This window comes from Oryza sativa, chromosome 4, assembly GCF_034140825.1.
Source record: "Oryza sativa Japonica Group chromosome 4, ASM3414082v1".
Classification (NCBI taxonomy): Eukaryota; Viridiplantae; Streptophyta; class Magnoliopsida; order Poales; family Poaceae; genus Oryza; species Oryza sativa.
This window is the reverse complement of record NC_089038.1, coordinates 23,019,256-23,125,000: the sequence shown is the minus strand read 5'-3', so window position 1 is coordinate 23,125,000 and position 105,745 is coordinate 23,019,256. Positions and strand designations below refer to the sequence as shown.

At 44.7% G+C, this 105,745-nt stretch overlaps 11 protein-coding genes, 1 long non-coding RNA gene and 1 pseudogene across 16 annotated transcripts in view; 4 read left to right on the top strand and 9 right to left on the bottom strand.

Annotated features, from left to right (window-relative positions):
• Positions 1-3,295, top strand: part of LOC4336015 (sugar transport protein MST1-like) — a 5,485-nt gene extending 2,190 nt beyond the window's left edge. Inside the window, exons 2-3 of the mRNA XM_015781757.3 lie at positions 1,671-2,623; positions 2,712-3,295. Of these exons, the coding sequence (XP_015637243.1) occupies positions 1,671-2,623; positions 2,712-3,146 (1,388 nt within the window). The 3' untranslated portion in view covers positions 3,147-3,295. The remainder of the gene's footprint in view (positions 1-1,670; positions 2,624-2,711) is intronic.
• On the bottom strand, positions 2,878-9,146 carry LOC9267394 (sugar transport protein MST1-like). Its single transcript, XM_015781756.3, has 3 exons — positions 8,993-9,146; positions 4,789-5,108; positions 2,878-4,470 (listed from the first exon to the last, which is right to left on the bottom strand). The coding sequence occupies exons 1-3, from the start codon at positions 9,129-9,131 to the stop codon at positions 3,376-3,378; spliced, it is 1,554 nt and encodes a 517-aa protein (XP_015637242.1). The 5' UTR covers positions 9,132-9,146; the 3' UTR covers positions 2,878-3,375.
• Positions 9,147-11,551: 2,405 nt separating this feature from the next.
• Positions 11,552-19,683, bottom strand: LOC4336013 (sugar transport protein MST1-like). Its single transcript, XM_015781062.3, has 4 exons — positions 19,258-19,683; positions 13,321-13,640; positions 12,558-13,190; positions 11,552-12,464 (listed from the first exon to the last, which is right to left on the bottom strand). Exons 1-4 carry the CDS (start codon positions 19,376-19,378, stop codon positions 12,015-12,017), a joined length of 1,524 nt encoding a protein of 507 aa, XP_015636548.1. The 5' UTR covers positions 19,379-19,683; the 3' UTR covers positions 11,552-12,014.
• Positions 19,684-30,171: 10,488 nt separating this feature from the next.
• LOC4336012 (sugar transport protein MST1-like) lies at positions 30,172-32,963 on the bottom strand. The gene is made up of 4 exons (XM_015781061.3): positions 32,627-32,963; positions 32,222-32,544; positions 30,868-31,500; positions 30,172-30,798 (listed from the first exon to the last, which is right to left on the bottom strand). The coding sequence occupies exons 1-4, from the start codon at positions 32,766-32,768 to the stop codon at positions 30,343-30,345; spliced, it is 1,554 nt and encodes a 517-aa protein (XP_015636547.1). The 5' UTR covers positions 32,769-32,963; the 3' UTR covers positions 30,172-30,342.
• Positions 32,964-35,471: 2,508 nt separating this feature from the next.
• Positions 35,472-37,501, bottom strand: LOC4336011 (sugar transport protein MST1-like). The gene is made up of 3 exons (XM_015778866.3): positions 37,286-37,501; positions 36,227-37,182; positions 35,472-36,136 (listed from the first exon to the last, which is right to left on the bottom strand). The coding sequence occupies exons 1-3, from the start codon at positions 37,422-37,424 to the stop codon at positions 35,693-35,695; spliced, it is 1,539 nt and encodes a 512-aa protein (XP_015634352.1). The 5' UTR covers positions 37,425-37,501; the 3' UTR covers positions 35,472-35,692.
• A 429-nt stretch (positions 37,502-37,930) lies between these two features.
• Positions 37,931-48,691, bottom strand: LOC4336010 (synaptonemal complex protein ZEP1-like). Of its 2 annotated transcripts, none has more exons than NM_001419383.1 (21): positions 48,398-48,691; positions 48,198-48,295; positions 47,920-48,116; positions 47,776-47,825; positions 46,137-46,344; positions 45,944-46,069; positions 45,614-45,712; positions 44,776-45,452; positions 44,450-44,698; positions 44,245-44,373; positions 44,092-44,160; positions 43,888-43,998; positions 42,713-42,820; positions 42,530-42,640; positions 42,370-42,456; positions 40,969-41,058; positions 40,794-40,886; positions 40,583-40,666; positions 40,420-40,482; positions 39,731-39,832; positions 37,931-38,876 (listed from the first exon to the last, which is right to left on the bottom strand). In NM_001419383.1, the coding sequence occupies exons 3-20, from the start codon at positions 48,074-48,076 to the stop codon at positions 39,734-39,736; spliced, it is 2,610 nt and encodes an 869-aa protein (NP_001406312.1). In that variant the 5' UTR covers positions 48,077-48,116; positions 48,198-48,295; positions 48,398-48,691; the 3' UTR covers positions 37,931-38,876; positions 39,731-39,733. The 2 variants fall into 2 exon arrangements, with proteins under 2 accessions (NP_001406312.1, XP_025880993.1); XM_026025208.2 differs by having other exon boundaries at positions 38,479-38,876; positions 40,577-40,666; positions 48,398-48,520.
• Positions 48,692-57,926: 9,235 nt separating this feature from the next.
• LOC4336009 (ubiquitin carboxyl-terminal hydrolase 4) lies at positions 57,927-63,987 on the top strand. The gene is made up of 6 exons (XM_015781443.3): positions 57,927-58,442; positions 59,867-59,983; positions 62,124-62,222; positions 62,544-62,729; positions 62,819-63,000; positions 63,300-63,987. The coding sequence occupies exons 1-6, from the start codon at positions 58,320-58,322 to the stop codon at positions 63,694-63,696; spliced, it is 1,104 nt and encodes a 367-aa protein (XP_015636929.1). The 5' UTR covers positions 57,927-58,319; the 3' UTR covers positions 63,697-63,987.
• Positions 63,988-64,635: 648 nt separating this feature from the next.
• Positions 64,636-68,943, top strand: LOC107277288 (uncharacterized; annotated as a pseudogene).
• A 7,556-nt stretch (positions 68,944-76,499) lies between these two features.
• LOC4336008 (cryptochrome-1) lies at positions 76,500-81,680 on the bottom strand. 3 transcript variants are annotated; one of them, XM_015781119.2, is made up of 5 exons: positions 80,874-81,680; positions 79,632-79,850; positions 78,652-79,358; positions 77,672-78,520; positions 76,500-76,849 (listed from the first exon to the last, which is right to left on the bottom strand). In XM_015781119.2, exons 1-4 carry the CDS (start codon positions 81,229-81,231, stop codon positions 77,702-77,704), a joined length of 2,103 nt encoding a protein of 700 aa, XP_015636605.1. In that variant the 5' UTR covers positions 81,232-81,680; the 3' UTR covers positions 76,500-76,849; positions 77,672-77,701. The 3 variants fall into 3 exon arrangements, with proteins under 3 accessions (XP_015636605.1, XP_015636604.1, XP_015636606.1); XM_015781118.3 differs by having other exon boundaries at positions 77,706-78,520; positions 80,874-81,641; XM_015781120.3 differs by having other exon boundaries at positions 77,689-78,520; positions 80,874-81,630.
• Positions 81,681-90,835: 9,155 nt separating this feature from the next.
• LOC4336006 (probable protein phosphatase 2C 41) lies at positions 90,836-97,511 on the top strand. Of its 2 annotated transcripts, none has more exons than NM_001419382.1 (6): positions 90,836-91,021; positions 91,174-91,403; positions 91,863-92,105; positions 92,194-92,470; positions 96,568-96,722; positions 96,835-97,511. In NM_001419382.1, the coding sequence occupies exons 2-6, from the start codon at positions 91,365-91,367 to the stop codon at positions 96,973-96,975; spliced, it is 855 nt and encodes a 284-aa protein (NP_001406311.1). In that variant the 5' UTR covers positions 90,836-91,021; positions 91,174-91,364; the 3' UTR covers positions 96,976-97,511. The 2 variants fall into 2 exon arrangements, with proteins under 2 accessions (NP_001406311.1, XP_066165255.1); XM_066309158.1 differs by having other exon boundaries at positions 90,927-91,042; positions 96,835-97,257.
• A 547-nt stretch (positions 97,512-98,058) lies between these two features.
• LOC136356103 (uncharacterized) lies at positions 98,059-99,730 on the bottom strand. Its single transcript, XM_066309607.1, has one exon. It carries the CDS (start codon positions 99,635-99,637, stop codon positions 98,168-98,170), a length of 1,470 nt encoding a protein of 489 aa, XP_066165704.1. The 5' UTR covers positions 99,638-99,730; the 3' UTR covers positions 98,059-98,167.
• A 658-nt stretch (positions 99,731-100,388) lies between these two features.
• LOC4336005 (uncharacterized) lies at positions 100,389-100,942 on the bottom strand. Its single transcript, XM_015779699.3, has one exon. The coding sequence runs from the start codon at positions 100,845-100,847 to the stop codon at positions 100,578-100,580; it is 270 nt and encodes an 89-aa protein (XP_015635185.1). The 5' UTR covers positions 100,848-100,942; the 3' UTR covers positions 100,389-100,577.
• A 3,256-nt stretch (positions 100,943-104,198) lies between these two features.
• Positions 104,199-104,971, bottom strand: LOC136356102 (uncharacterized). Its single transcript, XR_010740796.1, has 3 exons — positions 104,877-104,971; positions 104,518-104,797; positions 104,199-104,433 (listed from the first exon to the last, which is right to left on the bottom strand). It is a non-coding gene; the product is annotated as an uncharacterized lncRNA (long non-coding RNA).
• Positions 104,972-105,745: the final 774 nt, after the last annotated feature.

Sequence of the window (105,745 nt, the reverse complement as noted above, 5' to 3'; positions counted from 1 at the left end):
TTAGAATTAGTTTTTTATATAGTTCTGTTCTTTTATTTATTTTTCGGTTAAAACATGTCAGCGAAGCAAAAAAAAATAGAGACAAAATTTGATATAGCTCTGTTAGTGGTTTAAATCCAATACCAAACAAAAACAATAAAAAACACTAAAAACACTTATATTAATTTAAAATTAACTTCTAAAATTTAAAATTCGGTTAGGGTTTATAGGCTCCATCGGTTGGCTTTTTTTTTTCTAATAAGCCAAAACGGCTTATTAGGGAATAAAAATAAATTTGTAAGTAAAACTTTTATATATGTGCTCTTTGTAACTTAAAAGCCAATGCTAAAAAAAACTACGTTGAAAATATCTCAAAATTAAGTTTGAAAATTCAAAATTTGGCTTATTGGGCCATCCGATGGGAGCCTATATGAAGCACACACTTAATAGTGTAAAACTTTCTCATCTTCCAAACGAGACCTAAATGAGTACAGATTTTATATACCTCAAAATTTACCTCATCTTCCAAATGAATTTTAAATGAGGCTCATGTGGAATGTGGGAAAAGGACGTGAGCTGCTCCCACATCTTACGCTCGGAACGTAGTACATCAACTTGTCGCTAGGTGTGCATCGACAGTTACTTGCAACTTTGGACGTTCTGTGTGCAATCTGCTGCTTCGGTCAGACCAGATGTCATGGTGGCGTCTCGTCGTATATCTTATTTGCCCCTCCTTTTGTTGCCGCGAGTTTTGGTGCGGCTTTTCTGCGCTAAACCCCGAGCTGTAATTCACGGGCATCTTCCTGGAATCCTTGGTCTCAGTTGCTTTCCTGCAACAAAAGAAAGGAGAGATTATGATTGCTTCTTTTTCTTCAGTGGCATGGCTAGCTTGCTTGTCGAGATTATTAGTATGTGCTATATAGGCGAGTATAGTAGTATTTGTAGGCCACTCGATGGTAGAAATCTTGCTTTGGATCGGGGAATCGGGTTTTTATCATGTCTTGAGTGATGGTGTGTGGGCTTTGACAGGATCGGAATTTTTTTTCTAAGGAGATAAGTTGTTGATGTGATGATTGATCAAGACTAAAATGCGTCAAATAGAAATACTAGGAATCCCTATCAACGTGAAAAGAAATAAATTCTAATGAAATGACCATGGTGCATCCATAGTGTTTTGTAAAAAGCTTTTCTTTTTCTGCCGTTCCTTACTATTATTATACACAGCACCTGAATTGGATCCTTTGTAGTAGCATGTGGCTTACCATTGAAAGAGACAATAATTTGCATTATGACTTCTCTTTGCCATCTGATTGGAATTTGAAAATGCCCAACTGAGATCAAAGTACCACAGTAATCGCTACAGCGTGTCACTCACTACAGTAATTTACTGTTACCCCCATAGCTTAATGGTTGTCTACAGTATAGAAGAGTAGAAGACAATCTAGATCCCTCGAAACCACTATCTCCAGCATGTATGATTATTGGTGCATGGCAGAAAAAGTGTATGTAAAACACAAAATATTACGTGACACAAGTTATTCACTCTCATATGTTCTAGTTTTAGTTGGTCGCAAAGATGAAACTTGAACTGATGCCTGGGTTGCTCGTGTTCTGCAAGTGATCAATTTATCATCGGTTTCCTTCGTTACGTTTGAGATACAAATCTTGTTCATGTCTGCGACGAACATCAGGTGGTGTGTCGGAGATGGAGTCATTCCTGGAGAAGTTCTTCCCGGGCTTGCTGAAGGGGACGGCGCACGCGAGCAAGGACGTGTACTGCATCTACAACAGCCAGGCGCTCACGGCGTTCACCTCGTCGCTGTACGCGTTCGGCATGGTCGGGACGCTGGTGGCGAGCCGCGTCACCCGGCGGACCGGACGGCAGGCCGTCATGCTGATCGGGGGCAGCATGTTCCTGGTCGGCGCGCTCGTGAACGCCGCCGCGGTCAACATTGCCATGCTCATCATCGGGAGGATGCTGCTTGGCCTGGGGCTCGGGTTCTCGGGCCAGGCCACGCCGGTGTACCTCGCCGAGATGTCGCCGCCGCGGTGGCGCGGCGGGTTCATCTCCGGCTTCCCGCTGTTCATCAGCGTCGGGTACCTCATCGCCAACCTGATCAACTACGGCACGTCGCGGATCCCCGTGTGGGGATGGCGCCTGTCGCTCGGCCTCGCGGCGTTCCCGGCCGCCGTCATGGTGGCCGGCGCGGCGTTCATCCCGGACACGCCGAGCAGCCTGGTCCTGCGCGGGAAGCACGACCTCGCCCGCGCCGCGCTCCAGCGGGTGCGCGGCAAGGGCGTCGACGTCGACGCCGAGTTCAACGACATCCTCGCCGCCGTGGAGCACGACCGCAGGAACGACGAGGGCGCGTTCCGGCGGATCCTGCGGCGCGAGTACCGGCCGTACCTGGTCATGGCCATCGCGTTCCCGGTGTTCCTCAACCTCACCGGCGTGGCCGTCACGGCCTTCTTCTCCCCGATACTGTTCCGCACAGTCGGGTTCGAGAGCGATGCCGCGCTGATGGGCGCCGTCATTCTCGGCCTCATGAACATCTTCGGCATCGTCGGCTCGGGCTTCGCCATGGACCGCTACGGCCGGAGGCTGCTCTTCATGATCGGCGGCGCGCTCATGTTCACCTGCCAGGTAAAAACAATGCAAACAAACACTCACCTAGAGCGCACATCAACATTTCAGCAACAAGAAAGTGACGTCGAGCCGACGCGTATCGTAGGTGGCAATGGCGAGCATCGTGGGGTCGCAGCTGGGGCACGGGAGCAAGATGGCGAAGGGGTACGCGGTGACGGTGCTGGTGATGACGTGCGCCTTCTCGGCGAGCTTCAGCTGGTCGTGGGGGGCGCTGTACTGGGCCATCCCCGGCGAGATCTACCCGGTGGAGGTCAGGTCGGCGGGGCAGGGCGTGGCGGTGGCGCTCAACCTGGGCCTCAACTTCGTGCAGGCGCAGTGCTTCCTCGCCATGCTCTGCTGCTTCAAGTACGGCACCTTCCTCTTCTACGCGTCGTGGCTCGTCGTCATGACCGCCTTCGCCGTCGCCTTCGTGCCGGAGACCAAGGGCGTGCCGCTCGAGTCCATGGGCCACGTCTTCGCGCGCCACTGGTACTGGGGCAGGTTCGTCAAGGACCACAAGTTCGGCGACGTGTCGACCTAAAATTTGCACCGCATATGCCGATGCGGAATGTTTGGCTTTGATCTCAGAAATTTAGTTAGCGTGTGTGCTCTCGATCGTAGTATAAGGCTAAGATGGACGACTTTGGGTAAATTAATCAAGAATGGGCAATGTATGCCACTGAAATGTTAGATCATGCTCAACGGCCACAGCCGTGCAGCTGCACATACATCACACGGTTCATCACACCACCAAATCACCGGATAAATGTTTAATCGGTACCCTCGTCGGCGACGACACGGCCGTCGTGGTGGTCGCCGTCGTTGACGAACCTTTTCCAGTACCAGTGCCGCTCCCACACGGACCGCATGGCCTCGATCGGCATGCCTTTCGTCTCCGGCAGGAAGGCGGCGACGAAGATCGTCATGGTCAGGAGCCAGCCGGCGTAGAAGAGGAACACGCCGTACTTCATGGCGCAGAGCAGCGCGATGAACACCTGCAGCTCGACGAAGGAGAGGCAGAGCGCGACGGAGATGCTCAGCGCCTGGCCCGCCGACCTGACCTCAACCGGGTAGATCTCGCTCGGCACCACCCACCTCAGCGGCGCCCACGACAAGCCGAAGCTGAACGTGCAGAGGCAGATCAGGACCAGCACCCCGGTCGCGTAGCTCCGCGGCATCGTCACCCCCTGGTGCTTCCCGAGATGGTCCGCCATGATCCACGAGATGGCCACCTCGCAGAGCATCATGCCGACGCCGCCGACGATGAACAGCGGCCGGCGGCCGGTGCGGTCCATGACGGAGGTGGACAGCAGCGTGGAGGCGAGGTTGGTCATGCTGTTGATCACGGAGCCGAGGATGGCCTTCTGGCTGTTGAACCCCACCGTGCGGAACAGCACGGGCGAGAAGATGGAGATGACGATCATGCCGGTGAACTCGTAGAACACCGGTATGCCGAGCCCCACCGCCAGGCAGTGCCTGTACCGCCTGCTGAACAGCCGCCGGAACGCGCCGGCCTCGTTCTGGCGCGCCTCGTCCACGGCGCGGACGATGTCCTTGAGCTCGGCGTCAACGTCGGCGCCGGCGCCGCGGATGCGCTGCAGCGCCGCGCGGGCGCGGTCGTGGTGGCCGCGCAGGACGAGGCTGCTGGGCGTGTCCGGGATGAAGAGCGACCCCGCGACGATGATGGTGCCCGGGACGGCCGCGAGGCCGAGCGAGACGCGCCACCCCCACCCCGGGATGCGGTTGGTGAAGTAGTTGGTGATGGTCGCCGACAGTATCCCGATCACGACGAAGGCGTTGTACGCCGACGTGAACGCGCCGCGCCACCTCGCCGGCGCCGTCTCAGACAGATACACCGGAGCTGACTGTACCAGCAACAAAAATGTAACCCTTTTTTTTTCCGGAAAAATATAAAAAAGAAGAGTTGGAACTGAGCTGGATTTGATGAACTGGGCCTAGATTGCTGGGCCTTGTGTATCGTATCGTATCCAGCGTTACCAAACCAAACGGGTTTACCAAACCGTTTGGGATGGTGTTACCGTCACCCTGCGGTTTGCGGTTACCACGGTAACCATGCGGTTATTGTGGAGTACACCGTGGTTTCAAAAAACTGAAAAGATTACCGCATGTGATATAACCGTACGGTATGATAAACCCTGATCATATTGTGTTCCACGTTGTACCTGGAGGGTGAAGCCGAGGCCGAAGCCGAGCAGCATGCGGCCGATGATGAGCATGGCGATGTTGACGGCGGCGGCGTTGATGATGGAGCCGGTGAGGAACATGGCGCCGCCGAGGAGCATGATGGCCTGGCGGCCCACCGCCCTGGCGACGCGGCTCGCCACCAGGGAGGACAGCGTGCCGGCGATGAAGAGCGACGACGAGAAGGCGGTGAGCCATTGGTTGTCGTACTTGCAGTAGGCGTCGCGCCTCGCGCTCTTCATCCCACGGAGCACTTCGGGGAAGAACTTGCTCAGGAATGACTCCATCTGCGTCACGCCACCTGTAATCAACGAGGAGTCATGGACCGACAAGTAGCACGGTAATACAGTATCTAGTACGGAGTAATAATATGGCCGAGTTTACTTCTAAATTTTTTCTTCGAACTTTCAACTTTTCTATTACATTAAAACTTTTCTAACATACAAGCTTTCAACTTTTCCATCACATTATTCTAATTTCAACCAAACCTCCAATTTTAACGTGAACTAAACACATCCTATGATTGAATGGTATACGTCTTTTTTCTTGGCCATGCTTAACTGTGCCCAAAAAAAAGGAACAACAAACCTAGCTCTGAGCAGTACCACATTTAAATTTGGCTCTAAATAAGGTGGAGTATATGCCTAAGTTTTTACCCGGAAAATTGGTACACCATTTTACACATCAAAACTTGAACCTTCCCACACTTTTACTTCTCTGTATGCCTTTCGGAGGCATCAGGTAGTACCTCTATCAAACTTTAACCATTAATTTTATATTAGGATAATAGAAGAGAGAATACATTGTGTCACTGACTTTGTTCCCGTTCTATAATATGTCACAGAGTTTGTCTAGTTTTATAATATGCCATTGCATTTGGCTTAGCTTCCATAATAATAATATATCATCGTCATCCAGTTAGCCTCCGTTAGTACTATACAATTTTATCCTAATGACCGAAATACCCTTGGGATAAAAACTTCCAAATTTTGGTAAAAAATCATGAAATATTAGATTGTAAAACTTCCAAAGTTTGATATGGGCAATTTCCGTGGTAGTTTACAATATGACATTTCGGAATTTCGGCCAAATTTTGGAAATTTTCTCTTCAGGGGTATTTCAGTCATTAGGAATGTACAATACTAATGGGGCTAACTAGACGACAATGATATATTATAGAAGTTAAACAAAATACAATGGTATATTGTATAACTTGGTAAACTCAGTGGCATATTGTAGAATTGGGACAAAGTTAAAGGCACATAATGGATTGTCTCGTAATAGAAACACCGATGGTGTGATGGTGGAGTTATTGGTGCACGAACTCCACCTACCAGGACTCAATTTTTGGTACCCATGAAAATATCTTGTGTGTTTTCTACACATCATGTTTGTGTATGTGTGCATGTTTGCTATGTAATAGAAACTAGCAAACATGCCCGTGCGTTGCAACGGGTGAAAAAACGTAATGATAATATACGTTTTTCATGCATAACCATGTCGATGACAATCAGAAAATTGGAACATCTTAAATGTAATAGCCCAACCTCGATGATGGCAACCTTACGATGCTTGCTTTACTTAAAATAATTGGATTATTCATATGACAACATGCATATAATCTAAAATATTCTTTTAATCTCATTCTTGCAACCAATCAAGTCCTGCATTGCCTCGTATGATCAAGTCTACACAAAATAGAGTCACTGTCCACTCTTATCTGTATAACAATTAAAATATGTTTATTTTCTAATATTATTTCATATAATATATTATCAAGAATAGTAGCTATACTTCACAAAAATAGTATGATAATTGCCTACGAAGATATGCAGGGTCTCCAATACAGGAGAATAGATGACGAAACAAAAGTCGTGTACCCCGAGATAGAAAAAAAGTCAATGGATCCTATCCGACCAAGTGTCTATCTATTTAGCGCTTCTTTCTAATAGTTTTTTCCATGTATGCTTTTTTTTTCTTTTCTATAGACGATGGAAATATTTTTTTCTCGTGTGCTTTTTTACGGACTACGGAACTTTTTTCTAGCGCGTTTTCTTTTGCGCTTTTTTCTGACATTTTTTCCTCACGCGTTTTTTAAACCGTATTTATTTTCTCAGGCATTTATTTCTTTTTTAATATACGGTAGAAACTTCTCTTTTAAAATAGTTAGATTAGATTAGATTAGAGATAAAGAAGAGATATAAACGGACTACTAAAACGACGAATAGAAATTAGACATTTTTCCGCCCTTTTTATTTTTTTTTGTAGTGCATTTTTTTACGAACGGTTTTTTTCGCCACTTTCTTATAGTGTCGGACCTTTCTAGATATAAATAGGATTCCATTTTATTTACTGCGTCACATATAATTTCTTTTTATTTGGAATCAGACTTTTTTTATTTTTTTTCACCCTTTTATTACCGAGTCGACGGAGTCGGATTCGTTTTGATTTTTTTTCCTTTTTTATTGTACATATTTGTTTTTTTCGCCCTTTTTTTTATTTTTTTCGTCCGGTCGTTTATTTCACCGTATCACATATAATTTCTTTTTCTTTGAAATCGGACACTTTTTTAAATTTTTTTTGCTCTTTTTTTAAACGATTCGTTTAGTTCTTTTTTTTGCCCCGTATTTTTTTGGATCGGACAATTTTTTTTCGGTCCGGTTTGTTGGATCGGACATTTTTTTTTCTTTTTTTTCTCCCTTTTTTTTTGGATCGGACTCTTTTTTAAGCCCGGTTTTTTTCCTCGGTTTTTTCGCCCGGTCTTTTGGTTTTTTTTTTCGCTCCGTTTTTTTGATCGGTCATTTTTTTTCTCCCGCTTTTTCTCCTTTTTTGATCGGACTCTTTTTTTTCGCCCGATTTTTTTCGCTCGGTTTTCTTCGTCTGGTTTTTTTGACGTACGATGGAAGCACCTCTTATTTTTTAAGTAGTAGAGATTATTGATGGCCATAGTTTCAGATTTTGAGAAATTATATTCTAAAATATCAAATATTTATAACCGGACATTATTAAAAAATATTTATAACCGGAAGGAGAAATTTTCTAAACACACTCACACAATACCCCAATGTATGGGTATGCATATATATAATTCTCCTATAGAAAAAAATTTTGAGCATTGCCACAAGTCCAAGGACCTCGTTGTTTACTCTATGCTTTAAACCGTTGTTAAAATTTAGAGCTTGTTCAAATTGATGCCATTTCAAACGATACCATTTTTTGGGTAGAGTTGCCCAATATGTACATCCATTTAGTTTCTTGCCAAACTTTAGTAAATACATAAGAAATCCTGCTAAAATTTTAGCAATATTGTCAAATTGCCAAAATTTTGGTATTGCCAAAATTTGGTAAGATTTATCTTGGCTACGATCTGAACAGCCCCTTAAATTTTAAAACTTAATTTTAAAGTTGATTTCGATGCTTTTTCAACATCAACATTGACTTCTAAGTGGCTAAGGATATATATGTAAAAGTTTCATCTATAAATAATTTTTTATTATTTATAAACCGTTACAACTTATAATCACCCGTAGGCAACCGATGGAGCCCGTAACTTTCAGGCGGGATATATAGATGCCTTCCTGCATCCTAACAAATCTGGCCTGATTGAGATGATATTTCCAATACAAATAGGGGTTGACTTGATGGCTAAATAATTCAGAATTTCAGATAGCGTATTTTATTAGTACATGGTCGCTTGCGCTGTTGCACATGAGTTTATTCTTTTTTGTTTTTCAGGTGTACTCTTCCAGGCCTGATGGAAGCATCTCGTGTATCGTGATCCGCACTGCTTGTACGGTTGTACCGCATGCATTTGAATGGAGTAAGATAATTCTTGTATACATATTTTCAAATTCAATATCCATCATCTTTCCAATGATTAATTGGAATCCAAGTTCTCTAGTGACCAGTCTTGGAAAAAATCAGAATATCATCCCAAATAAATCATTCTGACAAACTGCTTAATTTCTCACACCAGCTATAATGGAACCAGGTAAAATAAGTAACGAAAAGAGAAAACTGTTTTAATCCCTTGAGGGGATGTAATAAGAAACAATTCTGCTTTAAACATGAAAGAATTTTTTTGAAGACCACATGCTTGTAAGCTAGTAGAAATGATCATAGAACAGGGCTGGGAACAGCTCAAGAAGCTGTAGCCATGGCCTGTAGCTGTAGTAGAGTACGCACCTGTGACGCCAGAATCGTAGCCGAAAATGAGGCCGCAGGAGGCGGCCATGAGGCTGGTCACCACGACGGAGAAAGTGATGCCGCCGCCGTAGTCGCGAGCACTGCCACCGCCGGCGGCGGCAAATCCTCCTCCGGCCATTTCTAAACGTGTGCTCTCTTGCTCTGATCAGATTGCCTATAACAATGGTTGGAACTTGCAAGGTAGTACTGTGCGTGGATGCTGTATATCAGTATATATAGCTTAGCCGGGTGCTTTGCATCCTCTGTTTGGATCCGTTGAAGAGTGCAGGAAGCCTCTGTTTCTGAGCCACTTGAGCCTAGATTATACTAGTATATTTCTGTGGTATCTACACAACGATCTTTCAAGATATCTTAATCTCATTAGGGATGCAAGCTTAGATGCACGGGTTGCAGCATCTGAACAGCCTAGCTGTCCATAGCAAGTGGTTATGTGAATAACTCATAGTGGCTAAATATCGCCATTTAATTGCAAGAAGACATTGCAGAATGCTTCAAATAACTGGCAGGGCGTTGACATTGAGATTATTTTTTACTTCTTTTTTACCGATAATGCCGGAAGACTCCACCTTCGGTTTAGAGCCCATATCAAGAACATGTGTTTCATTAACTGATATAGTTCAGTTTCTAGCTAGAGGAATTCTCAAAAGTTTGTGATTCCACATGTACCAAAATCTTCTTTGACACACAAAAAAATTTAGAGAAATTAGACAATATACTGTCAACAAAGACTTCGTTCTAAAAACGCCATCGACAACTTCCTTCTTACATAATATCAGGCACTATAATATGCCATCGTTCCGTTTTTTTTTCATTTTTGCTATCGTCGTTAAGAACATGTCTTCTCTTTTACACTGTAAAATATCCATCTTACCACTAGGGGCACCATTGCGGTCTTTTATGGCCCCTGTTACAATAGGGGTAACTTGGACTTTTTATAACTCCAAAACGGAGAAAGGTTAACATGTCTCTAACGACGATGGCAAAAAGGAAGAAGTTTGATAGTATAGTAATGTAAAACTCATGTCCATTGATGGTATTTTGCAGACCCAAGCATTCACCGATAACATATGATAGAAATTTCTAAAGCTTTTTATTAACTATTGCTTGCGTTAAAGTGATTTCTAGTGAAAATCCCATAGAATTTCCATGTCCCAAAAGAGGCCTTAATTTTCTAGTTATCTCACAAGTCACAACTATAGGTGTAGGAAGACTTGAGTCAGTAAGCACTTCACTTTCTCTCCTTCACAACAGTTTTGAAAAAAAGAAAAACCATTAATGACACATTGCATAAATTACAGTAGAAATCTCTTCTGCTGTTTCAGGGTTAAAAAACACATTGCAAAAACCAACATAAATACAGGATGAAGATTGGAAAGTGCATGGCATTGTGGAAAGGTCATGGTTGTAAAACATACTTGCTATTTTAGTACCATCTTTGTTCTAAAATATAGTAATCCATGGATAGGTATTTGAACAAGAAGTATTATATTTTAAGATGGGGAGAGTATATTATTATATTTATTTCCCATTTTAAATAAATGAATAAGTATATCCAGCCACTACACCTTTGATGCACAAAGCAAATCATCAACCTAAATGAACTAAGGGGGAGACAAAAGAAATGTTGGATCCGGATACGGTCTCATTATTGCTAAAAACAATATCTATTTCTTTTTACCAAATTGTGTTTTGTAAGATTACCCCGCAATGCAAATCCCTTGACTTTCAAGGGTATTTTCAACATCCACAAATTCGTGACAAAAATGTTGAAATGTTGCAACTAACCAGTGCATCGTACGCATAGTTTTCTTTTTTTAAAAAAAAATCATTTTATTGTAAATCTTGACTAAAACTACTTGAAATTAAATGATTATTAACCCATAAAACCCTAGTGAAAGATATATCTAGCGTACCATGCATGTTTATGATTTATGCAACGACCGTGGCATGTTTTTCTTTTCACTATATATTGGTTACTATCTCGACAGCGAGACACATGTAATGACTTCGTCAATCTTTAGGATGGATTTACTGGCCCAGTCTTCAAAGATGTTCATAGGGGTAGGATTTGCGTGCGTGTGTTCATAGGGATGAGTGTGCGTGCGTTGTGAGTGTTTGCGTTGTACTGTGTAATTTTTTTAAAAAATATTGGCACAAGTAGCTCCATTGGCTGCTCGCTAACTTGTACTTGGTTTTAGTTTTAATGTCGTTATTCCATCGCTGCCTAGCTACGTTTTAGACTTTCCTCTCAAACCGCTATTAAAAATACAAAATTAAAGTGCTGCTCTAAAACATTTTATTTGCTCTGTTTTATTTTTCTCATCTTTCTCGGAGTAGCACCACTAACAAACGCCTCGATAGATTATCCATTTTAAACAGGTTATTTTATTATGCACGGTGCAACTCATATGCTGTCATCCAAGTAAACTGGTTTGTTGTTTGGTGCATGCACACGTGATGCACGGTGTCAACAGAACAACTAATTAATCCCTAAAAAAATATGGAAGTCAATACACAACCCATGATCATTGAGCAATCTTTAATCAACAACATTCATCTCCTTCTTTCCCTTTACAGATTAATCAATCAACAAAAACATGCAAACACGCATCTAGCTGGTTGGTGTACACTCCATGGACGCTCTTATTGCCAACTCACGCCGACATGTTCAGTTGGCCATAAGCTATATCTGTTTACAACTTGACACATTGTTTACCACATGCATGCTTGTCAACCGAAACCACAGTTTGAAGATTTCAGCAGAACAATGAAGTCACACACTGTCACACTGACACATAAGCTGCATGCCAACCAAGACATGGATGAGCTCGCACACACTGAATTCTTCTAAACTCTCCTGGAAAAGTCCCTCGTTTCTTAGATGGCATGCATGCAAGTTAAAATTTTCATAACTGTTTTGATACCATATAGACACAGGGATGTCTCGTCGAGAGTTTAGAATCGTTTTCCGCGCGCGCACACCGCTGTAACAATGACAGTCTTAGAGGCAGTTCACTTGGGCGTCCAGCTTGGCGTCCATGGCGAACCGCTTCCAGTACCAGTGCTTCGCCCACACCGCGCGCATGGCCTCCAGTGGGACGCCCTTGGTCTCCGGGAGGAACAGCGCGATGAAGGCCGTCATGGCGAGGACCCAGCCGGCGTAGAAGAGGAAGATGGCGTACTTCATGGCGCAGAGCATGGACATGAACACCTGCGTCTGCGCGAAGGAGAGCGTGAGCGAGACGGACAGGCCCAGCGCCTGCCCCGCCGACCGGACCTCCACCGGGTAGATCTCGCTCGGCACCACCCACTTGAGCGGTCCCCATGACAGGCCGAGGCTCGCCGTGTACACGCACATCAGCGCCACCACCCCCGCCGCGTAGCTCTTCGCCATCGTCGCCGCCGCGTGGCTCCTCCCGAGATGCTCCGCCAGTATCCACGCCACCGCCACCTTGATTGATTTTAGTCACACACGGTTTAAAAGTTAATTAAAACTATCTGAAACTTGTGACGTAACAATGGAGAGTGAGTTGCATGGTACTACCTGGCAGAGGAGCATGGCGGTGCCGCCGGCGAGGAACAAGAACCTGCGGCCGACGCGGTCGACGGTGAAGGAAGACACGACGACGGCGCACAAGTTGACGAGGGTAAGTACGATGGAGGCAAGGATGGCCCTCTGGCTGTTGAACCCGAGCGTCCGGAACAGCACCGGCGAGAAGACGGCGATGACGACCATGCCGGTGAGGTCGAAGAATGTCGGGATGGCCACCACCATCACCAGGTAGTGCCGGTACCCACGGCCACGCAGCCTCCGGAACGCGCCCTCGTCGTTCCGCCGCGCCTCCTCGACGGCGCGGATGATGTCCTTGAACTCGGCGTCGACGTCGGCGTCCGCGCCGCGGACGCGCTGGAGCGACGCGCGGGCCTTCTCCGTGTGCCCGCGCAGGACGAGGCTAGCGGGCGTGTCCGGGACGAAGAGCGCGCCCACCACGATGACCGTGGCCGGCACCGCCGCGAGGCCCAGCGAGACGCGCCACCCCCAGCCCGGGATTCGGTCCGTGAAGTAGTTGGCGGCCGTCGCGGCCACCGTGCCGATGACGAGGAAGATATGGTACGCGGCGGTGAACGCCCCGCGCCACCTCGCCGGCGCTGTCTCGGCGAGATACAGCGGAGCCGCCTGCGACGCAAAAGCAATTTTTTCCAAATGGGCCCATTTAATATGGTGGGCCTCAATAAGTTTATCTTAGTGGGTTGGGCCAAGTCTAAGCCTGATATATTTGTTGGGCTAAATTTAAATGGGCCGCGACCTGCGTGGTGAAGCCGACGCCGACGCCGAGCAGAATGCGGCCGATGATGAGCATGGCGATGTTGACGGCGCCAGCGTTGAAGGCGGAGCCGGCGAGGAAGAGGGCGCCGCCGGTCAGCATGATGGCCTGGCGGCCCACCATCCTGGTCACCCGGCTCGCCACCAGCGACGCCACCGCGCCGGCGATGTACAGCGACGAGGTGAACGCCGTCAGGACCTGGTTGTCGTACCTGCAGTAGGCGTCCCGCTTCGCGCCACGCATCCCCTTCACCACCTCCGGGAAGAACTTGGTCAGGAACGATTGCATCTGCGTCACACCACCTGTGCAACAGAGAGAGAGAGAGAGAGAGAGAAAATGTCGTCGGCACAACAGTAGAAGTTGTTGACCATTTGTATTTTGTAACAGTCATGGTGATGCACGGATATCGTCGGCCGAAAATGGAAATTCTGACCATTAGTTTTATTTGCTACTACACGATTGTCAACCATCATCTCTATCATAAATATATCACGGTTACCACACGAGAGTCCTTGTATGATTTGTTTAACTGCTGGTTGAATTTTTGTGATATATATAGTACCCGTCAATCACGGATGGATCTTTTGGGTCTTTTTCAAACTTCATACGTATCTGCAAGCTAGCGTACACACATCTGGACTTTTTTTTTAACTTTTCAGTTTTAATTTTAAAAATAGGCCCTTCCAAAATTTATTTCCGAAATATGAACCTTTTGGTCACGGCTAGCCCTTTCAAATTTTGGAAAGATTTACTTTTATTAAAAATTGAAAAGGTTAAAAAAAATTCACACATCTGCCGATTTCATCAGTGTACATCATATATGTACTGTCGATTTGACATATTCGGTGTTGACTACCCACTAGATAAACAGTAATGGATGCCACATGTGCTTATTCTAATTCATTTCTCAGGTCATTTCCAATCATGCCCGTCAGAAGTCAATTGTGCCTTTTTTTTGCCTTTCCTTTTTACACAAAGGTAAAAAAAAAGAAAGGTGTCCTCCCAAGTCAGTGGACAGAAACAAGTCAAGCAGAGCAACTACTACTACGGCTTGTTTAGTTCCAGAATTTTTTTCTAAAAATATCACATCAAATCTTCGAACATATGTATGGAACATTAAATATAGATAAAAATAAAAACTAATTGCATTGTTTGCATGTAAATCGCGAGACGAATCTTTTGAACCTAATTAGTCTATGATTAGTCATAGGTGCTATAATAACTCACATGTGCTAATGACGGATTAATTAGGTTCAAAAGATTCGTCTCGCGGTTTCCAGACAAGTTATGAAATTAGTTTTTTCATTCGTGTCCGAAAACCCCTTTCAACATTCGATCAAACGTCCGATGTAACAACTAAAAATTTTTATTTTACCAACTAAACAGGCCCTAAGCATAGCAACTTACTACTACTTGCTGATTGATCTCACAGCTAGACAAGTCCGCTGGTTGTGTGAGCACTGCCACTAAGCACTTGTACACAGCACTTCGATAGGTTGCATGAGTGCAAGTAGTGCACACATGTTCCCCTGGGCCCTGGCCTCTGCACGTTCATATATACTCTATCCACTTTGGGCAGCTAGCGTGTGGCTTTTCGATCGGGTAACTCTTTCAGTGGACTTTGGCTGCGTTTGCTAATATAATTGTGAAGTGCCTAGCTTAGGTCGTTTTCCTTTCGGATTGTTTAGCGGATTATTGTGACGGATTATTTACTTGATAAATTAGATGTTTTAGAAAAAAACAAACTTAAAAGATGACTTAAAACGAGTGATCAGCAAATAATCTGCTTCAATAATCTAGTGAATAATTTGTGGTGTTAATTACGTCCCTGAAGCATTGCTGCAGATCTGATTCCCTACATGCTTTTTTGGCAAAATGTGTTGGTGCTTTTGACATATCCTTGTTAGCTTCCGTGTTAAGCAACATAATGAAACTCGATCAAATTCGATTGGAATAAGATTCTAGCTAGAGCTAGAGCTATCAAGCGATCGGTCGATCACTAGCAACGGTGAAAATAACAGGTACTCAGGCTCAGCTGGCAAGCATCGTAGCCTCTCAAGGACAGCCTAGCTAGTTTTTGGAGGCTTGGAGCTCTCCATGACAAAACAATTTCTTTTTTTTAAAAAAAATCTGTGATCTTAAAAAAATTGCTAATGAATATGTCCAAGATTATTTTTGACCTGTACAATATTTTAGCTAAATCTTGCTTTATCTTGTAGACAATATATATGGTGTGGATTTTTTAAAGCTAAGTCAAATTTGATTCCCAGATATGTACTATGTAGTGACTCTGATAATACAATATTCCTTGCATCAGACTCTGTATCAAATGGAACTATTAATAAGAACAAACAATTGAGCACCTTATCCACCAAGTCAGCGATGACATCTACATCATATATAACTAGAGAGCAATTTTTCCAACTAACAAAAGGCCAACTGAAAGGATAAGTTTATTCTCTATATATCTTGATAAAACTTTAGGCGGCGCTACTAAATTTAGGAGGATGGAGATGTTTCTAGCTAGGAGCGAAAATGGTTTTAAATAGAAATTGATTTCAATCCAAATATCTACGGTATTCAATATAAGGGCTCCTTTCGACCTTTCGGAAGGATAAAATTTTACATAAATTTCACAAGAAGCAGTTCAATTTACGCAAAAATTCCTATAAATCCTCTATATCAAATGAGTTCTAAAGCTGCCTGTGGCGCGAAGGAAAACGTAGAACTGTGTGCCCATCTCTGACAAAAGAATTCTGGGTTTATTTTTCGCGAACGCGACAGAAGAATTCTGGGTAACCTAGTATCTACCTTTTGATCGACCAATCAAACAACAGAAGTATTCGATACCTACACTACATGGCCGAGTTTAGTTCCAAAATTTTTCTTCAAACTTTCAACTTTTCCATCACATCGTTTTAATTTTAACCAAACTTTTAATTTTGGTGTGAACTAAACCCACCCATATGTAGCGCCCGTTCCGTCGTGACGCCTAGCGGGAAAACTATCTCTTAAAAATCCTAATTGCGAAATCTGTTTCTTTGCTTGTTGTCTAGTGTCCGTGCCATCTCAGATCTCAAATCCTCGATCTATCATCGAGTTCATCCCGAATCCAAATCCTTCCCAAATCAAATCCCTCCACAAAAGTCTATTTCGCCTCCCTCGGGTTCAATGGGCCGAATCCTTCTTGGCCCATCTCCCCCTCCCTCCCCGGCTCTCTCTCTCTCTCTCTCTCCCTCTCCCCCGCTCTGCCCGTGCGCTGCGCACGCGTGCGCGTGAGCCGCGCCGAGCCGAGCGCCCTCCGCCCTCGCTGCCGTTTCCCGCCGACGCCGCCCAAATCGCTGCGCCGCCCGTTGCTTCCCGCGCGCGCGCGCCATGGTGGCCGACCGGCCAGTCGCCGCCGCCGTCAGCGCCTGCCGCGCCTGCCGCCCGTGTCGTCGCTCCGCTCCAAACCGCCCGGCCGTCATCGCCGTCGTCACGACCCGGCCTCCGCCACTCCACGCGCTAGCCTCCAAGGGACGGAGGCAGAGCTCCTCCTCCCTCTGCCGCGTCGCCCTCGCTCCCTCCTCCTTTTCCCCAAAGAGGCAAGGGGCAAGCTCCCTTTCTCCCTTCCTTTTTTCCTTTTCCCCTCCCCGCCGGCGTCATCCGTCTCTGTCACCGTTTTGGCCGCGAGCGCCGAGCGCCAGCTCGCGCCTTGACCGCCCAAGGTCGGTTTCCAAACCGACATCGTCGTCCTATAAACCAAGGCGCCCTCCCATCAATTCCTCCTCCCGTTTCGCTCGCCGCCACCGCGCCTTTGCCGCCCCTCTATCTCGCCTCCGCCGTCCATCGCCAAGCACCGGGAGAGCCGGTGCGTTCGTGGACGCGGAAGGGGACTCCGGGAGCTCGTCTTCCTCCTCTTCCCTGGCCCAAGGCCGGAGAGATCACTCCCGTGCCGTCGGCCCATCGTCACTGCGCCCCGTCCGCACGATAGCGCATCTCCCCGTTCTCCCTCCTCAATCCATCTCCTCCGAACATAAGACAAGTACGACCACATGGGTGGAATGGGACACCCCTGGCTGAGTAACTAGCTTATCGGGGGAACCTTGATACTAAGAGACATGTGGATTCGCCGGGGTGGTATCGGGGAGGACCCCTGGGCTTCCTGGCACAGTATGGTCTGGGACCTAATCTGGTGTTGGTCTGGGACCCCTCTCGTTGGCATATGGTGAACCTGTGTCGGCTTTCGAAATGCCTTGTCATGAAAGCCTTAAGGTCTCTAGTCGTGGCCGTTCTGCACGGGCTGGATGATCCGGGTTAGTAATGTCGTGTGGGTAAAGTGTACCCCCTCTGCAGAGGTTATTAAAACTGTTCGAACAGCCGTGCCCACGGTCATGGGCGGATGTGAGGTGATTCCTAGCGTAGTTTTGTTTGACTACTGCCTTGTGAAATTTGCTGTTGTGGAATGGGTTTGATGTTTGGAAAATCTGCGGCTGATGGGATCAGCCAGGCCCGGGTGGCCGTTTGAAAGCTGTTGGCCGGATGCCAATCTTGATCAATTCAAAAGACTGAAACATTGCACATACTCCGACCGGACGAGACGCACTGTCTCATCCGTGTCGTTTGAGAAGCACTCACTTCGTTGTTTCAGAAAAGAGTTCAAATAAAATCAATTGCAAAAACAATAGTCTTTCTTTGAAGCCTGCATTAAACACTTATTTCCCATGGCTTGCTGAGTACTCCTGTACTCACCCTTGCTCTATATAAATAACCCCCCCAGTTGCTGAAGAAGATGAAGCGGATCCCGCTGACGAGGAGTTCTTCCAGGAGCAAGCCGGCTACGATGAGTTTTAGGGTTTCGGCCTAGTCCCCAAGTCGCGCCTGTGATGTTTGGTCCAAGTCTTGGCTTCCGCTTCCCTTTTGTAATGCAGTTGTAAGCTCGGGATCTGTCCGCAGCCCAACATGACTGTACCCCTACTCTATAATAAAGAGACCTCTGTTGCTGTGATATTCTGTCTTCCTGTGATACCAGCACTGTTTTCTGGGACTGGTATCGATTAACAGGTTAATTTGGAGCGTCACGGGCTAGTCCCGGTCGGGACTAGTTCGGGGCGTGACACCATATTATCACCCACTAACTTTGGAAGGGGAAGAAGTAATTCCTTTGTTGGTTTGGAATCATGGCCTTAATTATTGGAACCCAAATGCTGATAAAATGAACCTCATGACAGTACGTTAAAGGCAAAATGCCACAAACCCGGCCTCCAAAATTATGTGAAGGGCAAGTATTTCTTTTAGCGCCACATAATTAAATCTGGCTTTTTCCACAACCCAAATCCCAAAACAGAATAGTACTTGCCTAGGATGGTTCGGTGGTCCCAACCAACCAACCTAGTCTGGCCCATTAGCATATCAGGGTACTGTGTCAGTAAATCAAGGCAGCTGGTGAGGAAGAATAAGATATATGCTTGATGAATGCGTCTTTCTTTCGAAGATCAACAAACATGCTGCTGGAGCAGTCAAACATGAGGATTTTTTTTTTGTGTGTTTTGATTAACGCCCCGTTTAACATAGGTCTAGCTCCCAGCCCCAACTTATCTAGAGCTGGAGCTGTGCCAAACGATAGATCCACCAAAAAATAGAGCGGAGCGGGGTGAATCGCTCCAAAAAATTATACTATCGAGATGGAGCGGCAAAAACATCGCTTCGCAGCTTCGCTCCAAAACTAATTACAGCGCTACCCATCCCCTTTCATCGAAATTACAAGAAAATGCTACTGCCCTACCCCCGACCCAACCGAACCGCACCTGATTATTCGAAAATTTTAGTGTTTTACCGGCCGGAGCCCGGGTGAGACGCGCAAGAGGTTGATTTCTACCTAGTTGATCAACTCGGATTCGCAGAGAATATACGATGAGAAGAGGGAGGCAGCTACTATACCTGAGACGCCAATGTCGTAACCGAAGATGAGGCCGCAGGAGGCGGCGATGAGGCAGGTCACCACGACGCTGGCCGTCACGCCGCCGCCGTAGTCCCGCGCCGCCTCTGTCCCTGCCGCCATTGCGCGGGGAGCCGCGCGCGATCGACTAGCCGGCCGCTAGCTTGCTGCCTGCCTGGCTGCCTGCACAGCTGCTGGCTCACCACCGGCCTCTCCTCCACGCTTAGCCCCGTGCAAACGCGCTCGATCGCTCGATCGCTCCAAGCCCTCCGCTAGCTACACAGCGAGCAAGGCAAAGCGTTCGCCGGCTACTCGGAAATCTGTCTCAGCAAAGGAGCTTCTGAACTCTACACGGGGAAAGAGGGGCAGCGTCTCGGGGTCTCTTTATAGGCCGCGCGCGTCACACACTGTGCTCCGATCCCCTGTGGATTTCTGACTTCGGGGGAGCCGGGGAGGCAGTACATCAACGAGCGAGAGTGCGATGAATTGTGAGGAAAGCGATAACACGTGGACATGCACAGAGACAAAGCCTCTCCTGTCACGGCAGTTGAAGGCTTGATCTAACTCTATCAAGTTCACCGCCTAATTATTTTTTTTAAAAAAAAACTCTATCAAGTTCACGCTGATGTGCAGGTTTTATCAATGTTCAAACCGCACACTCTTAGATTCAAAGTGCCAATTAAGGGAACAAATTAATTAGCGAAATGGATGCATGTATGATGTATCTTGAGTGTGTTTGCCACCGGAGTAGTTCTTCCGCTTTGAGAGCGTGCTGGTAACAAAAAAGTTCCAAAGGACTAGTACATTATTAGCGGGGCTGTCCGGCAACTATCTACTGTCCATATGTACATAAGGCGCATCATCTCTTGTATGTTAACTCAGGTCAAATTTTAGTTCGTCACATCCGCATCAAAAAGTTGAAAGGCACGCATCACCGAGCACATAGAAAATTCAAAGTGTGATTTTGGAACACATCGAGGCTTCAAAAAATAAGCATAATCATGAATAAAGTACAGTAACTGCAGTTTAGCCTCTTATTGATTATTGTTTGATGCTAATATGTTTTTAGACAGAGGAAATGAATTACGTCTCCGGTCCTTACCAAAGGACAGACAACCAAAAAGATCTCGGAAGTAAAAAGAAAAGAACTAAAAAAAATAACGTGATGGGACAAACGTCACAAACCTTTAACTTTCACCAATAAAATAATCAGTTGAAATAACGTTTTTAAAATCACACAGATTCTAATATGAAATTCTGTTGGTATTACATCATCCAAACTAGAACAAAAGCTTATTGGTTACCAATTTCAAATGTGTACTAATTAGCATAATTACACATAGTATTATGTTGTTTCTATGATAGCATCATACATCAAGAATACAACCAGTTATAACACACCAAGATAACCTGCATAATGTTATATATTTTTATGGTTAAAAACCACATCATTAAGGCAATGCCAGATTAACCAATATTTTGGTTTGACCGTTCTGTTAAACCCTATCATATATACTTATATAGTTCATCCCACTAAATTTAGTTAATGTTATTTTTTACTTATCTCATAAAGCCACATCATTCCAATTATTTCTAACCTGCGAATGATAGATCTATATACACATAGTTTCTTTTTTCTTCTCTCATAAAACCATACAATCTCAATTATTTTTAAGCTCAAAATTTGAAGTATCAATTTCACCTTGCATTATATTTGCAACCATGCGTAAATTATATAAAACATAAGACATCATTTTGCTTTGGTTTACAAAATATATTACAACTTATTTATAAATATTATACAGCTTAATTTTCCGCAGCAATACGACGGGGTATTTATAACAACACAACAATGATCGAGTTCTAGTTCTAATTACTAGTAAAGAAGTTTATTTTGTACTATCTACAAAGTTCAGGCCTAACTATCGTCCACCAGGAAGTATAAAAGAATAAAAGAAGATACAGAAATCTGCAAACGATAAATGCAGAGTTGGTCATGTAAAATGAACTGAATGGTGATATATATCTACAAAAGAACCCATCCAATGAAGTGGTGGTCTACTCTATCCAGTCTTATACTAGTTGCCATTTTTCTTTCTGGGTATACAAGTTGCCATTAGTGTAGTATGAGATGTGACCTGAGAGCTACTAGTACGTATATAAATTGTGCATACAATGGGCATGTAATCAGGGCCCACAAATAATTTGGGTCAAGCCAACCAGGTAAAGCCCATATTACAGTATATTATCTTTCCATTTCTTTCTTCGATGTACAGCCCCACGTTTGTCCATAGCTTTGGCTTGTGCTGTAATTTCACCCAACATTTTATCCACCATTTACCTTCACATGGAGGCAGTTTTAATTTGTATATAACACAGAAGGGAAGAGTGGTTGTGTGATGGTGAAATCGTGAGTATATTACTCCACTGAGAAGTTTAAATCTTCCTGCTCACGAATATTATACACACGAGTATATTTGAATAGAATTATAGAAATATGTAGTGATGTTAGGAATTTAACACTGATCTTCAACTCTTGTGTATGACTGTATTAGCGGGGGGTGTGCATGCACATCTTCGGTGTAATCGCAGGAAGAAAGAGAGAGCGCGCGTGCACAATGTCTTATAGTCCAGTGGGAATAGAAGCCCAGGCCCACAGCACAGAAATCGTTAGGCTACGGCCACGCGTAGGAAGTAGGGATTCTTCGGCCCAATACGACATTAGGGCCCACAAGAATTGGACTCGGAGTCTTGAACGTAACTTCCCATCTGAGGCCGCCGTCCTCGATTCGAATGCAAAATGGTGGCCCGCTCACTTCAGAATTTCAAGACTTCAGGTCTCTAGCTATCTAGGATCGGAGCAGCCAATTTAGATAATCTCTATCTGTATCTCTACTACTTAAAAAATTAAAGGTGTTTTCATCGTCCATCCGTGAAAAAAGGGTGAAAAAAAATCGAATCCAATTATATGTGGCATGGATTCGATTATATGTGAAGCGGTAAAAAAATTAAAAACGTTTCCGTCATTCACAATAACAAAAAAGGCGAAAAAAACATGAAAACAAAAAAAAAAGTCCGATTCAATCTATCTATCTTATCTTCCGAGTGCATCATAAGGCAAATAAAGCAAAAAAAAACTAGATACAAAATCCAATCGAAATTGAGAAAAAGAATGGGAAGAAAAATAAAAACATCACCAGGAAGCCACCAACGCCGTTGTCGCCACCGGATCCATCCACGGGGCGCCGTCGGATCTCCTCGGCCGTTGCCACCGCCAACGGAGGGATCGAGAAGAGAGGCGGCGGAGGGAGCTGCCGCTGCCAGATCCGCCTGCAGTCGCCACCATCGCCGACGGATCCACCCGCAGACGCCTTTGACACTGTCGTCGCTGTCGACGCCGCCGTTGGGAAGGCGCTGCTGGATCTTGAGGGTGGAGAGGGCGCCGTCACCGAGAGGGAGGGACGGCTGTCGAGGCCGACGAGGAGAGGGAGAGGGGGAGGGACGCCGTCTCCGCCGCACCCCGCCTTCCCCGCACCGTGCCGGTGAGACGGGAGGGAGAGGGGGAGAGGGAGCGGCGCTGCTAGAAGGGAGAGGGGAGGGGAGGGGAAGCGGCGCCGCTGGAGGGTAGAGGGGAGAGCCGGCGCCGATGGGGGAGGGCGATAGGCGGCGTCGGGCGGGGGAGGCGGCCGGCGGTAAGAGGGGGGATGGGGGACGGCGAGCCGATCGGGGGAGGGGGAGGGTTATGGTTAGGGTTTTGATTGATTTGGAATCGACTGAGCCGTCCAATCATCGATCGTTCGCTGGGCTGGCCTACATCATCGGACCGGACCACTTGGGCCGCACGCGGGCTGTTGGTCCAACACATTTGAGGTTACAGGCCGCACGGCAAGTGAGAGGAGTATGGGAATATTATTTAGACTTTTGTCGCTTGCGGGCTGAAGAACATGGGCTGGAAATGGCCCATAGAGAAAAGAAGGATTTTTATTTAAATAAATGCTGAAATGATGTTTGTATTAGCAAAATTAGCAATTAAGCTCTGTAAATTCCAAGAAAATTTAAAATGGTGTAGTTAATATGAAGAATTTAATAAAAATTAAATCCATCCATATCATTTTATTTCTCACACTTAGTTTACTTGTAAATTGGTTTAATTTTATATCTACCTATTTAAAAAATACCCAAATATTCCAGAAAATTTGTATTTCATTTAATTAGAATTTAATATGTTTTAATTCAATTTTCTCGTATTTTCTTTCCGTGGCAACGCATGAGCATTTTTGCTAGTGTAATATAACATCCCTGTCTTTGCTCAAAAGAGCTACAGCTAATTATTACAAACTAGCACAGTAGCACCCTAGAATAGAGTGTAGTCCATAAATAGAAGAACACACCAACCATAAAAATGAAGAAACCAAACCAAGGAGAACACATTTATTCAAGCTTATTTGTGAATCTCCATCCATAGTTGGCAAACAGTTGCATGACCGTCGTCTCAAGATTACGACATGCAACTTTTAGAAACTCTCCATCTTCATCACACTTTTGTAATTGTGCCCAAAACCAGAGCCAATGAGTTGCCCTAAAAATTACCTACATATATGAAATAGATGGTGATTTGTTAAAAACCATATCATTCCTGCTCAACCACAAAGCCCAATATATGACAGATGCTCCTACAAATATCAGTTTACTCTTTTTCTTGTCAACCCCAATAGCCAATCATCAAAAATATGAGGATATGCTAGTAGGAAGGTTAAAACCAAATGAGAACTGAACTGCTCTCCATATAAACTTTGCATAATGATAGTCCATAAAAAGATGTTGAATAGTCTCATTTTTCATAAAAAAAACATCTTAAACTACCATTCCAATTCCGTCTTATCAAATCGTCCTCGGTTAGTACAACCCCTTTAAGCAAGTACCACGTAAAGATCTTAATCTTAAGTGGCATCTTAAGCTTCCAAATACACTTATTCCTCTCAATATAGCCATTATTGATTAAAGCTAGGTGCATTGACCTCACCGAGAATCTATCAGAATATTCTGATGATAATTCCATCTAAAATAATCAGAGAAATGATTCAACTGAATATGTACAATAGCAGCCAATATACAATATTCTAACCAATTAAAACTCTTCTAAAAAAATATTAAGTGGAACAGTTTTCTTGACACTAGCAATGGAAGTAGTCTTTCTTCTAACAATAGCATATAAAGATGGAGCTATACATTTGATTTTTCGATTGAAACAGATGAGTGAACTAGGACTAAGTACGTGCATTTACACATCGTGAAACATCAATCTCGATCAGTCACTTCGGTTGGTTCGTTTCGTCGTCGCTCATCGCCCCTGGACACGATGGACACGGTCATCGCCTGCTCCGCCGACCGGATGTCCACCGGGAAATATCTCCCTCGCACGGCGCCACCCACCGCAGTGGCACTCATGACCACACGAACCCTGCCGTGTGCAGGCACGTGAACGCCTACCACTGCCACCGCGTACGCCGTCGCCGTCGCCGCCGACCCGTTCTTCCCAACCTGCGCCACCACCATCCATGCCACATTGCCAACCCAACCTTCAAGAAAAGCTCAAACTCAAAACCGTACATGTGAGACTCAAGCTGGAACAAACAACTAATCCCTCCGTCTCACAAAAAATCCATTCCTATCATCCTAAGATGAAAATAGTGGAGGGTGAGAATGAATAAAATATTCTTAATCATTGAAAAAAACAGTAAGAAAATAGTAAGAGTGATAGGTAGATAAAGGGTATTGAAGGAATAAGCCTTCTCGTTTTACGTGCTAAGGGTAGGAAGAATGATAAAAGTTGGTTTTTTTTAGAAAAAATTCAAACTCTAGAAGTTAAGTTTTTTTTGGACGGAGGGAGTACTTACGAAGTGGACATGTGCACTTAATTACCTGGGCAATGATCACGATGACGCCACCGACTAGGAAGAGCACCTTGCAGCCTTACCGCCGTAACGGTCGATGACGAGGGTGGAGAGCATGAGGCGGACAAGGCTGACGGTGCGGAACACCAGCGGGGGGGAGGAAGGAAATCACGATGATGCCCATGAGGTGGAAGAACATGGGCATGGCCACGGCGAACACCTGGTAATAAGGCCGGTACTCCCGCCTCGTCGCCATCCGCTGGAATGCGCCATCCTTCCCCGGGCGCGCCACCTCCACGGACATGAATTTCCTATGCGTACAACAAAGATTGTGATTGTTGTATTCGACGCTGATTCTCTTGCAGTTTTCATTATTTATTTTAGAGCCCTTATATTAACATACTAGTAAAATGCCCGTGCGTGGGAAGGAGAAGCTCGCGAGCAACGGCGTATGAGGCAGACGGATGGCGCGACATGGACTTGCGACGGTGTGCGGCTTCGGAGGGACGGAGTGTTATGAATTGAATGGCAAATCCTGAGGATGGTACGAATAGAATGACATATTTTGAAAATTCTCATTTGAGAGGGGGAGAGGGGAATTTCTGGGGGGGGGGTATAGTTGGCCATAAGGCCCGAGGCCCAAAGGCCCGGCCCACGGCACGCCTTTTTGGCCCGGCCCAAGCACGGCACGGCCCGACCGTCAGGTCGTGCTTGGGCCTCCCCACCGGCACGCTGGGTTGGCCCGGCACGGTCGGGCCGGCCCGGTGTAGCGCCCGTTCCGTCGTGGCGCCTAGCGGGAAAATTATCTCTTAAAAACCCTATCTGCGAAATTTGTTTCTTTGATTGTTGTCTAGTGTCCGTGCCCTCTCAAGATCTCAATCCCCGATCTATCGTCGAGTTCAAATCCGAATCCAAATCCTTCCAAATCGATTCCCTCCGCAAAGTTTAGTTTGCCTCCCCCGGGGTTCGATGGGCCGAATTCCGCTCGGCCCATCTCTCTCTCTCTCCCGGGCTCTCTTTTTCTCTCTCTCTTCCCCGCCCCCGGCGCGCTCCTTCCCCCCCCCCCGCTCAGCCTCGCCCGCGCGCTGCTCGCGCGTGCGAGAGCCACCCCGAGCGTCTCTCTCCCTCGCTGCCGCTCCCCGCGTGCCGTTGCTCGCGCGCGCCCGCGCCTCTCGCTGTTTCCCGCGCGCGCGGCCGACCGCTCGGTCGCCGCCGTCGTCAGCGCCTGCCCGCGCCTGTCGCCAGTGTCGCCGCTCCGCTCCAAACCGCCGCCGTCATCGCCGTCGTCATCGCCCGGCCCCCGCCACTCCGCGCGCAAGCCGCCAAGGGACGGAGGCAGCGCCCCCCCTCCCTCTGCCGCGTCGCCCCCGCTCCCCTCCTCCTCTTTCCCAAATCGGCAAAGGGGCAAGCCCCTTTTCCCCCTTCCTTTTCCCCTTTTCCTCCCCGCCGGCGTCATCCTCCCTGTCGCCAATTTGGCCGCTAGCCGGAGCGCCAGCTCGCGCCTTGACTGCGCAAGTCGGTTCTCAAACCGACATTGCCGTCCCCTTTAAACCCCCGGCCTCCCCTTACCCCTCCTCTTCCATTCGTCTCCGCGCCATAGCCGCCGCCCCGTGCTCTGTCTCACCTCCGCCGTCCTTCGCCGAGCGCCGGGAGAGCCGGTGCATTCGAGGACGCGGAAGGGGACTTCGGCCGCGCCCTCTCCTTCCCCTTCCCCGGCCCGAGGCCGGAGAGATTACTCCCGCGCCGTCGGCCTCTCGTCACAGCGCCCCTCCTCTTCTCGGTGATGTCTCTCTCCGTTCCCCCTCCTCGCTCCGTCTCCTCCCCCTAGCTTTCGGTAGTAGCTCGAATAGACCCCCCGTAGCTAGCCGGCGCCGCCCCAACCGTTGCCTTCGCTCGCCGTGTGCTCGCCGCCGTCGCCGCCCGAGCTCCGTAGCACCCGCTCGTCGCCGGCCTCGCTCGGCGTAGTTCCGCCCAATCCGACGCTAGCGTCGAGTTCCCGAAGCCGCGTAGATGCTCTCACCGCCGTAGATGCTCTCGTCGCCGTTTCCCTCTTCTTCCGCCGCCGGTTGCCGCCGCCGCAATCCGCCGCCGTCGAGCGACCTCCGGCGAATCCGAGCCGTTGGCTCGCCTCCCCCTGTCACGAACAACCGCCCGGTGTGCTCGCTTTTGCCCGTATCTCCGTAGTTCGCTCCGCCGCTCGCCGCCGCCGCCCGCCGTCCATTCACGGCCGGGTCGTCGTCTACCTCCCGCCGTCCTGCGTGGCAGCCACGTAGGCGCCACGTCGGCGCCAGCTCAGCTTAGACCGGGTCGAGCCGACCCCGGTCGGTCCCTCCCCGTGCGCGCGTTCCACCGCAAGCCGTGAGGCTGCGCGTGGGCCCGTCGCATCTGCGTCCGCAGCGGACCGCGCGCGTGCACCGCGTTCCTCCCCGCCCGCGCGCGTGCGCCGCGTGCTCCCTCCGCACGGTGAGCCGAGCCGCTGACAAGCGGGTCCCACCCGGGACCGCGCGTGGTGAGCCCGGTCCACCGGACTCTCTCTCCCCTCCCGCGCGCGCGCGCGCTTGGGCCGTTTTGGGCCGGCCGGACCATTAAGCTCGGCCGAGCCGCCCCAGATCCCTTGGGCCGCACCCTAGCCGCCCGAGGAAAGTCTAAATTTCCTCCCTCCTTCCTTTTCTTTCTCTTTTCCAAAAAAGGATTTAATTAAATAATCTTAGAAATTCAATAATCTTAGAAATTCTATATCTTCCCAACCGTAAATCCGTTTGACTCCGTTCAACTTCCAAAATTCATCAAATCTCGAGATCTATCTAGTGGCACGCTCAGAGGTCATTAATAGGGCTTTATTTTCACTGTTTGTTGAGTTGCCCCGTTTCGCGTGTAGTTTCGGAGCCCGAAGACCCGCAGTGCGAGGATTTCGAGGATCAAGCTCCAGATCTCGAGCAAGGCAAGCCACCTTTGAACACCTTGAGCCTATATTTGAAATTTAATTATGTTGCTTGCAAAATATTATGCATTGATAGGATCACACTTAATCTGTTGTCCCGTCTGCGAAGCAGATTGGCGGACTTACCTAAATTGTCGCATTTGATCCTTCCATTGTTAATTGCTATACCATGTCCCCTTGTAACCACCCAGTTGCGCCTCGATACTCGCGCACTCTGTGCGAGTACCGACGGTCGCCTTCAAACTTAAAATCTGAGTAACAACTTGGGTAAAACTGGAGTTTTCCAAAAGACTTGGAAAACCCGACACTTGGGTCGGTGCTTGCGAACTAAATGAATTTCCAAAACCGCGGACCGGGGAACGTACCGGGTGTACGGTTTCCCGCTCTCGCACTTAAGGACCGATTCCTTGGAATTTCATCCAAACATAAGACAAGTACGACCACATGGGTGGAATGGGACACCCCTGGCTGAGTAACTAGCTTATCAGGGGAGCCTTGATGCCGAGAGACATGTGGATTCGCCGGGGTGGTGTCGGGGAGGACCCCTGGGCTTCCTGGCACAGTATGGTCTGGGACCTAACCTGTTGTTGGTCTGGGACCCCTCTCGTCGGCATATGGTAAACCTGCATCGGCTTTCGAAATGCCTTGTCATGAAAGCTTGGAGGTCTCCCGACGTGGCTGATCCCCACGGGCTGGGTGACCCGGGTTAGTAATGTCGTGTGGGTAAAGTGTACCCCCTCTGCAGAGGTCATTAAACTGTTCGAACAGCCGTGCCCACGGTCACGGGCGGATGTGAGGTGATTCCTAGCGTAGTTTTGTTTGACTACTGCTTGTGAAATTGCTGTTGTGAAACTGGGTTCGATGTTTGGAAAACCTGCAGCTGATGGGATCAGCTAGGCCCGGGTGGCAGTTTAAAAGTTGTTGGCCCGGGTGGCCGTTCAAAAAGCTTTTGGCCGGGTGCCAACCTTGTTTCAAGATCTAAAGACTGACACATTGCACATACTCCGATCGGACGAGACGCACTGTCTCATCCGTGTCGTTTGAGAAGCACTCACTTAGTTGCCTTTAGAAAATAGTTCAAATAAAATCAATTGCAAAAACAACAGCCATTCCTTGAAGCCTGCATTAAACACTTATTTCCCCTGGCTTGCTGAGTACTCCCGTACTCACCCTTGCTCTATATAAATATCCCCCCCCTCAGTTGCTGAAGAAGATGAAGCGAATCCTGCTGATGAGGAGTTTTTCCAGGAGCAAGCCGGCTACGATGAGTTTTAGGGTTTCGGCCTAGTTCCCAAGTCGCGCCTGTGATTGTTTAGTCCAAGTCCTAGCTTCCGCTTTCTTTTTGTAATGCAGTTGTGAGCTCGGGATCTGTCCGCAGCCCAACATGACTGTACTTCTACTCTATAATGAAGAGACTTCTGTTGCTGTGATATTCTGTCTCCCTGTGATACCAGCACTGTTTCCTGGGACTGGTATCGATTAACAGGTTAATTTGGAGCGTCACGGGTTAGTTCCGGTCAGGACTAATTCGGGGCGTGACACCCGGCACGGTCGGGCCGGCAGGCCAGGCCCGGTACACAAAGTATAGGGACTAAAAATAGACATATAAATGTCATTGTCTAAAGAATAGGGACCTTAAATAGATTTATCGTAGCTATTTATATACCACAGCCCAAAGAAGAGGGAGGTAAAATAGACTTTTTTAGCTATACATATGTCACAGCCCAATAGGAGAGAGGAAATTTAGACTTATTCTGAGGAAAAGCACGATGGCCCATCGTGCCTTCGGGCCGGCCCGGCACGGCCCGAGGCGTGTTGGGCCGTGCCTGGGCCGTGAGTGCGGCATGTGGGCTGGCACGGCATGGCCCGGTGCGTCGGTCGGGCCGTGCCGGCCCGACAAGCCTCGGCCCAGGCACGGCACGGCCTGGCCCACATGGCCATCTATAGGGGGGGGGAGAGAGAGGGGTAGAGGGTAAAGAGCTTTGTCAGTAACTTTGTTATGCTGACGATTTTTTTTTTTTTTTGCCACGCTAGACACCCACGTGGGCTATTCAAATCCTAAATCACTTGCAACAGTGTCGTGAGGATTTTTCAACACTTGAGCTATGTAGGATCGGAGCGACCGATGTTGGAGTTCTATACATTTGATTTCGATTGAAACAGACGAGTGAACTAGGACCAAGTACCATGATTCAAAAGTTATACAAGACATGTACTCCACAGAATTAAGTACATCTACACATCGTGAAACATCAGTACGTCCCGGTCGGTTCGTCGGCGCTCGTCTTTGGTTGCTCCCGCGCGAACCGCTTCCAGTACCAGTGTCGCGCCCAGACGGTGGCCATGGACTCGAGCGGGACGCCCTTGGTCTCCGGCAGGAAGACGGCGATGAAGACGGTCATGACGGCGACCCACGCGGCGTAGTAGGCGAAGGTGCCGTACCTGAACCGGCAGAGCATGGCGAGGAACGACTGCGTCTGCACGAAGGTGAGGCCGAGGCCGATGGACACGTTCATCGCCTGCCCCGCCGACCGGATGTCCACCGGGAATATCTCGCCGGGGATCACCCACCCCAGCGGGCCCCACGACCACCCGAACCCCGCCGTGTGCAGGCACGTGAACGCCACCACCGCCACCGCGTACGGCCTCGCCATCGCCTCCGACCCGTTCTTCCCCACCTGCGCCCCCATGATCCACGCCACCCCAACCTTCAAGAGAAAAAAAAAGTTCAAGCCCGAGTACTACTGATGAAGTGAACGTTTTGGGCAATTGATTACCTGGGCGATGATCATGATGGCGCCGCCGACCATGAAGAGCACCTTGCGGCCGTAGCGGTCGATGACGAGGGTGGAGAGCATGAGGCAGACGAGGTTGACGGCGCCGAGGATGACGTTGCCCATCAGCGCGGCGTTGCTGCCGAACCCGACGGTGCGGAACACCAGCGGGGAGAAGAAGGAGATCACGATGACGCCCGTGAGCTGGAAGAACATGGGCATGGCCACGGCGAACACCAGGTAAGGGCGGTACTCCCGCCTCGCCGCCATCCGCCGGAACGCGCCGTCCTCCCCCTGGCGCGCCACCTCCACGGCGCGCACGATGCCCTTCAGCTCCGCCTCCACGTCGGCGCCAGCCCCGCGCACCCGGAGCAGCGCGGCGCGCGCGCGGGCCGTGTCGCCGCGCATGACGAGGCTGCTGGGCGTGTCGGTGAGGAAGAGCGCGCCCAGGAAGATGACGACGGCGGGCGCCCCCGCGAGGCCGAGGGAGAGGCGCCACCCCCAGGGGACGCGCGACGCGAAGTAGTTGGTGACGGTGGCGATGACGACGCCGACGGCGAGGAAGAACTGGAACCCGGCCGTGAGCGAGCCGCGCCACCGCGTCGGGGCCATCTCGGCGAGGAAGAGAGGAGCCGCCTGCCCATTTCGTTCGTCAAGAACCCACACGACACGATCGAACCCGTCGTGCTGCAACGCCCGGTGCACTCGTGTGATACTCGCGGCGCGGGACGTGGTTGGTACTAGTGATGCGTGACGCCACCGAGGCCAAGGCGCGGCATCTCGGCGGGTACAGGTCAGCGCACCAGGCCACCACCACCATCGGTGGATTAGTTGCACCAAATGTCGGAATAGGCCATGTGGTAATCGACCTAAGTACTACAGTATACTACTAGCTGTCTGTAATTAACTGCAACGTTCTTCATAGCTTAATCGCACTTAGAGTTTCATGAGTGGACTGACAGATAATTAAGAATACTAGTATACTACTACTTGGAGATCGCATTGGTTTGAGTCATTTGACGAATGGATTGGCTCTCGTTTTTTCTCTGTATGTGCGGATTCACCTGCCCTTATATTTAAGCCAAAAATAATAAAAAAAACACTTGGGATCATGGCAGTGGCTGCTTCGAAGCATATCCTGATATAATATAAAGATACTAACATAGCTGTCTGAAAGCAAATAGCAGATAAGTTCACCAATGAGCAATGATGATGGCTCCGTCTCTGTGTCTATCAGCCAAAGACTTTGGACAATCCGCTGACGCAGGATTAAGGGTGTCGCTCAATACTAATCGACGGTCAGACGCATTTACAGCATGGTGGAAGATGATGGAAGAGGTGTGACTGTGACACTGACCTGGTTGGTGAAGCCGACGCCGAAGCCGAGCAGCATGCGGCCGACGATGAGCATGGCGATGTTCACGGCGAAGCCGGTGACGGCGCCGCCGGCGAAGAAGAGCGCGCCGCCCATGACCATGACGGCCTGCCGCCCCATCGCCCTGGTGACGCGGCTGGCCACGAGCGACGCCACCAGCCCGGCGACGTACAGCGACGACGTGAACGCCGTCAGCGCCTGGCTGTCGTAGACGCAGTACTCGTTCCCGGGCCTCGCCTCCGCCATCCTCCTCACCACGCCGGGGAAGAACCGCCGCAGGAACGGCTCCATCGTCGAGACGCCGCCTTGATGGACGCAGAAGCAGGTCAGGTCAGTTAATTCCTTTGATAAGATCAGACTAATCGAGAGGCGCATGCGCGCGTGCACCTGAGATGCCGACGTCGTAGCCGAAGATGAGGCCGCCGGAGGCCGCCACGAGGCAGGTGATGACCACCGAGAACGTCAGCCGTCCGCCGTGGTCCACGGCGGAGCCATCACCGTCGTTCGCCACGATGACACCTCCGGCCATCTTGAATGTTCAGTCTCAGCCTTCTCCTCTCTCTCTCTCTCTTTCTCCCTCTGGCCTCTGTCTAAGAGGGAGCTAAACTGCGGTCAGATGAGCTTTCTTACGTTTCAGAGGTGTACATGAAAGATATATATGGAGTGTCAACTCGCTCTTAACCCCACTAGCTTGAATTTGAGGATCAGACAGATAGCTATTTGTAACAAGGTTCAAGGTATCACAAATTTCCATTGTTTGATTATTTAAGCTACCGATACCAAGTGCTCCTTTCGTGTGCAACCATTCCAACCATCTGACAAATGCTTTAAATAAGACACAACAAAAGCAAGTATATTCTATCTTGTCTTCCTGTGTTCAAGCCAACTTTCGAAAAATCATCAAGCCATTTTGGATTAAGGGATTATTTGAATTGATGCCTAACAAATTCTTACATTTTTTTACCATTTAATGGTACTGTTTGTTTTACTACAAAATTTGGTAATAGCAAGCTCACCACAGTGCCAAAACAAAATATAAGGATTTCTAGGATTCAAATTTTATAATATTCTTATGATTCTAAGTATTTCAATGATTTTATAGCCAATGATGCTTGAAAAGGGAATCCATGCAATTCAAAATTTAAAAAATTGACAACTGATGTGATTCAAAAGACTTTTAACCTAAACTGAATCGTTATATTTTTAACAGAGGAAGTACTTCCTACGGGTTACTGCTGCACTAGTAAGCGGGGGCCTTTACCCAAGGTTTGGTATTTTTTTTAGAAAGGAAAATGGTATGAGCTCTTTTCAATTAAGAAGTGTACGAAGAGAATCACACATGAAGGTTTCAAGTTGCATATTGAAATAAAAATTTGAGCAACAACTAATACATAACTAACCATTCCTAGTTAATTCCCATTTATATACGCCACTTACACCTTTAGACCTTATCTCTTGTTGAAAACTTCTTCGATTACGATTTGGTACTTTTTATTGATATATCAAACTAAACAATAGCATAAGCAACTCTCCCAAGATTTTGTCTTCAATTCGCTTTAATGGAAATGGAACACTGCAACTTTACTAAAATTCTAGAGCAGCGGACAAAATTCTAATAGTTGAGGCTCACATCGGCCGTTGAACAAAATTTTGGTCATTACAAGGGTAACAATGGTTGGCAACCCGAGTAACATGCCCGAATGACGAATCACGTCTCACATGATACATATAACTCCAACAAGATACAGATTTTTCCTCGTTACCACACCTTTTAAACTGCTAAACGGTATGTTTCGTGCGAAAACTTTCTACATAGAAGTTGCTATAAAAAAAATCAAATAAATCATTTTTTCAAGCTTTTAATAATTAAAATTTAATTAATTATGTGCTAATGATTTATCTCGTTTTGCGTGGGCACTTATCTTCATGCTTGTTAGATGATTTTATTTCATGCTTGTTGGATGATTTTGTGTCGTCTGAGCAGCTCAGATGAGGCAAAGCTTCAGCCACTCAGGACGCAAACCAACGCTGGGAAGTCTCCGCCTAGGAAAATCATTTAATTTGATAATTTGACCCTTTTCGAAAACTAATTTCGTAAATGAACCGTGGCCAAAACTTATTTTAAAAATTACCCTTTTGTTCAGCGTCAAATCATACGGCGTTGAACTTAGATACCTCAACACCACGTCAACTGATGCTGAATGATGTGCCACCACGGATGGGAGACTGAGTCGGTGTGCCAACATGCATTCAGTGACGTGCTATTTAGCGTTGATATGTCTAAGTTCAGCACCATATGATTTGGCGTTGAAAAAAAGAATTATTTTTGAAATAAGTTTTGGCTACAGTTTATTTGTGAAATTAGTTTTTGAAAAGTGTCCGATTGTCAAATTAAATGCAGAAAAAATCCTCTATCAGGGTGCAAAATTGGCAACCAAATAGCCCCGCATGAGTCATGATACCTAAACCGTCTCAATAGTCCGGGATGCACATCTTTCTACCGTACGTACGTGTCGTACTGAGAGATAGACCCTAAAGTACATATATAGGGATACATACACATATTGGTGGTACGGTATGGACTGTACGGCAGAGGATACTGTTAGATAGTCCGCCGTAGAGCCATCTTTTTAGACGATGAAAATGGTTTATATATCTTTAATTAGCCTCTAATGGTTTAATTATATCTTTTAATTTGCAGCTCTAGCCATCCGTTTCGGTATATCTCTGTCCTTTCTCTTGCTCCCTCCATTAAAAAAGGCGATTACGGTCAAGTTGTGTCTTTCTCTTTCACTTACTAGTCCACTAGGCACTAGCTAACCAAATTCGAGTATCAGAAATATAAAATTCAAAGTAGATTTACTAAAGTAGAGTTGAGTATACTACTCCCTCTGTACCAAAATATAAGTATTTTTAACATAATACCAAATCAAATATTTGTAACTTTAACTATTAATAGCAAAAAAATAAAAAAGATCAATCATATAAAATTGATGCTACTAGATTTATCATTAAACAAACTATCACAATATGCAACTCTTTTTATTTAAAACATTTTACTTTTATAGATAACGTTGGTAAAAGTAACATTTCGAAGATCATGTTAAAATATAAAAATGCTTATATTTTGAGACGGATGGAGCAGTAGACTAGTAGTACACTGATATATAGCGGAAGCACGTTCTTTCTACGATTGAGTATTGATAATTACCCATCCGTGGTACTATATCAATGATCTCAAAGTCACCGCGCGCAAGTCATCACCGATAACACAATATTTGTTTGAGCAAGTTGTCAACTGGTCCCAAGAATTTTGTGACCCTCTGAACAAAGTGACAAGGCTTATAATTGACTAGTTCAGCATGCATGACCGGCACGAAAGCTTATCACACACATCTTTATTAGTAAGTAAGTGTAGTCGTGGTACTTGTGTAGATCCACGGAGATGATTCGTCAACGGCGCTGCTCCGGTTTGCCGTCGCCGCCGCCGACGAACCGCCTCCAGTACCAGTGTCCCGCCCAGACGGCGCCCATGGACTCGAGCGGGACGCCCTTGGTCTCCGGCATGAACACGAGGACGAAGGCCGTCATGGCCGCGACCCAGCCGGCGTAGTAGGCGAATGTGGCGTACTTGAGCCGGCACAGCAGCGCCAGGAACGTCTGCGTCTGCACGAACGTGAGCCCCAGCGTGACCGACACGCTCACCGCCTGCCCCGCCGACCTCACCTCCACCGGGAAGATCTCGCCGGGGATCACCCAGATCAGCGGCGCCCACGACATCCCGAACCCGGCGCCCTGCACGCACGTCAGCACCAGCAGCGCCACCGAGTACGCCCTCGGCATCGCCACCTCCCCGTGCTTCCCGGACTTCGCCCCCATGATCCAAGCGTTCGCCACCTTGATCACAAAACAGCAATAATTCTAAACGACGGATGCAACGAACGTTACATACTTTGCATGCATGGTATGGTACGTACGCGTACTTACCTGGCACACGATCATGAGGGCGGCGCCGGCGATGACGAGCACCTTGCGGCCGTAGCGGTCGATGACCAGCGTGGAGAGGATGAGCGACGCGAACTTGACGCCGGCGAGGATGACCGCGCCCATCAGCGCCGCGTTGCTGCCGAAGCCGGCGACGCGGAACACCAGCGGGGAGAAGAAGGTCAGGACCATCATGCCGCTGAGCTGGTGGCACAGCGGCAGCGCGAGCGCGAAGGTCAGGTGCGGGCGGTACTCCCGCCAGGTGACCAGCCTCCGGAACGCGCCGACGTCCTCGCTGCCCCGCGCGGCCTCCACGGCGTGGACGATGGCCTTGAGCTCGGCGTCCACGTCGGCGCGGTGGCCGCGCACGCGGAGGAGCGCGGCGCGGGCGCGGTCCACCTTCCCGCGCATCACGAAGCTGCTCGGGGTGTCGGTGAGGAAGAAGGCGCCGACGACGATGAACACGGCCGGGGCGCCGGCGAGGCCGAGGGAGAGGCGCCATCCCCACGGGACGCGCGCGGTGCCGTAGTTGGTCAGGTTGGCGATGAGTATCCCCAGCGAGAGGAAGAACTGGAAGCCCACGGTGAGCGACCCGCGAAACCGCGGGGGCGCCATCTCGGCGAGGTACAGCGGCGCGGCCTGGTTCGTGAACCCGACGCCGAACCCCAGGAGCATCCGCCCGACGATGAGCATGGCGACGTTCACCGCGCCGCCGGTCATGGCGCCGCCGGCGAAGAACAGTGCCCCGCCCATCAGCATCACGCCGCGCCGGCCCAGCCACCTGGTGACGCGGCCGGCGGCCAGCGACGCCACGAGCCCGGCGACGTAGAGCGACGACGTGAACGCCGTGAGCGCGTGGCTGTCGAAGACGCAGTACTGGTCCCTCTTCGCGTCGGCCATCCTCATCAGCACCTTGGGGAAGAACGTTGCCAAGAACGGCTTCATCTGAGAGACGCCGCCTGGAACAAACAGTCGAGCACCATCAGAGAGATCATAATCGACCAAAGAATCCAAGCAATCCATCGTGGACGCGGATGCACAAGCTGGGAGAAGAACAAAGACCTGAGATGCCGATGTCGTAGCCAAAGATGAGGCCGCCGGAGGCCGCCACGAGGCATGTGACAAGCACGGAGAGCGTGAGCTCCCCGCTGTAAGCTGCGGCCGGGACAGCGCCGCCGGCGTCGAGGACACCTGCCGCCATGGCGCTTCCTGCTATCCTGTCCGCTGTCACACACCCCCTACAAGGTCGCGAATGCTTGCCACTGCCAGAGTGTAGACCACGAGGAGCAGCTCGTGGGTAAAGTAAATAAGTAATCTAATACGAGAAAGTATACATCTTCGTACTACGAATCTAAATCAAAATATAGTAATCTAGCTGTAATTCTTTACTTCTCTTAATACAAAAGTACGCAATCCTTTTGTGTATTCCCGAAAAAAAATTAGTAATCTAATATAGAATAAGATGTATTATTGTATTACGAATCTAAACATTGCGTACTATAAATATGAATATGGACATACTTATCTCACATTTCATTTATAGTATTAACATGTATCTCATCTTTGTTAATTTTTACTAGTACTCCGTATAACGGAAGGAGTTAACAGCTAGTACCAACTATAGAGGAGTCAACGACGACTTCCCTTTAGTCCTCGTACTAGTGAATAAAATGCATGACACTTGCACCAGCCAAAGAGTATTTTAAATCGAGCATTCATCTATTGCTCAAACTTCAAATCATCGATAGGTATGTAACACTATATATATAGAGAGATCACATGAACTCACTACTAAACAATTACACAAATCCATGCTAAAGGACGGAAATCTTTGCGGCCGGTGGAAGTGCTTCACGAAGGATGTTGTTTGGCGGTCTGACGAGCAAAGTTGCAGTCTTGCAGAGAACAGAGATATTCGTTCTTATGATATTCATCCTTCCATATTCTTTCAGCTGTATCCACAGTTATGACTTCTAGTCCAGGTGCATTTTCCATGAGATGCAAAAGAAACTCAAGTTGTCCTCTGGACCCTTTGAATCCAGTGACACGCACTTTATTGAGATATTTGTATTCACTCGGCCCAAATTCATGTCCGAGAGGACCTTCATGCGCAAGCCATAAAAAGCCACTGATAAACTGAAAAAAAAAAACAATTTTACCAACCAGCTCGAGGTATCAAAATTTTGTATGTAAAATGTGATACCTCGAGATACCAAATGTTGTATGGTAAAATTGCTCAAATTAAAACTAGATGCTTTGTCCTCGGACCAAGTTTGCTACTGTTTTCCGTTGCCTGTCCACTCCGCCGGCAATGGAATATCAATGTATTAAAATCCTTCCGCAAATCGTTAGAAATAGCAAAACTAACACTGGCATTTTCAGTTGATGCTGTACGCGCAGGAGAATCGTTGTCTGTCGTATCGATATTCCAGATACATCACAGGTAGTGATAGTATGTTATGAACACCAGGATGGTCAGATGCCATAACCCGTGTCGTAACAGTATTGCAGATACAACGCAGTTAACGATTGTCGTTTCGTACAACAGGATGGTCAGATGCCTAAGGCCGCAAGATCATTGATTCAATCCGACTTGGGGATTGCACTCGGGAGTCATCATCATGCTTCTGAAGGTCAGCACCTCAAATGTGAGCTGCAAAGGGAGGCATGATTAGAATTCAGAAGTTGTAAGTGAATACTCCCTTTCTCATATTATAAAAAGCTTTGACTTTTCCATAAGTAATTTCTTTTAAGTTTGATTAAGTTTACGAAAAAATGTAGAAACATATACAACATCAGATTAGTTTAATTAAATCTAACATTGAATATATTTTGATAATATGTTTGTTTTGTATTGAAAATGTTGCTATGTTTTTCTATAAAGTTTGTCAAACTTAAAGAGGTTTGATTTAGAAAAAAAAGGGTCGAAACATCTTATAATATGAAATAGATGGAGTATAGCATTTACGCTTCTGCACTATCAAAACTTAACAATTATTGGTAATGAATGTGATAAAAGAATTGGCTTTTTTTTAACAGAAAAGCACGGTTACTTGAGAAAGCATCAGGTACCAGTAGTATCAAATATATGTAGATGCAGTGAAGTGCTTAATCACAGAACTGACCAATCGTTAGTGATTGCCAGAAACCAGATCGTATTATATTGATATAACCCACATTTTCTAGATTCGTGAGTTCAAACCAGCATTTTAGAACCAATTCATTGGATCAATTGTTTGGAAGATCAACCTTTCCAAACACTGCAAAGCAGCTACATTTGACATACAACAAGTCAAGGACGGCAAGCATACGAAAGTTGCAGTATGGTGCTAGAGGAGTTCAAGTTTCAGGTCTGACAACTGAGAATGCTATTCACCAAAAGTAAAAGTCGCTGAAGCACTACTCTAGCATTTTAGAACATTGCATGCAGTCCTTGATGGATTATTCATGCAGACATATAATTACTATTAGAAAATACAATAAGTAAAAAAAGGGAAACTATATTACCTTCTAGCCAAATGCATAAGGATCTTCGGCATATGGATTCAACGAGCCCTCAGAAAACAATTCACCAATGTTTGCAGGGTGGGGATGGGATCCAGCAACAACCTGGAGAGTGAAGAAGCGTAAATGTTAACAAAAGTTGAGCAAAAGCATCTGGGAAAACCAATATTCTGGATGCATGTTTTCGGATAGACTCTGATCGAATTCCACCACATGAGCAATCACAAATTTTCAGTCATTTAGCGAGAGAATAAAACTGAGTCAACACTATCTAATAAATGTATGCTGTACCATCAAAGTAGTAAGTCAACTACAAATGTTCTTACAACAGAAACATCTATGAGAACAGGCATTCCTGAATATATCACATAGTACAGATCATAATTCAGAAAATGATATAGTACACAGAAAATATTTCAATTCTATAAAAGTATCCCTATATGCCCAAAAACAAAAAACAAAATTACAGAGGTCAATGAATCTACTTCCTCCGTTTCATAATGTAAGTCATTCTAGCAATGCTCACATTCATATGGATGTTAATGAATCTAGATATATGTCTATGTCTAGATTCATTAACATCTATATGAATATAGGCAATGCTAGAATGACTTACATTATGAAACGGAGGGAGTAGTTTAGACATGCATATGGAAAGAAGTTGGCGAACACATTTAATCACACAAATATACCTTCTTCATTTTTGTAGGATCCTTGTCAGCAGTATCATGCAATGACTTCTGAGTGTTGGGTTCCTGAATGGGAGAAAAAGGCTACTGTTAACATGATTACAAGAATGAAATACTAGACCACCAATCAAATGCAAAGGAGAAAAAAGAGAGGAAAAACCTGTACCCCAAACATGACGGTGCTCTTAGTTTTCCTGCGCTTTGTGATTCTTCCATTTGCTGTCTCAACTTCATATTCATGATGTGTTACCTAGTTAAAAGGACACCGAAAACATGTCACATGAAAACATGTATTTTACAGATTAATTCATTCAATTAGTGAAACTTGATACATTCTCTAATAAGAGAATGATGAATCTAAATGTAAAATGATTCACCTTTCTATGCTTAGGAATATCCTGGGTTCCTTTCTCTACCTTTCTCAGCATGTTTGTAATTGGTGATTGTATAATGCCAGATAGATTAACATCCTGGTAGTAGAACATGCGAATTTAGAATTTGTGCAATGAAGCATGCAGTGATAAAGTCAACGTTTAAAGAGAGATGTCTTACCTTCCGTTTGGTCTCAGGACTAACCAACTGAAGCTGATGTTCTTTTCTGATATATGGATCTCTCCTCTTTATTGATGAAACAGAGTATTCCTAAAAAAATAAAATATGTATGTCTTAACTCTTAAGGAGAGCATTGGCACATACAAAACGTAAACGGTGAAACAAATTACAAAGAACCAATTATAAGATTAACAAAAACTGAAAATAATGCATGATATGGACTATATCAGCCTTTCTGGTTCTGCCCCAACATGAGCACGTGACCAAATCATGGTAACCATTTTTAAAGATATTTTCCATTTTTACCTGAATTTGTAAGATATGTTTAAGGAGCTCTTTGGGAAAATCTAGCAAGAATGAGATGTATGAACATCTGGTATTATAATCCAAACAGGTGAAGAAAAATGTTTTTTCTTTCATTTATTCTTATCAAAAAGTGTCATACTGGGACTTAGGGGTTGAACAAATCTATGGTCAAGATCGTGAAAAAAAAAAGTCAATAGTATTTCACTAGTTTGCAACTAGCACCTCTACAGATGAACCAAATCGCACACACAGGAACCTATATGCAAACACAGCAAGTTCAGAGTTTGCAAGGCATGAAATAAATAATAGGATTGTAATGAAAAATAAAAGGCCAAAATGGCGCATCAAAATCTACAACATAAAGTCTGAAACAAATACTATTTCTGCTCATAATAAAAAAGGAAAGCAAAGTGTGATGTGTTAAAAGATAACTAAGTGCACAGAAATTTGACACAATAGTAGTTTTTTTAGAAGTACTCCCCACAGTCATGTATATCTGAGTTAGGAGTCATATATATATATATATATATACATGAGAGTAAGGAACAAACTTGATTATGTTAAAAAGTTTTGCATGCATCAACAGCCAACTCGAAAGTTAAAACAGAATGTTTTCATAATTACCACATAGGGATTAAAATCTCTCTATTATGTATGGTTTAGGAATATATTGACAATATCAAATAAAGAATTAAAAAGCATGGAAAATGAATCTTATCCTTTACTTTCCATTAATTTATCCAATCAAATCAACCAAATGACTCATTCCTAATCTTCATCTAATTTTTCTTAATAACAATCCACAAGGAAATAATGGTTGTGGTAGAAAATGTCAAACCTGGAAAAAAAACCAATTGTCTTGACCTACATATTCGAAATACAAGCCACAAGGCTTTATAAATTAATGCCAAACCAAGTCAAAATACTCAATTTCTTGAATTTATTGTTACATGAAATAAGCAGCAGCATTTCAATTAGTGAAACATATGCACTTGCATCTTTATATTAAATGCTTAGCATGCTATGCAATTAATATAACATAACTTAAATATGAATTGCTTAAAAATAGTATATGAGATAGAAATCAGAGAATACCTTCTTAGAGTTTACTTCTTGATCAACCTGTTGGGTTTCGCCCATTACTTTCCATTGTAACTGTAACAATGCTCTTTGCTTCTCCTCCTGAAAAAAAAAAGTGTTCAGATATATTTTCAAGTAACGATTTCCAGAACAAGAAGATCACCAGAGTGACTACCTTTGACTTCTGAAGCTCCAGTTCATCCTGAAGCTTCTGACAATTTTCCTCATGCTTTTTAGTCAATGATTTCATTTGAATTTCATGATCCTTTCTGAGCGATGACAATCTCTGCATATTTGATCCAGATTTAATTAGTATGAACAATCATCATCAAAACATCTGGTGGAATTTATTACTGACCTCCCTCAATTCATTCTCAGCCTGAGATTGGATGCGCTGGAGTTCTTCTTTATGATAAGCTCGAAGAGTTGATTCCTTATGCTCATTATCCTGCTGAATTCTTGCAACCTAAATATCAAGAAACAACTTTCATGGTCATTTTAGAAGAAAAACAGTCTAATTTCAGACTTTCCGCTGAGGTAGTGTTCAGTGCTTCCCCACTCCAGAGGTGGGATCCTTTAGACAATAGTTTCAATCTTCAACAAATGGAAATTCATTAGTGGCAGGATTCTACAGATAGTGATGAAAGTTTGACTCTCAAAATTTACAGGAACATATTTTTACAGAGACTTTTCACTGCACCCCTTTTACTTTATGTAAAAAAATATACCATCTCAAAACTGCTGCAAAACCAAATGGAACATCAAAATTATATTAGAATAGATGTGTAAGTCCTACGGCCATAAAGTTGTGTCAAATACATTCTCTGCAGCTCTGCTCAAATATCAGATGACATTTTTGACTTATTAAATCTTAAGAGAACCATGAAATCAACCAGTAAAGTCCAAATACCATTTACATTAACAATGTATATTGATGAAATATGATAGATCATACTTTGATGTCATGTTTTGTGCCTAGTGCAAATTAAATAAAAGACAGGCAAGGAGAGCATTACCTAAAGCACCTTCAAAGAAACTTTGCAACACATATAACTACCAAGTGGGTGTTTTGGACAAAGCATATTAAAAGCACACGTAGAAAGACCTTGAGTAACCTTTTTAGGTTACTAATCCTCTGTAGCGGAATGCAGCATAGCAGAACATGAACATCCACAATGCAATTATGTATCCATGCTATCAACACCTTGTTCAAATACTAGAGCTAACATTTCCAATGGAAACTGGCGCATGTGGCTCCACTTGGCTCAGTTTTTTCCCTTAAAAACTGCAGCTTTTTTCAATTTTAGGATTTGATTTTAGCATTAATTTTAAAGGTTTTTATTCACTTTTATTGCCTAGCTCTCTTTTCATGATTGCTACCAAGACAAATAAACAAACTTCAACCTAAAATAATTATTAATAATCATTTTCAAATTTCAAAATTAGCATTGTTATCATAACTAATTGTAAACTTCACTTTTTTTTTTCAAAACAGCTTAACTTTAATGGACAGATCCAACCAGTACCACCTACCATTGAGCCATGCTCCTCCTTTAGACACATCAAATACCTCTCAGAATCTTGCCTGTTTTCTGAAATCTTTTCATTGCATTTGTTTTCCATTTCCTTTATGAGCTTCTCGGCCTAAATATTTTTCAACATCCAGAAAATAGATAGAGAATAAGATCAAACTCAAAACAGCTAGCATAATAACTTTGAAAAAAGAGGTTAACTTACCTTTTCTTTTTCAATATTAATGATTTCTACCTTTTCTAGTTCATATTTCCTACGGATTTCATTGATTGCCTGCAAAAATGCACTTTTCTAACTGTCACTTGTGATTGATATAGCAAAGTGTCATACAGGATACAGCTGATAGAAGCGTAATACCTGGTCATTTTTCAGTGATAATTCTTTCAGATGCTTGGACAGCTCTATCTTTTTACCTTCAAGCATGATATCATACTGTTTTTTTGCCTCAGTAAGTTGGCTTTCTGTTGCAGCAAGTGATGCTTGGACCTGGCAGTAGACAGAAAAGATTGTATGTTGTCTATAGATCATTACAATGAGATTTAAAGTTCTAATAAGCACAGACCTGTAACTTCTGTTCCTCTAAATTCTTCTCTCTTTCTACAGCACAAGTGTGTAGTTGTTCTTTCTCATCAATAATACTGCAAAGCTGATTGACCTGGTTCTCAAGTGTCTCAACCTGTTGGTCACGCTTAGCTATCTCTCCTTGCAGAGATTCCGTATCATTAGACTTCTCATTCAAAACAGATTGCACTCGACCTAGAAGCTCCTGATTATCTGATTCTAGCTTCAGAATCTTCTGAAGCAACTCTTGCTGCAAAATTCAAACCTCATGAATCTTACAGGTTAAATAGCAATATGTTTTGTCACTGAACAGGCTAGGACACAAACCTTGTGATTTTCAGCAGATCTAGAATCCTCCAGAAGTTTTTGAACCCTCCCTTCTAGGTCAGAAGCTACCTTTTCTAGCTGACTAATGTTGGAGGCAGAAATTTCTGCTTCAGACTCCAATCTTCTGATCTTATCTTCAGCAACTTGGCATTCTTCTACATGTTGAACCATGACAATCTCTTGAGTTTTCTGCAGCTCTATGATTCTGGACTTCAGCTCCTCGATTTCAGTTTGGAGAGCATTGTTTTCTGATATCAAATTTACATACTGATTTTGGAGATGTTCAAATTTGTCCTTGGCAGATTTTATCATCAACATTTTTTCCTCGTGAACCTTTCCATCATATCTCTCAAATGAAGAAATCAACTGAGTGACATGACTTGAAATTGATGTGTGCTCTTTATCTAGCTCAGTTACCTTAACCGTAAAACCACTAAGCAATTCATTAAGCTCCTTGTTGTCCTTGGATAGTTTCTGAACTTCCAAAGTGTAGCCCTCGTTCCTAAGCTTCAAGTCATTCTTTTCACTTTCAGTGCTTGCCAGGTTTTCTTTCAGACAAATGCAAACATCTTCTTTTAGCTTCAACTCTTGCTCCATGCATTCCAAACGGGAGTCAACATACAACAGTCGGGCTTTATTTTGTTCAATGGAATCTTCCAACTGTTTGATGAGAGAATCTGCATAAAAGATGGACACAGTTGTGTTACTACTTTTTGTTTGTGCTAATACACCGGATGCACATGAATGGAGTATACAAAAAATTTTCAGTGGACTATCGCACCATAGCTAACTTAATTTCTGTTTAGTCATGATGCAATTTTTAGTATTAGATTCATACTTTTTTCTCTTATGGTAGTATCACTTGCATATAGCTGTTCCTTGTAACTCTGATCCATCTCTTCTTTCTCTTGTTTGATCCGCAACATCTCCTGTTTCCCTGTGTCAATGAAACAAATGAAGCATTACTACCTAATTGCAGCACATTATTATTCACAAATCATGTCAAGAAACATGGAACTGCAAAATAATCATGGTTTAGATGACATAAACAGAAGCACAGCAGATAGTGATCCCCTAGCAGATCTACAGTCTCCAGTAGCAAGTTACTGAATTGACAGACATTCTAAAATACTAGTGCTAGAGCTGACGCGTGAAGAAACTGACCAACCTGAAATGATCATTTGTTCTGCACATTCCAGTTTTATTGATGAATCGTGCAACAGGCAGTTGAATTCTTCAAAAGCTTTTGAATTCTTGCCAAGAATCTCCTCAAAAAACTTCTTATCTTCCTCAGCTGCCAATGCGTTGTTTCACCAGTTAGATCTATACAGCACTCATGCATGAGTAAATGGAAACATTACCTCTTTCTGTCTGACTAGCTAACTGCTGCAGAGTTTCTGTCAGTTGATTGCACAAAGTCTTTGTTGAGGAAACTTTTGAATCTAATCCCTGCCAGAGCTTTGAATCTTCAGTCTGTTTCACCTTAAGCTTTGCATTTTCATTGACAGCTTGTTGGAGCTTTGCTTCTAACAGATTTATCTGTTCTGTTGCTCTTCTCAACTTGGTATGCTAAAGTTATATAGAGCATAGGCATCAGTAGTAAGAAATATTATGTAAACAAGTACAATATGTTCCTGTACAAAACGATGATATATGGTGATATATCTGTTCAGGACTTGAGTCAATTTACCTTTTATCCATGATATAACTAGAACATTTGCACCATGAAAGATGACTACAGTAAAGATAATATTGCCATATACTGAACATGGAAGGGCGCAAGCTTATGTTCAAAGCTCAGGATATGGGACAAATGAAATGGAAGGCAGAAATTGCTTGATCTCCAATGTGTTTAACAGAAACCACAGAGGATAAAGCACCAAAACATTCTAGTTTTTCCAGGTACAAAGTTCAAATTTATAAAAATACATAATTCCAGAATGTGACTCTGTCATGCTGAATAGTGAAAACTGATGATATACAGCATCCAACATCCTTTAAGTAGAAAACTGTTTCAATTTTCAGCACGACTGTGTATTTGTAAATTCTGAGGAAAGTAATAGGAATAACAAACACAAAGTACAGTCATGAGATCCACACTATCTACATGCAGCCCTAAAATTATACTACCTCCGTTTTTTAATAGATGACGCCATTGACTTTTTCTCACATGTTTGACCATTCGTCTTATTCAAAATATTTAAGTAAATATATTTTCTTTTGTCGTGGTTTGATTTATCACTAAATGAACTTTAAGCATGACTAATATTTTTAAGATTTGTATAAAATTTTTGAATAAGACAAACGGTCAAAGGTTGTAACAAAAGTCAACGGCGTCATATATTAAAAAACGGAGGGAGTAAGAATTTGATGCTTGTGAACTGCCTACAATGGTAGAAGATTTTTATTGACATGTTGGTAACTGGCATGCGTGCATAGTTACCAGTTACTCGATTCAAAGCTAATAAGGTAGCTCCAGGTGTGTGCACAGTTCATTGGTTTTACCTACTGCTGGTTTCAGTAGTCCACAAAATCATGATAGGATTCCCTGACAGAATTGGGAATAGAAAACTACCCCTATGTTACAGTGGAGAATCCAAAACAAAATTTACCGGGGTCTCAAACATACTAATTATTTAATTATTTACCGATTATACTAATTATCATGACATAAATTAGCTAGAATTAGATAATCTACCCGGGGTCCTAGGACCCCTGTAGACTACACATAGGTACACCCCTGCCTATGTATGTATCATGCCGCCAGGATTATATAACTGAAACAGCCCTACTAACATAAACAACTTTGCAAGTTTGACATTGATCAATCAGAAGACAGTTTTTCTGCTATTAGGCATTATAACCACAATTCCACAAAGGCAGTGCCAGATATATCCTAATATCCAGAAATCGAAACTGTGACAGGAGCACAAGACAACCGAACTATATACCCCATCCAGTAAAATTTCCATAAATAATGGTAAACGCTGAAAAATATACCGTCATTTCTAGATCAGTCTTCACTGAAGCCTGCTCCTTAACCAGCTTTTCTGTGATCAAGCAATAAAATTGAGGGAAAAATCAGTGAACGCACGAAGTAGCCAGCCTCCCTCTAAGGAAACAAGGGGAAAATGAAACCAAAACCTGCTGTGATCTTAAGATTGGCGAAGCTCCCGTACGTGCTCCCTCCAATATCGGACGACGGCTTGGGGTTCGGGGCCTTCGCGGCCGTCGAGGTGGATCCAGCGAGAGATCGGAACCCCTCGAGACCCCTAAGCCCCGATAAACCCAGCTTCTGCATCCTGTCGTCGAAACCCTAGGGTTCGCCGGCGGCGGCGGAGCTGCAGAAATTCCCTAGCGTGAGTACACAAAGCACCCAAAAAATGCACCAAATCGCAAATACGCCATAGCGCGCCGCTTACCGATCAGGGCGTAGGAGGCGATTTGGGGTACCACCTCGCAACAATAGCTTCGCCCCCACGATCCCCGAAGCGTCGAGAAGCTTCGAGATTGTTCGAAACTGGAACGGAACCAATCGAGTGCAAATGTGCAATCAGTGTGGACTGGGAAGAGGAGATGTGCGATCGATCAAGTGGAGAGGCGAGAAGCGGAGAGCACTAACCGATTTGCGGATCGAGTGGCTCTGAACGCAGCGGCTTCCAAAACCCTAGCCTCTCCTGCAGAATGCGGATGATTCCAGAAGCTTCCAGGGAACCCGAGGCGTAAGCTAGCGATCCCGCCCTCCGATCGAACCCCGGGCCTCCGCCGAGCTAACGAGGACGCACGCAGCTCCGATCCCCTAGGCTGTATCGAGGAGAATCGCGAGACTTCTAGAAGCGTCTAGAGATTTCTAAAGCGAGAGGGGATCAAGCGGAAGGGGAGGGGAGGGGAGGGGAGGGGAGAAGATGACGCGTTTGAATTGTCGGTTCGGCGCCAGGTCGAAAATTTATAAGGGCGGCGGGGAGAGAACAACGGCCGGCGACACAAGCAGAGCAGCAGATATTTTTGCTTCGTACTACTACAGTCGCACGAGATTCCAGGGGCTTTTAACTATTTGCCACTCTTACGGATGTTGCTTAACGATTTGCCACTAGGCCCACATGTCATAGACACATGAGGGCCCACATGTCATTAACAGGGTGTGGCAAATCGTTAATTGCCATGTCACAAGAGTGGCAAATAGTTAAATTTCCCAGATTCCACTAGCCAAAGAGGAATGACGCGAACACCACCGCTGGTCGCAGGAGGTTTACTGCTGTAATAAAAATCGTGAAGTGGTAGTGAGAATGATGCACTCATACAGTACGGCTGTGCTTAGATCCAAAGTTTGGATCCAAACTTCAGTCATTTTCCATCACATCAACCTGTCATACACACACAACTTTTCAGTCACATTATCTTCAATTTTAACCAAAATCCAAACTTTGCGTTGAACTAAACACAGCCTACAGAGTACTACATCAACAATGGCCTTGTTTGGATCCTCCGAACTATTAAATAGCCCTCCGGAATCTTGCTATTTAGGAGTATTAAACATAGATTACCGACAAAACCGATTCCATAACCCCTAGGCTATTTTGCGAGACGAATCTAATGATATATATTAATCTATGATTAGTGGCTGATTACTGTAGCATCCCTGTAGCAAATCATTGATTAATATACCTCGTTAGATTCATCTCGCAAAATAGCCTAGGGGTTATAGAATGGGTTTTGTCAGTAATTTACGTTTAATACTTCTAAATAGCAAGATTTCGGAGGGCTATTTAATAGCCCTCCGGATCCAAACAGAGCCAATGATAAAACTAAACAGTTCTGTGTCGTTTGAATTGTACAGACAAATTCAACACCAGATGACCCTCGTAGGTCGTAGCCATGGTCCAGGACCCCCTCTCTCAAGTGGAGTGTCTGTCGGCCTACCACCTCCACTCATGAATCATGAGCGGCCATCATCATTGCCCCCTCGGTATGTTTGGTATAATCTGGTAAATGACCGTCTTCTCTTTTAGGTCTCTTTGATTTGGAGAAAAAACATAAAAATTTTGAAGGATTTCAATCATATAGGAAAAATTCCTATGAATATCTTTGAATCAAATGATTGAATCTTTTCCATTCCTTTGAAATTATTATGGAATAGACAATCTTATAGACAGTGTTTAGCAAATGACAAAGGGAAATGATTTTCCACCCATCTTTAAATTCTAACCATTCATTATCCCTCTACCATTTAATCCTAACCCTTCATTCATTTCCCAATCCCAATCCCACCCCCCATTTCCCATTATCCAAATACACCCATAGAGATTTTTGAGGAAATTTAGCAAGAGCTCCAACCTCTTGGAAAACTTTCTTTGAGTCTATCTCTCTCATCCGATTCTTGCGTTTTTCCTGCGGTCCAATCAAACGATAATTCCCGTGTTTTTCATGTGTTTTGCAATCCTCTGTTTTACACTTCAATTCCTTTGAGAATCCTGTGTTTTTCCTATTCCGCCATTTTTTCCACCCTGCGATTCAAAGGGGCCCTTAGCTCGTGAGAATGTGAGTATAAGGGGAAAAATTGGATAGAAGATTCTGAAGATGCAATACATAAAAGAGTTGTTTTTAGACATGAGAAAGAATGGATGGAAAATTTAGGGTACTTTTGAATTGTGTCGGTGATATGGGCCGGGGGTATCATGTTTAGAGGGAGGAGGCTGCCCCCCAAGGCCACGTGGCCCTCCCCCGAGGGGAGTGAGGCCCGAGGTAGGGCGGCGGCCACTCCTTCCCAAAGACTAGTCGGAGGAGGCTGCCCCCCAAGGCCACGTGGCCCTCCCCCGAGGGGAGCGAGGCCCGAGGTAGGGCGGCGGCCACTCCTTCCCAAAGACTAGTTGGAGGAGGCTGCCCCCCAATGCCACGTGGCCCTCCCCCGAGGGGAGTCAGGCCCGAGGTAGGGTGGCGGCCACTCCTACACAGACTAGTCGGAGGAGGCTGCCCCTCAATGACACGCGGCCCTCCCCTAAGGGGAGTTAGGCCCGAGGTGGGGTGGCGGCCACTCCCTCCCAGAGATTGGACGGAGGAGGCTGCCCCCAATGCCACGTGGCCCTCCCTCGAGGAGGATCGGGCCCGAGGTAGGGCGGCGGCTACTCCCTGGCCGAGACTAGAGGGAGAAGGCTGCCCCAGGCGCAACGTGGCCCTTCCCCGAGGGGGGATCGAGCCCGAGGTTGGGCGGCGACCGCCCCCTCCCGTGACTAGGGATCGGGCTCCCCCGACCCCCTCTCTAGGTCACCACGTACGGTGGGTTAGGTGTCCGCCTCTAGGTCCCCACCTACCCGCATTAATGGCGACCCGAGCGGTCGCGCCACGCCACATTTAATGCGGTGTGCAGTGCACTCAACCGTTCTGTGACCGGTCGAATGACTGATGGGACCCAGGATGTCAGACGCACCATCGCGTGTGTCAGGCGACGTGCAGCCCGACATATCCCATCAAATAATGATGGTGAGAGGTTCTCATCCTCTTATCCCAGCCGGAGTCGGTCTTCCCGCTCTGGTCAAAGCAAGGCTCCCGTTTTTCGGTGTAATAGGAGCCCAGAAGTCTTCACCCATTAAATGGTGATTGACAGGGGCACCCCCCGTGTCAGGCGGTAAGATTTGACAGGCCCCATCATCAAGACGACGTGCGCTTAGCTTCCCAAGTCAAGAGACAAGACATGCATTTAATGCAAAGATTATAATACTTCTCTACCAGAGCTAAGTTAGATTGTTGGGCCCATGTGGTAACCTCTTGAGGTATAAAAGGAGGTCCAGGCCTAGTGGTGGAGGAGGGGGGACTTCCGAGCGAACTGGCGCTTGAGTCTCGCAGCCCCAGGCACTTGTGTTCTACACTCGACCATAATCCCAAACACAGGAGTAGGGTATTACGCTTCTTAGCGGCCCGAACCTATATAAACCCCTTTTGTCTCATCGTCTTTGGGGGATTGAACCCCCTCAAGATCACACAGCTTCGCTCACCGAATCCTCGAATCTCACCCGCTGCCCCCGGCCGAACTCACAAAAAGGGGCCTCACGGTTCCCTGGTGGAGGAGTTCATTCTCCGACATTTGGCGCACCAGGTAGGGGGTGTGTTCGTGATTTTTGAGGTTCTTTCGAGTGCCGGCGCGACGAGCGTCGCACCGCCGATGCTGGGGAAGGCGCAGCCTCCTCGGGAGAGCCGCGCCACCCCAGGCAGGGGGCTAGGCCTCCCACTTCCTCACTGGAAAAGGCTAGCGGCCAGGCCTTTGTGGCGAGTCTTCGGAATGTCCGATGGCCCCTAAAGTTTCGACACAGCCTCACCGAGAAGTACGACGGCGGCGTCAACCCCTCCGAGTCCCTCCAGATCTGCACGATGATCATAGAGGCGGCGGGGGTGATGACCAGGTCATGGCGAGCTTCTTCCCCATGACCCTCAGGGGCCAAGCGCGGGGTTGGCTCATGAACCTGCTGCCTGCCTCGGTCTACTCTTGGGAGGACTCTTGCAGTTGAGCTCCGGGTGCCGTCGAAGCCCGGGACCCTCTATGCTGGTTCTTCCGTAGCGGCTAGCTTTGGTCCCGCCGGCTGGCTATGGTGCCCGGCCCGGCTCAACTAATCATCCTTTCAACCTTCAAGTATTTTCAATTTTTCAATTCATCAGCATAATATAGCTTGAAGTCTTATATTTCTTTTCCCCCATTCTTTTCTCATGGCCCTGCGACGCTCGCGTGTTGCGCATTCGTTTGCTTCCTCGGTGGTAAGAGCCCAACCTCTCTCTCATCTACATGAACGTTTCCTCGCCAAGTATGGGGGCTAAGTTTTCTAGCCGTATTCCAGCCTTAAGTTGAGCTCCGGGTGCCGTCGAAGCGAGGGACCCCCTGTGCTGGCTCTTCCGTAGCGGCTAGCTTTGGCCCCGCCGGCTGGCTACGGCGCTCGGCCCGGCTCAACTGTAGACAGGGATCGCTGGCTCTAGAGTTTTTCGGCTCTCACACTCGTGCGAAAGTAGTCGTCCGTGTAGAAGGGAGAGATATTGGAAGGAGGCCACCGAAAGGAAAGAGCAAACATAATGTGTAGCGTGGGGACACAGGCTCGTGGGAACCTGACCTCGTTTGCTAAGTGATCACAGGCTTCCCAAGATGGTTCGGAACCCATGGTGGGGGCTCTCTTCGAGCTAAAGGTTTAAAAGATCGCGACATGCAAGCAAGGTTTGTGTTTTCTTCATTCATACAAGCAATTCTTTGCTATAAGTGTGGGGCTACGATTCCTAGCTCTATCCTAGCCCTGCGTCGAGCTCTGGGCGCCGTCGACGCCTAGGGCCCCCTGTGCTGGCTCTTCTGTAGCGGCTGGCTTTGGCCTTGACGGCTGGCTACAGCGCCCAGCTTGGCTTGATCGTGGGTGAAGATTGTTGGCTATGGAAAATTTAGTCCTCGCACTCGCGCGAAGATAATCGTTTGCATAAAATTATTATTGCTTATATTTATCTCTCGCCCATCTCTTTCTCGCGGTCCCGCGGTACCCACGTGTCGCACGCTGGCTTGCCTTCCTTGGTAACAAAAAGTTTATATTCGCTTCATCTATTCAAATGATTCTTTGCTAAAAGTGTGGGGGCTACGATTCCTAGCTCTATCCTAGCACTACGTCGAGCTCTGGTCGCCGTCGACGCCCGGGGCCCCCTGTGCTGGCTCTTCCGTAGCAGCTAGCTTTGGCACCGCCGGCTGGCTACGGCGCCCAGTCTGGCTTGATCACATGTAAAGATTGCTGGCTATGGGAAGTTCAGTCCTCACGCTCACGCGAAAATAATCATTTGAATAGATGAAGTAGAACACCAACAGAGGTTAACAAAAGGCAGGGGCTAGCGAGGTACGCGGCGTAAGGTCACGGGCCCGAGAGAATCTAACAACGTTTGCAGAGTATATACAGGAAATAAGTTCACGGCCTAAGGTACGTGCTAAACTCCCACCGCCCAACTCCCAGAATGATAGGATAGAAGATCGGACCCACATGTCAACTGACTAGAAGATTGGCGTCAACCCTGACCACCTGGGAAAGGTTTTGGTCAGGGCTAACGCCGGGGGCTACTGTCGGTGATATGGGCCCGGGGGTATCATGTTTAGAGGGAGGAGGCTGCCCCCCAAGGCCACGTGGCCCACCCCCGAGGGGAGTGAGGCCTGAGGTAGGGCGGCGGCCACTCCTTCCCAAAGACTAGTCGGAGGAGGCTGCCCCCCAAGGCCACGTGGCCCTCCCCCGAGGGGAGTGAGGCCCGAGGTAGGGCGGCGGCCACTCCTTCCCAAAGACTAGTTGGAGGAGGCTGCCCCCCAATGCCACGTGGCCCTCCCCCGAGGGGAGTCAGGCCCAAGGTGGGGTGGCAGCCACTCCTACATAGACTAGTCGGAGGAGGCTGCCCCCTAATGACACGCGGCCCTCCCCTGAGGGGAGTTAGGCCCGAGGTGGGGTGGCGGCCACTCCCTCCCAGAGATTGGACGGAGGAGGCTGCCCCCAATGCCACGTGGCCCTCTCTCGAGGGGGATCGGGCCCGAGGTAGGGCGGCGGCCACTCCCTGGCCGAGACTAGAGGTAGAAGGCTGCCCCAGGCCCCACGTGGCCCTTCTCCGAGGGGGGATCGGGCCCGAGGTTGGGCGGCGACCGCCCCCTCCCGTGACTAGGGATCGGGCTCCCCCGACCCCCTCTCTAGGTCACCACGTACGGTGGGTTAGGTGTCCGCCTCCAGGTCCCCACCTACCCGCATTAATGGCGACCCGAGCGGTCGCGCCACGCCACATTTAATGCGGTGTGCAGTGCACTCAACCGTTCTGTGACCGGCCGAATGACTGATGGGACCCAGGATGTCAGACGCACCATCGCGTGTGTCAGGCGATGTGCAGCCCGACATATCCCATCAAATAATGATGGTGAGAGATTCTCATCCTCTTATCCCAGCCGGAGTCAGTCCTCCCGCTCTGGTCAAAGCAATGCTCCCGTTTCTCGGTGTAATAGGAGCCCAGAAGTCTTCACCCATTAAATGGTGACTGACAGGGGCACCCCCCGTGTCAGGCGGTAAGATTTGACAGGCCCCATCATCAAGACGACGTGCGCTTAGCTTCCCAAGTCAAGATACAAGACATGCATTTAATGCAAAGATTATAATACTTCTCCACCAGAGCTAGGTTAGGTTGTTGGGCCCATGTGGTAACCCCTTGAGGTATAAAAGGAGGTCCAGGCCTAGTGGTGGAGGAGGGGGGACTTCCGAGCGAACTGGCGCTTGAGTCTCGCAGCCCCAGACACTTGTGTTCTACACTCGACCATAATTCCAAACACAGGAGTAGGGTATTATGCTTCTTAGCGGCCCGAACCTATATAAACCCCTTTTGTCTCATCGTCTTTGGGGGATTGAATCCCCTCAAGATCACACAGCTTCGCTCACCGAATCCTCGAATCTCACCCGCTGCCCCCGGCCGAACTCACAAAGGGGGGCCTCACGGTTCCCTGGTGGAGGAGTTCATTCTCCGACAGATTGCTACACTACCAATTTATAGGTAGTGTTAAATTTTAGGTAAGTTTTGGCACTACCAATATTTTGGTAGAGATTTCTATTGATTTGGCAAGTTTTAGCATCCATCCAAACATCACACAAGTACTATTTAGATTAAAAAGTTTAGTAGGGCAAGATTTGGCACTACCAAAAACAGCCATTGATGCTCGTTGGGGGGGGGGGGGAATTGTAGCAACCGAACTGATCTGAGTATTGCACAGTGGAGTAGTAGGCAAAAGGCCATTTTGGATTGAAGCCAAAATGTAACCTTACCTATTTATTGGTAGCTTCAATAGTGATAGTGTATGTTTGGATTGAAGTCAAATCATTAATAATGTCTATTAACAATTTGGCACTAATCTAGAACTTTCTTCTCTATATCATCAATATTTGGCTTTACATTGGTAGCAATTCAAATATGTACCATACATCTCTACCCTACTAAAAAATTACTAGTACCAAAACATGCCAAAAATTTGGCACTATCAAAGATTTGGTAGGTAAAGGTTGGTTTGCTTTGTAGCCTAAATAGACCTTACCAAATTTTGTCAATACCAAATTTTGGCAAGTTTTGGCATGACTAATTTTGGTAAGGTAAAGTTGTGTTTGATTGAAGCCAAAATAGCCTAAGTTCACTATTGAAATAGCCTATTTTCTTAGGCATGCCAAAATTTGGCTTCAAACCAAATAGACACTAAACACTATTGAAATTGCCAAATATTGATAAGCCTAATTTAGGCCTCAATCAAAACCAGCCCTAAATAACCAAACAGCCCCAAAGTTCTGTCATGGCAAAGATCATGAAAAGCATGTGACTCTTCCTCAAGCATTTGCTATAAGCATACCAATTTTGTTGTTTAAGAGTTCCGTTTCGACGTTTGCCCTCTCCTCTTTTGGTGTTTACATCCGCAGAATACATCCGAGTGAAATTTTAGTTGTTTCTAGTATTTGTCCTGACTTTGAACATGTAACATAATATTGGATTTCTCACGGTTATGGTACTGACATATACTACGATGTTCCACTAACTAAAGCGTGATTAAATTTGGCATGGTTTTCCTAACTAATTTTTTACTTTGATTTTTTCATTACTACGATGTTCCTAGCAACAAAACCACAATTATATGAAAATAAATTCAAATGTCAATATAATGATATTATTTTTGTAAAATAAAACATAATTTATAATAAAATAGTATTTGTTAAATATTTAGATAGTTGAATTTTAATACGTGCATACCTTATTCAGTGACACGGGTGGAGTAATGTGTTATGTATGATTTATGAAAAATCTCATTTGTACTCTAGATAAACTCGATACTATAAGCTATCGACCAAGTTTTAACGATTTTTAGCCGGCTTGAAATGTGCATCTCCAACTGTTTGTTTGAAATTCGTCGATTTTCATTCAAAATCAACGATAAATCGATGACTTGGGTGGAGTTCAAAATTTGATTTATAAGGAATCGAGATTATGTGCTTGTTTACTTTGTAGCCGCTCTCAACCTTACCTGTTTTTTTTTTTCACATTTTTGTATTACTAGGTTTTGGTATACTGGATGTGTTTAATTTAAAGCCTTATCAAAATTTGGTAGAATTTTTTAAGTAGAAACTAATAGAATTACTAAAGTTTAATAAGGTAATGTTGGTAAGCATACGTTTGGTTTATCTTATCAAAATTTAATACTCCATCCGTTAAAAAAAAATCAACTTCTAGAGTTTGAATTTTGTCCCAAAAAACCAACTTCTACCCTCCTACCTACTTTCAGCACGTAAAACGATAAGTTTTATCCCTTCAATACCCTTTATCTACCTATCATTTTTACTGTTTTTTTCAATGATTAAGAGCATTTTAGTCATTCACCATCTCCACTAATTCCACCTTGGGATGCTAGTAATGCAATTTTTTTGGACGGAGGGAGTATAAGATTCGAAGTGAGAATACAATGAAGGAGCCTAACAAGCATGATGGCTTGATATATAAGATCCATCCAACGCATGCGCGTTTTATCCGATAATATAGGGTCTGTTCACTTTGATGCTATTTTCAACCATACTATTTTTTTTAAGCTGTCAAAAAAATATCTACGTTTACTTTATTGCCAAATTTGGTAAATACATAAGAAATCCTGGTAAAATTTTGGCAATTTTACCATTTTGCAAAAATTTTGGCAATGGCAAAATTCGATAAGGTTTATTTTAGCTACAATCTGAACATGTCCATTGTACTATAATGGTATGTTAGCTTTTATGTTAGCTTTTATAACATGCATGTAAATTGACACGATAACTGATAGATAGTACTCTTTTTTAAGTATTAGAGTGGTCTTATTTCTCAGTCTCTTGGTCAACACAACATCCACCTGTTTCTATCCCAACCATTCTTACCAACAACTAATGGAACGTTTACCTCGCGATAAACGTATCCAAAATGGTCAGGAAGCTCAATTTTTTTTTACACGGCATGAAATTCACTTGACTGACCGGACTAGAGAGAGATCCAAAGAGTAGATCGGGGCGTGGAGAAAAAAGAAGTCCAGATAGACCCCGGACCCCACGAGTCCAGTCAATCGCAAACAGCGCCCACCCACGACCACGACGAACACAAACAGTAAGAACCACCAACGAAACCGATCTAACCCAAGCGAACTCCCCACTCCACCCGCAAGCAAGGGTAGTAGACTAGTAGTAGGCGAAAGAAAAAAAAAATCCCCCCAAACGAGAGAAGCGGCAGCGACGACGACGACGACGGCGACAGCAGCAGCGGCGGCAGAAGCAGCAGAAGCAACCCCCTCCTCCGCCGCTCCGCCCCATCGGATCGAGGCCGCCCTAGGGTTTCCCCCAGGCTCCGCCCCTCCGCTTCCCCCCTCTCCGCCGCGCGCGCGCGGGGAGCCACCAAACCCTAGGACGGCAAACCCGGCGCGATCGCCCACGGTGGAGGCCTCGTCGGCGGCCGAGAGGAGCCGCTCCGGGCTCGGGTCGGGGTTCCGGTACCTCACCGGCGCCGCCTCCGGGTGGTGGGACCGGTGGATGGTCATGGGAGCCAGCGGCTCCAAGCTCGAGAAGGCCCTCGGCGACCAGTTCCCGGAAGGCGAGCGCTACTTCGGCCTCGAGAACTTCGGCAACACCTGCTACTGCAACAGTGTCCTCCAGGTCTCTATCCCCCTAGCCCTCACGCCTCCGTAGCTTGTGGATTTTCTGTGACTGAACGCGCGGTATGCTCGGTGTGATTCTGGGGATTGTGATGAGCGTTCTATGTTGTAGTATCGTAGTATAAGTAGCTTGATTCAGTGCCTTACATGCTTTGAGTTTTGATTGGGTGGTTTGTTCGATAACCTTTGTGCTGCCTTTGATTGTTCCAGTTGACTTGTGTAGGTTCCTAATCATGTATTTATGTTACTGTAATAGATGATTAGTACATTAGAGTTTGTGTGCTTTTTTTTTTGCGAAATGTGTTGTTATGGGTAGAATATGTCAATTCTGCAGTAATACAAGCTGTTGTGAGTTGTGCGGCATGTATATTAGCACTATGCTTGCATGGTTAAATGGTTAGCTTCATCTTATATAGAGATGTAAAGAATGCTGGGTTCCAGTCGTTCTGTATGTTGACCGTCCTGCCAATAGCTTCATATTTTTGGAATGCAAGTATTAGTTTCTCTCTATTAGCACCCATGTATGTAAGTAGCTCTAGAATTGAATGTGGTAGACATATATGGGTGTGGTGGCCCGAAATTTAGAATCAATGTGTTCATCTGAATAGTATTCAAAGTTATCTGGTTCCAGTTATCTGAACAGACTTTGTTATGCAAGAATTAAGTTAGAACTTATAAGTCTAGCAATATACAACGTGCTTTCATTTATCTGGTTCCAGTTTGAATCGTCTGCTCATCTGTATGTGGCATTGCCGTGACAACTTTTATGCCTTTAATCTGAAGCTCTTAGTATATGAGTACAATTCAATAAGATCTGTATGTGAGAAGAAAGCTTTGAATATTTCAATTAAGTAACTGGTAATGGCACCAGTGGGTTGAAAACATTGTAGGGTGTATTTGACAAATGCAGGATCACTTTCTGCCCATTTTCTTTTAGAATGGAAGTTTGAGGCATTTCCTAGCAGTTAAAGCTATAGGACATTTCTGACAATACTTTTACCCACTTCTGAATATTCGTTTTATTTGATTGAGGATCTTGTTAGGACACATAATTTTGTCTGTTCTGTTGTGGATCGTTATCCTTATTGTGCGAGAAACCCACAGGAGACAATTTTAGTGTTCACTATCTTAGTACCTTCGCTATAGTTGTAGATCTACCTTATATTTGTAAAGTTCTGTGCATAATATTGTAGTTGTCATGAAATATGATGAACAAGTTTATATTTTATTATATCTTGGTATGCAATAGTCAAATAATGTTATCATTCCTGAACCATATTAAATTATGGACTATTTCTGTTTGGTAAATGTTCTGCTGTAATCTCTTCTTCACAGTTTGCAATCTTACAACTTGCACTGCACAGTCAATTATTTTTTATACACCTTATTATTTACATGAACCTTACAATGATACTTGTGTTCCAGGCACTATATTTCTGCATCCCGTTCAGGGAGAAATTGCTGGAATATTATGCAAATAACAAAACTCCTGGAGATGCGGAGGAGAACCTTTTGACTTGTTTGGCGGATCTTTTCATGCAGGTAAAGTGGACAAAGTATAAGTTTCTTACTTGATGATAATGATATGTAACTGTGTTTGAGCATATTGTTGCTTTCAAAAACTTTGAATGGGTAACAGCTTCTTCATAACTGTTCTTCATTGCATTCAGTGGAACTTTCATCTACCAAGTATTATATTTCTGATTGTTAAGGACAATAGTACGCTGATGTTTTAGTTGAAGTAGGATTGTAACCATGATGCTAGTTGGTAGGCCCTATTTGCTTGGGGACTTACTCCCTCCGTCCCAAAAAAAAGGCAAACCGTGGGTTTCCGTGCCAACGTTTGACTGTCCGTCTTATATGAATTTTTTTTATAATTAGTATTTTCATTATTGTTAGATCATAAAACATGATTAATACTTTATGCGTGACTTATCTTTTTAATTTTTTTCATAATTTTTTCAAATAAGACGGACGGTCAAACGTTGGGCACGGAAACCAGGGTTTGTCTTTTTTTGGGACGGAGGGAGTATTAGCCTGCTTATAATCTAAATACCTAAACCTAAGCAAACAGAAAGTTTTTTTATTCGGCTTTTTTTAAAAGCCATAAGCCACTGTTGCACCAACAAGCCAAATGCTAGATTTGAGTAGCCCTTTTGGCTTTTGTGGGTTGGTGTTATCCCTCCACCCTTATACTTGTGGATTAAAAGCTATGGCCTTGCAGACTACAAATTTCAAATAGCTAGATTAAGAGCTTATGCTGAAAAAAGTGGTGGGTCTTAGGCTCATTCCTGGGAGAAGAATATCAGAATATGGTAAGTCCTATTCTATATTATGTAAAGGCCTTAAGTTTTAGTAATGCCTTACAGGGTGGCATCAAGTGACTTGTATCTGCTGTGCAGCCTTTAAAATATCTGTTCCCTCTCTTCAGGATGACACGATGCTGTAACTGTAGTAGACAGAAGCATGCAAAGTATTTTTATTTTCATTCTAACAGTTCTCAAGAACAAATGTTTTTGTTACGACAATTTAAGAACTTATATTGTCCTATTGATTATGCTTCTGCAATAAGGGGTTATCTGTAATGGCATGTTTTAGTTGTAGTGGATGTCGTGGTGTTGTCATGCCGATGACAGGGTGTCAAGTCAGTTGAAAGCAATCAGTACTCAATATTATTCCCAGACCATTCACCCTGAGTCCTTGATTTGAGGTGAGAAGACCCTTTAAAGGATAGATAATCACAAAGAAATAAACAGTTCTAGCAGAGGTCTAGGAGATAGGGATCTCTGATCTGGCTTCTGTGGTTTCTCTCTGTGCTGCTGCTTAATCTCTGAGGAGAACCTGGTGGACGTGGAAGAAGTTGTGGAGGCATTAGGGGGTAGCAGTATGGCAGAGGAAAGAAGGATAGGTCATAGGTCAGGAAAGTAGTGAAGACTGCTACCTGGTGTTGGTGTGAGTGGAAGCCTGGCAATATCAGGACATGAGATTACGTAGGTAGTGAGGTAGCTGGCCGTCTCACATATTATCCCCCTCCTGCTATTTGTGTGCTCCATGTGTTGATTAGGGTGCCAGCTTTTGTTTAGCACCCTCATCCATTGAAGTCATCATATAATCGCTGCCAGGGTGAAGTTTCGTATGTTGCCAGTTAATAAATCTCTATTGCACTGAGTTTGAAGGTTTTACGTCATCGTGTGTTGATCAGAGAATTATGATGGAAGCCACTTGATAGCACTGTGCAGCTCCATATGAGATATATTTGTTGTCTGTGTGCTATTTTCTTGTTTGGGTATCTTGAGGTGATTTTTCTAGTCTTCAGAGAGTGCACTGTTTATTGGAAGCCACTTGATAGCACTATGCAGATATATTTGTTGTCTGTGTGCTATTTATTTGTTTGGGTTTTCTTGGGGTGATTTTTCTAGTCTTCAGAGAGTGCACTGTTTATTGGAAGACTTATATCAACTTACTTAGAGTAATGTACACTGACCTGCTGTTACAATCAGCATATATTCTAAAATCCATCACACAAGTTGATTACCAAATAAGATATTTGGCTTGATGTCGTACCCACAAATTCATTGATCTGTGTGCATTATGTTTACTGCTCGGTTTTGTATGGTCTCTGAAATTTCTGTCAGGATATTGTCTCTGTCAGCAACTTAATGGATCATAATATATATTGCAGGTAAGCCAGTCAAAGAAAAAGACTGGCGTTATTGCTCCAAAACGCTTTGTCCAAAGAGTAAAGAAACAGAATGAACTATTTCGCAGCTACATGCACCAGGTACCTTGCATGTATTATTATAGTAGTACAATTTGTTGATTTGTGAAGCATTGTGATGACATTGTCACGTTCACACAATATAAGAGCACATTTTCATCTGCTATAATTTGAAGCTTCATGCTGACCAAATTGATGCAATTTAATACAAACTCCATAATCGTTTTTTACTTTCAAATGTTCCATTTATTAATTGGTCTGAGTGATGTCATTTTCATTATTGGTATAGTTGGCATTTAAAGCTGACAATTGATTTTGTTGGAGAAAAGATAATTGTGTTTGTATTCACTAATAATAATTTACCCTTCCATGATTACTGTGTAGGATGCACATGAGTTCTTAAATTTTCTGTTGAATGAGCTTGTTGATATTCTGGAAAAGGAGTCTAATGCTGCGAAGGACTCCCCTCAATCATCATCTCCTGAAAAGGTTCCAAACGGGCCAGTTCAACCTTTAGCCAATGGTGTTAGAAAAGAACCACCGGTTACCTTGGTGCATAAGAATTTTCAGGTGACTGAACTCTCTGAAAATACCTTGCAGCTTTCCACCCTTAAAGAGCTCGGGTCATTGTCATCTTATTTTTCTCGTAACATGTGTAGGGCATACTGACCAATGAGACCAGATGCTTAAGATGCGAGACAGTAACAGCAAGGGATGAAACATTTTTTGATCTGAGTGTTGATATTGAGCAGAATAGTTCTATCACAAGCTGCTTGAAAAACTTCTGCTCCACGGAGACTTTAAATGCTGAGGACAAATTCTTCTGTGACAAATGCTGCAGGTACAACTATGTATTATATTTATTTTACACTGCATTTTCTTTTCTTCACAATGCAGCAAGAATTCTTTGAACTATTGATTTGTTTTCATAATGTGCCATTTCCATCTTTGCTTGGTGAGCACTTGTTTGGTATATGTGCACAACAGCGCAAAGCCCTGACTGGTCACCTTTCCTTTGAAGAACCTGTTATATGCTGTAGACTTTGGGTGAAACAGATGAAAATTGTGTGCTTTAACTACCATATGGGAAGGCTTGTAATCTTAACTATGCTGAGCTCCAATATTTTGATCTTGTTACAGCTTGCAAGAAGCACAGAAGAGAATGAAGATCAAGAAGGCTCCACACATATTAGTTATCCACCTAAAGCGCTTCAAGTACATAGAGCAGCTTGGTCGGTATAAGAAGCTTTCATACCGGGTTGTATTCCCAATGGAGCTGAAGCTCAGTACATCTGATGATGTAGATACCGAGTACTCCCTCTTTGCTGTCGTTGTCCATGTTGGAAGTGGCCCCAACCATGGACATTATGTAAGCCTTGTCAAAAGCCACAACCACTGGTTGTTCTTCGATGATGAAAATGTCGAGATGGTTGAGGAGTCGACCCTGCAAACATTCTTCGGTTCTTCACATGAATACTCAGGCAACACGGACCATGGATACATCTTGTTTTATGAGGGTCTTGGTGGGAAGAGTTAGATTGATTTTCTTCACCTTCCCTGTTCTTTTCTTTTTTTTTTCTTTGGAGCATGCAAGAATACCGTTGTATTTACACAGCTATTTCATTACCTCCATGGAAAATTGTTGATCTCAGAGATTGTGAGTATGAACATGAGGACGCTGGATTTTGGGTGGTTTTAGTGTACAGAGCATAATGGAACCTTGCTCCTAGTGGTGAAATAAGGTGTAAATCATTAAGTACGCCTGACTTTTTTTTTTCGTCAGCATTGACATCTTTACCAAAGAATGCAACATTGCTCCTTGCGCGCAGTGTATTGATTCTAGTTTGGAATTTTTGATGTAGGCATTTCTTGATCCTGTTGTATTATTGTGTAAAGCTGTACGAAAGCTGCCTGAGAATCACGCGCTGAGTGAGAATTGTTGTAAGTTTGATTAGATTTAGGGAACTTGGTCGGTTATGCTTGCTGTGTAACTCATTATGTATCGCTCCAATCATGTGATCTTGAAAGGAAAACATTTTTTTTCTCCTGTAGGAACTCTTGCATGTATTGTCTCCAATCATGTTGATCCTGAGAAATGGCTGAAGAAATTTCCTACCTGTAAAAGCTTGAAAGTAGAGACTTAGAAATGAAGATTACATAAAAATCCTGATGATACAATCTCCATCCAGTTCGTTCGACTGAATAAATCATGTCTCATTTTATTTTTTTTCCTTTTATTTCTTTTAAGAGGCTTTATTATTTTCAGATCCAAACAACCACTACTTGTTTGTTGGTCCTTGGACTCGCCGTAGAGCGTGACAACCAGACAGGCAGACAGACCATGAATTGCAGAGTGGGCTTGGGTTTGGGCTGCCTCCCTCTTGTTGAATTCACTTAGGGTTAGCAAGCCACGAACCGGACCAGTGCGCGGCTGCGCGCAACACTATACCCACCAGCAGCCATCACCGGATTCACCGCCGCCGCGCGCTCCTCTCTGTGTGAGCACGCACGCGAACCCCATCGCGCTCGATTGATCCGCCTCTTCCGACGCCCCCAACGCCGCGGCTTCTACCGCCCGGATGGCGCCGCATCTCCGCGATCTCTCCTCTCTAGTCTCCTCCATGGCTTCCGGTCCGCCTCGCGGGTGGCTACCGACGCTTGCGCGACGAGCCGCTTCGATCAGCAGGGCGGCGCTTAACCCTCCTGTCCGTCATGTTTCCCGGTGTGTTCCTTGTTCTGATGCTAAAGTTTGCGCTTCTAATCTGTTGTTAATGTTTTCTACATGGATTTCGACGAATTTAGGGATTTTTTTGTTAGAATTATTTGTTCTTATGATGCTGATTTTTTTTAAGGGCAATTAGGGATTTTTCATTTTACTTAATCACATGTCACCCCTAAATCAGAGAACAAAATGCCAAAGAAAAATCCATTTCAGACATAGATAGTACATTACGATTTCAATCCTTGCTGATGGCATTTGAACCGGATCTTTGCAAAGAATTTACCCTTTTATGCTCTTTGCTCATAGATTCCCCTGTGGATCTCGGAACATGGCCAGCGGCAATGCAGTGAAAAGTGAGCAATTGGGTAAATCAGACGAGCGCCAACTCACCCCTTCTCCCAACGATCCTATCCACACAACCAACGGTATTATAAATTCCATGGACAAGCACTTTCCCATCACCCGAGGCATGGACAATGAAGAGAATGGGGCTGCAACTGAGTTCATTGCTCATTATGGCGATGGCCGTCCTGCCAATGTTGAAGAGAATGGACGCAAAATTGTTAATGCCAAGTATAGCGATGAAGTTTTTTGTAGGACAACCGTGAAGGTCCCAGGTGTCAAACAAGATCCAAGGGGGGCAATTAAGGAGCTAACAGATGGTGAAGAAGATGCAAGGAACCAAAGTGCCAGCGAGGCCGATGATGATGATGATGATGATGATGATGATGATGAATATGAAGAGTTCAACGATCGCGTAGATAACTACAGCTGTTATGGTCCTGTCTCTTGAACGACATTTAAATGGAGCAGCCACCGTGATGGTTATATATACGACACCACCTTTGGATCTGGGTGGAAATGGGACTATCGTATCGCGGACCGTAATGAGAGTAAGTGTTTGATACATATTTTCCCATTGTTATCTGTTTTGTTCTTAGGAGAGTTCTCAAGCTCTAGTGTCAATATAAGGTTAGTGTTGCGCTGCCACTTATGCAATCCTAGGACGCTAGCCAGTCCTATGGCCGCTGAGGCCAGCCATCTGACTACACTTCTTGAACAACAAATAAGAGGATAAATTCTTTCTATTAGATGAGTCTGGAGTCTATAGTACATTAGGATATTATGTTATAAATAGAAATATATCACCCATTTAAGTTAGGAAAGGTTGGCATAATAGACGGTATTTGTATCAAGCCACAGATCTAAATATCAGAAGATTTTTTTTATCTACCACTACAAAGTGCCCTAATATGGGAATTTCCATTGGAAAGTATCTAATACGGTCTATGGGATCCACTCATCCACATCGCAAATTTCACCCTTATTTGCAATTGTTGAACTAGTCAAGACATGGAATTCTTTGCCCCCTGTTTTCTTCTACTCCACTCCCTTGCCTTGTTTGTTCATCTGTGGCCACAATCCAGTTCCCAGCTTGCATTAGGATACCATCATCCACCTCCCAGGTGATCATTCCCATGTCGGGCACGATCTTACTAATGATATCCCCTCAGTGGCACCACTGAATAGAGGCAACATTCTACCATGGCCCCAGTCGAATGAAGTTGTGGAGCGCATGCTTGAGGGGGACAATTGTGGACCAACAGAGTAGAGCCCTCTCAACCGGTTTGTTTCCCTCGATTTGGGACCTGATTTCCTTTTCTTTTTTTTCTCTCCTTTTTTTCTTTTCTCCTGTCTATCTGAGATGTGTTACTAGAAGTTTACATAAAGTGTTCTGCTTTCAGTAATTAGGTGGGGTAGGGGTGCGGGAATAAATTCAGACAGGAATTATCCAAACAACTGAAAAACTTGAGCGATTAGGAATTTAGAATGGACTTTCTACCTTTACTTTTATTATAACCAAGCAGGTATTTTATCTACTGTTAAGCTGTTGCAATTTGGTATGTAATCTTTGTTGTAGCTCGATTGGAGGCAATGATGTTATCAAATTCCAACAAAGATTGCAGCCTGAGTGATGGAACTTGCACGAGGCATACTCAACATTCCATGTTGCAAATTTTCTCAATAAAGTTGGCTAAAGTTTTTGGGGTTGATGGCTCAATGGAGTTGTATGGATACATTGCGGCACGGGATCTTCGGGACCCATTACTTAATTATATTGTCAATATTGGCAGAGATAATCCCATAATTGTGGAGCAGGTACATTCCCGTATGTTTATACAATTACTTCAAATTATTTTATCTGTTTCACAGTATAAGGCCAAACTTATAACATGCACGGAACAAATGTGATTAGAGCTTTTGTTGGTATCTTCCAGCCTCTTTTACATTACTGAATTTAGGATAGGGTGGAAATGTTGTATTAACTGCGCTCTTAATTGATAGTGTAGGCTCAGTTTGCAATCTTTTCTTTAATCATTTGAAATAGGGTTAGTCTATGGTGGTTGTGCCATATATATTCCTTATGTGACTGTTTTCTTTTCTGAATCAAAACAGACAGGCCACTACTGTCATTTTTATTGTAAAAAAGGCAAATTTCTGTTTTAAATAACATTCTTGCCCAAAATGGCAGCTGAAATACTCTAGCAATATTTTGGTGCTATAGCTCCAAAAAAATATGCTTCCATGCTATTAATGTTATAATATATGCAAAAGTAGCAAAACAATATTATGGAATGATAGCCCTATATGAAGTACTATATTGTGAAATGATGATTATGAACAGACCTGAATTATTTATGAAACTAAGTGCAAGTGAGTGTTACGTGTTCCAAACAAAATCAAATAGAATAGTTTTGAACCCTTTGGTTTCTGCTTAGAACCGTGCAAAATTGTTTTTTTTAATTGTCTATAGACATATGAATGACCCCATCACAACAAAGTCCTTTTCTGTTTACATTTCACACAAGCCTATATGATTAATATTTTGGAATTCAAAAATAACTCAAATAAGTAACGCTGGACAAACATTTCTTCTTTGGCACTCTTACACTCTTGACCCTTCATAACCATTATGTTTGATACGTGACAAGCATCTTGGGCATCAACTGTAAAATAATCCCTTGAGCTAGGTATTGTTGTGACTGAAATGCCACAAAGTAAGTATTTAGCTTTACAACCTCATCTTTTCACTTATACTTATGCTTATCAGCCAAAATTTGAATTTTCAACCTTAAATTTGGAGTTGATTTTGGGTTTTTTTTTCCATCGAAGTTTATTTTCCAGCCTTTGCTTTTAGATAGTTAAGAATACATATAAAAAAGTTTTCTTTACAAATTATTTTTCGTTTGCAAATATGTTGTTTGGCTTATTCCCCCATTCAGCGAAACGATAGGGCCGTTAGGTACTTCTTACTCTGCTACGAAGAGGTACTAAATAATTATTTTGTAGGGTTCCATCATCGAAATTGGCCCTAAGAGAGGGATCGATTTGTCTCGTGCTGTTCTAGTTGAATATGACATGAGGATCAAGACAGGAGAACGAGATGAGAATGATCTACAGCTGATTGATGGTGTATCATGTGTTAACGAAATACTGACATCAAGCAATCCAGTGATAAATCGCATTCATGGAGATTACGGCGCGGTAGACATAACTCGAGCGTGTCTTGACTACGCATTTGAAGCGACAGTAGATGTTGTCATATCAGAAGTGCAAACCGGTTTCAATTTGTGTGTCGGCTGTTTTACCAGTGGGTTACATGAGGAAATCCAGCTCTTTGATGGTGTGATTGGTGAGTCGCGTGGCTTGAGGAGGCATGTCCGCATGTGGTTGCTGTCATGAAGAATAAGTGTATGGATTTGAAGTTTAAGGTAGGTTCTGTCTATTTCGCTGAACATTGTCTATCTTTCAAAGCGACCAATCATGGATGTGCTAGTGAAGAAATAAAGATCGGGTTCGCCTCAATCTCGGTGAAGGTCACTTGGTCAGCTTTGGATTAATGGATTGATTCCTCATGTGTATTTCATGGTGACTCAACAAAAACTACTATCATAAGCAAGCATTTTACTGTCTTCGCTTTTGTTTAGTTTGCTTGTGTTTGATTTTTTTTTTCAATGCATTCGGGCTTTATTTATTATCAATCACATATTTTTGCTAGAATTTTCTAATCCTCTATTTTCTATATTTTTTTTCGATTCACTTCTGCAGTCTACAGTGTCTAGAGAGATCGAGAGTTGAAGAGGCTATTCAGATTGATGCCATTTTTTCGGCTAAGTTGCCAAAAGTGCATGCATTTAGTTTGTTGTTAAACTTTGGACAATGCATAAGAAATCTTGCCAAATTTTTGGTAATATTGCCAACTTGCCAAAATTTTGGCAATTTATTTTGGCTACAATCTGAACAGCCCCGAAATAATTCTGCTTAAAAATTACTCCTGAAATATCTAGAGTACTTTTGCGGATCCAACCATCATCTTAGATCCTCCATTCAACAAACCCAGTAGCTTTTTTTTACCGCAATTTCTGATGGATGAAAACTTTAAGAGCATCACTAAACATATGGCACGCGAAGGGCCCTGCTAAATGCAAATTCTTCCTTTGATTTGCCACTCTGTCTTCTTCAGAAGCGTCGTATCGATAGCCACTCCGTATGTCCCTTTTGCGCTTAGGATCTTGAGACGTCGAACCACATCCTTCTCAACTATGTGTTCGCTCGGCAGATCTGGCACTCGCTGCAAATCTGGTGGCCATCATCTAGGGCCTGCTTACCTGAGCATCTTCGCGCCAGCTTCGACTATCTGGTTCTTCTAGTCTCTTGGCAGTTGTGGAAGGAGCAAAACTCCAGGGTTTTCGACTCGGCACTGTCACGCCCAGAAATTAACGAACCAGAATTTCTAAGTTGAATGTGCATTAAATCCCTGTCCAGGACCAGCCAGGGTACACAAACGACAATTGTTGACATACAGATCCACGTCTTACAAAAATATAAAAGATTACAAATGCAGCGGAAAAGATAAAACGAGCTAGACTTGGAAACTTGACTTCAGCAGCGGGGCGACTCCACTCCACAGGCTATCCTTGACGGCAGCGACGAAACCAACCTCTCTGAGACGGCTCCAACTAAGAAGAACTTCAACTCTGGTGTGGGGGAAAAGAGAGCAAGACTCTGTACTCAGCAAGTCATACTAGAAGAGGAGGTATGATGCAGGATATAACCAAAGGAGGCTAAACGTTCTTTTGCATAAAGCAGGCATTTCAAAGCAGTAGTTGAAAGCAGTAAAACAGTTGTAGTACCTAATCAATATTAACCAATCACTGTCCAACGCTACACCACGTTGCAACAGGCCCAACCAACCACCTGAACTACACCAGTTCATTGAACTAAACTAGGGGTGAGACTAATCACGGTGAATCTGGTTGATCGCCCATAACCGCAGGCACGGCTATTCGAATAGTTTTACTCTGGCCAGAGGTGTACAACTGTACCCACAAGACACGATTCCACACATGTCGCCATGCCCCGAAGTATCACCATGATACTGCAAAGGGGGAAATCGTGACAAGACCCTCCACATAACCGTCCCCTAACCATCCACACCACGCTAAGGTTTCACCCCCACCCCTCAAAAGGCAGTGGGCGGTCCCCTCTTGCGCCGCGGTGAATCCGGCAGCTGGACAACCGGACACCCCGGCTGACCCAACTCCATCACGCCCACCCTCGCCACCGGTGCCTAGGAAAGGGTCGAGCTATACTTCAGATCAAGCAATTACCCACTCCTACTTGTGGTAAGCACGGTAAGTCTCCCAGGGTTTCCCGTGAACCGGTCCTTAATTGCCATGGGTGCAATCAGCAAAACCATGCACCCACAGCCCACCATTCAGTGTATTTTAATTAACTAACACCATTGCGGTGGCACCAATCCAAAATTATGCTCATAGTCAGAGTCTATACAATAATGTGATCCCCTTTTGTGTACTAGTTGAGCTAAGCATGGCTAAGCATTTCCTAAACCAACATCTAATCATTTTGATACCCCAATTATCAATGGCATATGGTAAACAACATATGGCTGAGTAATAGGACCTATCCCACATGACATTGTAAAAGAATGCGACATTTAATAGAAATGCGGGATATTTGTAAATTGGGTACAATATGATCAATTGTATTGCATGACTTGCTTTGCTCTCGCACTGATGAGACCTCAGCAACGTCTTTGAGAAACCGCGGATCGACGAAACGGCCGAAATCTACGCGACAAACAAAGCACACAAGCAAAACATGCTATAAGACTACTGAAACAGGAAACAAAACCATTTTTAGTAGATTCTAGGGATTTTTATGAATTTACTGAGACTTGAATGGACTTAAACGGAGCTCGGATGAATTACTTATGAATTTTAGAAGATAAACTATGTTTTTACTAATAAAGAAAAGTCCTTAATTATTTATTGCGCAATAAATCCCAGGGCTGACGTCATCAAGGGGGGGCGGCACCGGCAAGCGGGGCCCGCATGTCAGCGGCACAAAGGGTGGCCGGTCTACCGTGGACCGGGACCACGCGGGTGGACCACCGCCGGTCCACGGGACCGACGGTCTGGATCGGCCCGAGGCCGATCGGACGGTGCGGGCAGCGGCTTGGCACGGCTCGGCTCGGCACAAAGCCGGCCGGCCGGCCATAGCGAGCGGCGGCGGCGCGCGCGGCTGCCGACGGCGGCGACCGGCGGAGGGAGGCGGCGGCGGAGGGCGCGAAAGGCGGCGGCGGATGGCCGGAGCAGCGGCACGGCCAAAGGCGGCGGCGCACGCGGGAAGGGGAGAAAAGGGAGGGGGAGGGAGTCCTCACCAGAGGGGCGGCGGCGACCGGTGCGGAAAACAAGGGTGGCGGCGACGACCGGCGATGCCGAGGCGCGGACGGGCGGCGGCGACACCTAGAGAAGGGGAGGAGAGGGGTTAGGAGTAGAGGAAACGACAACGGCGGACACCATTGACGGCCGGAGGCGGAGGGGAGGGACAAACTCACCGGCGCGCGAGGGAGATAGGGTTCCGGTGGGGTTCCGGCGACGCGAGGCGGTGGCCGGGAAAGCTCTTGCGGCGGCGGCCCTAGCGGCGACGACGCGCAACCGGAGATGGGCGGCGGTGGCGGAGCTCGGGTGTGGCGTGGGGAGAGCGGTACGGCGGCGGCGCGTGGAAAGCAAGCGGCGGCCGAGGTAGCTCTCGCGGCGGTGATTGCGCGGCGAGGCGACGGCTCTAGCAAGGGCGGCGTGCGGCCGGAGGCGGCGGCAAGCGGCGGTGCGTGCGGCGAGCGGCGCGAGCGCGGTAGGAGGCACGGGAGAGGGCGGCGAGAGCGGAAAGGGGAAGAGGAAGCTCGGGGGAGCAATTTATAGGTGGAGGGGGAGGCGGACGTGGCCGGGGAAGCCTCCGATTTCGTCGGCGACGTGGGGTGGAGAGAGAGTGGGGTGGGATTCGAAATCGAATCCCGCCCAATTCGTGCGCGCGCGCAGGGCGGGAGACGCGGGAAGAGGGCGGCGACGTGGGGAGGACGCGGGAACGGCGCGGCGTGGGCGCGGGAGGAGCGGAAGAGGTAGGGCGTCAGCTGCGGTTGCCGACTTGGGGGCATGGCTGGAGGTTGGGGACGACCCGACAGGTGGGGCCCACCTGTCGGCGTCCCGAAGGGAGGAGGAGGGGGCGCGGGCCGGCCCAAGAAGGAGATGGGCGCGCGCGGGCGGCGGGGTGGACTGGGCCGACGGCCCAAGAAGAGGGAAAACGGAGGAAAAAGAAAAAGAAAAAGAAGAAAGGATTTTCCCTAGGATTTAAAATTGCACTTTGGTGATTTTTAATTGGTTAAAATTATCTCCAAGGCTCTGAAAATTCCACTAAAAATCCTGTTAATATATTGTGACATGTGGAACTCAAGAAAAATCCCAGCCAATTTCAATTATTAATTGCATTTATTAATTAAGGAATTAGCTCTAGCTTAATTAGAACAATTTCTCCAGACGATTTATTTAACAAAATTTTAAAGCAAGGAAAAGGGGGAAACTTCAGGGCGTGACAGTCACTCTCCTCGGTCTCCGTGGTTCTGGAGTCCATCCTCTCGGAGGTTCGTCTGTAGTCTTTCGCCGACATTGCTACTTTTGGAGATTCTTTGGAAGTGTAGTGTGGCTCCGCCTCCATGCTCTCGAAGTTTGGAGTAGCTTTTGTTCAAAGTAGTTTAACTTTCTTTTACCTAGCTGCAACTCTTGTTTTTTCCGTTTTCTTCCCTCCTTAGCATAGGCTTGTCTGGCCGATTGCATTGTGTAACAAAAACTCTTTTCCTTCTAATATATTGATGTACAATCATTTGCACATTCGCGAAAAATTACTTAACACATGTGAGTAATTGTAAAAGTATCATTTGAGTAACTTCTTGACACTCCGACAGGCGCCCTACCAAAATGTCCAATGGATGAAAACCGAATAACATTAGTACTAAAGTACACATAGGACTATAGTTGTGTTCACTGGAGCATGTTCCCAACAGGAACAGTGCCGCTGGAGCATGTTCCCAACCAAAACAGTGCGCACGGAAAATGGAACGGTCCATTAATGTGTGATTAATTAAGTATTACCTTTTTTTTCAAAAAAGGATCAATATAATTTTTTAAGTAATTTTCGTATAGAAACTTTTTACAAAAAAAAAACACACCGTTTAGCAGTTTGAAAAACGTGTGCGTGGAAAACGAGGGAGATGAGTTGGAAAACTTAGGGTAAGAACACAGCCTATAAGAGTATTTGAAAGAATATCATTTTAATAGCTAAAGGGTAAAGGATAATATAAACAAAGGAGCGGAGGGTTCCAACTGAATCAGTTCTATTTCATTTGTCCTCATGCCCCCCGAAACTGAATTTCAGATCCCAACAAACAACCACTCTCTGTTAGTGCTCGGACTAATCGTGCAGCGTGACAACCTGACGGGCCACAAATTGCGTAGTGGGCTTGGGCTGGCTCGGTCTTTGTATATAACTTTGGGCTTAGCAAGCTAACACTTCACGAACCCATCCGCCGCCGCCGCGAGCGATACTGATCTTCGCCTCCTCCGACGCCCAGACGTCGCGCCATCTCCGCGATCTCTCATATCCTCCACAACCATGGCTTCTGGTCCGCCTTGCAGGTGGCTACTGACACTTGTGCGACTAGTTTCCCGGTTTACGCTTAACCCTCCTGTTCGTCATGTTTCCCGGTTTGTTCCCTTGTTCTGTTGCTAAAGTTTGCGACATGGATTCTGACAAATTTAGTTAGTATTATTATTATACTACTACTACTTCTACTACTACTATTATTACTACTATTACTACTATTAGTTCTTGTCATGTTGATATTTTTAGGGTAACTATGGATTTTTTTTAAAAAAATTAATCACATGAGACTTCCAAGCAAAAGAGAAAAACGATTTCAGACATAAATGGTAATTTCAATCCTGAATGATGTCACTTGAACTGGATGCAAAGATTTACCCAGATCTTGTGCTATTTTCTCATAGATTTCCCTATGGATCTCGAAACATGGCCAGGTAGCAGTGCAGCGAAAAGGCGAGGAATTGGATAAAGCAGACAGGCGCCGCCTCACACTTCCTCCCAACGATCCTATTCGCACGACAAATCAAAGGTATCACGATTTCCATGGAAAAGCTCTTCCCCATCACTCAAGTCATGGGCAATGAAGAGAATAGGGCTGCAACCGAGGAGTTCATCGCTTGTTGTCATGGCGATGGCTATCCTACCATTGTTGAACAGAGTGGAAGCAAAATTGTTGGTGATGTCATGTATGGCGATGAAAATGTTGAGGAGCTAACAGATGGTGAAGAAGATGCAAGGGACCAAAGTGCCAGCGAGGTCAGTGACGATGATGATGAATATGAAAGATTTCCATGATCGCATTGATAAGACAACACTTGGAATGAGGAGCCACCCTGATGATTCTATATACAATACCAGGGGCACCATTGGATCTGGGTGGGAATGGGACTATCGTATTGAGAGTAAATGATCGATGTCTCGTTTCCTATTGTTAGCTGATTTGTTCTTAGAACATTTATCAAGCTATAGGGCAATATAGTGAGTCCGAGCACCTACAAATATGGACTCACCGTGCAGCTTGATAAATGTCCTAAGAACAAGTAAAGATATGATAGTTCTTGCATGCAACAAAATAGATTATAGACTCTCACGTCGTCCTCCCCTAGGGGCAGCACGGGAGGCGACGACCCGGCCTCCCCTTCTCTCCCCCACCTCCCTCCTCCACCTCGCCGCCGCCCGAGTGGCCGCCGGCAAAGTCGTGCAGCCGCAAGGTCGGCGGTGGCAGGGATCCTCTTTCGCGTCGTCCTTAGGAGACCAGGGGAGTCTCCCTAGGAAGCGGTGGCGGTAAACCGCCAGATCCGCATCGCTCCGGCCAGATCTGGTGGGGCGGCAATGGGCGACGGCGGCAGTGGTGTATTGCGCCGGGCGGCGGGGTTGGCGACGGCGGCGGTGGAGTGAACGGATCCGGCGGCGGCGCACCCGGATCCGGTGGTGGCACGGCGTCCGGTGGTGGATGGAGCGTTCGGCGCCGACAGCTGTCTCGGCTGGCGATGGTGGTGAAAGGAGGACGGCCGGTTTGGGCTTTCCTAGGTCCATATCCGACACGTTCTCAGTCGGGGTCAAGGGTGATGCAGAATCCGATCGTCGTGCAGGTGGTGTATATACTACAAGTACCCTTCGGTGTGCAGGAGGCATTTGGAAGCTTCTGTTTAGGATGCTTTGGTTGACAGGGTCTCCGAGGTGAAAACCTTGCTCCACTCCCGGTGCTAGCAACAGCGACACCCTCGGACGCCATTCACCTTCTTGAAGGCGTTGCGTTTGGAGCCCTCATTTTAACTCCACTTCAAGGAAATTCTCCGGGTGAAAATCTTAGATTCGTTAGGATCGGACGTTGTCGCCGTTCTATCGGCATAACCTTCTTGAAGGATTCGTTCTAGGAGTTTTTTCTTGTTGGACGACTGTCCTTTTGTTCAGTTTGTCAATGCCGGGTTTTCGCCAATTTTTCTTTAATAACTGTGCTATTGTAAGGTTTCTGGGTTCGGTTTTCCTTATAATCTGGATCAACTCTATTTTTCTATAGTGAAATCGTAGGAGCTCCCTGCTTGTCCCCTCGAAAAAAAAACAAGTAAAGATATATCATTTCACTATCTGTTGAAAGGTATTAAGCCCGCTATCTTTTTTTTAACTTTACAAGGATAAATTGCACTTCACTTACCAATTAGCCGACAAGTTGCATACCACATGTATAACATGTATAAGTAAAAGTATAACTTAGCGTCAATTACTCATGAATTATGTTGGCTGGTAGGTACACACATCTGGTGCTTCCAAGAGTTATTATCTCATATCATATTTATCATCTACTCCCTCCGTCCCATAATATAAGAGATTTTAACTTTTTGTTTGCACTGTTTAACCATTCGTCTTATTAAAAAAAATAGAATTATTATTTATTTTATTTGTGATATACTTTATTATCCAAAGTAATTTAAGCATAACTTTTCGTTTTTTATATTTGCACAATTTTTTTTTGAATAAGATGAGTGGTCAAATAGAGTAAGCAAAAAATTCAAAAAGAGAGTATTAATTTGACAGTTTTGCCAGGTCGCTTGGTAGCAGGTCAATCTACAATTGTGATCGATAACACTAAACAGTGGTACTTCAACACAAAAGTAGTGATAATAGATTGCCAATAGCACAAGGGAATGTACAGGTATAGACAAGACTCCCCCTAAAAATACTATACGCGTGACACTAGGAAAACCCTCGTTGTCTGATCAATATTACATATCCCTTTCAGCCAACTCTAACAATGCTGTTACAACAGAATAGGTTCTACAGGATTAGATTTACACAACTATTGTCACACTCAGGAAATTGCCTGGCTTGCATGCTCATCAGACTATAGATAAGCACATAGGTGGACAATTTACATATGAATCTGGGGCGGAGAAAACCCTAACCGATCCAATTTGGTTGCATGGAATTTTCCACTTCCCGACCTGTTGTCCTGCAATCCAAGATTCATAAAATATTAGATGATGTTAGAAATGTTGGCACATCAATCTTATATTTTAGTGAACAGTTAGTTGAAGGCAACCAAAAGTTGGACTATATAATATATAACTAAAGCCAAGTAATCGGCTTGTACAACCAAAAGTTGGACTATATAATATATAACTAAAGCCAAGTAATCGGCTTGTACAGAAGCGGTGTCTGCAGGCTTGTGAATCCCTGATGAGATGTGGATGTTATCATGCAAGAATAACATAGAATAAGATTTTTATACGCCGCAAAAGAATCTATAGAGGGAGGAGAATAGATAGAAGAGAGTTGACATAAATGTGAAATGTTAGGTAGTAATTCTGGTAATAAAATGAGGGGGGAAATGTCTTGGTCAAAGTTTAGGTAAAATAGACCTCGTTCCTTTATATGTCAATTTCCATAGGACTCAGGCTTTTACATGGTCATACAATATACCCAAGAAGCTACCTTTCAATTTCTAATGACCTTTTTGTTTATAGGTCTACATACATGATTGTAATATTTCTTTGTTAGGAAAATTACTGTAGGAGAGGCTCCTACAGCGTGTATATATAAATAAATAAAAGTTAAATACAAATACATATATACAGAAAACAAGATAAAACAAGTTGTCTAGCCACGAAAAATGAAAACAAGATCAAAAGTTGTCCAGCCATTCATAATCTTGTGTGGCTTCATGCATAAAACAAACATTTTTTAGATACTATATTGGTATTATGCGAGAAGTTTCCATACTATGATAAAGTGTTGCAAAATTGTGAGCAAGTGCAACATCAATTCAACTTACTGAGACCAATCAGTTACCGTGCATCTGAACTCACAATGACTGGGATAATTGACTCCAGTTCATCAACCGGTGCGACTGTGGATGCCTATCCAAATAACTCCTACTAGAAATGTCAGCTTCATCAGAGGCAAAAGTTTCTGAATGGTCTGATGCTGCAGGAGGCGACCAAACTGGGACTACGCCTCCCTCTCTCCCAGTCCAGCCACTTGATGCCTCTGATACAGATGGTGCTAGAACATTTCGCATACGGTGCTGAGGTTGCTGGAAATTATTGTGCTCATGAATACCATTTGTTCTAGCAACATTTCCCGCAGTGGTACGGAAATTTTCTTCCCGCTCAGTTCGAGGCTCAAAATTCACACGGGTTGGTACCTCTGCCCTACTGTCCACACTGTTCATAAAATCGGCAGAAATCTCAGTTTCAGCCCTGTTTAGTGAAGATGTCATTGTTGGCACCATCTGATCCTCGCGTCTTCGAGCTGTTGTCAGCACATTGGCTGTTACTCGAGCTGGTTCTCGGTCAACTTCCATCTGTAGTTCTCGAGGAAATTCAATTGGTGGAACCTCCGAGGAGTCGCCAAGGCCTTCTTCCATTCCATTGTCCATTGCGGCCCTGGATGCTGCCTCAAGCTGCCACATTTCTGACAGGGCTTCTTGCAGCCTGGCGTTGGCTGCATCTAGCCCAACTATAGGGAGAGGGTAGTTGGAGCCTAACTCGACTCCTGCAGCTTGCAGCACAGATGCGGGTGCATCCCATGGATGGTGTATCCATTCTGTTGGCAACCTTGCAAGCTCCGGAAGCCACCTTCGGACATACTCACCATGCGGATCAAACTTGTAGCCTTCGAGCTGCAATGCACAATTGGATTCACAAGATAATGCATCAATATTCAGAAACTTTTGTTATCACTGGATTGCATTTTCTTCTGAAATTAATAGTTTGACTTTTTCTTTAGATAATAATTAATAGTTTGACCTACCTGAGGATTGTCAATGCGGTCAAGTTCTCGGCCATCAGGAAGAGAGCCAGAGATATACTGCCAGCCTAGTGCATCGCTCTCAAGATCTGCGTCTAATAATGTGTCCCAAAAGTACTTCATCCCCCATCGCCATGGTAGTTGAAGGACTTTGACGAAGAAACTTGACACTACCACACGAATACGATCATGCAACCACCCTGTAGCCCATAGCTCCCTCATGCCGGCATCAACAAGGGGGTAACCAGTCCTTCCCTGCCGCCATATCTTGAAGTAGCACTCATTGATCACCCAGGGGAAGAACCTGAGGTGTGCCAAAAGGGGCTTCTCATGGCTGCATGGGTGGTTGAAACTCAGATACCGTGAGTACTCCCGGAGACCAATGGACCGAAGGAACAGGGTGCAGCTCTCTTCAGCTGCACGATTGCCCTCATTGCTCCACACAAGCTGCTTCATCCGAACAAGGTGGAAGACCTTGCGCACACTCAGCTCACCGAAATGCAGGTACGGTGATAAGAGGGAGGTACTTGCACTGTCTGCTTTCTTGCGATTCACTGAGTAGTGGATCAAAGGACCATTCAGGAAAGCTGTCAGTGCCTTGTCTGCATTCTGCCAGCCTGGTGACCATGCTCGGGCAAGAAGTGCATTGCTTCCCCTCTCCGAGTCATCCTCAAAGATCAGATCATCTGATGGGCACATTGATAAGTCACCTGTTGAAAATTTATCAGTGAATTGACCGAACTGTTTCAACTTGTAGTGCAGTGTTAGAAACAAAATATTGTTATGTACCAAAAAAGTATTAGTGATTAATAGCTAAAATTTGCCCATATATAGCAAGTAAAAACAGAAAGGCAGAACATTCAAACAGTTGAAATGTTCTTACTCTGATGCAAGAACAATACCAGTGCCTAATATGCCAGTAACCAATACATTTTTTCTGAATAAGTAGAAACTAAACCATTTGAATTTAATTCTCCAAGTACCTGAATTGATTCTCTTAGGAGGCAACAGCGGTGCGGCAGGATCATACGGCATGCTGAGGCACCTATTCCAGAAAGGCGCAAACATGGTGAAAGATTGGCCTTCGTCGTCGACAACTTCCCACGGCTCGTACAGCAGGTCTGCATTGAAAGACTGCACGATGATGCCCTCCGCTGCCATCATCTCCTTCAGCCGGTGGTCCCTGACCAGTGAGATCGGGTCTGAAAAGACAGCCGTGACCAATGAGTATAGAGTTATGCGAGGTCATGAGTGTCAAGGTTACAAAGCATAAACCTCTAGTCTCAACACGAACAATTGATAGATACTGAATTTTAGACAATATACTAGAAAGTACAACCGTACAAGTGCTTATGTTGAGTGAATGAGTGTTAACTAAATATGGAGCTGGCATGTGATTATTGCCTCTTTAAATTGGTTGGTTGATGTTGATTCTAGAAATCGGCAACAAGAAATGGGGTAGCGCATGAGACCTAAAGTGGATGAGTAAAGGGACAAAGGTTTAGACAGGTTTAGGCCTTCTCAATTAGAAGTAATACCCTACTCCTGTTTCAAGGATTATATGGGTGTTGTATTAATCTGACGATCTGATTGTGGCTTAGCTTGAAGGGCTCCCTGCCCACCTTATATAGGTTGGGGGGTAAGACTACAAAGAGGAAAATCCAACACGACATTGATCTCCTCATATGATTATTGCCTCTTTAAATTAGTCGGTTGGTGGCAGCAAGAGCTTTCAGAAATAATAAAAAGGTAGTACTAGTAGATGGCGAAATGTTCTTAATGATCAAAGTGTAAAGGCAGATTACTAAAACTGGGAACTTCTGAAGTTTTGCTCTAAAACAATGGTAGCTAAACTGGAACATAGTTGGCATGTGGACCATGGAGATGGAGGTGTAGTATATTAATATATCCAAGTAGTGCCACATAATACTGTTAAAATGATGGAGTAGATCTAGCTCAAACTTGACGCGAATCTGATGAAAACTGTAATGAAGATGCAAGCGAAACAGAGAAGTTGCATTGTTATCATGTCATCCAATCAAATCATAACTTCAAGCTAGAATTGCCCCTAAAAGCATGGACTTGCCATGAGATTCGATCAACATATCTAACAGAAAGATTTGCCACATGTGAAGACTTTGATGCCAGAAACAATCTAAAAGGCATATCTCCTTTTCTTGTATAAAAATAATAATAAAAAAAGCACAAAGCTAGCAAAAGCAAACCGTAGAGATGGTTGAAGAAGAGCCGCGTGGCGCCGGTGTCGCGGACGAGCTGGAGCAGCGCGACGACGGCGTCGGCCGACCTCCTCGTCACCAGCTTGCCGGCGCCGAGCCGCCGCAGCGAGGCGTCGAGGTGCTTCAGGCTCTGGCTGAGCCACCACCGCGACACGCGGCCGGGGTAGTACGGCCCGTCCTCCTCGGGCGCCCACACGTACGCCGGCACCACCTCCCCGCCGGCGCGCGCCGCCGCCGCCAGCGCCGGGTTGTCCTCCACCCTCAGGTCCCTCCTGAACCACACCACCGTCCTCCCCCCGGCGTCCCCGCCACCGCCGCCGCCCATGGACGACGACGACACCGACATGATATGCACCCAATCCAATCCAAGAACCAACCCCCCCACGAGTTCTTGGATCAAGAGGACGTCACCCGAAGCATGGAGCTAGCCAGCTCAAACTCCAAAGCTCACTGCTTCTTCTTCTTCTTCTTCCTCCTTCCCCCCTCGAGATTCCCAACTATAGCTGGATTGGAGCTCGAGCTCCGCTTGATTGGATTGGGTTTTTTCCGGCGAAGAAGCAAAGCAAAGCGAGTGTACGCGCGCGGCGCGAGCTGCTCTGCAACTGCAAAGCAGCAAAGGCGCCTCCTTTTTTTTTCTCTTCCTTTCTTTTCCCGTGTATTTTCCGGTGTATAAAATTTTGGCCGGTCTTTGTTTGGTGTTGGGTGTTCTTGCAGTTGGCGTTTCTAGTCCAATGGAGAGAGAGGTTGTGGATATCGCGATTGGTTGGCTGGATTTGATCTAACTTTTGCTCTTGGCCATTTATCCTGGTGACCCTTCTGCTCTCCCAAATAATATTCTTTTTTTTTCCAATGTGTATATATTTTATTTGCGAACAAAAAGAAAAACCCACTCGGCACGATAGATTCCAAGCTAAGAAATGGTCCTCACATGATCGATGGTTCGAGGGTCTATTGGTAATACAGAACGGGCGAGTTTTTGGGGTGTCAAATCAGGGGATGTTTGTTAATGTCCCAATTGGTGTATAAAAACTTAGAGACTGCATATAGATGAAAAAGTTATAAAATACTCCTTTTTGATGGTTTAATAGACAATATTGTGAATTTTTAGACGCACATTTGACTATTTATCTTATTTAAAAAAAATTGTATAGATACATAAGATATTAATCATACTTAAAGTATTTTTATGATAAAATAACTTACAATAAAATAAATTATAATTATGTAAATTTTTAAATAGAAAGGATGATTAGATATGTGTCTAAAAATTAACGGCATTATCTATTATAAAAGTATCAATTTCCTTACCCGATAATTTGCTCCAACGTTTTCCTAAGAACTGCATAGATAGCTCTATTTCCTAAGAACTGCATAGTTGTTTTCCTTTTTCCTTGTCATAGAAATATATCATTCTCGAATAACTATTAATTGAAAACCATCTTTTATCATTGAATCTTTTTGTCTGCTAGTGAACATTTCATCTCCCCATAGTCAACTAAACCTTACATTCTCCATTAAAAAAACTAAAAACTATTTTTGGGTTTGAATCAATATAGCCTACATCCAAATTCAAACTCATAAATGGTTTTTTTATTTTTACTGAGGGAGTACACGTATACTTCTTCCTTGGAGTAATGAGTTGGATTTGCTTGGTGGTCTGATCAAGGCACACATTGCACGCATGAACAGGAAAAGATGAGTTGTGCCAGAGAGAAATTTTTAAGTTTTTACGCATATAAAAGAAGGGGGACCTTAGCCCTGCTGCTTTTGTAACCAAAATACTAATGATGAATATATTCTCTCTGTAGATGATGGATAACCCATCTACCTAAGCACATGAACATGGCACGTCGATAGAACAACACTGTCACCTCATGCTCCGAAAGTAGCACTGTTCTCTGATCCTGTTCCAAAATAGAATGAGCACATAATTGAAGTCCCACGGCACCCCAATAGCCAAACCAATTTGCTGTCCAATTAGCCCCACTAAATTATTACTACTAGATTTCCCATCAAAGAAATTATTAGTAGTAGTTTTAAGGAGTATATATTAGTCAAGCCAATATTTGCCATGTAAATGTTTATTTCATGCGTCTGATTTATAACATTTCATCTTGATAAAATGCACCTTTTTTTTTCCATTTAAGTGCACACGTGATGCGGATAGAACCAACCAATCATAAGGAGGGAGGGGGGGGGGTTCTATCCTCTCCAAAAAAAAATTTAAAAAATAACACGGGACATATGCAGCCATGCAGGAGCTCATATGACGCATGCACATCATCCTCATAAAAACACACGCATACCTTACCTATAACATCTTCGAATATCAACATAGCTTGAGATTAATAAAGCCATCGTAAACATCGTACGGTTACCATCATCTAAAAGAATAAATATCCTTAAATGCGAGTATTCGTACTAAGTCTAGCATTTTAAACCCAGTAGGTACTAGGTAGGCCTAACCACTATAAACCTAACCAGCCGCGCTGCACTCAGTTCATAAGACGTCATGGCTTTCTTTTGTTCAGATGAATAGCAAATGAAGGTCAGTGATGATGAAATTATTTTTATAGAAATAAATTAAATATTTATACTTATAAAAGAAACAACAAATAGTTTAGAACAACGGTCTAGATGATATTGATGTAGAAAATCTATAGAGAAATCGTAGTTTTATAAACGTAGCATGAATAATATATATGATGAAAATAATCCCAAAAAACAGGTAAACGATCCATCATAAGTCACACATAGATATATTTCTTTCGACCATTCACCCTTTTTCCCAAAAAAAAAAGGAAAAAAAAAACTACCAAGCACTTCATCCACTGAACTGAAGAATGATGTAGCCGAGGGTTTGGTCGTCAATGCCAAGCTTACTTTCCTTCCCCCGGGTTGTGATCGCCGCTGCTGACTAGTCACTTCAATCGGGTGTTCTACGAAAGAAAACAGAAATGCACTGCGATCCTCTGTGGTTAACCATATGTCAAGTAAATCCAGTTATATCATTATCTAATAAAAAAGTAAATCCAGTCCCGGCATGGGCAGATGATTGAGTTAATTTATATCGTAATACGCGAGTCGCTTTGGGCTCGATCGATCGGTATCGTGTGGGGTTAAAGGGGATCGGGCACTATTCAGTCCCCCAGACCATGCATGCATCGTCGCATCATCCCCCGGCCGCCTAGCTATCGGATCAATATACACCGATGGAGAAAGCATCCGGGTATCTTTTAGTACCGGGTGAAATAACAGGGAATCCATCTTTAGATGGATAGGGCTACGTCATCGATTATTTTTTACTTTTTATTGTTTTTTCTGCTTGTACCTATTCTCTACCCAGATCCACCCAACCATTCACAAATTATGAACAATAAAATCATCCACAAATCATACACATTCACAATCCACAAGTCATACACATCTACAATCCACAAATCATACACATCACAATCCACAAATCAATCACAAAATCATCCTCAAATCAACAAGAAAAATCTCCAACAAAATATACAAATCATTCCCTACAAAATATATAAAAAAAATCACACGCTGCCGCCTGGCCGCCGCTTGGCCGTGCTCGGCCCGCCGCGCTAGCTGCCGCGACCGCCCGGGCTCGGCCGCGCCCTCCGCGCCGGCCGCCGCCCACCGCGCCAGCCGCCTCTCGGCCGCGCCCTCCGCGTTGGCCGCCGGCCGCTGCGGCTGCCGCCTGGGCTCGGCCCTCCGTGCCGGCCGCCGCCCGCCGCGCCAACTGCCACTCGGCCGCGCCCTCGGCGCTGCCCGCCGGCCGCTACGCCAGCCGCCTGGGCTCGGCCGCCGCGACCGCACGGGCTCGGCCCTCCGCGCCGGCCGCCGCCCGCCGCGCCAGTCGCCGCGACCGCCCGAGCTCGGCCGCCTGCCCGCTTGTGCTTGTACCTGGGAGGAGGAGGAGGAGGAGGAGGGGAGGAGAGGGGAAGGGGAGGAAGGGGAGAGGATCAAATGGATCGATGGAGAGGAGGATAAGGATAGATGTGAGTTGGCCGGCTGTGTTTAATGAGGGGCTTTTAACTATTTGCCACTGTTAGAATTTGGCAAATAACTATTTATCACCCCTATCTCAATGACATGTGGGCCTAATGGCAAAAAGTTAATTGTCACATCTAAATATGGCAAATGGTTAAATATCTCGTTTAATGAGGGGAGGAGAGAGAGGAAGTGGGAGGGAGACTAGCGCGCGGCTCGGGGTGGTTTTTGGTTCCGGTTGATATAAACAACCGGGACTAAAGATCCATGTTTAGTCCCGGTTATTTATATCAACCGGGACTAAAGATAATTGGAGCCTGCATTCGACCTGACAACTCGTTGAACCGGGATTAAAAATGATCTTTAGTCCCGGTTGGTGTTAGATCAAAAAGTTTTTAACCGGGACCGGTTTCTATTCGAACCGGGACTATTGTGGTTTTTGGACGACCGACCAAAGATGGTTTCTCCAGTAGTGGATATCTCCAAATCTCGATTGTTCGTGGATCGTGCAAGCCCGGCCCCGGGTGATGACTAGCTGCAATGTACCGTGCTCCACGCCGGTTATGGAGCATTTCTTGTTTCCCCCGGCCCAGTTGCACTTGGCGAATTGGTGGCGTTACGTCCCTTTTTATTTGTAGGGGGGGAGATGACCAGATGAGGAATTTGGAGTTTTAGGGGGCAGGCACCATCTACCACTATACCGGCCGGCGCCGCATCGTCGCTGTCGCCGTCCCGTCCCGTGTGGGCATTTTTGCGTGGGCGCGGGGGTTGTGGTGTGGTGCGTAAAGTCCCAGCGCCCGCGGCGACGGCGACGGCTTCGGCCGCGCGCGGGAGAGAACGCGAGATTTCCACGAGCGGATACGGCCGCGCCTTTGGTTGGGGTCGGCGTCGCCGCTCCCCGCGCGATGGGGACGTGGTGCTCATCTGTTACAGCTAGGTACGAAGTACGCCGTACGCAAAGCTCGTCAAATTGGCGCACGCAGACGCAGGCGCGCAGCGAGGAGAAAATTGATCCGAGGAAGCGAGCGGCAGTTTTCTCTTGGCCCAGCAAGGAAAGTGGCCCGTATTTTAGTAGTGGTTGCCGGTTTGTAGGAGCCCAAGTGCACGTGCAGGCAGAAGGCCTGCACGCAGCCCTGGTAGAGTTCGTTGGGGGCCCTTAAACATATACATACTGGGGGCCTTAAAGTAATGATGATTTTTTCAGTAGAGCCTTGGCTTGTCTTATCCGTCTGAATTTCATATCTTAGATGTAAAAAGAAGTATAAATATCGTCATATACTAAACGTTCGCTAATTAATATCGCGTATTTAAAATTGTAACCTTTCAATGGCCTATAAGTTACTAATACGTTTTTTTCCTAAAGCAAGTTCCCCACCCTGAAGTACGAAACCAAGGACACTGATATCTTGGTAGCATTCCGAGTAACTTCTCAGCTGGGGGTTCTATCCGAAGAAGCAAGGGTTACAGTAGCTGCCGAATCTTCTACCGGTACATAGATAACTGTTTGGATTGATAGACATAAGGTTTCTTCCCAATTTTTTTTTCTTTTGCCTTTTGTTTGAGCGGTTTTGCTTTCTTTCCTCTTTTGTTTAAGCTGTGTTTTAAGTGAACATTATTTAAGAGATTTGAATATTTGATGGTACGGTGGATTCTATCTATAGTTTGGTAGATTATAACATCTAACCCTATATGAGTTGCGGTGGAGTTTCACAAACCCTTAAGGACATATATTAAAGATAAAACCCGATATAGTCTTGTATGCAATACACATTATCTACAGACGATGAGACAACAATAATCTAATCGTCGTTAACACGTTAAAATACTTTTGTTGCCTTTTTTTTCTTTTCCTCATACTCACGCGGTACAAATTCCATTTATTGGAACTAAGAGCCGATGATAAGCTTAACATCAATGTTTTTCTCTCAATCTTTTTAACAAGTATATCAATTAATAAGATTAAAAAGCCATCTTATTGACCATCATTGTACAAGCTCTAACTAATCTTGAGCATCTAAAATGCATCGGACTATTTCTTAGGGCAAGTTTAAGAGAAAATACATTGTATACCCCCGAAATTTTAGCTAATCCCTTCCATGCCAATGAGTTTTGCTTACTTCCTTGTATACCCCAAATTTGATTTTGATCCCTTCCATACCCCTCCCTTCAGCTGACCATTTAATATCTATAAAAATATCCATTTTACCCTTTGGATGAACATAAAAAATTTATGAATTACATTATTAAAAATGTAAAAGTTTATCACATGAGACTACTATAGTTATTAGTTTACTGTGCGATACATTATTTATGACAATATTTTTAGATAATGAAATAAAAAATTACGTATTTATTTTATTTTTAAAAAAATCATAAAAAATGAGGAGCATTTATATAAAGATATGATTACCAATGCTCACGATATTGTTTTTATGAATGCTCCCAAAAAAAATCCATTATCCTATTAAAATTTCAAACAAAATTTTTAATTTATTACATTTGTTTTATTTTCAAAATTTTATGCTCTAATAATTTAGCCTCATTAGTTTCATAAAATGCACACGCTGTGCACTCAAACAAACATTTTAATCGTTTTTCAAGCTTATATTCAAACATAAATTAATCATCAAGGGCATAACAAACATATGCAACCAAACGTAACAGTGAAAAGAAGGAAAATGTAACGGCAGGGGCATGGAAGAGATCAAGTTAAAATTTCAGGTATAGAATGGATCAGATAAATTTCAGGGGTATGAAAGAGATTGAGTGAGTTTTTATGGGTACACAGGGAATTTACTCCAAGTTTAATAATTAGATGGTTTGACATTTTTATTTTTATCCACACCATCTACTCATTACTTAGAAAATTACGCATTCAACGCATAACTTCCGTACGCTTGCCTTAATACACTATAATAATTTTACTTTATTTATTTTCTCTCAATCTATTGATTATCCTTTTCTCTTTCTTAAAACTTGTGTACATGCTGTCTTTTACACGAGACACACTTCTAATTTCTTTCTCTTCCACGTGACGCCAATGTACACAATATTCTTAAGTTGTTAGTACTTGAGGTGTTATTGTACTTTCTCTTGATAAAATGCTGCACGTGCTTTAAACGGCCCCTTGTCGAACTTGATCGGCTCCGTGCAGTTGCTCGTCCACGTGCTGATCTATACTACCTACTCCCACGAAAGTACAACGGTGCTTATATATGTGAGACGAAACTAGAACTAAATAGGGAGATGTACCACTTGTTTAATTTATTGAGTTTAAGTTGATGTGATTATTTAATTTTGTATCAAGAGGTACAAGTAGTGACAAAGATACAGGATTCCTGGCACCTATCATATACTTTAGTTCCACCCCTAATCCTAGGTAGACCTCACTGAGGTGTAGCACCTATTTTTGTAATGATCGTGTTCGACTACAGTGTTGCAGCAGCTGCAACGCGGTCAGTCAAATTGCTACACTTCACAAAACACTTTTTGAGGTGCTCCACTGCACCTTGCAATAGCATGGAAGAGATGGCCCTACTTTTTACCATCCCAACCAGGCAAATACTCTTTTCTTTTCTCTACATGTTCAACCCCTTCGCCGGTTCTCCCTTATTGAACGAGAGACACACAACGCTTAGATCTACCAGCAACAGCAGTGTCCACGAAAGGAGGAGGAGGAGGAGGTGGCATCGGCACCCGCGGACAGAACTCGACTTTCCAGGATGTGGGAGGTGGCGCTCGCGAGTGGAACTCCGATGAAGTCAGCTCGCAAGTGCCCTCCTCCCATTTTCCTATGACAGCAAGCAACTTAGAGAGAAGTGAGTTCTAGAGGAGAGAGATGGACAATGCATTTTTTATTCTTTATGGTGGATCTTTAGCTATTACGCATAGCTTATCGAAAAAAAATAAAAATAAAACACTTCTACAATGCACCCTGTTTGCTTCTCTACCCTATATATATTTTTGGTAATGCTGAATTCTTGATAAATTTTAGCACTACTAAGTTATTGGTAAGGTAGAATTTCATTGCCAAACACGGTTTATTACCAATGTCAAGCCATATTTTATAGTAAAGTGAAGAAAGTTTTAGAATTGTGCCAAACAAAACACGGATATTACCAATTATTTGACATCAAATCAAACTACGCATACTATTTCAACTACCCTAGTGCACATTTTATCATTAATCCAAAACGACCCAACATGATCGAGCATGACCAAGCATAATTTACTATTCTGTTGTGAAATAGGCTTCTCTAACTTAATGTCATCTGACGTAGGTCACTGATATATATTCACAAACTATACAACTTATATGTCAGCCACTCAAAATTAGAGATTAATAAGATAGAGATCTATTTCATCCTAGTGGGAATTGTCCGCAGTACTGCTGATGCGGTAGACAGGGTTCACAATTCCAACGAATACCGGTCAAATTCCGCGAAATTTCGAGGTTTCGACGAGGCTCAAAAGTAGAAGCCGTAAGAGATTTTGATGACTTTCATCAAAATTTAAATTTGAATTGATAAAAAAGGAAAAAAAAATAAAATCTTATAAATAGTATGATATTCATAAAATCTATTGGGATATAATTTTTTAAAAAAATTGATGTATTCCGTGTATTTACTGAAATTTATAGTAGGAAAGAAAAGAATAATGAATTAAAAAAAGGAAAACAATTTCAGTTTACCTCTTTTTATAGTTACCGATTGAAATTTCAATGATTTCGCTCGGAATTTCGCCAAAGCCGGCCGGTTTTCGTGAGTTTATCGGTAAACTCAGGGAATTTATATTTAAATTTTAGTTGATAAAATTTGTTCGGAATCTACTGGCTTTTCATCGAATTTCGTGAAAATCGTCGTTCCGCTAGAACCCGAAACGCAAGGCCATCGCGAAAACGTAAACCCTGACGGTAGCATCACATATCAGTCACTGCTACATCACATGTCAGTCACTGCTACTTCACTGTTTCCTTCGGTGTTTAGATTCAAATTTTTTTCATAAACTTCAAACTTTTCCATCACATCAAATGTTTGGACACATGCATGGAGCATTAAATGTGGACGAAAAAACAATTACATAGTTTGCATGTAAATCACGAGACGAATCTTTTGAGCCTAATTACGCCATGATTTGATAATGTGATGCTACAGTAAACATTTGCTAATGACGGATTAATTATGCTTAATATATTCGTCTCACGGTTTATAGGTAAAATCTGTAATTTATTTTGTTATTAGTCTACGTTTAATATTTTAAATATGTGTCTATATAAAATTTTTGGCAGGGAAACTAAACACAGCCGAAGTAAACAGTGAAGAATCGTGCGGCTCGTCCCTTCAAATTTTCTAGTCACTCCAGTCGTCACCTCAATCAACCGAATTAAATCTCCATGACTCCCCCATTCTCTCAAGCAGGACCCGGTCTCCGGAGACGAACCCCACACTCCATCGCAGCCGTCCATCTCACCGGCCAGGCTCCACACCCGCGGCTCAATCTGGGCCGTCCGCTCCACGCCACCTGCCTCCCCGGTCCATAGACCCGGTGCACGGAGCCCGCCCAGCACCCGTCTCGGCCCGTAGACGCGCAAGTCAAACGGGGCACCCCCCCCGAAGTCTTTAATTGCCGCGCAGCGGGCCTACGCCCCCACCGCTTCTCCAGTCCACGAGAGACACCGACACCGTGGGCCCCGACCTATCCTGGCCCCACATGTCGGTGAATGGGTCGCAGTTCCTCGCTTGGACCCGTCAAGTATGACCATTCGCTGCACACCCGTCGCATTTGTACACACCGGGTCTACAACACGGAGGGGTTGTACCCGTCGATCCCGCCTCGAGATTCGTGCGGCACAGGCTGTGGTGTACGGACCGGGTCTGCTACGTGGGGTGTGGGGGCCACGCCGGCTGCTCTCCCTGTTGAGTGTTGACCCTCGGAAAGGCTCTCCCATAGACTTCTTCGTCCAACGCGCAAACAGAAAAAGAAAAAAAAAACCGAAGCACCAAAGAAAGGCTCAGCTTCTTCTCCTCCTCCTTCCTCGACCGCTCAAACCACCAACGCTGGCCTTTGCACTCCTCCTGCTCGGGTTCATCTTCCCTGCAAATCTTTGAGCTCTACGAGTGCCGGATCGACTGGTGAGTTGATCTGTTTCGTGGGTATGAGAAAAAAGTCTAATATTTTTTTTTGTTGTTTTTGTTTTGACTTTCTGTTTGCTGAATTCTGCTCCTGGTTCCGGTCTGCTGGATCTGCGGTAATCGGGATTTTCCATGCGGACGTTTGTTTCCAGGGTTGCGAGATTTCCATGAAAAAGGCGCGGTTTTGGGACGGTCCTCGTGAGCAGAGCCGACCGCGGTGGTTTCCCCAGGGGAGGGGTCTCGCTGGCGGCGGGGGGTTCTGAATTTTTTTGCCCCGCTCTTCCCGTTGTTTTGGTTCGTGTTTTTAGCCCTCGGATTGGTGCTGAGGGGGATTTTGGAAGACATGTCGAGGTTTTGCTGCTTCGGTGCTGGTTGCTCCGAGGTGAGTGACTTTTTGATCAGTTGTTGTAGGTGTATCCCGGATACCATTAATATGAGAATATCTATCAGGATGAGGATTTGATCGTATGGTGTGTCTTGGTTGCTTATGAATTACTAGTGTACTTTTACTTTGATCTCTGAGAACGTTTCTTGACGATTTCTTCAGTTATTTGACTGACTGTAACAGTTGTATAGTAGAAGCGCGAATTTTCTCTGTGCAGAGCGATATACTCCTCTATCCGATTTACTCTGGTGGTAACTATTGAAAATTATCGACTCTCTTGGCATAGAAAAGACCATCACTTGACCTGCTCAAAGCTCCAGTTGGAAGCATTCTCAGATGCTATTTAATTCATGAACTGTTGAAGCCTGCAACCATATATTGGAATTCTAAGGAAATGCGATCTGTCGTACATTAGCACTTTGGCTTACTCGTGCTGACTGTTATGCTTTATTACAGTTCTCGGGGCATGCATCAACCAGCTCTGGTAAAGGGAAAGGTATTCAAGGCCAAGTGAAGGTAAGCTATGGGTTTTACCTTGTAAGAGGGATGACGAATCATCCAATGGAGGACTATCATGTCGCGGAACTTGCAGAAGAGAAAGGAAACGAACTTGGTCTTTTCGCTATTTTCGATGGCCATCTAGGAGATACTGTTCCTGCATACTTGCAGAAGAACTTATTTGCAAACATTTTGAATGAGGTTAGTACTGGCATTTGTTTCTCCTAAAATATTTTATTTTTCATTCTCTATCTTTTGCACTGATTTTATTTGTTTATCTTCATCTCAGGAGGAGTTTTTGACACAACCAGATAGAGCAATCATAAAAGCTTATGAAAAGACAGACCAAGCAATCCTGTCACATACTCCAGATTTGGGACAAGGTGGCTCCACTGCTGTAACAGCAATTCTTTTGAATGGCAGGAAGTTGTGGGTCGCAAATGTTGGCGATTCGCGAGCTGTTCTTTTGAAAGGTGGTAGGCCAATACAGATGTCGACTGACCATGATCCGAATGTCGAGCGTAGTGCTATTGAAAATAGGGGTGGCTTTGTTTCAAACATGCCAGGTGTGTCATTAAATCTGCAAATTTTTTAAACAAGATATTTTGATTGAAATGCTTATTGCACCATGCTATTTGTTTGATATTTAATTGACCCACTTTGCTGTAAAGTATCAAAACACCTAATACATAATTTCCGTGAAAAGTAAATGTGCCAAAAGATCCGAATGTTTCTCACATTGTTTCCTCCTCTGTTTATTCTTGTCAAAAGGCAGCTGCTTAGCATCCTCTAGCACCTTGCATGCATTTTAACATAAATCGGAACAAGTCCATACCTTGAAAAGGCAACAGAATATATGCTCTTTGGTGCCAATTGTATACTTGTACATTTTATGTTTCTGAACATATTCTTTCTTTAGATACTCGCCTTTGATTGCCTCTTATGTTTTTATATTTGTTAGTTTGTACCTGTTGTTTATTTTGTACAGCTGTTCTAGCTCTTTGAAAAGGACAAGCTAGAATCATGTGTTGGGAACTTGTATCGCTTTGATTGGTAGATAGTGGCATTATGCTATTGTGCATTGTCTATGTTAACATGGAACTAACATCTGTGTGCTTCAGAATTGTTCTATTCACTTAATGTCCACCTTTTCTTCATTGTTGCCTTTGTTATCAATGTTAAACATTATTCAGATAAAAAAATTGGTGTGACTATAGGATACTAGTGATGTCTAGAATGCACATGCACAACCACCATTAATTGTTTTTAAACCAGGTGGAATGTGAATTTTATACCAAACTAGGAAGGAACCCCGAGCATATACGCGGGCAATTTATTTATTCTTTATAAAAAGAATACTAAAAGAAGTCATATCTCATCAAGAACCATAGAATATCTTATAATCGTAAAATAAAGAAATATTTATACCATGAAATAGACCATAGAATTTGATAAAGTAAATCATAATCTCGGTTATATGTAAACTCGCCTATCACCATCCTTCGCAAACATAATATGGGTTTTGCTTTTTTTTTTCTTTTATTATACATCTAATTTACCTATGCATGTTCATGGGTAACTTACAAAGGAGTATTATGACTATAATCTATATTTTTTTTTTCTTTTGACAATAATCTATATTGTCAAAATTATTTGTGCCAATTGTTAACATTATTTACATGAGAACAACATAATAAAAAATGTTATAATGTACTCCATTCGTCCTATAATATAAGGGATTTTGACTTTTTTGCTGGCACTGTTTGACCATTCGTCTTATTCAAAAAATTTTGGAATTATTATTTATTTTATTTATGACTACTTTATTATCCAAAGTACTTTAAGCACAACTTTCGTTTTTTATATTTGCACAAATTTTTTGAATAAGACGAGTAGTCAAACAGTGCAAGTAAAAAGTCAAAATCCCTTATATTATGGGACGGAGGGAGTAGTTCCATATGACATTTTTGATTATGCGCATGTATGTATGTTTTTTCTAGCGAATAGTAGTCAATCGTACGTATGTACTGTTTCCCCCTTCTTTGGGACATACTTTTCTCTACTGGCAGGTAGGGTGTGTGTATTCATAGGGCATGTGTACACGTTTATATTGCTTTAATTACCTGAACTATTGACCACTTACAATGGTTATATATTGTAGTGCTAAATACATAATGACACATGGCGCCGACATGTAATAAGTGATGTCATAATAACTTTTCAAATAATTTCACATCATTTTTAATGGTGTCAAATATCACTTGACAAATGTACAACACTAATTGAAATCTTAACATGTAAACAACATAATTTACTTGTATTTTTTAAGTATATCTTATTTGATTTTAATTTGAGTGAAATTAAGGATTTCAAAGTTTCTTTTTTTTTGCATAATCGATAGATGTATGGCATACACCCAATTGACATGATTGTAAGTGCACTCCAACGAATTATTTATTATAAATTAATTTGTAAAAATAAATATTCTTCGAATTAATAGAAGTGTCTCACATAATTATATGAACGATAGGTTGTTGTGAACGCGTTTATCAGCAGAACGTATCAACGCAGGAGCAAGAAGACCGTAGCGTCTACAAGTGGTTAAATTGTTTGGTTTAGTTTCAAGTTTGTTAAGTTTAGATAAATTATATATGTGACAGGAGATTAGCTAGGAGTTGAGATAAATTAGGAGTTTGTTAGTGGTGCGTCTATTTAAGTTGACTGGCTAAGTCTTTGTAATCAAGGAGAGTTTAATCTAAATAATGAAAAAGGGTTTGCTCGTAGCTTCGTTTAAGAAGGACGAGTACATCTTTGCATCTTTGTTTTATTTTCCAATTCCCTAGCCACATCATAGGTGTTGAAAACAATTAGGCACTAAATCTTAGGAGTGTTTGGAGGAGTGTAGGAACACTATTACTCGTATTCGCAATCTACTTGTAGTCAACTATTATTTGTTGACGGTTGCCCAGTTAGTATACTCCCTCCGGGTTGATAATACTTGTCGTTTTGGACAAGGATACGGTCTTCAAAAAACAACTTTGACCATTATTTCCCATTATAACATGTATAAAAGTGTTAACAAATATATGATTTTATTAAAGTACTTTTTAAGAATAATCTATACATGTAGTCACCATATTTGAAAGACAAATATTTAAAATATGATTCATAATCAAATATTCTAAAGTTTGACTTCACCTTTGTCTAAAATGATAAGTATTATCAGTTTGGAGGGAGCAGTTCTTTATCTTCGGTGCTCGATGACATGTGCTCGTTGGATGTTAGCTAATTATTAGGTGTACAGTGCACGGTCGGATGCCTCGTAAGCAATATGACTTGGCGATTGGTGGATAGTGATAAATGTGGGGTTTTTTAGAGATAAATTTAATTGGTGGTGATCTAATGGCCGACGGGCAGATGATTTTTTCCTTAGAATTTCTGGAATTTAATAGAGCGCCACATGGCGGTCTAGTAGCATTTATAGGGGTACTATGTGGTGGCATAGCACATAGGAGCGTTTCTTGGAAGTTTAATGATTTTTAAGTATATAATGGATTATTAAAGTAAGTAGGGATGAAAATGGAGCGGATACAGACGGATAATGCTCATACCATATTCGTTCTCATTTTTTTTTTGCCGGAAACGGATACAGATAGCTCGAATACGGAAACAAATATGGATTATCTCAAATACGAATAAGAATCGAATATGATCGGACACAAATACGGAAACATTTTTTTCTCATAACACGAAAACCAACTTAACTTGTAATAGAAACAAATATCAACATATACAATTAGCTCATTTTATATAAAATGCAGTATAATTTATAAATATTTTGAAAATTTAAATATTATTAATAGTGTGGACTAGTGTTAGGAGATGAACTACTATTAAAATCTGAAAAGGTATATTGAAGGTCATAGAGTTATAAAGAAATGGGGTATTCTCATGGCTTCTGCGGATATCCGAATAGCAATGTTCACCGGATATCCGAATTATTATCCGTATCCGACGGAAACCCCGATACCATATTCGTATTCGTATCAGTATCCAAACTATCCGAGAATTATCCGATCCGAAAGGTATCCATATTCGTTTTTCTCCGGAGCGGACGGAAACTATCCGCTCCGTTTTCATTCCTAAAAGTACGCATGAACTCATCATTGTTAGCTTACTAGTGAGTAGCAAGTCGTTTAAAATCTATCCAGCTTATGTACCGTAAAATTTGCATGAGTTTACCATTATTAGCTCGATGCATTGTCTTCAGAACTGAAAAATGCGAATATTGAACTAGTAAAGTGAACTTTGCAGATTTGTCAAAACATAATATTTTTGTTTTTTCCAATTCATGCCATGGAGTTCCTTGGCCACCTTGGGGAGAAACCACCCACGTTGTCTTGCTCTTCATGGGGAGGAAAAAGAAAGTTAGAATTTGCTACTGCTTCCAGTAACTTCAGAATGTCAGCCTAACTGGGTCATCATTGTTAGTTTACTGTGTGCATTACTCTCATTGTGCTATACCCACAGAAGCAGAACTATGGCATTTCATGAAACATTGTTTTTTTAAGCCTATTGACAATATGTGTCAGGGCGCTATTTTAACTGACTCATAGAAAAGAATGTTGAACTCATGCTTGAATTGTGATGCTGTAAAATTCAGGAGATGTTCCCCGAGTCTGTGGTCAGTTGGCTGTCTCCAGAGCTTTTGGCGACAGGAATCTAAAGTCACTATTGAAGTCAGAGCCTGATATAAAAGTTGAAGATATAGATTACACTGCTGAGCTTCTTGTCCTTGCGAGCGATGGACTTTGGAAGGTGTGACCTTTTGTTTCTGCATTTGTCTGAATGGTTCAGTGCACAGATGAAAGTTGATATGTATGTACATATATTCATGGATATTTTCTTATGAGTTCTCTGCGTCATCTAGGTAATGAACAATCAGGAGGTCGTTGATGTGGCCAAAAGATTCAAGGATCCACAAGCAGCTGCCAAGCAATTAACAGCTGAGGCATTGAAAAGAGACAGTAAAGACGACATATCGTGCGTTGTTGTTCGGTTCAGGATGTAATTGGTTGCAGGCAACTCGTGAAGGTTTGGATTGTCACCGAGGCGGAACTGATTATAGAGCAAATCATAGGTTGCCTGCGAAGTTAGTGGTGATCCAAACAAATAACTCACTGGGATGTTGGTTGTAAATGATGTGTTGGCTCCATTATATGTTCATATATAAATGCGCTAGAAGTATTTGTTTGGCGATTCAAAGGTACATGTGTGAGGCTCATAGCTGTCTAAATAGCTATTATCTTCTGTAAATAATGGTTGCAGATATTTGGAAGTTCACCTTGCTTCATTGTGTGAGTACCATTTAGTTTGTACTGCTCCTCTTGCTTTGTATTGAATTGGTACTCAAACCACATATGTCTACAAATGCGTTAAAAACAGCAAGAGGACGGCCGGTATGCTTAATAGCTTATTGTTTCTTTCTTGTTAGAGCTGATGAATTTGCTCTGATACAATAGACAACAGCAGAGTTCATTTGAGTATCATCCAGCATTCCAGATATTGGTGGCTACTATGAAATGAAAAATATTTTTTTATAGGGAATATATTTTAGAGAATTGCGGCTTGGGTGGCAAATTTGCCACCCGTTACAGCTTGGAAAAAGTCCATATAGGCGTATACCACATAAACATTGTATGTGAGTCTATCTTATGCTCTGGATTTTAAATTATCGGATATCTAGCCTCCTAAACTTTATAAGACCCTTTATATTACCGTCTAAAGTAATTTTGGATTGTGGTTTTATGAATTGAGAAACTTAAACGGTTAGTTTTAAATAACTGATATAATATATTAATATATCAATCATAAGTTCTCAATTTATATAATAATTTTATACTAATATTATATTGATACTTATTTGTATGGAAGATAGAACAAGTAGATAAAAAAACAAAAGATTTAAGTAATGATTTTAACATATTTATCCATGCATATGTCACATGGTCAAACTCATCCAATACATCTGTAAATTAGATTTTTTTTTTTAAAAACTACCTTTATTTTTTTTTGAACGACTCGCACGAGACGGTGCAAAATTATATTGATAGAGCAGGAAAAAATTACAATATTATAACCCTGGAGGGTCGTAACCAGGAAAAAGAAAAAAAATCCACCACCCACACACCAACATCGCCAACACACAAGCTCAGGAGAAGGCTAGCACCGGACCGGCCGCCGCTAAGCGTGACCAGCTGCCACTAGACCAACAAAGGGACACAGCTGAGATCGCTCCCTAGGAGATGCCAAAACGACGTCTTCAAGAAGAGAAGCGACGGAAAAACCGCCACCGCCATCCGTCGGGACTCAAAGGAGCCAAGACTGGGCTTACGCCCGGCAATCGCCCTTGAAGGGTGAGACCCACGGCTGACACACCGATGCTCCACCACCACACAAGCTCTGCCGACATGTGGGACCCCTGCAATGGCGTCCCCCGCTGGCCAGCCTTTGTGCGCCGAAGATCGCGCCACACCCACCAGCAGCTCCTCCTCACACCTAGGTCGCCTCCTCCAAGCCGGCCTCCTCCACCGGACGCGCCTCTCGCGCCAATCCGGCCTCCCTCCATCGGCTGCGCCTCTCACGCCAAGCCGGCCTCCAACTCCGCCGCCCGCGCCTCTCGCGCCGAGCCGGCCTCCGCTGCCATCGGCTGCGCCTCTCTGCGCCAAACCGGTCTCCGACCCTTCCACCAGAACATGCCGCGTCGGCCAAATGCAGCCGTCTCCCACGCCCTCGGCTAGCCGTCCAGGGCCACCATGCCTCCTGTGACCACTGTCGCGGCCACCAGCCACCGCCTCCGCGAGCCGCCGCCACTGCCAGCGGCCGCTTCGTTGTCGCCCTTCGCCATGCCGCCGCCAAGTCCTTCGCCGGCGTCGTCGGCCGACGCCGTCGCTGCCAACTGCCGCGGCCACAGCGCCGTCGTCGCCAACTGCCGTCGCCAGCCGTCGCAAGTCGGCCGACGTCTCTGACCACCACAGCCGGCTACCCTCCAAATCCAGCCGAGAGGCGCGGATCTGGGGGCACCGCCGCCGTCGCCGCTGAGCACCGCGCCATCGCCGCGCAGGGACCAATACCGCCGCCTTCGCGCCCTCGGCCGACGCCATCCCCGCCACCATCGCCATCCCCGCCGCCTTGAACCACCATGATGCCGTCACCACCACCACCAGAACCACTGCCGCCCAGCTCAACCCCGCCACCAGCCGCCAGCTCGCCGGCACTATCTCCGCCGTGGCGGCCTCGCCATCGCCAGCCAGCCACGGCCGTCGTGTCGCGCTGCCGGCCACAGCCGCCCGCCGGCCAGCCACAGCCGTCGCGCCACTGCGCCTGCTGCGGCCGCCCGCGCCCCCAGCCGTAGCGCTTGCCGGCGATGCCGCGTCTCCCCGTCGACGCGACGCTTCCGCACCACCGCCGACCAGCCACGGCCGTCGCGCCATCGGCGTCGCCGCATCCGCCGTGCTCCCGCACCACCACGGCTCAGATCCGGCAGCGGAGACACCGGATCCAGCCGCCACTCGCCTCGTGGCCGATGCTGGGCGCCGGATCCGGTGGTGGCGGCGCCGGATCCGCCGCTCCTCGCCGCGCTGCCGCCGCCCCTGCGGCCTTCCCGAAGCTCCGAGCCGCCCCTTCACGCCGAGGCGGTCACGCCGCCTGGGTTGGAGCCTCGCCGCCGCCATCCCAGCGGCCGCACGTTTTCCGGCGACGCGCTCCGACGGCGGCGAGGCCGGGGAGAGGAGGGGTGTGGCGGCGGCCGGGGGCTAGGGTTCACCCCCGGTCGCCCGCGCGAGGACGACAGGGAGCCCAAAAAAAAACTACCTTTAGATATATATGAATGATATTATATAAAGTTTAGATGGTTGGATGTCTGTTTTTAAAGTTGAGGGCTAGGTAATTTTCAACGAGTGACGCATATGTCTTTTTTGTATACGGACTTTTTCCGTTACTGCTTTATGCGAGGATTTCAGGTAGCGCAGTTTACACAAAAATAACGCAACTCTGTTACTATCAGTCAGTCTGAGATGAGGGGGCCACCTATTGTGTTCATGTGGTCAGCTTGGACTTTTACAGTATGCCAAGCAATTCTCTTGATCGGACATGCCACACAAGATTATTAAGAGTTAATCGATCATTGACATGTGATCTCTATTTCTTAAGCGCTACTCAAATCCGCCTTCCAGACTTTGATCACCATATACAAGAACACATGCAGACATGCTCCAATGGCTGGGTAGAAAACAGGGTGAAACGTGAAAGCCTGCAACCACAGAAGAATGGAGTGCCAACGCAGTATAATCTTTATGCAACGCCGCAGGAGTGCAGAGCGTTGAACGATCTCAAAATCTTCTCTCTCGAAAAGGATGCGATGTAAAAATCTGACAAATTCAGACATCCTTTGCCGGAAAATTTCATCTGTGTATCTAGTACTACTATCAGATTAAATTCTCTTAATCCTTTCGAGGAGAAAAAAAAGGGGGCATGTACAAGCTGATTGATCAATCGATCAAGAAGCAGACTCATACGAGCTGCTTCCAAAAAGAAAAAAAAAAGAAGAAAAACATATCGATATCTGTCTCGCTCTGTGAAAGAGAAAGGGCTCAGGAATTAGGTAGGTACGGTTCATCTGGAGTTACATGACTCCCTGATGGCCATGGACGCCACGGCCTTCGCCCAGGCGACCAGCTCCCGCTTCATCCTCCTCTCGTCGCCCCACATCGTCGGCAAGTCCACCGACACCGCGCCCACCATCGCCGATGATGAGTCACCACCGCCGCCGCCGCCATTGCCGCCGTTCCCGGACCACGGCCTCTCCTCGCCGTCGCCGACGACATCGACGGTCGCCACCTCCGCCGCCGCCGGCAGCAGCATGGCCCTGGCATCCAAAGCCATATCCTCACCAACACCAAACACTAGCTAACTAATGGATCAGTGAGGCTGTCCTTTCGCTGCTACCTAACCTCACCTTCCGGTTGGTGTTTGCTCTCAGGGTGCAGCGTGCTAGCGCTCCAATATATATACCGGCAAGTGGCGCGTTTACGAGCCACATGTGATGCACGAGCTCGACAAGACACACTCGCATGATCTTGTACACTAGTACTCGTCGTCTCCGTTTTGTTTTAATTAATTAATGGACTTTGTTAGAACACTTTAGAGCCTTGACCACACTTTTTAGAAAAAACTTAAGTACTCCCTCATCCGTTTCACAATGTAAGTCAAGTATTTTTCACATTTATATTGATATTAATAAATTAGTCTAGATTTATTAATATCAATATGAATCTGGAAAATGCTTGACTTATATTGTGAAACGGAGGGAGTAGCATCGAACACATCCACATCAGCAAATGTATGTGTGATCAAGCTGATGAATAAACAATATGGATTATATATACACGATGTCTACAAGGGCAAAGGGATTAGATTAGGCAGTAAGTACAGTGCGTGATGAACACGTGTGGATTAGGACGCGAGGAGGACACGGAGCGCGACCGCTAATACAGCGTTGACATCGCACAGGTGGCGCTTGTTTAATCGACAATTATTTTTTTCTTAGGATTTATATATCGATCGAAACACACGCTGAAATCAAAGCGGATTAGTTGGGGCGATGAGGTCCCTCGCGTGTCATGGACTTATGGGCATGATAAAATTGATAAATGAGGCACGCGTTAGGTGCCAGGTCCCTACTCCGTATATGTATAGACGCGGGGCGCCGTGGCGAGGATCGGACGGCTTGGGCTGCGCGCCCGGACGTCATCGGACGGCCAGGAAGTAACGAGGATTGCCGTGGGCGGCGCGTGATCACACCTGCAGCGGTTGGGCGGCACGGCCGGTGTATATCGTCACGGTGGGCGTCAGCGGCGAGCGCGGACGTGGCAATGTGGCATCGGTATTCAGGAGATTAGCTAGATCGACCGGTCGGATCGATCGATCCGGCCTTGTGGTCATCGCCGCGTCGTCCCGAACGAATTATCGGTGGATGCATGCACGTCAGTGCGTGAGAACTGAGTTCGCTGCTGGCCGGCCACTGCTCAGTGCTCACCCTGCCCCCGATGGAACCACTAAAACATTTGATTATTATTAGCTAGTCACCGTCTTGATTATACTTCCTCCATTTTAACATTTAAATCATTTGTCCAACACTTAATATAATATAAAATTAATTTTATTTGTTAAAAATTATATCATTATATTGACATTTAAATATACATTCATATGTTTATAATTTTGTTATTACAAATCTTATTACAGTATATGAGAAATTATAAGATAAGAATTAGTTTCGTAGATCGTGTTAACTTTGATCTCGTTTTTTATATTATGGGATAGAGAAAGTAGCAGCGTATGCTTTGCTGAAATCCTGAATTTATACTCTCTACCTCCCTTCGTCTGAAAATAAAACAACTTAGAATAAAATAGGATATAACCCAATATAGTTTTGTACGTTATATCCCATCTAAAATATTTTATTTTAGAACAAAGAAAATAGATAATAAGATCAGGATGGAGACACGGGGATGCGAGACTTGTTTCCCCCGTGTCTTCAAATTTTTCAATAAATTTACTTTAGATTTAGATTTAGCAAATTTTAAAATAAAAAACTAACATTATTTGCCCCTTCAACTTAACATAATATTTTTTAGCCTCTTTTCTCCATTACACAGCAAACGCTTACGCACACAAACCACTACATATGTGTCATGGCGTTGCGCATGACGAGCTACAGCGAAAGGGACTCATACCCTTACGAATATGCTCTTTTAACCCATGCTTTAAGAGACAGAAACCGATGATATATCCCTGATCTCATTAATTTTTTTTTGAAAGTCATTTACATAATTCACAGGCACCAAGGTTTCAACCTTGATGAGTGAAGTTATGCGTCTACGACTTTACTATCACATTACCAGTATCTTTTTTTATTCCGACGCTAAATAAGACTATAGGCTAAGGAAAAGGTCATAACCAAAAGTGGCGGACGTAGCTTTAAAATATATAGATGAGCGGAGAACAGAGATGTTTACTCGATAAGAGCAATCAAATATAACACATATCATATTTATAATTTAATCGCATAACTGTCTTAATCATTGTTTGTGGCGTGCGTGCGAGACGAACTAATCTATTTGACATTCACACATTGTTATACATAATTTTGATAGCCCATAACTACTATAAAGGGGTAGGGGGTCTTGTGGTGTGGGGCGACATGGGTCGTAGCTGGGTCGGTCGACCCACCCTTCCTAATGAGTAGATCTGCCCTTGTAACCAAGCGCACAACTAGCTCCATCTTTTCGTTTATGCTTATCAGCCAAAATTTGAATTTTCAACTTTAAATTTGGGGTTGATTTTGTGATTTTTTTCATCGAAGTTTATTTTTCAGCCTTTGCTTTATAAATCGCTAGGATCACGTATGTAAAAAGCACTACACTGGTCAAGGTCACCTGTGACGGGCCCAAACCGTCACCTTTGACGGTTTTGGGCTTGGTCAGTGATCAGTGGTCACTGGTAAGTCCAGTCACCTTTGACGGGTGGCCGGCCGTCAGTGGTGACATCCACCTCGGACGGGCAAGTTAATAGAAGGCCGTCAGAGGTGTTGGTCTAAGCTAGACTAGGGCTTGTTAGGACCCGTCACAGGTGTCTCATCTCTGACGAGCCCCTAAATAAAGGCCCGTCAGAGGTGATGATCTCCGGTATATAGTAGCCGTCACAGGGTGACCCACCTGTGACGGGCCCGAAAGTAAAAGCCCGTCACAGGTGGGTCACCTGTGACGGTCCGACGTTTGCGAGTCCGTCACAGGTGAGGTTACCTGTGACGGATGTTTCTTCCGAACCGTCACTGATGAGTTAATTCCAGAAAAAAAATAAATGCTAAATATTGGCTAGCCTCAGGAATTGCTAGCCATGCCCTCTGAAAAACAGAAACATCACAGGTGCCAGTCACCCCCCTCCATATCACATATTCCCCAACTGCCCAACATCACAGATGCATCACATATCACAGATCCATCACAAAGCAACAATTTACAACATCACATATGCAACAATTTAATTTATTATAGCACACAATTCATACCCCATGAAAGTCCTCAAATGATTACCAAAATTTCTTGTATTCTGTTCGTTGTGAACCTCCACAACCTGTCAATAAGGGAAAAAATAAGGAGAAAACAGATGAATAGTACAACATAAATCGTAGTTGATCAAATGTGATGACAATTTAGTAAAGTACCATAAATATTGCACATATGAAAGTAAATTACATTGCACTCTATAAAAACATAATTTTTTACATCGCCAGAAATTATAAAAACATCTTTTTTACATCACAATAAATTATCTAGCCAAGTTCATGAGTCTATTTGGCATGAAAACGTCCTTTCTTGTTCATTATTTCTGCAAGAATAAAGGCGCACAATTCGCCTCTGATAGCGGGGGGGTTGATGGGTGAGATCTTGAAGCCAGCTCTACCTTTCTGTTTAATAAATAAGAGGTTAATTAGCACGTTTTGAATAGCAATGTAGATATTGAAATGAGCTTATTCGCCATTAGCAACAACCTCAGGGTCGAAATCTTTCACCTCTCTTAGAAGTGTTGACATGTTGTGGCACACGTGGAAACCACATTGGTCTCCGATCTGTTGTGCGCATGCAAACTTGGTGTCATGATAAAGTTCATTCTTGCCCTCCTTGTGCCTACCACCCTTTTCCACATATGGGCCCCAAGCCATATTTAAGGCCTTGGTGATTTCACTGAAATCATAATCTTTGGACTTATTGGAGTTAAGGTAGGTAACCCTACTCCACTTAGGTACGATGACTAGGAGAATCCAATGTCGCCTGCGCAGTGGTTATGTAGCGTTAGTACTAAGAACCTTAACTTCAAAAACAATATACACGAAGGGTATTGTCCTCTTACTCTTGGTTGTGTGCGCACATGATGTACTCCTTGTCTTGATGGGCCCATAAACACCGGTTGACATAGTCAACCACCTCAGTGAAGCTCTGTTGTAAATTAACCTCATTCACCATGGATGGATCAAGGAACCCAACCTGATTACCATGGCGACGACTCTCGATCCAACACAACCTTAAAATATTTACGTATTAGAACTAATTTAATTAGGAGATATAGTCCAGTCATATCACAAGTATAGAAGGTATGCACTTACAAGGAGTAGCATTTTAGAAGACCAGTGTCCAACTTCCGGATCCTGAAAAGGTCGAAGAGGTCATCAAAGCCTATAGTTATATAGGCAGGCGACGATAGGAACGGCTGGTGGTCGTGATGTCCAACTATGGATGACTCCCTCATTTTCCGCTTGGCATTGCTTAGCTCCATGTATTGCTTATGTAGCTCTCGGCAAGCAATACCCATCACAGCTAACACATTGTCCTCCACCAATGGCATGCCTAGCTCAAATTGGGCTGGCGCCCTCACGACCTTCCCCGATTTGCTCACCGGCATCGACGTCGCAGCCTTGCCCCTTTTTGGCTCCGGCGCCAACTCCCCGACCTTCCCCTTGCCTCGTTCACGCTTCTGGCCCTTGACAAGTGGTGGGGAGCTATCGGCCTTTCTTGTGGTCTTTATTGGAGCCAAGCTTTGAGCTATATCTGCCAAGTCCATATCAGCTCCACCGGGAGAATGAGGTACTGACAATGCCGGTCCACGGGGAGCCTCAATTGATAGCTTAGACTTGGGAGGTGTAAGCTCCGTCGGTCGACTTGGACGAGGAGTCATCTTCACAACTATGTCTTCTTTAGGCCATTGTATGAACGTCTTGCGCG

Bases quoted from the DNA above. Each gene is read 5' to 3' on its own strand.
- LOC4336009 (XM_015781443.3), top strand. From the start codon at position 58,320: ATGGTCATGGGAGCCAGCGGCTCCAAGCTCGAGAAGGCCCTCGGCGAC. The intron at 59,984-62,123 runs GTAAAGTGGACA...TATATATTGCAG, and splicing joins TGGCGGATCTTTTCATGCAG to GTAAGCCAGTCAAAGAAAAA. The intron at 62,730-62,818 runs GTGACTGAACTC...TAACATGTGTAG, and splicing joins TGGTGCATAAGAATTTTCAG to GGCATACTGACCAATGAGAC.
- LOC136356103 (XM_066309607.1), bottom strand. From the start codon at position 99,637: ATGGCGGCGGCGAGGCTCCAACCCAGGCGGCGTGACCGCCTCGGCGTG.
- LOC4336011 (XM_015778866.3), bottom strand. From the start codon at position 37,424: ATGGCGGCAGGTGTCCTCGACGCCGGCGGCGCTGTCCCGGCCGCAGCT. The intron at 37,183-37,285 runs GTCTTTGTTCTT...TGTTTGTTCCAG, and splicing joins CTACGACATCGGCATCTCAG to GCGGCGTCTCTCAGATGAAG. The intron at 36,137-36,226 runs GTAAGTACGCGT...TTTGTGATCAAG, and splicing joins CCCTCATGATCGTGTGCCAG to GTGGCGAACGCTTGGATCAT.
- LOC4336008 (XM_015781118.3), bottom strand. From the start codon at position 81,231: ATGTCGGTGTCGTCGTCGTCCATGGGCGGCGGCGGTGGCGGGGACGCC. The intron at 79,851-80,873 runs GTTTGCTTTTGC...CTGTCTTTTCAG, and splicing joins CTTCTTCAACCATCTCTACG to ACCCGATCTCACTGGTCAGG. The intron at 79,359-79,631 runs GTACTTGGAGAA...AATTTTCAACAG, and splicing joins TCCTAAGAGAATCAATTCAG to GTGACTTATCAATGTGCCCA.
- LOC4336012 (XM_015781061.3), bottom strand. From the start codon at position 32,768: ATGGCCGGAGGTGTCATCGTGGCGAACGACGGTGATGGCTCCGCCGTG. The intron at 32,545-32,626 runs GTGCACGCGCGC...GCGTCCATCAAG, and splicing joins CTACGACGTCGGCATCTCAG to GCGGCGTCTCGACGATGGAG. The intron at 31,501-32,221 runs GTCAGTGTCACA...CGAAATGGGCAG, and splicing joins GCGTCGGCTTCACCAACCAG to GCGGCTCCTCTCTTCCTCGC.
- LOC4336005 (XM_015779699.3), bottom strand. From the start codon at position 100,847: ATGGCTTTGGATGCCAGGGCCATGCTGCTGCCGGCGGCGGCGGAGGTG.
- LOC4336013 (XM_015781062.3), bottom strand. From the start codon at position 19,378: ATGGCGGCAGGGACAGAGGCGGCGCGGGACTACGGCGGCGGCGTGACG. The intron at 13,641-19,257 runs GTATAGTAGCTG...TCTGTTGCACAG, and splicing joins TTACGACATTGGCGTCTCAG to GTGGTGTGACGCAGATGCAA. The intron at 13,191-13,320 runs GTCGCGGCCCAT...TTTGCGTCGCAG, and splicing joins GCGTCGGCTTCACCACGCAG to GCGGCTCCGCTGTATCTCGC.
- LOC4336006 (NM_001419382.1), top strand. From the start codon at position 91,365: ATGTCGAGGTTTTGCTGCTTCGGTGCTGGTTGCTCCGAG. The intron at 91,404-91,862 runs GTGAGTGACTTT...GCTTTATTACAG, and splicing joins TCGGTGCTGGTTGCTCCGAG to TTCTCGGGGCATGCATCAAC. The intron at 96,723-96,834 runs GTGTGACCTTTT...TGCGTCATCTAG, and splicing joins CGAGCGATGGACTTTGGAAG to GTAATGAACAATCAGGAGGT.
- LOC9267394 (XM_015781756.3), bottom strand. From the start codon at position 9,131: ATGGCCGGAGGAGGATTTGCCGCCGCCGGCGGTGGCAGTGCTCGCGAC. The intron at 5,109-8,992 runs GTGCGTACTCTA...CGTTGATTACAG, and splicing joins CTACGATTCTGGCGTCACAG to GTGGCGTGACGCAGATGGAG. The intron at 4,471-4,788 runs GTACAACGTGGA...TTGCTGGTACAG, and splicing joins GCCTCGGCTTCACCCTCCAG to TCAGCTCCGGTGTATCTGTC.
- LOC4336010 (XM_026025208.2), bottom strand. From the start codon at position 48,076: ATGCAGAAGCTGGGTTTATCGGGGCTTAGGGGTCTCGAGGGGTTCCGA. The intron at 42,457-42,529 runs GTAGTCACTCTG...TTTTTTTTTCAG, and splicing joins TGGAGCTTCAGAAGTCAAAG to GAGGAGAAGCAAAGAGCATT. The intron at 40,483-40,576 runs GTTTTTCCTCTC...TCTCCCATTCAG, and splicing joins CCGTCATGTTTGGGGTACAG to GAACCCAACACTCAGAAGTC.